Here is a 119,613-nt window from a genome sequence, read left to right as displayed (position 1 = left end):
GCATGCTTAGCACACATGAGGTCCTGGGTTCAATCCCCAGTACCTCCATTAAAAAATTAATTAATTAATTAATTAAAGATAAGGACATTCTTACCATGGAAATTTATCAGTGAAAAGTTGCTTGCCGTTAGGGGAGGAAGACATAAATATAGTGATGGATAGAATTTTGGAGAAAAACTTGTATGTAACAGTCATTAGAAACATACTCAGCAGGAAAACCAGAAGGTCCAGACAAGAAGCAAATGATTTCTCAAATGACAATAAGAAAGTCTCCCTAAATTTAACCTGAATCTCCCCTGCTCTGATACTTTACATACATTTCATCTCCTTTACCTCTCTGGGTTTTATTTAAAAAGCACTCTTTATATGGTGACTTGTGTAAACATGTCTCATGAAAGAACCAATCAGATTAGGTCATGGGGTGTAAGCTCGGTGACAACTGTCATAGCACACTGATGAATCACCATCAGTGATGAGGTGTCTGCAAGTCGTCTTTTACTAAAAATAAGGAACCTAAGCTTGTGAATGATTTCCCTATTTTTAAATAGGGGGTGAATTGAAGGTTATCTCGGTCACAGTGCCATTCTGACTTGTGTATGCTCCAGTGTTGTTGCCGGAGCAGCACAGATACCGGTGTGGTGACGGGGAAGCCACTGAGTGTACCTATTAACCACGCACCTCTTTGACAGATACCTGAACCACTCAGTGCAGACCTGGTGCCAGGCCCCGGGGGGTACATCCAGCTGCCAGCAGATGTGAGTTCCTGTCCTCAAGAAGCTTGCCAGGTAGCAGGAAAACCAGCCAAGTGCTTTTCATATACAGTCTGTATCTTCACAACAACCCTAAGAACTACTGTCAGCTTCCCCATCGTACATGTTTGGGGCAGCTAAGACTCTAAAGCTCACGGTCTAAACCAGCAGCTTCCAAGCACATCTGGGCATATGTTCCTTTCAGTGTAGAAAACTTTATTGCTCATCTGTGTGTGTATTTAAATAAGTATACATTTTTCTATATATTTAAATAAGTCTAGGTTTGTAGATAGTTATACTTTGTATATCCATGTATACATATGCTTACACTTTTTATGTACATCATATGGACCTCCCCGTACACTCACCTTGAAGACACACCACCGTGTGGCTTCCTGATTTTGTCCATGTCCAGTGGGAATAATCTGCTTCCAATCTCCCCTTCCCAACCTAACCCTAGATTTCGCTCTGGATGAGTGGGAATGGGTACCCTGTCTAAGAGCTTGATCTATGGAATTAAAGATAAATAAACAAATAAAGAGCAGTAGTTTTCAAGTTTAGACTAGGTTTTTGTATGGCTAAGGATGTTTTGGCAGAATTCCTTGATGAGTTTCTTGGTTTTTTTTTTTTAATATGCAAAGGTGAGTTTTTCTCCTTTTGTAAACCCTACCCCTTTCCTTTGAATTCTCTTTCCTGCCTGAATCTTAAATATCTCCAACAAAAGGGTGAGCGCCTTGTCTGTCTGTTTCAGTCCCCATAGGACCCAGTAAAGGACTGAATGCATTAGGAAATCTTCGTCCTGTTGGAAAAAAGAGGACTTTTTATTTCAATTGTAGAATAGTTATTACTATCTTGTATCCTAACAGACTTCCCCAGACACAGGAGGGGGGCGGCTGGGCTGCTTTGATGTCTCCAGACATGGAAGACGAGGAACATGCAGCAGGTCATCTGCAGATGGATGAAGCAGCCTGGGTGACACCAGGGCTGTCACCTCACAGGCACAATGAAGAGGGGGGCTGGGAAACAGGGGCAATAGAGGCAAGTCCTCCCACCTCTCTACCCATCCTGGCCCCAGGGCCCCCAAAGTCACCCAACTTCCTCTTTCCCTCTTTGCTTCTTCCTCCATGGAGATGCCTGTACAGAACCACCAGGAGAATGGCTGCAGGTCCCTCCCCGACTTGGTACTGCCACGTCCCTCTGTGCCGTGAGACTCTGCTGCTGTCCTGGGTTCCAATTCTAACAGTCACTAATTTCCTGGGAGGCACGAAGCCTCACTTGCTCACCTAGAGGAAGAAAGCATGGAAGTTAATGAACAACCTTCCAAGGTCCTTCCAGCTCTGGCGTTTTTGACCCTGCCTCTCTCCTTTCTTCTCCCCTGGCCTTTTAGAATGAAGCAGGAGGATTTGTCCTGAAAACGTGCCTTGGGTTGTGGCATTGCTGTTGACCAGGGAGCTGCAGAGGAAGCATGAACGGAGGGCTGGGTCCTTTTCTCTCACAGGATGCGTGCACACACCCCATATTCTAACATGTTTTTCCATCTGACATTTCGAGTAACTATCCTCACGTTGTCAAGGTCTGTTTTGCATTCTCTGGAAGGAGCATACACCGTGACAAATGGTCTCCAATTAGGCATATGGCCCTGCATTGATTTCCTCGTTGCCAGGATGTAGTAACAAACTTATTGTCCCCAGATGTAAAAATAATGAACTTACCACCAAGAGTGGAACATTGACAATGTGAAACAGATTAGATCTATTGGAGCCTCAGAGACAATCCTTAATTTTCAGTAGAACATTGCTTTTTATTTTCATCCTAAGTGAATTTCAATTCCCTTCCTCCTAAAACCTTGTTTTAAGATGGTCAGAGTGATTAGGAGTTTAAAAGCTTTTTTTTTTTTTTAAGTGGATGTATTACTCGGAAATTGCGCTCAGCTATGACCAACAAAGACAGAAGACACAGTGGCTTAAACATGACGGGGACTTTATTATCTCTCCTACGGCTTGAAGTTGGCAGGGAGATAGTTCAGCGTGGTCCAGTGGCTCCAAGATGCCCCCAAGGTCCCAGGTGACCTTTATTTCTGCCCCACTAGCTTTAATGTAATGATTTCTAGCTCTGAAATTGTCTCCTCATTACCAGATGGCCACTGCAGTACCAGACCTCACATCTGAGTTCCAGGCAGGGAGAGGAATTAGAAGGGAAGGGCATACCGGCACGTGGCACTCAAGTCAGTTGAGAGGCCCACTCAACAACACCTACCTGTATTTCATTGGCTGGAACTAAACCAAATGTCTACCTCCATCTGCCAGGAAGCCTGGAAGATGCAGATTTTTTTTCAGGGTACACTGACACTTTCCCCACCAAATTCAGGGGAAAAGGAGAGAAAGGAAAAGGGAGAGAATGAACTTGGGGTAGGCAACTGCCCTAAGCGGGGTTGTTTTTCCTTCTAAAATTAATAGCTGTTTACAGAAATGGAAAAGAATGAGGTAAAGTTAAAGTTAAAGAAAGATTTTAACTTAGTGATCCCTAGTCGCATTTAATGTAATTGTTTTATTTTTTAATGTAATGTAATTGTATTTTTGATGTTTTACTAGTATTTGTGTTTTTCTGATTGTATTTCTCTGACTATAAAAGGGATGTCTATTTATTAGGGAAACTTTGAGCAAAGTACAGAGAAGAAAATAGAAATCACCCATAACCCAGAGATAATCATTAAACTATTTTGTTGCATTTTCTGCCACTTTTATATCTATTTTTCATATTATTAATCATAGTGTATGTATCAGTTGGTACCTTTTTTCACTTTCTAAATAAAATAAGTGAATTTATATACGACCCTACCTAGTGTTTCCCTGCACCCTCATAACAGAGCATTTCAAATCATTGTTGCAAAGCTGTTTGGAAGGTGCTTGAAGTAGGAGAGGATGAATAACATTGGCTGGTTTTCTCCTGCTCTGCTTCTGGGGGACCTTACAGCAAATGGGGCTCACTTCTCTTTCATGCACTAAGACTAGATGACATGCTCTCCTTTCTGTATTTTTCCATCTTAAAAAATGTCAAGCGTCCATGCCAAGAGTTAAAATGATTTCTTCGGGGAACATGAGCCGTCATGCCCATCCTGATGCAGAGCTCACAGAGGTGGATTCTGCCCTGGCTTGTAAATTCATAGGATCTCATAGCTAGATAGGGTCCTCATGACCCCCGTCCCAACCCCTAATGCAGCAGTGAAGAGAAGCAGAAAGGAAAGGTGCCCTGCTCAGGGTCACAGTCAGCATGATCAATAACCAGAACCCAGGTCTCTCGAGTAACTTCTAGTGATTTTCCAAACTACTTGAGATGCTTGGAATGATGCAACTGCTTGGTAAACTTCAAAGGAGTTACAACGCCTACAAAAATGTGCAACTAACTGCAGCCAGTTGTTAAAGGCATTAACTAAAGCTTAGAGATTCATAACTTGCTTAGGATGGCATTTCTCCAACAGGCAGTTCCATTGTATATACCTGGATTTTCAGGGAAAATATTCACTCTACAGAAAACAAGTTTTTCCATTCAGTGTTCATTGTCTATGAGCTCAGACCTTGCGAAGTGACAAAGAATGGTGCTAGAGATTTACAGAATTTGCAGCCTGGTTGGGGAGGTGAGAGAGACCTGAGCCAATATGGCGCATTCGTACAAATAATGGAATGTCATGCAACTGTAAAGGGGAGTGAGGTAAACTTGCATGAACTGTTATGGAAAGATGGCCATGATATAGCAGTGGAAGAAAACTGCTGATTGCAGTGGCGTTTGGTGATATATATAGTATGATCTCTTCTGTCTTTAAAAAACAAAGTGCATTCACACACATATTTTTGTATGCATAGAACACATCTAGACAAGTACACACAAACTTAACAGTGGCTGCTCAATAGAGTGGAATTTTAAGACGGGGAAATAACTTTTAAAAAAAATTTATTGAAGGGTAGTTTTTTTTTCCTTTTTTCACTCACCTACTTCTAGTTTTAAAATACAATCATATATAACTGGTTTCCCCATCATACATTTTGAATAATTATAGTATCCACCAGAGAGGAATTGTGGCAATTAAATGAGTTGCTATGAATAAAATGCTTAGAATGCTCTGCCAGGCACATACTCAGAGCTCAATAAACATTAGCTGTTATGATGCTGCTGCTGCTGCTGCTGATGGTGGTGGTGATGATGTTGACGATGTGGATGATGAGTGTTCACATGATGCTGCTGGGCATGTACATTTGTACAAGTTATTTACAAATCAATTTGACCAGATATGGATATATACATATATACATATATATATATATATACACATATATGCCAAAAGGCCTTTAAAATTTGAAAACATTTTGACCCAGTAGTTCCAATTTCAGAAATGTCTTCTATGGAAAAAATTGAATGAGTATATAAGAAATATGCACAAAGATGAATAAAGAGCAAAATGTTGGCAACAAGCTAAATGTTCAAAAACAGGAGTAGTTTAATAACTTATGGTACATCTTTACAATGGAATAGTATACATTCATGGTACAAGTGAATTCATTAATGTGGTAGTATGTTAATGATATAATATTAAGTGAAAAAAGGCAAATTTCCAAGTAGCATCTACAATATGATTCCATTATGGTACAAAAAGTATAATGTACATATGTCTGTTTAAAAGAACATGCACTTGAATTTCTTTTTTTTAGTTTTTCCTTTAATTTTGTTTTTGGTTTTTTGTTTCATTTTTCACTTTTATTAGGTAGAATTGTTATAATTTGACTGCACATATACAATGTATTGCATGTAAATCTATATACACAATATACTGCACATTTAAAAAAATTTACATATATGTACTGTTCATTGTTTCTAGGACCATTTAGAGCTTTAGCTTTTTAAACTTACATAGTTATCAAAGGAATAAAGCCAAGCACAAAATAAAAATTAATTCAAAAAGATACATACACCCCACTTTTAACAGCAACATCCTTTATAATTGCCAAGATATGGAAGCATCCTAAGCGCACATCAGTAGATGAATGGATAAAGAAGATGCAGCACATATATGTAATGCAATAAAATTCACCCATAAGAAAGAAGGATATTTTGCTATTTGTGGCCCTTCATTCACTTTTTTTTTCACTTCAAAACCCAGAGTTTTATAACTGGCATAAACATTTCTATACATGCACTTGAATATTAACAGTATTGAACCCTGGGCAATTGCAAAAACTTTCTTCTTTTTCACTTAGATACAGTCTTCAATTGTTTCTACAATGACTATCTATTACCTTTACAAGTATTTAAAAGAAAGGCAAAAGGCCTTTGGGAGAGCATTTCACCTGCAGCCTCCACGCCAACAGACTGGCGCGGGGCTACCTCTGGCTGGGAGCCCGAGGAGATGCAATGCTTCCAGGTTCCAAGGATCCAGTGGGCAAGTTTTTTCAGTGTCTACTGCAGACTCAGCAGACAAAGGACTAGTGTCTGGCCTGACTCAGGAGACGGATTTTGAATGTTGACTAAATGCCAAGAAGAAGGAAATAGGTGAGCAAAATCAGGTCAAGCTACTGCAATCAGCAAACTCAGATTCTTATGATAAGCATTCTTCTCATTTTGCGTGGTGCAGTCCCAGTGGGCCTCTGGTCTCAGCACAATTATGAATAACAAACACCCCTTTCATTCTTATTCTCCCTACCCACTTGGAGTTCGCTCACTTGTTTCATTGTTCGCTTGTTTCAAATTTGTTCTTCCAGCTGCTGCATTTCCTATATGTTGAAGTTGGTTAAAGGCTTGATTCACGTTCAACTTCTTTTTTGGCAAGAATCCTTCATAGATGGTTCTGGGTGCTGTATGTTGCCTCGTGTAGGGAGGTACACAGTGTCTGGGTGCCCTGCTTTCAGTAATACACACATTGACAAGTGGATTCATGTGGTGTCCACATGACTGAGTCATTGTAAAGTTTCTCATCCATTCATTCAACCATTTCATGGTTTCATCCATGAATGAATGGTTGCATTAGAAGCTAGAAAATAGGTCTAATTACACTATTCCTTCCAAATTTATTGACTGGAATCCTTTTGTAGAGAAAAATGATCCTTATCAATTAGGACTTACTCTCTAGGATAGTAAGGGCTGAATAAACACTTGTCTCTTTCCCTTTAATGGTCAATTTTCAGAGTAAGGAGTTGAAACCCTAGTTGTTTCCAGTGAGGTCTACAGTTTCTATTTTGTTTTTTTGTTTTGGCTTTTTGAAGTTTTTTGTTTGCTGTTTTTCGGTGGGAAGATTTCTACTTCCTTTTTGAAAGTCTGGTACCATGCTGAATTCATTGGGTCTTCCTTTAATTTAAATGCATTTATAAAACAAATTATCCTCACAAATTAGGAATTGTCCACAGTAGTCAGGGTTCTCCAGAGAAACAGAACCAGAACCAGTAGGATGTGTGTGGATAGAGAGAGAGAGAGAAAGAGAGAGATTTATTCTAAGAAGTTTGCTCATACCACTGTGGGCCCAGCAAGTTTAAAATCTGCAGGGCAGGCAGGCTGACTGGAGACCCAGAGAACAGCTGACGCTGAAGCTCAAGGCCAAGGCTTCTGGAGTCAAGACCTCCTCTTCTTCGGGGAACCTCTGTCTTCTTTTCTTATGGCCTTCAATTGACTGGGTAAATCCCACGCACGTTAAGAAAGGTAATATACGCTTTACCCAAGGCCAACTGATTTAAATGTTAATCTCATCTAAAAAATACATACCGTGACAGCAATATGTAGACTGATGTTTGACTAAACATCTGGGTACCATGGCCTAGCCAAGTTGACATATCATATTAACCATCACATTATCTCCATATTTAAAAACAAAACAAAACAAAACAAAAAACTGGCAATACAAGTTAGGAAACGTAAAATGGGTGATAAGGTCAGGGCTTACTGGAGGTATTCAAAGACGCAAAAGGACGCTGGGACTGAACCAAACAAGAAAGGTCTGAATTCGTTATTTCTGTGTGTTCTACTGGCTTGAGCACCAGACCGAGAGGGGGCAAAAATGGCCCTCGTTCTGACACTTCTCACATGGAATTTATACTGGGTCACTGAGTTTCAGAATCTTCACCTGAAAATCCAGGCTACTAACTACTGTCCTACCTGCCATCATACTTTGTTATGACAGCCAAGAGCAATTGCATATATTAAAGTATTTTGAAAACTCCAAATTTGTTATGCAAGAATCAGGTGTCATTAGACTGCTTTTGTCAGACAACCAACGAACCACAGAGTGTCAAGCAAATGTGCTTTGAAGATACAGTAAGTGCAAAGCCACATCATGATGTTCAATGACTTTCTCTTCATTTGAGAGAAGCCACCAGTCTTCAGACCCACTTTTTAAGAAGAGGGACTGTTGTTACTCTCCTAAGGGGAAAGGAATCAGAGCACACATTTTCTATATTAATGCCTTTCTCTATAAATTCGTGTTTCCCTTAGAATTCCTATTTCTGTGTGTCAACCAGGGAGCATTGACAAGTGCAAAGGATAGATTTCTGACTGGCTTGATTCATTCATTTACTTATTCAATAGGTTTTTATCAAACACCTATTATACGTGAGACAGCACGACAGGTGCTGTTGAAGACACAGATATGAATCAAGTCTAGATTCTGTCCTTGAGCAATTTACAGATTCTTTAGAGGAAGATGCCATAATTAAAAAAAAAAAAACCCTGTAATGTAATGTAGAGATTGAAATGTACCATGAGAGAGAGCAGTAACATCCCACGGAAATTCAGGGAAGGCGAGATCAGTTTCAGCTGAAGGCTCCAGACAGCTTCCTGGAGGAGGTGGCGCTGCTAGACTGAAGAATAGAGAGAGATTTGGGCCGGTGAGGCGGGACAGGGTGGAGCAGATAGAATCCGGACAGGATGCTGTCAATGCGGTGGAGAATACCAGGTACTTACAGGGAAGAAATAAGAAGGCTGTTTGAACATGTGCTATTGTGTTGCAATTTATAAATTCTCTCCTTTACCTCTAACTTCCTTCTCTATGCTTTTGGAGAAGATCCTAAGATTTATCTAACACTGAGATGGCAAAAAGTCTTCCTCTGTCTGGGTGACCAGCTTCAATGCATGAGTAGCAGAAGGTCACATCAGGTCGGTCAGCTCAACGGAGCAGGTCATTGTCTGAGAGCTACTTAATCTGTTATAATTTTATTGTACTTGGGGTGCCTTTCAATTCTAAAACTACGATTCTAATGATTCTCAGAAATCAATGCTCGTCTGAAGGTTCTTTGTCATTTTAGATATAAACCTTTCTTAGCTAGAGGACCCAATGTCCATAGTTCATAAACAGAAAACACAGAACTTAATTTAGCCTCCTTGATGATGCGGGGTCACCCTCAAAACAGAAGGGATCAGACTGTGCTGTAGCACAGTATTGCTGGGGTCCACAGAGGCACAAAGGGTAATATGTCCCCAGACTCAGTGGCTCTGGATTGCTCTGTGATAATCATTTTCTTTCTTCTTTTTCTGCTTGCTGTTGAACTGTTGAACATTCAATGCTCAGATTTTGATGCTGTCAGCATATCTACCCATTTTATCTCATTTTTGTTCTGTTTGCTGCTTTTATTCTCCATGAGTCTTGGGAGTCAGATCCCCAAGTTCTGTTAGAATTACATGTAAAGTAAGAGCAAATCAGCTCTGAATAAGGATCTAAGATTACTGCCATGGCCTGTTTCTTGAGACTTAGTGCAATGTGGTCTGCTGTTTAATTAAAGGTGTGTATGTCAGAGAGAGAGAAACACACACACACACAGAGTGTATGTTTGCATGTGTGTGGATATATAAATGTGCTTTTCCTTTCTGGTGTTTTAACTGTGATTGTGTGAAGTCAAGCTCAGGATAAGTAAAACGTGACAGCCTATAATTTGCCTAAAGAAATTGAGAAGCATAGAAAAATCTAAGATTAGAAGAAATTCTGTAACATTGCATACAAGAGATAATCCTGGTTGCCCCTGAGATTACACAAACACTTTGTGAGGATTATAAAGTAGGATAAGGAGCAATCGTTATCTCTGAGAAACAGCAGTTACATGATTAGTCCAAATTCCCATGGGAAATTGAAAGAAATTGATGATCAGACTTGAGGTCTCAGACTCCCAAACTGGAGTTCCTTCAGTTACTACGAAATGCTGCCCACATGATAATCATTATTCAAAATCAAAAGAAATCCTGTGCCTCTGAACTTCTACACCACATTGGGAGGGCACATAACCAAGCATGCGGGTTTGGAGTAGGTACCATGGGTCCCCCTAATCAACCACCGAGTGTGCTAAACAGAATCACCTGAAGGGCTTGTGAAAAACGTGGATGCTCAGGTCCCATTATTAAGAGTCTATTTTAGCAGATCTGGGATTGGGACCAGAAGTCTGGGAGAGATTTTCACCCTTAACTACTTAAGCATCCAACTCCATTGTAACTATAATACCGTTATCCCTCCAGGTTTGGATTTTACGAGAAACGTAAATTGCCTTTGTGTCCCCAGTCATTTAGTGTTCAGGCTGGGGCTTTAGATAGCCAGAAGGTCATTGTTTTACTTTGTTTTGTTTTGTTTTTTCACAGCACATCCTTCTTCCTGCTGTGGCCTTTCCTGTCCGTCTCACTGTGTACTTCTCAGCTGCTTTGCCCACGCCTGTGCCAAGATAACAGAGTACCTAGGCATGCATGAGATCCCACCCAGTTTCTTTCTGTTCTCCCTCGACTTGTGATACTCAGCTGGAAGTGGTGACGAGGTTACTACAGGACGTTCTAACTGGCCGGGCCCTGCCTCACGGGATGGTTGAGGCTTTTTCAGCAATGATCATGTTTTTGAAAGAAGGGTCAAGTGGTTGAAGGTAATGTTAATAGTAAAAATGGTGACAGTGATTCAGCTGGGAACTCAAAGTATCTGACGGGGTTGAAGGCACACCTGCCAGATGCTACCCCAGCAGCAATAGGGGAGCTTAGTGAGAGTAGACACCAGAACAGGTGTTTTTAAACACATTACCTCATTTGAAACTCATGACAGTCCTAAGATGGGAATACGATTGTTCCTTTTTTATATATAATGAAACTAAAGTAGAGAAGCAATTGATCCAAGTTTGTACAGCTAGAAAGATGCAAAGACAGGTTGAAAATCAGTGTGGCAGGTGTAGGGTTTTACTTTTGGCCACTGGCCTACATTGGCACACAACCAGATTTGTGCCAGACTATGATCTGAATACACATTCAGATGTTGCAAGGATCTGAATGCTTGCCTGTGATCCTAAGCAATGCTATGGAGAAGGCTGGTTCCCTCTGTATACCTTGGGGGCATTGTAGGAAAACTGAACCATGTAGGTTCTAGAAGCTTTGTACCAAAAGGCCAAGAAATCTTCTGTACCCTGAAGTCAGTATCAGGGTCTGCGACTGATTCAATGCCTGGGGGAAACATGGCGGTCTCACTGAACACAGGGAGCCCTCTCCATCAGGGAGCCCTGTAGAATTCCGAAGAATTCACAGAGAAGGAGGCTGCCCACAGGTCTGCAGGACCTTGAGAGCTGGCCTGTGGGCTCCCTGCTGCTTTAGAGAGGTTCCAGTCTCCTTCCTCATACTTAAAATCAGATGTCAACATGATGGAGCTGGGTTGGAAATAGCATTGTCACCAATGAACGCTGAACCCGGTGGTCTCTGAACACCTGGGTGGCTGAGTCGCTAAGGACCCTGCAAACGAATAGGGTAAACACATGAGGCCTGGGTCTCCCAGCCAACCCTGTTCCAACCAGAATAGCTCAGCTGAAATATATTTTATATATTGAGCTTCTCTGTAAACTTCTATTTGAAGAAGGTATTCCATGTTAAGAAACATGCTTGAAAATAACTGTTTCTATCCTCCTGAATTCATCTATTATTTTTCCTAAACCCTTCTGGGCAGTTGGGGATCTGAAGTCTAGTCTCTGAGGCTGAACAAAGTCTGAGGAATAACCTCTCCCTGCCGTAAGCTCCCAACTTATCTGGTTGGTCTCTGTCTTAGCCCTTTATTGAGATGGAAAAGGGACCAATGTATCAAGTGCCCTTGATGGCAAAATTGTATCCTTGTCTGAGGAAAGGACAACTCTTCAATTAAACCTGATACTTCAGGTCACAAAGGGATGAAGGGACTACCACTCAGGTCCCTGTATATCACTGTGGAAAGAACATCACTTCTACCACTGTCCACCCTTAGTCAACTCATACCTGAGTGTCTATTGTACAAAATATCCAGAGAAAGCCTGAGTTCCCTTGGGCAGGGAAGAGTGTCTGGCTATCTAGCTCCAGCAGACGCCATTGATTGCCTGCTTGGTGATTATTTCCCACCCATACCCACCTCTTCTCTGCTGTGTTGACCTAAAACAAATAGATGGCGAGATATTTCTCCAGTAAAGATGGGTTTACTCAGGATCAGCAGAGGACTGCAATTTGGGGTCTGGAACCATGTGAGCCATGTGCAGGTCCCCGCAGGGCAAGGGAAAGAGAAGGCTTTTGCAGAGAAGAAAAGGAAGTGGGGAAGGCTACAGTAAACAGTGTCCATGGCTTTTCACTGGCTGAGTCCTGTCCTCACCAGGAAAGAAGAGGGGTCCTCCTTCTTCCTGTTGGGCTCTGATGTTCTGATGTCATCACAGGGCATGAGAATATCCTTTTCTGGTCTCCCAGCCCTAATATTTAATTGAGGTTTCAGGGTATTAATTTTTTTTTTTTTTTTACAGCTGGCAGGGCCCATCTCCCATTGTTGAGACTGACAATATCAGATGTTCACTTTCAGCCTCTCGTATTGTGGACATGGGAACAGAACCCAGCTCTTTAGGGGGCTTCTGGAAAGGATTTTCTCTGTCTCAAAAGCAGTGATATATCAAGGGGGCCGGAAGGGAGGGTGTAAGCTCAGGGGTAGAGCATGTGTTTAGCATGCACACTGTCCTGGGTTCAGTCCCCAGATAACAGCCCAGTTTGGTGACTGGGGACTGTCAGGAGGAGGTGAGGACCATCATGCTTATGAAGACACTTCCTCATCAGGACAGTCCTGTGGCAGGAGTAGTGGGGCAGAAATAGGGAAGAATGAACCGCACCCCCGTGCCCAAAGCAGGCTGCTGGGCATGACAGCTCGGAGAGAGGCATTCCTTTAATCTGTGGCCAGAAAGTGACTAAGGTTGAACTCATGGGACTCCCCTTGGTTTCCCTCCCTCCTCCTCTTCCTCCCTTCCCGTTTTCTTCCTATAAAATTCTTTTCAAAAATCCTTTCCGGGCAAGTAGTAGTGTTTGTACTTTGATGACACGGTAGAGGGCCCTGGAGTTGAGAGCACCTTATTAGCACTTGCTGTCGCTGTGCTGAGACCTTGCTCGGCTGGCACCCCCTCAGCTGGCAGGTCATAGGATGCTTGACTGCAGTGCTTGACCAAATTCAGTAGCTTAGACCCATATGTTGTTATTTTAAAAATCAAACTCAAATGTTTCATTTATAGATATTGTCTGAAATAACTATTCCAAACACTGTAATTTAGGGAGTCAATCAGATTATATATGGATTCGAAACGAATGGATGACTTCAGGTCTGTTTTAAACAAGGAGTGGGGAGGTATTCAGGGGAGACTTCTGTGTGTGCTGAGAGATGTGTTCCTTCTAATTTTCTCTCTCTCAATAATAATAATAACAACAACAGCAACAACATGGTAGCAAATTCCTCAGGAGAGCCTGGGGCTCCGGCTGCAGCGGCCCCTCCCCCCCCTCCGGGTCACCCGTCAGGGTCCCGCTGAGACTCAGGTGCTGGGCGCGGGCTGCTGCCCTCGGGTCTCGGCCTGTGTCTGGGGCAGCGCCGTTCGCGGGCGGCCCGAGGGGCAGGCCTGCTGGCCGTGGCCGGAGCGCCCGTCACTGCGCCGCGGTGACGGCGATGCCCCCGGACACACGAGCCACGCGGGGAGCAGGCTGAACCGCTGCTGCTGCGCCCCGAGCGCGCCCCGGCCTGCCCCGTGTGCCGCGTGGTGCGCGTGTCCTGCAGTGGGGAGCGGTGGGCCCCGCCCCGGACCTGCGCCCCGAGTCCGGGCGGGGTCACCCAGGCCGAGAACCGCTGACTCGCAAGGTGCTCTCAGGGCTCACTTTGTTCAGGGGGACGTGTTAGGAAAGAACTCCTTCTTGGGTCTGAACAGCTGTTCGCTGTGGGAGAAGCGTGCCGGGGCGCAGAGAGGAGGTGACGGCGGCGCGCCGCTTCGCGCTGCCCCTCCGCCTGCGGCCGGCGCTGGGCGGGCGGTTTCTTGTTGGGTTTCCGAACTAGGGAAGGAGTGCAAGTGAGGAAAAAGACAAGCAGAACAGCAGCTCACTGTCGCATTTCTTTTTCTTATGAAACACTGGGGAAAAAAGTTTACTGTGGGGAACACGAAGCAGTGCCGTTTCTAGGAAGAAGCAAGTGCCGCGCCGCCGCGCGCCCCTTTGCGCTGGCGTCGGGCGGAGAGGGGCGGTGTGGCGGTGTGAGGGCCTAGGAAGGGACATGTGTCACTATCTTAGTTTTCAAGTGTAGAATTTTCGGTTTGCTACAACAAACCAGAAAATTACCCCCCGTAATATTTTTAAAGACATCCGCTTTTTGGCACTTTTGAGTTCTAATAACATGGCTTTTGCAGTTTAAGTTAAAAAAATGTAACTTTAGTCTCAGAGTTAAATAATAATACAGAATGAGAACCTTAGATCACAGACAGTTTGTATTAATTGATTCCCTGGGAAGCGAGTTACAGTGAAGCCACAGCACCGATTTCGGGAAGTGATCAGTTGGCTGACATGTGCTCATTTAGTATTTGCATCGTTGGTCCCTTCATGTGCTACAACCTTTGGTGTCTAAGATGCTTACATCTTACAGGTCGATGTATGTTAAGGAGGAAGGTAAAACTGAGCCAGCAGATGTCAGCAAGAGCCATAATAAAAACATTGGTCCTGATTATATCAACCTTTATTTTGTTACTTTTCAGTGATGATGCTGTAACATTGAGCAACCTTAGAATGGTGTTTCCGTGGACACTTGCCTGTGTTCTTGCAGACGTTTTAGGGAACATGTCTGAAGTACAGCAACGGCTCTAAAAAGGTTTAGTTCAAAGAAAGATCTTTGCCAAGTGCTGTGAACTTTTCCTCACTCCAGTCTCTTGCAAAAATTCCACATAAATTATTTTTTATCAAAAAGTTTATATTTAACAGTTTAAATATTTCTCTGGTCATCTGTATTCTACTTCCTTCGCTTTTCCACCCCTGTTGACTAGTCAGGAACTATATGCATTTTATAGGAATCGGAGTAGGGATTCCTAAACAGCTGTCCTCATGGAGGACTTAACTGTCCAGTGAAAATATGGCACTTGCATTTTTTTCAGCATCTGGTTATCTGTTTTATTTCAGACAATTCTAGTTCATTGAACAGCCAGAGGATGGTAATGTCTGTCTTTCCACAAAATTGAAAGGTTTACTAATTTCTGAACTAGGGGCTTAACAAAAATTCAAATCCTGTAGGCATACATGATACCCATTCCTTTGTGATGACCTTATTAGAGTAAACAGAGTGAGGGCGGAGAACCTGAGACCACAAGGAGCAAGTATGAGAAGTGGGATGGCTTGAGGTGCTTTTCGCTTTCTCATTTCTTATCGTAGCAAACGAAGACCTTCTATTTTAAATGCATCCTTCACTTATTAAAATCTAACATGACCCGAGCAGTCCCATTCCTACATACCCATGCGAGGTGAAACTGAGGTGTGAGCCTGTGTGCAGGTGTTTGTAGTGGCCTTATTTGTAGTAGTCCTAAGTGGAAGCAACGCAGATGTCCCTCAGCTGGAGGATGGCGCGTCAGTGAACATGCTGCACGCGGCAACATGGGTGAGTCTCAGGTGCGCCCTGATGCGTGAAGGAGGCCACGCTTAGAAGGCTGCAGTCTGTGCGGCTCCGTTTGTATCATCTCCTGGAGAGGGAACTAACGGGACAAAGGGCAGAGCGGGATTGCCAGGCATTGGGGGAGGACTTGACTATAATGGGACACGGGGCATGGTATGGGCCGATGGAACTGGTGGTAGTTACAAGGCTAAATTTGTCAAAATGTATAGAAATTGCACAGGAATAATGGCAATTTTTCTGTATGTAAAATTTACCATAAGAAGTGCTGAATGAATTTTATAAAAGATAACGTAGACTAGAAAAACAAAGAGCGCGCTAGTTTGTACTTTTTCTTTTCCCAGACGTTCAATAGGAGCCTTAAACGGCTTTAATTCCATTTACCCTTCTCCTTGTATATTGGTTTTCGTGTGTTCAACTGTAGACTCATTTTTAATTTTACAATCAGTTTTATCTCTTATATATTTGAATGGCCCTGTTGCCTTTTTTTATGATTCCTTCCTGCGTCTTTAGCCTTCTGTCTGAGAGCATTTTTATTCTGTCTGTTCCCTCTGCTGATTTTTGTTCATGTGTCCTTATTTGCTAGAGTGTCTAGTTTTTTATTATGTGCTGGAGATGATATGTGCAGAATTGCATGTAGAAATAATTTGAAGCCGAAGCTGTTCTCTTTCTTCAGAATGTATTTTTACTTGTTTTTGCCAGGAGCTTGGGATGTTAGCTATCAGAGATGACCTCAATCCAGTTTCAAGATTTCAAATGATTTAATGCTGAGATTTGTCAACCAGGGCTGAGGCTTTCAAGGTCTTAACGGAAATTGTGAGGGTGTTCACCACAACCCTTTGTGGAGCTGTGGACTGTAGTTTGTGTCTCTCGCCCCAAGCAGGTGACAGTACTGTATAGCCTCTCAGCATCGTGGCTGTGCCCTCGCAGCCAGTGCCACACTTCGTGGAAAAAGAGGCCTGGACGTTAGAGCCACTTCTCCTAGGCTTCCCTCCTTCCTCAGATACTGGTGCTTTAAGTCTTTGATATTTCCATATCTCTGTGTTGCATTAAAGCAGAGTGAAAAATATTTCTTTTGTGTTATTAATTGTCCTTGGAGGAGAGGATTGGTCTGAATTATTCTTTGCCATTATGGAAGCAGAGGCTGCCCATACTATTTTTAATTCCCATACATGTATACAAATGTGCTTTTCTTAAAAACTGATGTGTTAAGACATTTTTATTCTATTATGCAACTTGCTGTTTTTGATTTAGTATATGATGAATTCATATTACAATCATAGGTGACTATGTGTTTGTTGTATGTTTAACTCTGTGCCAGGCACTGTGGGAGTGCAGTGATGTATAAAACAGATAATTTCCTACCCTTATTTGGCTGATACTTTGGCAAGATAGTTACCTTAAACAAACAACGACACAATTATCTAACCGACAGGGATAAGATAAGAGCAGTGTCCTTTGAGTACATATAACATGGAAGTTTGTCTCTGCATCTTGCCTTTTTCACTTCACATTATACTGGGTACATCTTTAAATATCATTAAAATTTTTAATAAACATTGGGTCAGTCTAGTGTTCCATTTTGTGTACTTACTGTAATTTATTTAGACATTTTTATATTGTTGGACCTTTATGTTGTTTCTAGTTTTCCTTTATGATAAATGGTTTTTAATATACATTCTTGTATGTAATCCAACATTCAGTCACTGATTTATTTCTATAGGGTGGAGTTGTGGGATTAAGAGTCGTGAGTAAAAGTGTATGAATAATTATTAATGTTCATTGTCACATTGCTTTCTAGAAAGGTTATTAATACATATCATAAGCGTTGCATATAATTTAAAAGTATGTGTCATTTTGAAAGGCTATCAGTTATGTAATATTTCTTTGTTGCTTAGATTTGTGTTTCTTAATCAGTGATACTCAACATGTTTTGTATTTATTCCTGATGTCCATTTCTTTGTGCCTTTAAGACTGTTTATAAAATTAAGACAGAACCCTCTGCTTTATGAATGAAACTGCAGGACTAGTTTTAAACTAGAATTAGATCTTCTACTACTTCTTTTTCAGTGCTGCAGTTTTATTATTTTATACTTGGATTTCCATTTTTAACTTGTTCCTTTGCTGAGAATACTTTAAAAAAGTTATTGTAATGAGTAGCAGGAAATAGCTTGCTGTTAAAGTAAATTGCTGTTATTTGTAAGTGAATTAGTATGTGTTTCTCAGTTTTAATTTCTAATATGGGAAACATTGATAGCCAGGACCCACTGAACAAAAGGGCTTTGGGGTTCTCAGATAAAGAGATCCTGAGACCCCAAAATGGGAATTTTGGGCTGGACCAACTGAGTAGATGGAGATACATGTAATGAGATAAAAATGATTAGAGGAGAAGTTGTTTTTTTTTTTTAATTTTTTTGGAGGAATGGGAGATGGAGTCTTCTATTGAAGAATTCTGAAGACATCAGGTGGTCATTTGGATATTGGTGTTTGTGGCTCAGAGCTCAGAACAGGTGCCTCTAGTGGAGTGGTAAGTTTGAGAGGAATCATATATGGCTAGTGATCAAAGTCCTGGGACCAAATGGGATAATTTAAGAGAACGAAGGTTTTTAAAAAAAAGTGAAGAAACATGTCTTAGAGCACTCCAGCTTACACGTTCAATAGAAAAAGTGGCTGCAGTGTGGGAGAAAGGCCAGGGGAACTTCTAGAAGGGGAGACGGTTGTGCTGAAAGCTGGTTGAGGTCAAGTAGAGGCCCGGGGAGGGTGGGGGAGGATTGTCATCTCTTGTCTGGACTGTTGCAGTAGCTTCTTGACTGGTCTTGCTTGTGGCTGTGAGCACCTCTCCTCTGTCACATGGCAGGAAAGGTTGTATTTGAAAAATAGTGAACTTCTGTCTTAGCTGCTTGAAACCCAACATAAGCTCTTTGATACCAACTGCATAAGTAAATATCATAAAAGTTTTTTCATGAGCTGACACCTGCCTGTGTTGTTAGCCTAACCTTCTCACATTAACTCCCCACGTCCTCTCTCTCACCGCATGCCAGCTTCAATTTTAAATTACTTATAAGACGTTGAGCTCCGCTTTTGAGTATTTCAGTGTGTTCCTTCCTTTTCCCAGATTCCCTCTCCTCCTTGCCTCTTCTGGACCTTGTGAGTGTGTCTTTCTTATTTAAAAGCCAATTCGGGCAGCTCCATCTTTGGGAAGCCTTTATGGATTGAAGATTGGGTGCCAAATTTATTTAATTTGATCATAATTGTACTCATGATTGACTTTAGGCTTACTAAACTGTAGCAGTAATTATTTGATGCTTTTATGACAGAGATACATGCATTCGTTCATTAAATAAATATTCGCTCAGCACCCATTTTGTGCCAAGCATTGACCTAAGCCCTGGGGGTGCAGCTGTGGATGACACAGGTAGGTCCCTGCAACGTGGAGTTTATGATCTGGAAGACTGAATGCATAGTTAACATATTTATATATTAAAATGTGTTTTAATTTTATTTATGAGGTGATTAGTGGGAAAATATTACATATAAATATCTTTGACCTTTAGAAATATGATAAATAATGGTTTTAAATCAGTATACAAACATTCTGTAAAAGCATTAAGACTCCGGTGACACAAGGAGTCATGTTAGATATTATGTAAAGACAAATTTCTTTTTGTTCATTGTGTTACTAAGCTTACATGCACAGTGAGGGAGTCGCACAGACCTGTGTCTTCTGAGCAGGGGGCCTTGGACCTCTGTCTGGGACGCTGTAGAAGGGGCTTTCCTGTCAGGCGGATCGTTAGATTAAATCACTTCTAAGATTTCTTTGATTTTTATGTTTCCTTTTCTTTTTTCTTAAACTTTGGCTTCTTTTCTTCATTGTTTTATCTGCTTAGACGTTATCTCATATCAGCAGGCATGGTGGAGCCCTCCTTGCTGTAACCCAGCACACGGCTTCTCATAGTCGCTTCTTAGGGTAGTCAGGCTGGGGGATATTAAAATCTGTTATACAAAGAAAGCATTTTGTGATTAAATGAGTTAGATGTAAGTAAAGTTTTTTTTAAAAAAACTGCTGGGCTGCTTCAGTGCTTTAGTTTGTTGATGTTGACCATGACTTTCTGAGAGAGACTGATACAGCAAGTAGTACTCCACAGAGGTCTTTGACCAGGAAGCCCTTTTTTTCATGGAGTGTCTTGTGAAAACTGTCTGAGGGACACTAGAGGTGAAGTGTTGATGCTAATGATTTATATTTCACACTGAAAGGTATTCTAATTCATTACTGGGATTCTCTTTCTCCTTGCCTCTCCTCCCTCTCCAAATCCAACACTATATAAATAAAATGGAAATAAAAGCAAAAATTAAAAAATAAGACCTAATTAAATTTATAAGCTTTTGCATAGCAAAGGAAACTATAAACAAAACAAAAAGGCAACGTACGGAATGGGAGAAAAACATTTGCAAACGATGCAACTGAGAAGGACTTCATTTCCAGAATATACAAACAGCTCATACAACTCAGTAACAAAAAGGCAAACACCCCAATGAAAAAATGCAAACATTTCTCCAGTGAAGACATACAAATGGCTAATAGCAGATGAAAATGCGCAATATCACTAATTACCAGAACAGTGCAAATCAAAACTACAATGAGGTATCACCTCACACCAGTCAGAATGGCCATCATTAAAAAGTCCATAAACGATAAATGCTGGAGATTGTCGTACTAAGTGGAATAAGCCAGAAAGAGAAAGAAAAATACCATATGATATCACTCATATGTGGAATCTAAAAAAAAAAAAAAGACGAATGAGTTTATTTACAAAATAGAAATAGACTCACAGACATAGAAAACAAACTTATGGTTACTGGGGGGAAAAGAAGTGGGGAGGGGTAAATTGGGAGGTTGGGATTAGCAGATACACACTACTATATATAAAATAGATAAACAACAAGGTCCTACTGGGAATTATATTCAATACCTTATACTAACCCATAAAGAAAAAAATATGAAAAGGAATACATATATATATATGTACAACAGAATCACTGTGCTGTGCACCAGCAATTAACATTGTAAATCAACTATACTTCAATTAAAACAAAATGAATCCAACAATGTACAAATATGATTATGTATCACGACTAAGTGGGGTTCATCCCAGAAATGAATACTGGCTTAACATTCACCAAAGTGAATGTTCAAAATTCAACATTTTAACAAAGTAAAAAATATATGGTCAGCTCATATACAGAAGCAGCATTTGACAAAAATCTAACATCTTTATAAAATCTTTCAGCAAAGTAAGAATCTAACATCTTTATAAAATCTTTCAGCCTGATAAATTAGGGCATATGGGGAAAACGTGCATCTTACATTAAATGTAATAGTAAATGACTGAATACTCTTCTCCTGAGGTAAGAACAAAAAGAGGGTGTCTCTACTTCTGTTCATTGTGCTGGAGGTTCTAGCCATTGCAGTAAGGCAAGAATCTGTAAGAAATCTGCTTGACCTAATAAGTGAGTTTAGCACACTTGCAAGATAAAGGGCCAATATATAGAAATTAGTTGTGTTTCTGTACACTATAATAAAATGGAAATAAAAAGCACCCACTATTTATAATAGTATAAAAAATGTAATATACTTAGGAAATAACTTGGAAACAAATGTGAAAGATGAGTACTGAAACTGAAAACCATTATTGAAAGAAGTTAAACCTGAAATAAATGAGATATCCTGTGTCCTGGATTTGAAAACCCAGTATTGAAATGTCAGTTCTTCCCATATTGATCTATAGAGTTGATGTAATCCTAATCAGGATCCCAATAGGCTTTTAAAAAAAAGTAGAAACAGGATGGTTCTAAAATTTATATTAATATCAGATATGATTAAATGTATGTCCATAGCAAAGCTGCGCTATACACCAGTTAATTTAGTGTATGTCTGTGCAGTTGTTTGATGTATATGACAAGGATGATAGAGCAGTGCTGCAGTGGGGTGTGGGGTAAAGGGTCATCTTTTCATCATGTGATCTGAAGGCTACTGGATAGGCATATATGGAAAAAGAAACTAAATATTGACTTCACCATAAAGACAAACATTTAATTCCAGGTCAATTGCAGATCTAAATATGAAAGGCAAAAACAGTAAATCTTACATTAGAAGATAACACGAGAATTTAGGGTAAAGGAAATAATTCTTAAAGAGTACCCCAAATCATTAATCATAAAGAGAAAGATTGATTAAGTAGGCCATTTATGAATCTCTGTTCATAAGTTAATTAAAAGACGGCATTGGGAAGATTTTTTAAAGAAAGACAAGTCATAGGATAGAAGAAAATATTTGTAATACACATGACCCATGTCTAGAGTATTTTTACTGCTTTTTAAAGAGTATGATGAAGTGAAGATGTGTTTTAGTTTCTCCATCTGTTGATCCTGTTTAAGTGGACCCTAACTTTTTAACCCACAAGATTTTAGTTATAAAATTACTCTTAGGAAGAGCCTAGAGATACTTGGCATTTGTTTCCTTTGTAGTTCGGTCTGTGAGCTTTGTGCAGTACTTGGCACATGACTGGCTTCAGCCTACTGTGTTTGCTGAATTAATGGATGGTGTTTTATAATTACAAACAAAGTGTGCAAAAAAGAGTAAACACTCATATGAGGACCGACCTTTTAAGTTTAAACCTAAGAAATCACAGGAAGCATTGTAGTTGGACATAAAGAACAGAAGTACTAACACTTTCAGAATATAAAGAAGAGGTGCATTTTAGGAATGTGAAGCACTGGCCGTGATTACATGAAGCTGACCACAGCGATGCTCATCTTGTACTGAGGAGGGTGAGGGGAAGCTTTTGTGCTCTGTAAGACATAACGGAGAAGGGAGAATTTCATCTCATGAAGCAGGATTTTCTAAGCGTAAAATGCTACTATTGAGAAGGATTAGTTGGGACAGTGAATATTTGTATTAGCCAAACAGAGCTTGGATTTAGCAGATGGCAGATAAAAGTATGGGATGTCTTACTGGGCACTTTTGAAAGATTAGGTGAAATTAACATTCACAAATATCAGGTGTATGATGAGCAACTCAGATTGTTAATGATTGCATTGTTTACATTTCAACTTTACATTTTTTGCAGAGTTCTGAAGTTCCTGTTGCATTAGACAATGGATGAGCAATCACAAGGAATGCAGGGGCCACCTGTACCTCAGTTCCAGCCACAGGTAATTGGTTCTGATGCTGCCGCCATGAGAGAGAGAGAAAGTGTGTGTGTGTGCACGCGTGTGTGTGCGCAGAGAAACAGAGATACAGTGAAGGAGGAAGTAGTGCATTCACAGTTCCTTTAGGAAATGAGGTAGCTGGAAGTGCTAATTATGCACTTACAAGTTTAAATCTGCGTTGTTTATATTTTCAAATACTGTTTTAGAAATATGGACAGACATGGAAAAAAGGGCAGCTGTAGCTGTAACTTGAAGTGGATGACCTGTAGACTGAGAGTTGACATCAGGCTTAGGGAGGAAAACAGAAACGGGGGCAGTGCCTGCGTGTTTCGTGCCCGCCTCCGCTTTCGCCGGGACGCCTTCCGGTACTGCCCCTTTGCTCGCTCCCTCTGACTAGGGGTGTGTTTCTCCTGTTCTGGAGTTGCTTGTTTTCTGCAACATAAAACGCAGTTAAAGGAATGTTTACACGCACTGTTGAAATTGATTGTTTGGCCTCCAGTGCGCACCGTGGATGCTTGCCACGGAGTCCAGACACGTGGCGTGTCCGAAATGCCGTCCCCGCCACGTGCGGGGCGGCACCTCGGTCTCGTGGTTCCTCATGCCCGCGGCTGTGCGGCCTCCGCGGTGTCTCAGAGTTGCTCTGCGAGCCTTGGCCCAGATTTGCTTGGTAGTGATTCTGGCAATGAGGAATCCATAGGTGTTCTTTCACATGAGCTCTGGAGCAGAGAAGTGTGGGGCCTCGGGTCGAACAGCTGCCCTGTTGCAGCGGCCCTCAGAGCCTCCGCTGTATTACTGTGCGCTGGGAGGTTCCGGGGGCCCTTGCAGGGTGTGGTGTTTTCCAAACTAATTTGACTACAGCACCCTTTTTTAGAGCACATCTGTTGGCTTCTCTCGAATCAGTGTCTGTGAAGCGCAGCTCGGGAAATACTGCCTACAGAGTAAACTATCTTTTCTGCCTCTGTACTTTATTCGTTTTTCACCCTTCACCTCCCTCTCCAATGTTTGAAATCCTGCCCATCCTTCAAGGAGCATCTAAAATGCCACCTCCACTCTGAAGGTTTTTCCGATTTTGTGGACGTAGTATTTTTTTCTTGGAAACTTGATGATACATTCTTCGTATGTCTCTGCTGTTTCTGAGGTCTTGGGGTCATTTCATATGGACATTGTCCTTATCTTTCCTGTTGGGTCAAACTCTCCGTAAGGATTCGGGCTGTGCCCTACCGCGGCTGCCCCGTGGTCCCGCAGCTCTGCGCGTGGAGCCGGGGCTCAGCACGGTTGTGCGATTGAAACCAACCAGCGCTTCTTCACGTGAACGTGTTTAAATTATCCCTTTACTTAATTGCACTTTCAGTTGCTTTGTTATGCCTTTCTGAATTCTCTGTACTGTGTTTGGAAGAGACACCTGTTAGCTTAGAGTAAGGCCAGTATTTTAATTTCAAGATGATTTTTTTTAAAATCTACCATTTATATTTTGTGCTACGATCATAAATTTGTCAAGGTTATAGTAGGCAGCTTCTTTCTGTTAGATACAAACATTATCTTAGTGCTATTTTTACAGACATGCATGGATACTCTTGTTTCATATTCGTTGTCTCCAGTGAAGACAGTGAAAGAAGCAGCTCTCAGATTAGGGAGTTTGTCTTATGATTTTGAAATGTTTGGTTTTGAACAGCCCTAAATTTCAAAGGAAAAAAAGAATGAGCACTGTAATTTCTGCCTCCTACTGACTCACCGATCAGGGAAGGTCAGAGTGGCAGTAGGAGGCGAAAATGAGAGTCCTGGTTCCCTGGGACCCACGGGCTACCACGCGGCATAAATGTCAAAATCACACACGTGGTTCTGCGTCTCTTTCACGTGGTTCCATTCCTCTCTTCCTCCTGCCGCTGCTCGCACGTGGAAATCAGCAAGTGTCACCCCAGGTTCTCACTGCCTGTGGCAAGTGTGGGGGGGAGGGAGGGTCTTCTGCCTCTGCATCCAGACTGATGGTGTGAGGTTACCCGACAAGAGTTTACAGGCGTTACTGCCTATTAAGTCTCTGAAAAATGTTCCTGCTCTCAGTAGCATTATTTTAAAAGGCTGGCAAAGGACAGCCTCTGCTCGGGGTTGGCAGCCTGCTTTTGTTTTGTTCCACACCACTGGCCTGAATAACGGGGTGATGCAGCAACATATGGTTAGCTGAGTGACTGCTTCTGCTTTTGAGATGCTAGTGCGTGTCTGGACAGAAGCAGCAAACGGAGGAAGTCAGCTTTCTAGGTGTCAGAGACCAATTCCCTGTGTTATGACAAGTGATGTGTATTCTTGGCATATCTGTCTTTTCCTTGTTCTGAGATGAATACTCTGACCCCATAATGCATAATATGTGGTTTCATTTTTAGTACAGTGTGAGTTCCTTTTTTTTAAGCCTTAGAATGTGAGATTTATGTATCTATTTTTTTGTATTATTGTCATTCTTTTGAACTTAGTTTTTTTTTTTTTTCCTATCAGCTTCCCTTTCCTTCCCTTTTTCTTTCTTTGATTCCTTTCATTGAAGCCTGGAAAGTACTGAAAGGATTTATTTGACTGGATTTGTGTCCTATATATTCACATTGCTTTTGGACTCTAGTTTGTAGGACAGTGGATTTGGCTAAATTTTTTAAAATGCAAACTGTATAAAAGATGGTGACAGAAATAGTAAAATGTCTGCTTTTTATTATAAGACAAATTTTAAACAATGGATATTTACAGCTAACAATTTGTGAGTTTTTAATTTCTGGTCATTGAGTGAAGAGAGCTATGATACATTCAATTTTTATCATAAAGATAAATATAAAATGATTACAATCAGCGTGCAGCGTAAAGACTTTTTGGGAGCGACTCAAGGGAGAATTAGTTTTAGTTGGAATAGTCGTCAGGACCTAGGGTATAATTATTATCTGTAGTTTGAAGATGCCCAGTGTGACACTGGCTCCCTGCGAAGGAGGGAAAGCAGCCCAGATCTACAGGCAGGAGAGTTGGTGCTCCTCCTTTTAACGGCTTGGAAGGGATGAGAGTCTCATCTGGGAGTCTTCCAACCCGAGCCTCCCCTCAGGCTGGCCGGCGGCCCGGCCTGCCGCCCCGAGCTCGCGCGCCTCTGGGAGCGAGCGGGGCGGACAGGGGGCCGGCTGGGTTGAGTGGGTCACCTCCCCCTCTCTTTAGCCCGTCTTACAGAACTACTTTCTTTGTGAAATAAAGGTCATTGTGTCGTTTGCTTCTTTTGCTAAGTTGAGTTTGCCAAGGTTTTGTCCTATGGCATTGAGCACAGCCTCTGTTTTCAGAAGCCTCTGCAGAAGTTGAGGTGACGTTCTCCGCCTAACAGCCTCATCCAGCCGCTTTATTGCTGCAGGTCTGGGGGATGGAGTGGCGGCTGCTCCGAGGGAAGAGACCTGCTGTAGTTAGAGCTGATGCCCTTGAACCTCCAGTGAGGCTCAGTGCTGCCAGCAGTCCTGTCCTTGGTCCCCGCGCTGCCCACTCCCCAGCGGCGTCTCCTGTCCCCTCTCCTCAGAACCCCCACTCCCTGTCCTCTCTCTCAGCTGCTGTGCCCTTGCTTCCTGTTTCACCGACAGACGGAAGCAGTCAGACGAGGACTTCCCCGGGACCTGCAGCGCGCGGTCGGCCTCATCTGCCCTGTCAGCTGCGCCAGCCCTGCCCGGGCCACCAGAGCCGTGTGCAGCCCCACGCCCGCTGGGCTCTGCGTGGCGCTGTGTGCTGCGAGGTCTCCCATCTAAACGGCGAACCAGAACAAACCCCAACCAGAAAACGGCTTTCAAAGTCCTTCTTTTCTCCAGCCGTTCACCTCTCTCTCTGTTGCCTTTTGCTGCTGAGTCCTTAGCTGTGTAGGTCTGTGTCCTGTTCCCCCTTCGCTCTCTTAGGTGTGCTCGGGGGGGGGCTTTCTCCCCTCCGTGCCGCCGCGGCTGCTCTCGCCCCGGTCCCCGGGGCCTCCTGTGCTCAGTCCCTGCGCCACCCTTAGACCTTGTCTTCCTTGGTCGTCAGCTACACTTGAGAGAGTCGGCCGCATTCTGTTCTTTGAAACCTGTTCATTGCTCTGCTTCCGAGAGCCTTGTTTCCTTCTCGGCTTACTGGTCTGTCCTTTGCTGACTTCCCTCCCCTCCTGGACTCTTCGCAGCGGAGCGCTCTGCGGCCCAGAGCGTCTTGCCCTATGTGCGCTGCTTGGAGATCCCTTCCAGGTTCATGATCCTGAGTATGGTCCGCGTGCTGGTGGCCTCTCTACTTTAGACTGGATCTACCTCCTGATCCCAGACGCGAGCAGCCAGTCACCTACTTGTCATCAAATTTGCGTGTCTCAAACTGGGCACATGTGAAACTGAACTGTGAATGTTCCCACAAACTGTCTGTGTGCAGGCCTCTCTGTCACAGTTGGCGGCATGTCCCTCCTTTGATCTGCCCAGGCCAAAGCTCCTGGAGATGTCCCCGACCCCCCATCTCTCGCATGTCCTGTCTCACCGCTGACAGGTCCCGCAGCGCCCCCTTCTGCATACACTTCGGGTGGGAGTACTTCTTGCCTCATTTGCTGCTGTCACTCTGCTCAGTTATTTTCATTTTCCCTGTAACTTACTGCGGTCACTCCCCAGTTGGTCTCTGTTTCTGTCCTGTCCTCACTTCAGTCTACTGTCAGCATGTAAGTCAGGGCAAAATTATTTAACATTTAAATATAAAATATACAATTTCAGTCAAATCATATCTCTTTAAAATCTAGTAGTTTCTCATCCTTCCTCATCGTGGGTCCCCCCACTCATCTTCTTCCAGTGTGTGTGCAGATGCCACCTTCCTCGGCCGTCCCATGAAAGCCGACCCTTCACACCCACCCATTAAGCCACTTATCCCTTCTATTTTGCTCACTGTCTTTCCTCTTTCTCCAGAGTATAAACTTCATTCCCAGTCTCCAGAACAGTACCTGGAGCACATGGTAGGCATTCAGTAAACACTTGTTGAAGACAAACGTGGTGTCAAGTCAACCCATTCTCTTTCTTCTCAAGCACCACTTTTTAAATGAATATTAAAATATATCAGTATCTCTAGAATTTTTAGGCACAAGTTCAAGCAGTGGCCCATACCTCGGTGCCCCCATCAGAGGGATGGTAGGAAGCCATTCTTGGCATCGCTTTGTCAGACTAGACGTGAGGAACGAGCCTGCATCACAGCAAGGAAGAAAGCTGAGAGAGAGAGAGAGAGAGGGAACTTCCTCCAGGAAGAGCTTCCACAGCTCTCTGCGCCCAGGACTCACGTACGTTGTCTGAGATGTCTGAGCTCTTAATGTACCGTTTTACTCTTTTTTTTGGTAAAGCCTGTGTACAAATGTAAATATATATATATAGTAAATGGTTTATTAGAGAAAACCACGTACAGCCTGCACTTCTTACTGACTTTCTTTCCACCTCCTTGCTGTACCCGGAGCGAGCCTCCTCCCCCCGTGGTCGCTGTCCCCGTCACCTGGCACGTGGGGCGGCTCGCTCTCTGGTCCCCGCGCCGGGAGGGTCAGCGGCAGAGGCTCACCCTCCGCATCCGCAGAGCCTCTTCCAGACCCCACCCGCTCCTTCTTGGGAGGGGGGCTGGTGAGCCCCACCGCGTGGAGGCTCCGTCTCGGCCTCCCGGTGGCCCCAGGCTCCCTGCCTCGCCGTCACCTGCGTCTCGCCTTCGTCCCGGGCGCAGTGCCGCTGCTGCTTGGTTCTCACAGCGCGGCCGCCCCGCGCCGAGCGGTTTGCATGTCCGTCACCCCCGACACCAGGCCGCCGCGCACACCTCGCACACGGGGAGGCCCGGGCTCGCCCGGCCCAGGTCGCACGCGGCCCTGGGGTGGGGCTGTCGGCGGCTCGCTCGCTTCCCGGCAGACGCTCCTCACACACTTCCTGGCCAGTCTCACCGCCCCAGTCCTCGTGACCCTTCGTGTTTCCGGGCACCTCCGGCTCCTCGTCTTCGAGGCGTGTTCTGGCCCGGCCTGTCCTCCCTGTGTCGGGTAGCCCTGCCCGCCTGGTTGTCCGGACCGCAGGCAGGCGGGCCTCATGCTTTGCGTTTAGCCAGTTTTCCTGCCCCCTTGATTGGACTCCCTCACTAGCTAGTGAACCTGCTGAGTCTTCACATCCTGACGGTGACCGCTCCCCTTTAGATTACTGCCACCTCTTGTCTAGCTTGTTGCAGAAGCTTCGGATCTGGTCTCTTTACCTCTCGTGTTACCGTTTCTAGTTCATTCTTTACATTGTAGCAAGAGTCATGTTTCCAAAGTGTACCTTTTGATGCGTTACTTTCTTTGACTTTTGGGATGGATTCTGCATTTTCACGTGTGCCGGGAAGGGTCTTGCATCCCCTGGTCTCCTTTCTCCTCTCCAGCTGCACCTCGTGTCGCTCCCTGCTTTGGACTCGGGTTCAGCCTTGTCTTGCTTACATTGCACTCTCTTTGGGCTCCAGGATCTCGGGTGCCAGGGTGATGGTGTCAGGAGCTGTTCGGGGAGATTTAGTCTCCAGCAGAAGGTAATAAGCATAAGGGCTCATTATAATGTATGTGAACTACATGAAGAGACCCTGAGGAAAGTTCTCTGAGAGGAAATGTGAAATTAAGAAGACAACAAAAAGATGACTCGTTTTTGGGTCATTTCATACACGGGTGTGCTTCTAGTAAATGAGAATACATTCCACCAGGAGTGCAGTGCTCACGAGGTCTGTAGGTCATGTTTTGTATCAGTGAATAGTAGGTAACGGGTGCTCCATAAATCCATGCTGAATGAATGGATTGATCTCGAAATGAAAGCAAAACAGTAATCAGTCTAACTGTACTATGTTAATATCGTACAGATTTTAGTTACTTTAGAGTTATTTTAGGAAGTGACTATGGGGCCATATAGTGTAAGAGATCTGTCAGATGAGAAGTGGTATCAGAATGTTTAGAGCCTGGCTGAGCTCTGGATTTAGATTGATTGTTCATATTTACATATTTAGGGATAAGTGTTTCTCAAATTTTAGAGGAAGTACCTTGAGGGATTTAGATGATTGAAAAAATGGGGCTACAGAAAGGATTCTCTCATCTTCTCTCTTGGAAATTTATTTTTGAATAGTCCATTGAGAGTGGAGTGGGCAAAGATGAGGTCGACATGAATCGAATAGTTTCCAAACTCCACCTGGAACTGCATTCAGAGCCTGACATATAGTTTTAAGAAATACAATGATGAAAGTAGTTCCATTTTTGAGGGTGAATTTGATATTTGGAGATAATTTAAAAATCCTTTGGAGCCAAACACGTACTTGGTGAAAAAAGTATAATCTTGGTATTCATTCTTCCTTTGAGCAAAATGAGCTGTCTTCTTAAATGAGGCCAGTGATTTTCATATGGTTCACAAGCTGATGACAGTTCCACAGGAGGGGTTATGAATACATGTTCGGCGTTGGAAGCCTTCCTGGAGTAAGTGCATGTCCTCCCGTGGTGCAGGTTTGAAGAGCAGCGTTCAGTGTATAGATTCTAATGTGTTTGTTAGAATTCGATTGTATCATTTTACATTTGGGATACCTTTATATTTTGTCTCCCTTTATATCATTATTATGTGACTATTATATGACTTTCGTATGGCCTTGGTTATGTTTGACAGATTTCTCACTAAATATTCATAAAACAAATATTCCCCAAATTTAGAAATTTTGATACATTTCTTTTTCTAAGAGCACTTACATAAAATAAATTTAATGATGCATTCTTTTTGTTTTTCCCTTGACTGGACCTCATTTGGTGCAGGAGGACAAAGAGGGTGGTGGAGGAGGAGGTTTTAGAAGAGTTACCGTGAGGTGGGCATCCAGTGGAGGGTGAGGAGAGCACCAGGAATCAGTGTAACTCAACACTACCTTCCAGAACCAGCGGTGGGGGAGGTTGGACAGTGGATGACACTGGCCAGAGTGAGCAGAGCGAGAAGGGAAGGCGGAGGATGGTACTCTGTGGAACACCAGCATCCGCGGGGAGGAGGATGTGGAGGAGCTGGAGGAGGCGGGAGGGCTGGTTGGTGTGGTAGCTAAGAGCATGAGCTCTGAAGTCAGATTGCCTGGGATGAGTGTCTGGGACCCTCCAGCCCCGACTGTCTAGCTGTGTGAGGGAGGGCAGGTTATTTAACATCTATAAGCCTCACTTGTCTCATCAGTAAATTAGAGAAACAGTAGTTTTTACCTCCAGCAGATATGGAGCTTTCACTGTGGTGCTGGGCACAGAGATGGCACTCGTTGGATGATGATGGTAGGGCCAGTAGTTAGTGCTGGTTGGATGACGATGCTGCTGATGGTTAACCCTCATTAGAGGGTGGCGATGGTGATGGCGACAGTGACTGCATTCTACACGATGATCTAGGCACACAGGTTCCTCTGCCCATGGCCTGCTTCTGCATCGTATTACGTCCTTTATTTGGTTTTTATTACCGCTTTCTGCCCACACTGCTTCTTTAGCCTTGTTTACCTCAGTAACTGGTATCACTGTCCATCGAGGTGCACAAGCCCACATCTATGACTTACCCGCTCTGTCCCCACTCCTCAGACTCCACTCCTCAGCATCTTCTCTGCCTCTGCCTCACGGTCACATCCTGATTCCATCTGCTGCTGCGTCTCACTATAACTGTCAGGTCAGGCCCACTACCTTTCTGTCCAGGCTCCCTGCTCCCACTCCTGCAATCCTCCTCCTCCTCCGCCCCACTTCCTTGTGCACGCAGCGTCCTGAGTGAGTTCTCCCTGTGAGTGTGCGTGAGATCACGGCGCAGTGCTTCCCTGCCGGCAGCTGGGGTCCTTCCTCTTGCTGCGGCGCACGGCGTGGCCGCCCGCGCGTCCCGCCTCCACCCTGCTCCCCGCGCGCCAGCCCGTCTTCCTTGAGCACACGAGCTCATTCCTTTCCCGAGGACATTTTCTCCAGGGGTTCTTTCTGCTCTTCCTTTTCCTTCTGGTTTTTCAATCTCAACATAAAGGTCACCCCCTCAGCAGGGTCCTCCCAGAGTTATCCAGTTTAAAATAACCATCCACTCATTTTCCACTGTATCGCTCCATTGTATTTCTCTGCATAGTACTTAAATATTAGATATTACTGTGTATTTGCTTACTGTCTTTTTATTGTTTTTGTATTTGTTTGCCCCCTCCTCTATTAATAATTGTGGAATAAATGAATAAATTGTGGAAACCTCTTCCCTCTATTTGTCTCCGTCCGTCTCTGTCTCCCTGAGCCTTTTGCCTGCCCTATTTAATTTTACGGGTATAGCTGATGGTGCTCCTGGCGGGTGGGAATGTCTTTGTCATTAATTAACTATCCTGCTCATGGTATGCTGGGAAAGGTAATCAGTATTTTTGGTTACGTAATTTGGATATAGTGATTATTATGCTGTGTGGTGTAACTAATGATGCTTAAATGATACAAACACCAGGGTCTTATAAATGTTTAATCAGGTAATTGGTTATATTTGGTCACTCATTTTTCTTATGCTACAATGAATTGTCTCCTTTGTTTGATATAAAGCCAGTAATAATGATTAATGACGTATTGTTCCAACTGACGTAAATCTCCCACCCTTAGTATCTTTAGGAATAGGTTACTGCTGAAGTAGTTCAAGAAATTTTAGGGAAGTCATTTCTCAGATGGAAAGAAGCATGACTAATTAGACTCTGCTGGCACATGTGGTTTTTTAAAAAAAAAGTGTTGTTTCATTTTTTTTTATTTTCAGTGAGGTTTGTAGAAAGTAATACATAACAGAGTTGTTAGATATTGTGAAAAAGATATTCTAGTTTGTGTAGTTTGGAGATGAGTAATCTCTTTTTAATGATCGTACGTAGCATGAGCTTTATTGCCAAATAAAATAGAAAAGCATTTTGAAGTTTTGTTACTTTTGAATTTTGGAGAAATTTAGGAATATTAATATAAAATAAGACTTTTAAAATCACATGGTTGGTAATATGAAAATCACCAGTAAGAGATAAAAGTGCAATAACAATATAAACCTTATTAATGGTGTTAAATACTGTAATCAGCAGTGGCTTGTCTGTTAGATCACTGATAACAGCACCTCCAGGAGTTACCAGGAGTCGCTTTCTCTCTGGGGAGTCTGTGGAGGCCGTGCTGCGACGCTTCTAATCCCCAGAGAGAATTACCATCGTAACGTTGTCCTGAATTGTCTTCCTGCTCATTAAAGGTCCTTGCCATCACGTTTAAAGTCAATTAAGGAAATTGATTTAGTCCTAGGAAATTAATTGTTTAACAAGTTTGCACCTGTGAGGATATGAGCCCGTGGCACAGCAGAATGAATTTTATTGTAGAATGAGGAGTATTTCTGTGAAGGAAGCAGTTAACACAGGCTGGCATGTAGAATCCTGATCAGGTAGCGGGATCTGGTGGTATGTGATTAAAGTGCAGATCGACAAGAGATTCGTTAGTGAGACCGCAGAACATTTCAGGTGTTGTATAAAGCTTCCTTCACTCTAGGGTTTGATTTTTTTTGTTTTTAGTTGTCACATGTGATTTTGAATGTTTATTTTGTGTTTCTATATTTCGGGACTCTTCTATAGGATAACTTGTTAGGACACATATTCACATATCTCAAGAGGCTAAACATGGTACTTTACCACAAAAATGTAATACAAATGCTGCCAATATCAGTTTTAATTATGTCCTTTATTTAAGGAGTTGTAAGTGTCTTATAGTTAGTAATTAAGAAATAACAACAAAAAGCCAGTAACAATAATAATAAAAAAACCTATGTAGGCTTGTAATTACGTTATCCATGTTAATTAGTTCCATTTTGAGACTTATTCCATAAATGAATCTGTTTAAAATTTCTTGATGGAGTGTGTAGTCTTTATTTAGTAATTTTGGAAGATCCCTTGTGCTGAGTTAGCCGTGCCCTTTCTCGGTTTCTTCTGTCATGAAGAGCTTGCAGTGTCAAACTCGTAGGGTTCATGGGCTTTCAGACAATTACTCTCTTCCATTTGCCTGTGACTTTAAACTTCATTTAAGCATGTTCCAACCAGGTAGCTGAACTGCCACCAGACGTGATTTTATAAATGAGGTGGCCCCCCACGGTAATTAGGAGGCCTTTGGGCAAAGTAATTTTAGTTAGATGTAGTTGGTGTGTGTCACCATGGAGCCTGGGACCCAGGGGTTAGGCTCTGCCCTTCCATGAACCAGGAAGGCAATCCACGTGGTAACTGGGGGACACTCGCTAGAAGACGGAGCCCAGGCCCGGGTGGCACCTGCTCCCAGTGAGGAAGCTGCTGGCACAGGGGTCTAGCAGGATAGAGATAGACTCCAGTTGGGGCCTCGAGGAAGACGGACCCAAAAAGGACACTGAAGTAGAGACTAAAGAATGACAGTCCTAAAAACTCGAGCACCCCAGTGCCCTGTGAGGAGAGGGTGGGGGGAAGGATGCCGCCCCACCTGGGAGGGGAGCTGTAGGTGACAGTGAGCTCGTGCCATGCACCTGGCTGTCCGGTTGACACTCCAATGCCGGGCCTGGGTCTGCTTGCCCTACCTGAGAAAAGGAGGAAGCCAGATCTGGGTGGCTGCCTGGCTGAGAAAGGTTCTGAGATACTGAGCACTGAGTCCGGGCATGGAGCCCAGGCCTTGCACACTCAGTGAGGACCCTGTGCGTTTTCTGTGGGGCGTCTTGGGTGCATCTGGCGCCCGGCGCTCAGTGTCCGCATCGCATTGCCCTGGGTCAGTGGGGGTTACTCAGTGTCCTTAAATGCTGGGGGTTCATGGGGAGTCCGTTCCCTCTGCTGGGAAGCTGTGAGAGGCAGTTGTGGGTCTTCTCACTGGCACTGAGTTCTTCCAGGGACATTCACTTAGTAAATATCTATTGTCTGTTTCATGTCAGGCTGCCTTCCTGGCATCTGGGTACAAGGATAAAACTTGGTTTCTGCCTTTGAGAAACTCTATGAGTGGAGGGAGAAATACATCGTGTAAACAAATGATTAGAATCCAGTTCGGTGCGGAACCCAGCGTGGTGCCTGCACTGAGGATTTGTTGGCAGAGCTGACTGCTGTCGTGTGGGAGCGGAGGCTGGAGCAGAGGCTGGAGCCCGGGTGGGCGGAGGGTGGTCCCCAGACAGGCTGGCAGCTGAGCCTCTGAGTTTTTAGGGTGAGAAGCACAGTTCTTCAGAAGACGTGGGACAAGCCAATGCCTTGCGCTGAGCGGCCAGAGCTCACGTGTGCTAGGGGACAAGTGGTGTGGCTGATGTGGAGGCCCAGGGTGGATGTGCAGGTAACACAAGAGCCCTCTGTTGGAGGTGGAACAGAGTAGGTTCTTTCTTCCGTAAAAGTTGAAAATCCTTTAAATGACTCATGTCAAATCCAAAAGCCATTTTGTGCGGCTCAGAAAATACCCTGATCATTAAGGGACTGCGGGGCTGAGACCCAGTTTATCTGCCAAAATGAGAACAGGGGAAGGCAATTTAAGGGATTTTATTTGGTTTTTATTTTCTGCTCATTTGAATCTCATTACTTTGCTGAGTTATTTTCTTCCCAGTATAACTCTAATATTAAATTAAAAATATGGGGAATCGGACATTATCCAAAATAAGAGAATATAGCTTTTCCTCAGAATAGTCCTCTACTTGAGTGGGCACTCATTTGATGATAACACCTTTTTATTTTAAGCACCTAATACTGGCGACTTAGGATGGGACATAACTCATCAGAATGAAGTACGGCATCGGATGCAGTATCCCAGACTCATTACCGCAGTGTGTGTGTTGCCTGTCCCATGAGCTCATAAAGGAGACCTCATCCCGCACAGGCTTGTTTTTATATAAACTGCAGTATGGCACAGGGACCGGGATGGCTGGGATGTGCAGCTATGCTCCTTCTCATGTCAACTCTGCACATCTACACTGGCTGACAGGACATGGGAGCAGATGAGACAAGCTGTCACTCACCCACACTGCCCTTTGAAGAAAGGCCATGGGGGGAAAAGGTGCCTCAAATGGGCTGTGAAGTTTACATACACTGCCCACTGTTAAACAGATTACGTCTAATGAAGTGTCTAATGCTCAGGACATATCAGCCTAATCCTCGGTGGCAGTTCATCCCTCAACTGCCAAAAAACACTGCCCTCTGGCCCTCTCTCGCCACTCTGGCCGCCAAGCACAGGGAGGTGCCCAGCCTTAATAAACCAAGACAGTGTGTGATCTGACATGCAAATATAGGTCATTGCATATGTAAATGTGTGATTACAAACCTGCATGCCAAAACACATTAGTGAGGCTCTGCTCTCAGCATGCGGTTGTCACACTGCCTTAGCAGTTCATGCTAATATTTGTCAGTTATTGTGCAGGCAGAAGATGGAATTCCCAGTCAGATCTAAAGGGTGTGGATTGTGTGATAGCAGCCCTAATGATGAAGCTGTATTTCACTGTTGAGAATGACGAGTGTTCATCAGGAGAAAGATGGTCTGTGCATTTTGGGGAGAGGAAGGAAATCTATTTCTTAAATGCTACAGACTACCCCAGTGTGTCAATTCAAAAAAAAAATGTTTTTTAAGATTTCTTAGAAAAGCATGGACAATTGAAAAATGTCTCTCCTCTTGAAATGAAACTTTCATTTGAAGTTAAGAAAACTAAAAAAGTTGCTAATATCAGTTGATCTGAGAAGCAGACTTGTTGTAAGTTTCCTTTGTTAAATGGGTGCTGTTTGGTCACCGTCACACAGTTATAAATGGATCTCAGCAACTACGAAAAGAAATCATATAAACAAGCAGCAAGGTAAATTGTTTTGTTTCCCTTTATTTTGTAATTTTATTTTTCTTTTATTTTTTTGTTTTCAGCATACGTCTCTATTCCCAGCTTTGTTTTGTTTTTTCATGAAAAGACCTGAAATTGAAAATATCTGCAGAGCATCTTGGTTTCCTGTTGTAGGTGACTGTTCAGTAACTGTGACAGTCAGCAAAGGGCGTACTTGGGATCAGATAGACATAGGTTTGGTTTGATGACATCTACATTATAGGATTGTCATGAAAATTGAAGTGCGTGGCATATAAAGCCTTAATATATAGGCCCTGTTAAGTTGTAGATGCCAAAATGGAACCTTCCATTACTGTGGTAGTTGTTACTTTTATTTTATTATAATGATTATTTATGGTTTTATATCTGTAAAATGAATTTGTGAAATCTGCTGTATTCTGGTTGCTTTGTATGTCTTAAAGGAAGAATGGTATTTTTCTTGACAATATTTTGGGCTTTCAGAAGAAAGAAAAATATGATAACAGAAATTATTACTTTTTTTTCTCTTTTTGAGAAACACTGCATTTGAATGACAGTGAAACTTTAGTAGAATTTTGTAACATTTTTGCTAGCTTGACAGAGGTAGTGAAATCAACAAGATAACATGTACGGGGGTGGGGGGGTAATGTACTGCCCATATGTCAGAATAGCCCATGGCCCTCTGTGTAAGTCATGGAGTTGTCAGCCTTAACCAGAGTTTGTCTGGGGGGCTGCACGTTCACATTGACTTTAGTGTGTTTAGGAACCAGCATGCTCTTCGGCTGCATTAATAGGTATTTAATGTTCATTCTTACTAGAGGGTGCACAGTCAGGGCCCACAAGAGTGTTTTGTTTACACCGAGTTGGCTCAGAGAGCAAAGGAAGTCCAGAAGGATGAGAGCAGCGGGCTAAAAGGCCTACAGGAGTGTACTTGCCAGCAATCCAGGGATCCTGAAAAGGCCCATGCATTTTTAGCCAAAAAAGAGATGCTGTAAGTGCATATGATAGCTAACTAGACTATTCTGTTATATTTTTTACAGGTATGGATATTGAGTGTCAGTGGAAGCTTAAAAGTCACTGTTCCCTGGGTGTAGGTAGTAACCCCAGTAGTAGACAGGGTCCGACTGCAGAGGGTGTTGAGTTAATGTTTATCCTGCGACTGATTGAATGAATGAATGAGTCCATAAACAATGGGTGAAATGTGTCAGATGTTGAGTTTTGCCTCAAAATGGGAATGGGTGCTGTGCTCCCTCCACACCCTGTAATTATGTCTCTCCCAGCACCGCTGAGAGCCTCTTCTATGTACTTGGGCCATCTCTGTCAGAGCAGACGCATCTCCCATGCACCTCTTTCCCTAGCAGCTGGTACAGCGCCTGGCACTTAGGAAGTACTGAAAAGTGTTAGTTTTAAAAAGAAATGACTTTGTCCACAAACAATAGAAAAAATTGTTTAAAAATGTAACTATGTACTAAGTGAAAGAAGCCAGTCTGAAAAGCTCCGTCCTGTAAGAGTCTAGCCATGCAACGTTCTGGAAGAAGTGAAAAGCCCAGTGTGTGTGGGGGGTGATGCAAGGGCGGGGCACAGGATTTTCAGAGCAGACTCCGGTACCGTCGTTGTGGACACACGTCGTGATACGTGTGCCCAGACCCAGAGAGTGCACACACCTAGTGTGAACAATGGACTCGGGGTGGTGGTGGCATGTCGGTGGCACGGGCCCATTCTGGTGGGGGCGCTGATCCTGGGAAAGCAGTGCATCTGTGGGCTCGGGGTGTGTCGGGAGTCTCTGTGCCTTCCTCGTAGTTTTGCTGTGAACCTTAGAAGTGCCTTAAAAAAAAGTAATTCTTTTTTTAAAAAAGTGATGAGGAGGTGGTAAACTCCCTGCTGCTGGAACTGTTCTTGGCAGAAGTTAAATAATTTTCAGGAAGTTGAGAAGATTTTCATGCATTAGGTGGCAGATTGGACTAAATGAATGTATGTGTGTATTTTTTTATATATGTGAATGGTTCAGTAAATACATGTTGGGTGAATGGATGTCTGCAGGTTTACCATAGGAATCACCTGCTTATGTGAAAACAATCCACGATTGTGTGTACACTATGTGACTGAAAACTTTTCTGACTTTTTTAATTACAGAAGGCCTTACGACCCGATATGGGCTATAATACGTTAGCCAACTTTCAAATAGAAAAAAAATTGGTCGCGGGCAATTTAGTGAAGTTTACAGAGCAGCCTGTCTCTTGGATGGAGTTCCAGTAGCTTTAAAAAAAGTGCAGGTAAGATGACTTTAATTATCTAAATCAGTGTAAAATTATACTGTGTGAATAGTGAATAGAGAAAAGTATGTCCTGAATGATTGGGTGATGACAGTCTGAAGTTGAGAATGATGGGAAAGAATAAAAATTGTGCTTTAAAAGCTGGAATTGAGTGTAGGACATGGTGGAAATTAATGTTTGGTTTTAATATTACTTTTAAAATTTCACTGGCTTTGTTCACCCGGATTGAATAACGAGTGGAATGACCTTAGAAAAGCTGTCACAGCTCTAGATTTTGGGAGGCGGATCTGAGTTGTGACCATTGCTCCAGCTGGACACGTGAGCGGGAGCGGTGTCCCCCGCCAGGCCCAGTGGCCGTGGGCCCCGCAGGAGGGGAGGGACTTAGAGCCTGCGCTGCCTGAGGGCGGCGCGCTGCCGGCAGGGCTCGGGGTGGGCGGGGAGGGCGGGGATGAAGCTTGCGGAGAGAACCGCACTGTCAATAAAGGAAAACTGGAGTGAACTTTATTTACTGGAAAATTTTTAAAAAATGAAGTTGGTAAAATGAGAGGATTGCGGCCCTGCTGAAAACCGCGTGCTACGTCTGTGCGGTTCTGGGGTCAGCCTTGCGCTGCGGCGCCGACTCCTTCCGCTTGTCCTCGGGTGCGTGTGTCTTTCTCCCGCTCCTCTTGTTACCGACCAGGATTCTCTGGCTCCACAATCTGTAGAAACTGATAAGAGGGCAGAGGAGGGACCCAGGGAGGCTTTACTGGGGCTCGTGCTGCAGCAGAAAGGGGCGAGGACAAGGAGCAGGTGCCCTTGCTTGCTGCCTGGGGGGTCCGGGGGTCCGGGATCTGGAATGAGGGTGGGGGTGGGGCGATGGGGTGGGGGTGGGTGGCTTAGGTGATCGCCACCCCACTGCTGCTGCTGTGCCCAGGGGCCACAGTCCCCCCCCCCACCGCTGCTCCCCACACCTCCGAAGTGGCAGTTGGATCTTTGGTTTTTTTGTATCACTGTTCATCACTTGCCCCCACCACACAGGCACGCAATTCTTTTCAGTCCCTTCCAGTTTCTGTGTGTTCTGTTGCTCAGTCAGGTGCAAGCATTGCAGCCTTGCGTCCCAGGTCCCAGGTCCCAGGTCCCAGCCTGTCCCCGCTGACCAAGTCCTGCCCCCGCCCCTGTGGACTCGTCCCGCTGAGCCACAGTCCCGGGCGGCTCACTGCCCCCGGAGTCTAGCAAGTCTCCGTCCACCTGCCCTCTGGTCTAGAAAGCCCTTGCCTTTCTGCCTCAGAATGTGCTTGACAGTCTTCCTCACCTTTTCCAGGGAAGGTGGTTTTTGTTCACACCTGCCTGTGGGCTTCACATTTTACTCTGCAGCCCTGGGTTCTCTTCTTGGTTGAGACCTGTGGAACCTCAGTGTCCTCTTACAAGTATATATAATATATAAACTTGGTGAAGGACCAGTATGTTTGTGACAGCCATTACAGAGATGAACAGTTTTCACTTACATCTTTAAGGAAACAGTAAATATTTATGAAAGGTTTATGGGCGTATGTGATAGATGTGAAGAACCTCTCGTCTGCAGCGCTCAGCTCGCAAAGTAAAACCTCAAAAGTAACTTGATGCAAGCCTGCCTCTCCCGTCCCTGTCCGGAATTGTGTGTTGATCATTCCTTTCTTTTTCTTTGGAGCTTCCCCCCTTCTATCTGTGTACGTTTCTGAGTAAATCTGTTTAATAGATGTAGTCACGTGCTGGTGCGTGTGGCGGTTCTTTATTCTTTGTGCGTATTACACACACAGTGCGCGCATATGCGTGTGTGTCTAGGATTCGTTTACATGTGTCTGGTGCTCAGTTTTTGTTACGTCTGCCTGCTGTTTAGGTTGTGCACAGTTGTTTGCTGTTACAAACAGCCCTTCCATGGTGTTCACACGTGTGTTTCCCGGAGCACATGTGCAAGAACGTCCCTGCTTGTGTGCCTGAGAAGGGAAGTGATGAGCGCAGGGATGCGTGGTTGGCGCTGTGAGTTAGTACCAAGTTACCCTACACTCGCACCCTTTGACCGCCTCACTGGCAGCATGTGAGGGCGGCCATCTTCCCTCTCGCCACATGCCACTTTTAGTGAGAAAATACAGCCTAAAATGCAAGTATTAGTGTTATGACACAGATGGCTTTAAGAATGATTATTTCCTTGCAAAAGAACTCTTTGATCCGTTTTTAAAAGGTATCGAATTCTGCAGAGTATCTCTGGGCACCAAAGTGGGGAAGAAGAAACTAGTGATTCTATTTCTACCCTCTCGGAGAGAGAGGTATCTAGAACAAGTAACTGCTGAACCCTGGGCGTGGCTTCCTGATGTAAATACTTGGTGGAATGGGGATGTCAGTTGGAGCTGTTGGAGTTGGTGGAATTGAGCGAAAGCCAGGCTGTCGAGGCGAGACCGGGTTCTGCGGAACGTTGAAACCAGGAACAGGAGTTTGAATAGGAGGAGAGTAAGGACTCACCATGGATTCTCCAGGGGGGCAATAATCTGCCAAATTGGTTATTTTCAAAATAAAGTACCAGCAGAACACACAGCACGGACCAGAGAGAAGACAGCTGCTGGTCTGCGGCAGGGCGGGGTTGGGGGGTGCTGAGAAACTGGCCGGAGGCCCCTGCGGCCTCCCTAGCCCCCTCCTCCACTCTGAGTGTGGACAGAGGCAGAGTGCTGTTCTCATGTGGTTGCATTTTAAATCACAGAACCTTGTCTTTCGAAGTGACTTAGAAAGAAAAGAAGGGAAGGGGGGGAGGGAGGAAGAACAGAAGCTCTTCCAGGCCTCTTATAACTCCGTCTGTATCGCTTCATGTTGCCCGTACGTTTCTTCCCTTTGACTGGACGTTGGAATGGACCTGAGTTAATCTGCCCAGTCGTGGTTCCCGTCTGTGTCGGGTAGATGTGTGCCCCTCCAGCTGCCCCCATTTCCCGCCGTGATGACCCTTGGACACGTGTTGCCCGCTGTGCCAAGTTCAGTTTGCCCTCTTGGGTTTTGCTGTTCCCCTGTGCTTTTTAGTGTAGATGTTGGGACATCTGCTAATTTATGCAAGAGAGAAGTGGTGTTGCAAAGATATTCTTAGCTTATTTAATTAGGAGACAGTCTCTTAAACCTTTAAGAGGAGAAATCTGTTTGCATTTCAGAGCTGTTACTGATTTTTGTGATGTATGGCACTTGTGCTGAGCAGTAAAGACCATGGTTCTTCCTTTTAAAAAGCCATCTCTGCAGCTTAGTGGGAAAGTGTTTACTAAAACATTGTTGACCAGACACTTCTTTTCTGAAGACTCCTAGCACCTCTTCAGAAACTCCATGAAGACTCAGATACTGGATTTCCTCGTGAGACTTGTTATTTTAGGGCTGTGTTACCTGTCTAAAGGGCTGTGTCACTGTTCCCAGCGCTTCCAGAATCTGCCCTCGATAGGCTGGTTGAGTTCATGTGTTGAAAGTCTGCATTTATAACTCACTTCTCTGCTCACAAATCTTTCATGAGACTCTTGAGAAGCAGCGCCCAGACTCCTCAGCTCACTTCTCAAGGCACTGCTCCGCCTTGTCCCCCAAGTCCAGGGTCACGGCTCCGCGGCCTGTAAGCACTGGTGATGCCCTGGGTGTTTGCTGCTAGCCGTGTCGGGGGCAGAGAGCGTGGGCCGGACGCATGGCCCCTCCGGGACGGAGAGCCCATGGTGCCCGGCTGCGCCCCCCCGTCTTTAGGAAAATTTGCTCGCATCCCACTATGATTCCTTTGCCACAATTAAGATGTGACTACTGTGACAGTTTCGAAATTCCACGTGCAGATACGCTTCCCTGTCTCCCTGCTTCCCTCCCTCAGCTCGTGCCTGCAGTGTCACTGGTCACCTGGGCTCCGCGGTCAGTGCTGGAGGCTTAGGGAGGAAGAGAAACAGAGTGAGGGACTCATGGGACTCAGCTCTCCTCTCTCTCCCGTACTTCCACCCCGTCCTGGTCTTCCACAGCCGCTCTCCCGCCCTCTCTGAACTCTGATTGAAGGTCTGGCTTCCACGGTTGACTTTCTTGGGACTTTGTCAGCTCTCCGAGCAGCGCTGGCATTTCCCCTTCAGACGCCACCCCCTACCCCGTCTTGCTTGTCCCCAGTCATTGTTCCTCTTCTCAGAGTTTTGGTAAAATTGGAAGACGATCAAAGAAGACATTTTAAAGGATTCAGAGAATATCAAGAATTTATCAGCCAGTATTTGCCAAAACACTACTGCTAACTTTGTTCTTAGCAAGTATAAAATCAGTTTAAAAATTCAAAGAAACTTTGGTAGAATTGGAAAAAGATGCTTTCTGAAGACTAGCTTGTAAGTAGTTAATGAAAAATATTTTTATAAAATCCAGATTTTTTTCTGTATATATTGCCTTATCTTGCTCATGGAGTCAGATAGCTTTGAATCTATGACTGGGAATGATTTAATCTAAAGATTCAGCTTTTATTTTTGTCTTGACATGATGGCTAAGAGAAAAAGCAAGATACTTGTGAATTTCCAATGAAATGTTTTTGGTTCAGAATTTAGTTTTGCCTTAAATGGCCACCAGTGCTTCTTTCCTTAGTGTTTGAGAGGTGACTTCATATTGAGATTCAGTTAAAAATAAAAGTTAATTTGTAATTGTAAATTAATTTAAAATAAAAGTTAATTTGTAATTGTAAATTAATTTAAAATAAAAGTTAATTTGTAATTGTAAATTAATTTAACTCTAAGTTGAATTAAAGATTCGTGATTTCTGTGTGGCACACTTCTGTCTTGGTATTTTGTGTCCAGGGAGGAGTTCCTAAAACTGTCATAGCACATCTTATTCTCGTCTTGCTCGCTGTCTTCTATGCTTTAACGTTTTTCCCATCATAGAGACGTTGATTACTGGGAGGTTAGTTCTACATGTGTCTCCAAGTTGGCGATTTTTTCATTTTAATCGCTCATACCAGAATTGTCCTTTGTCACCTTAAATTTTCCAGGAATTCCTTCAAGGTCCAAGACCCCAAATTTCTTTGAGTTATCCCAAGTGCCCTGTGAGCGGTAGTTCCCAAGAGTGATGTCCTCCTTCACGAGTCGGCGAGTCAGTTACTTCTCTCGCTTCGTTGGTTTTTAAGCATAAGTGGTGTGTGTGTGTGTGTGTGTGTGTGTGTGTGTTGTGTGTGTGTATTTCATGCTGGTAACTAACATCAAGTTCAAAACTTTCTGTTGATGTAAATATTGGCCACTGTTGTTTAACTTGCTGTACAGCAACACCATTCTTCTGGCATCTTTTGGCAGTTTGGGGAATGAGGGGCTATTCTGTGTGAAATTGTTGAAGTTTACTGCTTTCAGTAGTGAACTTTTCATTTTTACCTACTTCTGTGAGGAGCCTTGTGAGGGGCATTACACTGTCCTGCAGGTGTAAGTCAAGTGCGGGGCCCCTGCCAGCCCCCCTCCCTCCCGGCAGCCCCCCCCAACCCCGAGGCCCTCACGTCAGTCTGCGCAGCAGCGCCTGCAGCCGGCCGGCTCGGGTCTGGCTCTCGGGCCCTGTCTGCAGCCCGCCTCGGATGGTGTGCGTCCTGAGGGCGGCAGGCTGCTTCCTTGCTTGTGTGTATAATGAAACCTAATAATCGGTTGACATTCAGCACAGTTTTGTGAGTGATGGAAGAGCAGGGGCAGGAACATGTTATCCTCATTTATGCTTGGAGTATTGACTTATTAAGGTATTTTCTGCAGTATTTAGCATATTGCTTTTTTATTTACTTTTCCACACACTTGAACCATTGAGACACTTCTTTGTTTTCAGAGACATACTAAAGAGCCCTTTGACTATATTATTTATTTTCATGTTTTTTACAGTCGATCAGCGTTCCTCAACCTTGCCTTTATTATCACCTTTAAGGAGCCTTTTTGGACATTTTTTCCTAATCAGCCCACTCGTGCAATTTGAACTCCATAGATATGATATACCTGTTCATGTGTTATATGTAAATCTGTGCTTAAAAAGAGCAAGGCTTTGTCAGCCCTCTCTCCGAAGAACCAATTTTCACCTCCTTGGAGTGGTAGCAGCCCCGTCAAGGATGCGTGCGTTAGACCTTTCAGACCCAGTCTGAGCGTATACGTTGATGGTCAGTGGTTGAGGGCTTGGACGTGTCTGGTTCCAGAGGGACAACCTGGAGGATGACCTCTGGCCGCTCCATCAGTTAGCTGTGTGAACTTTAGCTCCCTAAGCCTGCTTCTCTTCATCTGTAAAGTGAGGATGCTGCTAATACTGTCCTCATAAGGATTAAATGAGAATTCAGTGAGTAAGTTCATGCAGTGTACTTAGCACGTTGTTCAGTATTTTAACTATTGATTATATTAACATATCACAATCTCACAACTTCCATTCTGCTCTGTTTGAACTTAAGATTTTGTATATCCAGCTGTTCTCTTTTTCCATTTTTAATATTTTGGATGGAAAAATGTAAGCACTAGTGGTGACATGAGATTAAACACCTAAGGCCTCCACAGCTTCTCAAAGCTGATTGGGAAGAGCACTTCCTAGTGTGTGTGATGATGTGTGACATGTTACAGTGGACTTACATGCTAGCTTGAACCATAGGTTGCTATTTTATTAAGTAATTCTGGATTCTGTTTTTAGATATTTGATTTAATGGATGCCAAAGCACGTGCTGATTGTATCAAAGAAATAGATCTCCTTAAGGTAAATAACAAATGTACTGTTGACTGTTTTGTACAGAACTGAATATGTAAATAAAAGTGATTTATTAAAATATCCACTTATAAGCAAAAAGATTTTTGAGACATAACATAGGCCACACTGATTTCAGATAACATTATATATAAATTTGAAGTCAGAATATTGAAGAATGCAGTTACCTTTTGAATTCATTATAAAATAATTTAAATGGAACATTTGGTAGGATTAGCTTTTTTTCCCATTTCAAACTAGGAAATTAATTAAAAAGACATAAAACATTGAAGAAAGTTTTTCTTGACCATCCCAGTTAGACATGTTCTAAATGTTAAGTAATATAAACGCATATATCACAAGATGTGATATATTGAGAATGTGGACTGAATCAAATGGCTCCCATTTTAAAAATAATATTTCTGTATCTTTTTTCCAGATTTAGAAAGGATGATGTAAAGAGAATGTCGGAATTATCTTTTCAGTTTCTCATCCACTCAGAGAATATGACTGAAATTTTAGTCATCTTCATACTGCATTTATTGTAGTGAAATTTCTTTTGAGAAATATATTTTTAATTTTTAGATAAGACTTGGTTTTTTTATGCCAATTTTGTTTGTGCCTGAAATGAATCAGATTTATTCAAAAAGATAAGAGTAAGATCAAAATGAACCATGCTTTCCACTTTTCTGTAAGTTGTAGTTATTTCTTGCTACATGAAGTCATTGCTTTAATAAACCTTTGTTAGAGAAATAATATATCATCATAGAAAATGTGGGGGGAAAACCTGTAAGTATAAAGAAGAGAAGATAATCATGCACATACTCGCTAGGGTAATTCTTGAGTAAGTTTCTTTGAGAAACTATTTGTCTTATATGTTAACTCGCTTAAAGATTAAACAAAAAGATTGTAAATGTGTATAGCTTGATGCATATATTTCTGAAATTTTTCTTAGGATTTTATGAATCAACCGCATAGATAAATTCAGACTGTTTGTATTATTTGATGTAAAAGCTGTATTTAGATACAATATAGTAGATGCTAGATTTTTACCGCTGGTTGGAGTTATCCTTGGCTCAGCCTTAACGTCAAAGTAAGAGTGAAAAGGGATACTTCATTTGCTATTGAGTGCCCTTAAATGACAGTTACCATTTTGAAGGATATACTTTTTGACGGTTGGTGATTTAATTCTGTCATTTATACGCATATGTGTATATTTATTGGGCATAGCAATACTTTTTAAAATTTTAAGTGTGTAATTTATTATTTCTAGTAAAGAATATTAAAGTTCATTGTTATCTAGTTTTACTTTCAATAACTATAATACTTGTTTAAAAATTCACTAGGTTAAAGAAAAATACAGTCATATTAAGATTTCTGTAACTTGAAAGGCATTTTAACTAAGTTTATTCTTAAGTTATGAAACTGTAAGTGACTCTTGGGAATGTACAGTAAGAAAATTTTTGGTGCCTGTTTTTTTTTCTCAGCAACTCAACCACCCAAATGTAATTAAATATTATGCATCATTCATTGAGGATAATGAACTAAACATAGTTTTGGAACTAGCAGATGCTGGTGACCTATCCAGAATGATAAAGGTAAGTTGTTTTTTTTTTTTTAAACTAAAGATTTGTTTTTTCTAATAGAGTTGTATGTTCAACGTTTAGGCTTGTGAGATTCTTTAAAGACCTCAGAATGCTGCTTAACATGGGGTAGGCGTGTAGTAAATGGTAGGCAGAGTGATGGTCTGATTATGAGGCTGGTTTGCCTGGGGAGGTTGATGCTGGTCCACTTAGACGTATGAACACTCCAGCACCAGCCTGGAAGTAGACCGAGGACTTGTCTTCTGTAAGCTAAAGCTGACTTCACCCAGCAGATCACCCTTGATCCTGCATCTCTGGACAGCAGGCAGGGGGCGGAGGGAGGTGCTGGAGCAGTCTGACCTGGGCTGCCCCTGCTTTGGGAGGGAGTCATGGAAGGAGAAAGTGGGCCTTGAATTCAGACTTGCGCATCCAACCCCGATTCGACGACTTAAAAGTTGATTAACGTTCTTTTCTAAGGGCACATTCATTGGGTTTAAGTTGAGCCACAAATTATAGGAACCCCCCAAAACTAGCCTAAAAACTGCTTATCCTTGGGCTTAACTTCGTAACCTGCTTCACTTCTTCTGTGTGCCACATCTCCTCCAAAACAAAGTAAGAAGAGAACCTGTTTCCTAGGGTTATTTTAAATGATTGATTGATTGATACTTGCTAAGAGCTTAGAAGAGTGCCTCCCACTTAGTAAGGCTATGTAAATGGAAGCTGTCGCCATATTATTAATGTTATTATGTGTATTTTTCTGCTACATAAAATTCTGGGGCTAATATGACAGTTCTGATCTCAGATTCTCAGAGACCAGGCCTGTTTACAGCTGGTCTGGGCGTATTTGCTGCTGTATCCAAGGCACATCCCCGGACGCTGGCCACACAGCGTTCCAACCTGCTAGCCAGAATTTAGTCCTGATCGTGTCCACCTGCAAGGGAGGCTGGCGTCTCTAGTCTTCATCTGTCTGTCAAGTGCCAGCTAGACTCCATTACTCTGGAAGACGAATTCAGCAGTCTGGAAGTCAGTGAAGGCCAACAAGATGAAAAGCAAGGGTTGTGAATTGTGAGCTTGCCGGAGCAAGGGAATCGACCACTGCCGTGTGCGTGTTGGCAGAGATCTCAGGCGGATGGAAGAGCAGGAAATATTTATAGTGGGTAGGAGGGGAGGCTTCAGGTTGGAGGCCACAGGCATGAAGGAGCCGTGGGCAAGCTCACTAATCCTCCCCCGTGAGCTGGCTTTCTCTGGTTGGTCCTAAGTTGGAAGCGGGGACAAAAATTGGGGAAGCTGTCAGTTACCAATCAAGTCCTGGCCATTCTGGCTGATTGTTACAGAAGTTGCTGGATCACCACTAGTGAGAGCAGCCTGGCCTCCTGCAAGTCTGACAGAGTGGAGCAGGCAGGCTTCCTAGGCAGTTTGTGAAAGATAAAAGGCTGGCTTCCTGGTCGGCTTGCTGAGGACGGTGGCTCAAAGCTCTGTTTTTATACATGGTCTGGCCGTTGTCTGTCTGTGTATTCAGTCTCTCAGGAGATACTGGGGCACAGCCAGTCATCTCCTGCCTGCAGTTACTGTAAGGGGTTTTTTAAAACAGTGCTAGGTGCGTTATAGGCATTATCTTGTTTACTCTTCACAAGGATCCTGGGAGGTGATTTTGACACTTAGAGAAGATCATTACTAGTAAATAGAAAAACTGGTATTTGAAATTAGGCTTGTCTGATGCAAAAATCCATGCATTTTACTTCAGTGGCCCCTAAAGATTTTTGTATCACAAAACTTCTTTGAAAAATCAAATAAAACCCTTGACCTTCTTGCAGGAAAATGCTGGTGCATACACAATTTGCATTCCACTACAAGCCTTTGCAGGCTCTCTGATTAAGGCATTTGTGGGTTGGCTAGCGTCGGTTAAGAAGGTTAAGAACCCTGCTCTCTAGTGTGAGTTCAGCGTCAGCCGCTTCAACTCTTATGCACATAACTTCTCTTAGGCTCAGTTTCCTCATCTGTAAGATGGAGACAGTTTAGGAATTGCTTTTTAAATGATAAAAACACTGCATAAAAGGAAGGAGTATCCTTTCACAGAATGCTATCAAGCTGACTCTGTTTATGTTTTAAGTCCCATGTAAGATGACTCACTTCTAATCAGTTACCTAACTTTCTGTTGTAGGGACTTCCCACCAGTGGCACAAACAGCTAACCACCCACAAAATGTGTCTTTGCAAATTAATTAACAATTTTTAAAAATACAGTATTAATTTTAAAAAGAAATGCAAATGAGGGGAGGTTATAGCTAGAGTGGTAGAGCACATGCTTAGCATACAGGAGGTCCTGGGTTCAATCTCCTAATTACCTTCCCCCCAAAAAATAAAAACTAAAAATTAAAAAAATGCAAATACACAAATGCAGAATTTTACAAAACAGCTATCTGTCAAGATGAGACATATAAAAGCAAGTGTAAATTATCCTTGCCAGAGGGACAATGAGTGTAAAATTCTTGGCTGAGACCTTTCTTTAGGTATAAGAGCTATTTAATTCTTATAGTGGAAGGAGAAGAGGGCAGACCCCTATGGGGAAGTACCTCAAATCCCTGCTGAACGCAGGTAAAGGAAACCGCTTCAGTTATAAAGTCTTGTTGTCGATTGAGAAGTTGATGGTTTAGGATTTTGATTTTAGGGTTTCTCGCTCTCTCTCCATCGGGTTTTCTTTCTTTGCTGCTCCTACGTCACACTTAGGGCGCTGTGCCTGGGCAGACACCGGGGCACCTGGAGGAGTGCACCACTGACCCTTCCCCGCCTGGGAAAACTGGCGCAAGGCCAGGGTGCCTTCTAGAAGCCCTGTTACCTCCATCCCCAGCAGATTCAGATTTCCCCGGCCAGTGACGGAGGAAAAATTTGTCAGTGTGATCTTATATTTACTGTGGTGATGAACTCAGCTTCCTGTTTAAACAGACTTGCCGTCCATTGACATCATCAAGGAAATTTTTTATCAGCTGCCCCAGTGGCCCCAGTAAGATTCAGAACAACAGAATTCTGTTTGGTAACAAGTAGTAACTTGCCATTATAAAATTGATGGCTGTACCCTTAAAACACCCTGGGGGCTTCTGACTAAATTTAAAGGTATCTGTCATGTAAAAGACTATTTAAGGCACTTTTTTTTTTTAATAAAAGGTGGCAGCTGATTCCTAGTGAGTTGGAAGCTTCTAGAGCAGCTTACTGTGCTTTGGTAGGGCACTGGGGCGGCTCCTCTGTGAAGGGTTAGTGACATCAGTCCTCCCTCTCCAGGAGGCTTTATCGTGTATGCCTTTAACAACCTCGTCCTTTACCGTCAGTCTGCCGAGTCAAGACATAAGACATTCCGGGTCTGGCTTTCCAGATCCTCTTGGAGTCTGCACTTACAGACCTTACAGTAGTCTCAGCATATCGGCCGTCACAGCAAGTTCTCCCAGTACCCAGAGTAGAGAGTTTGACCAAGCAGTTTCACTTGGGTGGAATAGCCTCATTTCCTGGCTGCATTCACGTATGTCTCCTGCAGTGTGGTATTTTAGACCTGACCAAATACCCAGTTATATTGGGAGGGAGTGATGAATTTTAATCACTTGGAAGGATCTGACCTGTGAGATCCCTTCTGGCCCTTCATCTAATAGGATTAATATGATCACAGATGGATGCATTTTAACAGAACACAGAGTTAATGGCTTTTCTCTCTGTTGACTTAGTAAGCTTAATGTTTGTAATTTTTTTAATATAAGATGTCTCTGGTTTTCTCAAGTGATGAAGATCCTTCACTGTCCGCCTGCATTCCCATCCCCCAGAGGTGACCACTGACTTGCACGTGCAGAACCCTTCCTGACTTCATTTTGTATCTTTACACTCAGACACACACAAATGAAAGAACATGTACTGGTGTGTGTATTCTTTCTCAGACACAGCGCAGTGTACTAAGTGATTGCTTTATTGAGAGACACTTGCACTGTTTCCGTTGTTTTTAATCCTTACAGAGAAAGCTCCAGGACCAGGCCTTGTATATTTCAATACAACAGCATCACACACACTCTATTCAAGAGAGAGTTACATCCATTTCTATAAATAATGTTGCTGGGTAATAGGGTATGTGCACCTTAAATCATAACAGATACTGCCAAATTATTCTTTCAAATAAATATACCAATTTGTGGCCTTTCAAAACAGCACTCTTTAATTTATTTATTGGATATTTACCTCGTGCTGTATTCATGGTTCATGCCTTCTTGAAACTCATTGTCTAGTGGGAGCGAGAGGCATTTAACTAAAACTCATAGGAAACTGTATAACTGGAGTTGTAGTAAGTTTTATAAAGGAGTAAGATAGGGTCTAATGTAGTTTGTAATAGGACGGCCAAATCCTTACTGGGAACTCTGAGGGCAATAGAAGGTGATGCTACATGACTTTGAGTTAGCTACTTCATCTTAATGATTGAGATTCTGTTTCCTTATCTATGAAATTGGGTTAATACCTGCCTTGGAGTGTCATTATGAGGGCTGAATGATAAATATGTATGTATATATGTATTCTATTTTTATAGGGATATATACAAATATATGCGCACACACATGTAATTATATGTGCCTCTCTGAATATGTTCCATCTGTCCGACAGCTGCTAGAATGTTTTTGTTTCACTTCCTTTATCTCCCCTGTTCCAGGGGCCCGTTGGTAAACAATGGTAGTGGTATAACATGATCTTTTCCTGATACAGGAAGGGTTTTTTTTTTTGCCCTAAGATTCTAAAATTGTTTTCTAAACACTCTAATTTGTGCTAAAAGCTGTTCTTTATAGAAGAGACTACATTATGAAAAAATCATAGGAACTTCTTTTAGGAAGGAATGTGGCAGTGACTTAATGCTTATAAAGGACAGCAGTAGATACTTGGATTCTGAGGAACATGCTTCATTTCTTTATAGTGAGTAATGTTACAGATCATTGTAATATATTTCACTGTCTCAACTCTTCAGCTTAATTGGGGTAGAAGAGGAAATATAGCTCCTGGTCTGTATTCCAGAAAAGAACCTCTGGATAGCGTTGCATCAAAGATTTTTACAAGTAAATAATTAATTGGTTTAGAGCAGACTGACAAATATAATTAAGTAATTTATAGTTGAAATATTCAGTATTTCTCTAATTAGTGACAGAGGAATACCTGAAGCTGTGGTCAGATGAAATTCTTCCCAGATGAGTTTTAGGATAAAAGGAAATCCAGAATTTTTCATCATATATTTCTTTATCAACAGTAGTCAGAAATTTAAAGAAAAAGACTCTTAGAAAAGTTAGGTTGCAGTTTATCAATTTGTTATATATATATGCTATATATTTTCTTTATTGTACCCTAAATTGGACCAGTACATATTCCATTTTGTAGGATGCCTTATTAATCCGGTTTATTTCACTCTTCTGTTTCCAAGAAACATATCTGGTGATGGAGACTTAGTGTAGAGGAGATGAGAGATTAGTCTCAGAAATATATTAACAAGAGCTTTGTTTATTTTAATTTGTCAATAGAAATATTGCTAAAATACTTTAAAATCTTCATAGCCCATTTTTCTAAAATACGGTTTATTCACTGAACTATTTATAAATTCCTATATTTATAATGGCCCATTAGAAAGTCAATTTGAGAGAGGTAGAAGAAAATACAAGTGCATGTATTTAGCACTATATTTTTTAAAAGCTATATTTTACTGAAATACCAGTAAAACAAAATATAACCCAATGCAATAAATCTCTTAAGGGGAAACTTAGAGGTTTGTTATCTGCCAAAAAATTGTCATACCACACCACACTGGCTAAGAGGGAAGTGAATATTATTCTTACAAATCTTTCATAGTGAAATATGCAATATAAATAATTTAAATGGGTATCTATTTTGTGCCAAGAGTTTGGCACAATTTCAAATAATTAGTTAAGTGCCCCCCCCATTTTATCGAGATGTAATTGGGATACATCACTGTATAAGTTTAAGGGGTGCAGCATAATGATTTGCCTTACATGTAATATATTGTGAAATGAATATTGAAGCAAGTTTAGTTCGCATCCATCATCTCATATAAAATATACAAAAATAAACCTACAATAAAAAGAAAATGCAAAAAAAGAAAAAAAGTCTTTTTTTCCCTTGTGGTGAGGACTTTGAGGATTTAGTCCCTTAACAGCTCTCCACTGTATCGTACAGCAGTGTTGACTGTAGCCTTCATGCTGTACGTTGCATCTCTAGTACTTACTTACCTTTTTTGTTTATTTGTTTTTTGGGGGGAGGAAACTAGGTTTATTTATGTATTTTTCATTTTATTTTATTAATTTTTTTTAAAGTGGAAGTACTGAGGTTTGAACCCAGGACCTTAGCCAGAGCATGCTAAGCACAAACTCTACCACTGAGCTATACCCTCCCCCACTATTTATCTTACTGCTGAAAGTTTGTACCTTTTGACCACTGTCCTCCAGTTCCTCCTGCCTTCTTCCCTCTTCCTCTGATAGCTACAAATTGAATCTCTTTTTTCTATGAGATTTGTGTATTTTAGATTCCACATGTAAGGGACACCATACAATATTTCTCTCTCTCTGACTTATTTCACTTTGCATAATGCCCTCAAGTCCATCCATATTTTTGCAAATGGCAGAATTTTCTCATTTTTATGGCTGAATAATATTCCACTGTATATATGCCACAACTTCTTTATCCATTCATTCATCAGTGGACACTTAGTTTGCTTCCATATCTTGGCTGTTGTAAATAATGCTGCAGTGAAGGTTGGGGGCAGATATGTTTTTGAGTTAGTGTTTTTGTTTCCTTTGAATAGATACCCAGAAGTGGAATTGCTAGATCATATGGTAGTCCTATTTTTAATTTTTGAGGGTCCTCTGTACTCTTTTCCATGGTGGCTGCACCAGTATACAGTCTCACCAGTGGTGCAGAAGTGTTCCTTTTCTCCATATCCTTGCCACCATTTATCTCTTGACTTTTTTTTTTTAATGACCATTCTAACAGGCATGAAGTGATATCTCAGTGTATGCTTGATTTGCATTTCCCTAATGGCTAATGATGTTGAGCATCTTTTCACGTACCTGTAGGCTATTCATATATCTTCTTTGGAAAAATGTCTCTCAGGTCTTTTGCCTACTGGTTAATTGGATTATTTGTGGGTTTTTGCTGTTGAGTTATATGAGTTCTTTGTATATTTTGGATATTAACCCCTCATCAGCTATTTTGTTTGCAAATATTTTTTTCCATTCTGTAAGTTGTCTTTTCACTTTGTTGATGTTTCTTTTGCTGTGCAGAAGCTCTTTATTTGATGTAGTCCTACTTGTGTATTTTTTTTATTTCGTTGCTTATGCTTTAGGTGTCATATCCAAAAAAGTCATTGCCAAGACCCATGTCAGGTTGCTTTGTTCCTGTGTTTTCTCTAGGATTTTCATGGTTGCTGGCCTCACACTTAAATCTTTAATTCATTTCAAGTTAACTTTTGTGAGTGATGTAAAATAAGGGTCTAATTTTATTCTTTTACATGTGGATGTCCAATTTTCCCAGCACCAATTATTGAAGAGACTGAATTTTTGAATTCTCCCTTGAGTATTCTTGGCTCCCTTGTCAAATATTAGTTGACTGTAAGTGCTGGGGTTTAATTCTGAGCTCTTGATTCTGTTCCATTGATCTGTGTGTCTGTTTTTATGCCAGTACTGTTCTGTTTTGATTACTGTAGCTTTGTAGTATAGTTTGAAATCAGGACATATCATGCCTCCTGCTTTGTCCTTCTTTCTCAGGATTGCTTTGGCTATTTGGGGTCTTTTGTGGCTCTATATAAATTTTAAAATTTCTGTAAAATTCTTTAAAAAATGCCATTGTGATCATAATAGGGATTGTGTTGAATCTATAGATACCTTTTGGTAGTACTGGTATTTTAATAATATTAATTTTTCCGGTCATGAACATGGGATTCTTTTCCATTTATTTGTGTCTTCTTTTATTAGTTTCATTAATATCTAGTAGTTTTCTGAGTAGAGATTTTTCATCTCCTTGGTTAAGTTTACTCCTAAGTACTTTATTGTTTTTTATGCTACTGTAAATGAAATTGTTCTTATTTTATTATTATTCTTTATTTCTTTTGCAGATAATTCATTATTACTCAGTAGTATAGAAATGCTGCTGATTTTTGTATGTTAATTTTATATTCTGCAGCTCTGCTGAATTTCTTGATTAGAACTAACAGTTTTTAGGGGGGTGTTGAGGATTTTGTATGTATAAAATCATGTCAGCTTCACACAGAGACAATTTTGCTTCTTCCTACCCAGTTCTGATGCCTTTTATTTGTTTATTTTCTTGCCTGATTGCTGGGGAAGGTTCTCCCCATGCTGTGGTATCAGGGGTGGGGAGCATGGGCATCCTTGTCTTGTTCCTGAGCTAGGCTGTCTCCTCCTGCTGTCTCTTCCTACTAATATTTTGAGATGTAGGACTGTTTTCTTGGATTGTCAGCTTTGTATTTTCTACATCGTTACCACCTGTGAGTCTTTCCTTTTAAACTTGGTAGGTGCCTTAAGAGTCTTTTGTAGAGACATAGTGTTAATTTTTTACATTGACTTTTACTGTGTTTAGACATGCACTTTGTGTTAGTTTTTGCCAATTACCACAAACTTAGCAGCTTAAAACAACAAAAATTTAGTATTTCACAATTTTGGAGGGTGAGTGACTTCACATAGTGGTTAGTGAGTTCTCGGCTCAGGGTCTCAGAATTGATCTTATCCGAGGTTTGGGGTTTTCTTTCCTGTTCACTGACTGTTGGGAGAATTCAGCTCCTTGTGGTTGTGTGACTGAAGTCCCCGCTCTCCTGCTTGCCAAGGGGTGCCGACCCCTGGTCCTCGAGCCTGCCTGCTCTTCCTGCCACGTGGCCTCTCCACGGCCTGGCAGTTTGCTCCCTCGGGGCCCCAGGAGAGTCTCCGGCTTTGAATCTCTCTGACTTCGACGGATTTACCCGACTAGGTCACGTCTACCCAAGACAATTTCCTGCTTTCCAAAAGCAGCCTGTTTAGAACCTCAACTGCATCTGTAAATCCTTCCTGCCACACAGAAAACATAATGTGGGGCTGCTACTTCATCATAAGCGCACCCAGCTCACACTCAAGGTTGGGGGCGGTTCCCAGAACCAGAGAATTTTGAGGGGTGAGATGTGTCGTAGAATTCTGCTTACCACAGACTTTGATAAGCTAGCTAAAGTATCAACAGTGTTTTGGAGATAATTATTATCTTCAAATATTGTAACTTGTAAATCTTGTTCACCTTCGTGGTGTGGTTGTTTTTCACATTTGCAGACATGTTTTTATTTGTACTTACCCAAATTTAGAGGCTGTACTGGAAATAAAATCGCTTTGAAATGTCTTTTACAGTCTTGACCTTTGGATCCTTAAAGCAATAAAATCTTCCCAGCAGTGCCATCTGTCTCTGCTCACCCTGATTTACAGTTATTGGGAGATGTGCACGTTCCGTCTCAGCACAAAGTGTGCAGCCCAAGCCGGGCAGCGGTGAGACCTGCCCGTAATGCCAAATGCGGTCTGTTTCCTGTCGAACTGAGCCTCTTGTATAAGATTGTTGTCTGCCGTGTACTGTATATGACTTTAGAGTCATTCAGAAGTCTTAAGGTTACAAGTGAGTGTCTGTATCTGAAAAACCACACAGAATTGCACCTGTGGACGTAGGCTGCTGCACAAGCGTGCACACCTCTGTGCATGCACGTAGGTTTCTGTCTCTGTGACATGTGTGTGCAGGTGTGTCATACAGCAGCGTTTTTATAGAAGCAGTGTTACTGATAAAATACCACTTGGGTTTTCTTTCACACCTAAGAAGTCTGGTAGCAGTATTTCACTTTATTAAAGTCCCTAAGTAGTGTCAAACTTAGAGTGTCAAAAATGATGTCCCATCGTGACCAGTATGGAGCTCCGTGAGCATAATGAAACAGTGATGGGTAAGCTTTGAACTGTGTTTACCTGGGAAAAGTTAAAACATAACTTTCAAGGAACTTTCTGCTCCTTTTATTTGAAGTTTAATATGGACTGAAAGCTGCCTTTTGAAACCCATTTACCACCCCAACCTGCAGGTCTGTGGACAGTCGAGTAGGGAGAAGAGGTCCAGCCCCCGCCCCATTATTTTTCATTCAGATTTCTACCGGGAGACTTTGTTTTCCTTGTTCATTAAGGATATTGAAATATCTTTCCAGCTGTCTCACTGCTGTCTGGTTTAACATAACCAGAAAGAGTTCATTGAAGAGGCAGTGCTTCCGTTTATCTTCGTGACCGTCTGTGTCTTCCGGAAGGCTGGCGCTCTGCTTTGCTGTCTCACCCCCCCACCCCCCCGTCTCTAGTGCGCTGATGCAGCAGAGAAGACATCGCCAGTATTTGCAAGGATTTTCCCTTCAGTTTTAGGAACATGGAGGCTCCCCTTTAGAATTATCCGCATGGCAGCAACACAGGCACCATTCCCTGTAGTAGTTATGGTGCATTCTTATGTTTTTCACTGATTTTCAGAAAAATCCTAAGTCTCCTTGATATTGATGTACCAACTCTCAGAGGACAGCTTTTGGGGTGGGGGAGAACATTGTGACGTTGTAGGAGCTTATTATTCTTGTTTGTTGAATAACTTTCTCTTTTTTCCCCCGGGGTTTAATTGCTCAGAAAAATAATCTTTATCTGTTTCATATTTTATACCATAAAATAAAGTAAAATTTCCACTCCCATTATTAGCCATGTGATTTTGCTTTGTGGAATGAATAGATTATGTTGATATTCTATTAAATTATTATCTAGAAACAGCTGAGTACTCTCAGCAGATTTTTCAAGCATTATAGGGAAGGAAGACTAGTAGCTCTTGCATGGGAAATATTTTATCAAAGGGGATAAAATGAGACTCAGGTGATAAGTATTTTTAGTGAGCTCCTGGCCGCCAGGCCCATTCTACTCACATCTCCTAAAGCACTTTAAGGTGCCTAAATGCAAATTAGCATTACAGGACCAAGTCCTACTTGAGGCGTAACTATTTTATGCGTTTATGTAATTCCCCAAATTGTCTGCAGCAAGTGCTTGTACGGTTTAGTCTGTTGAGACCTGCTTATACCTTCACAGGGAAAGTGTTTCCAGAGAAAGATCTATGTATAATAAAAATCACACTTAGAACTGTCAAGTTACACTTTTAGAAGCATTCTATCTTTTCCATCACCCAATCTCTGTAAATTTAATTCTTTGAAATAACCATTGCAAAATGTAGTCTTATGAAGGTACATTGTGATCACAGAAATGTTTGGCAACACAACATCCTTTCTGATGACGAACGTCATGAAGCACTCTGACAACCTGTCATCTCCTGTGGCGACTGGATATAGTATTAACTGGACCTGTGGGGATCTTTGAGATACTGTTAGTTTTTTCCCTTGTTTCTGTTAACTGGAGATTTAAAGACAGGACATGCCAGTAAAATTTATTATTTTTAAGTGTGAAAAATAGTGCCCATCAGACATAATTACAAATAACTGAGATGGTGGCACCATAGTGGTGGGGACCACACAGATCACCCCCAAACTCTGCTCAGTATAGTGAGGACACCAAGGCCCAGCAAGATTAAGTGATTTGTTCAAGGTCACACAGCCATGCCTGTCAAGCCTCACCAGCAGGTCTGCTATTAAAAGGTGACTGTGGATTATGTGTGTGGCACATTAAGCACTTGCCAGCACTCCCGAGCAGGAAGTGTTTCCTCGTGTTGAACGTGAACGACTCCCTCTGGTCCGACGTCTGGAAGGGATGGAGCAGCTGGTGCCTGCAGCTCCGGTTCTCCTTGCCTTCGTCATTTCTCATTATTTAATTACCATTTCTCCTAATCTTCTTCAGAGATGACTTGTCTGCCAGGATTGTATTTGTTGTTGTTCTTCTGGTTCTGTTTTTAACTACAGCAGCGCACTTCCAAAGGATGCTTGGTATATGGTTCCCAGGACCAGCTACATAATTGTGGGTCCCCTTGTGAACAAATGGTGAAGGATTTCTAGATGGCAGAACAGAGCATCACACCAAGTCACTCCTGCGTGACTGTCCAGGCTGCACGCCCATGAAGCCGGCCCGGTGGTTCTGGATGTTTTGTCTGAAACTTTCTTCTTGAAAGATTAACATATCAAACTGTGGGCTTAAATGTTTTGATACACTATGGAGATTAATTTTTTAATCAAACAAGAAGATAATTTTCTTTTTTGTGTGCGCATATATGTGTATATATTTATTGAGGTATAGTCAGTTTACAATGTTGTGTCAATTTCTGATGTACAGCGTAATGCTTCAGTCATAGAAAAATAACAGATGATACCACTTATATGTGAAATCTAAAAAAAAAGGACAAACTTATTTACAAAACAGAATTTCCTGTTCTCTTTGTGGCTGAGTTTATGCTAGTTAGTATCACTGACACTTTTCCCGAGATTTCTGGAGGAGGAATGCCAGAATTGCAAAACATAGAAACGAGAAATGTGTGTTCTGCGTGGAGTAGAGGTGTCTGGATTCAGGCACCAGGCGACCCAGCTGAGTCCAAAAACTGGTACTTGATAATCAGTATCCACCGTGTAATTCGGTTTGGGCGTTTAATTTGTAGGAGGATGTTTGACAATTAAAAAAAAAAGTGATGTGACTATTTTCCAAAAATCTTTGAATGGAAGCAGCTTGCATCAGCTAGCCTCTTCTATATTAATACACACGACTTCAGTGACCCTGCACGTGTGCTTTACCAGATATGCTGAATTTCACAAGTGAGGATAAGCTATAATCTGATGTTTGTATATACATTTTATATGTACATCGACTAGCTTTTTGTTATGTCTATATTGTGATGTGAATAATGTTCAGTTTTTTTTTGAATAATGTTGATGGAGGTAGAAAATATGTTTCTAAAATAAACAACACTTGAAGCTTTGCATGGAAAAAAGATGAACCTACTTTAAAAGAAGACTAAATAAAAATTCTGTCCAAGTGGTCAGGTATTCCTCAGTGCTGATTTCTGCATTTTCATGACTTTTTAGATATTTTATTTTCAGATGTAAAAAGTTTAATTTCTATTTTATAATATATAGTAAAAATACCATATCCCATGTTTTTTCACATAAGTCTTTGATACCAACCTTTAAAAAATTATTGCTTTATTAGAAACTTATCACATGACAAGTAAATGTATATTTTTTATTTCTATATGTTCGCATTAGATTTTTTTTTTTCTGACTCTAGACCTGAATATGTGGGGCTGTCTTTTTTTTTCAGAGAAAAATAGGATTTTTGCAGTGTCACTTGACTAGATAATTAACTTTTAAAAGATGTGTATATATTAGAATAAGTTAAGAGAAAGTTGTTCTTTTTTTTAATACTGTGGCATTATGAAATTTCCTCCTTTGTAGTGCTAACATACATTTTATCAGTAGTAAAAAGAATTCAAATTTTCACTGCCTTTTTCCTGTTCATTCTCTTTTTAAGAGATGGTCAACAGTGCCACCATCAGAACAGACAGACTTGTCTCATCATAAGCATTGGTTTTCTCAAAAAAGCCTCCACTCAAGGATGGTTGGAAAACAGCGTATGTTTAAACAGACACATAAAAAATATTGGGAGCTATCAATGACATAATGAAACTGCTTTTGATCAAATCAAATTCATAAAATCATTCTTCAAAAACGTGTTACTAATTTGGATACTTACATTTTGCCAAGTGTTCTGTCTAGGTAGCCTTGTATTGATACAGTTTATTGTTACCATCTTTAATTTGTTGATAGAAACAATCTGAGAGAAGAATATGAAGACATGAAAACAATCAGGCCATCTTGGCCTGTTCACGACTTCCATTTTGAGGCAGTTTTTTCATTCTGCCCTTTCCTTTATATATGATTTATTTTTTAATGATGGGACTTTAAACTGTGAAGTTAATTATAATTATGATGATTTCAGAATCTATATTAAAGCATAAAATTTTTCTTTCATGGTCTGATACTTACATGATATGGTGTATTTATTTTTAACTGGAAAGCAACCTGGTCCCCATCTTGTGTTGACATCAAACAGTCTTCTGATATGCTAATCCAGCGTCAGGGAGAGACAGGCTTGATTTGGACTCATTCCAAGTCTGAGAGAAAATTATGTGTAAGAGCTGATTTTGCAGCTCTGCCCCCACAGAAAGAAAACTGATGCCGACACAGCCTGCAATTAATAAGACTTAATATTGAAACATGATATGGGAGGTTTCCACCATTTCAGTAATAGCCCTGATTTGCTTTTTAATTACCTGGTCACCTTATTGTTACTTGGTTTTTGCTACTAATATAATAGCCATTGAAATTGCCAGTAAATTCATTTCTATAGTGTGTGTTACAGTAAAGATTAACCAAAAGTTACTCATCTTTCCTTAAAGCTTTGTCCTTTGATGTGTTGAGCGCATGTGAGACAGCAGATCTGATCCTTTGCTGGGGATGAAGGAGGGGCGGCAGCAGGCTGCCCCTTTCTGTTTCCCTTTCAGCTGCCTTCACCTGCTCACGAGGGTGGAAACTGAGCCTGTTGTTTTGCTGAAATGGCTGAAGTACCGTATTCAGTAATCCAGAAATCAAATTAGTAAAACTTCCAAAAATGCAGATAAAACACATTAAAGCACATCTTTAAATGTTGATATATGTCTGTCTGTCTGTCTATCTATCTATCAATAATAAAGTTAAAATTATCTGATACAGTACTTCATTTTGGTTATTTAGAAATTTTGCCAAGTAGGAAACCAGTTACATTTTTATTTTTGAAAAATGATTTTTACGTAAAGAATCATTATAGATCTCATGAAGCCAAGAGCGTTGTTCTTGAATGAGCGTATTACTGGTGTCCCCTTCCAGCCAGTGCCCTGTAGGAGAGCAGGCCTGAATACAGCCCTTTGGTTTTGCAGTTTATTTTAGGTCTCACCCTTTTGTACGAGGTATCTCCCCTTTGTACAAGGTGCCACCCCTCTCCAGTGCAGCCTTTCTGTGCTCTGCTTTTTGCACCGGTCTTCCTGTGACGTTTTTCTTCCATGAAGTTTAGTTTCATTCATTCAAGGCAAAGTTTGACTTGTAATATGCAGTGAATATTCATGAAAATTTTTCACATAAATCCCTTTTATTTGTTTAATTTTTAATAAATTAAGTGATATTTCATATCACCAGGGTTCAGCATTTAAAAGGAATTCACAGTGAAGCCTTTTGTCAAGAGAAGAACTGTCTTGCAATGAAAATAATTATCTTCAGATCTAGACTTTTTCATTCTGGCTTTTCTTACAATAAAATTTGACCTCCTACTTTTAGGATAAGAAATTATTTTACATGGATGTTAATTGTTTTGAAATAGGTGGACATCACAGAGATGTAGTGATATGACCTGTGCTAACTTGAGATATGCTGGGAGAAATTTAAGCATTATGTCAGGTAAAAATCTTAGAATCATTTCAATGTGGAAATTCATGTTTTTAAGATGAGGGCAGGTAGATAAAAGTAGGTGTTTTTCTGATTTAAGGCTTTTGCACATCAGAATCTAGTGTGAAGGTATTTTAGGTTTTTTAAATCTTATTTTTAATTTTTCGAACAGCATTTTAAGAAACAAAAGAGGCTAATTCCTGAAAGAACCGTTTGGAAGTACTTTGTCCAGCTCTGCAGCGCGCCGGAGCACATGCATTCTCGGCGGGTCATGCACCGAGGTGAGTCAGTAAGCCACGGGCCATTTAGCGCGGTTCTAAACAACACACGTTACCAGGCCATCTGAGAGTAAATGCCTTCCAGTCACTGCATATTACTGTGCTTTCCTAAGTAATGTATTTCCAAATTGTAATTTTACTAGAATGATAAGCTTTTAAGTGAAGCCCTGCTTGGTTTTAAATAAGAATGAGAATTAGTTATTTTTCTGTTTGACTTTTTTTTTTTTTTACTGACTATGTTAGTAAAGGAAAAAAAATAGATGCAGGAAGCAGTTGAATATACATAAGGAAGAGGTTTTCTTTTTTTATGAACAGCATACATTATAGCTACTTAGATTTTTAATTATCAGCATTCACTCTTAATATATTCTTGAGTATTAGTCAAATGGTAGGGCAAAATGTATGAAGGTTACATCATGAAGGAATTGATCCGTTGATTTTTAGGGTGTGAAAAACTTCAGCTTAAATTTATTTAAGCAATTAAAATTTCTAAGGTCATCTAAGTAAATAATAACATAATTTTGGTAAGTAAATAATAATGAAGTTAAGATTTTCTATTTTATGTAAACATATCAATAAATCACTAATTAGTAAGATAGCTTATTTAAAATTGATATAAGAAAGGCACAGATTTATTTTATACTTTGAATTTCACAGAAGTGTATTTGAAAGTGGAAAGCAAGGTGCGTTTTAAATCCTGCATTGATGGATGGTTTTCTGTCAGAGGACTGAGAACTCAGAAGTATTAGGATATATGAAAATTTCTCAAAATAATTGGTTCAAAATTCAAACTGACTTCCATTTTTAAGATATGTTTTAAATTCTGTGATGAAAAGTGGTTTTTAAACCCTTGAATATTTCACCTAAACTGACATCATCTTTCACCTGATCCCATTTATTCACAGATATAAAACCAGCTAATGTGTTCATTACAGCCACTGGGGTGGTCAAACTTGGAGATCTTGGGCTTGGCCGGTTTTTTAGCTCCAAAACCACAGCTGCACATTCTTTAGGTAAGAGACACAATATAATTTCATTCAGTTACCTACCCCCCTCCCCTCCCCCGTGGTTAAAAATATAGGGGATGTACCAATTATATACCTGCTCTTATATTCTAATAAAACTGTTATCATCAGGTCCTGAGCTGAAACCTATCCGGTGTAATGCGTCCCTTCACCTGACAGTTGGATCTTCTGTTCATTTGACCTCAGGCAGGCACTTAGCAAGAGAAAATGCTAATGAGCAGATTGAGGTTTTAGCTATTGCCATGGATCTGTCCTTTTTTTTTTCCTTTTTTACATTTAGTAATATTAAGATTATATGAAGAATAAACCGTATCTTGAATTAAAACTGACCATTTAAACATACTGTAGCAGTTTGTGAATGTAAATGTAACATACGTAGCTGTGGTGACTGCGGAGGAGGAACCTGCAGGTGATCGGTGGCTAATGAGGAGTGTATTTCCCCAAATTACAAAGTAGAAGATACTTGTGCTTGATTCATTCTAGAGCTGGTGCTGTCCCGGCATCCTTTATGCCAAAAACAGAACTGAATGCAGCTGTTCCAACATTATATTAATGGAAAGAAAGTTGTCCAGTTTAGAAACAACAGAAATTACTAGGAAGAAATAATTTTTTAAATTTAATCACTTATAGCCAGTGATAGAGCTTCCTTAAAACTCTTCAAACCATATTTTCTCCTTGTAAATATAAGACAGACAAAATGGTAACAGCCAAAATAAAATAAGAGTTAAGCTAAAAGTAAGTTGGCTTTAATTTAATGGTGCCCTATTTTTGGTGTTATAATTTCACTGAAAACAGTTCATTTGAGGGGTAAAATTATTGTTTTTAAATGCAAAATAAAAAAAAATTTGAATGGCCTGATAAGGAATAAGTAAGTTGCACTAAATAACAAAATAGTAGAACAAGCATCTGAATGAATTGACTAGACATTTTTAAAGATTTTATAGCTTTATTACTAAGGTTCTGTGTGGCCTTAAACCTGTCATTTAATTCTAAATATGTCTAGAACAGTAAGTAGGCACCTAATCAAGAAATCAGTGTTTACTGAATGACAAAATAGTGGATCCTAGGTTAAGGAGTGGTGGAAAGATAGTACTTCACCTTTTACACTGAGTTTTAAATTTTGTCAAGTACTTTTAAGAAAATATAATTTCAAATGATAACCAAGTAATACTTTTTTATTTCTTCTTTCACTTTACATTTATTCTTACAGAGCGTTACAGTTTTTTTCTGGATAAAATTTGGTATGAAATGCCTTAAGAAATGCATAAATTTGCAGAGCACTTTAGTAAAGTTTTAATGTTTGGAAGGTCCACCTCTTACAGTGCAAATAGGAGAGGGTTTCTGTGGGGAAAACCGTAGACTGTTCCAAGCCAGTGCCATTCATCATTAGGAGAGATAACACGTTTCACTTTGTTACTCACCCGAACGGAATGTCCTCACAGCACCTGTCATGAGTCTGCTTAGAAATGCTAGGTTACACATACACGCGTGCGCCCAGGCACAGCTGCATGAAGCAGGCTCCTGCACACGCATATGTGTGGGTCACAGGTGCTGTGCAGACTGTCGCTCTGAGTGTACCGGGTCCCCTGACCCTAAGGATCCAGCATATTGTGTGGAACCCAGACTTGAACAGTTTTGGAAATTGACTTCTTCAGCTCGCCTGCCACTGCCTCTTATGAAAGTTCTCTACGGGGTTTACAAATGTATACCCACCCCCAGATTGAGGTGCTGTGGTAGCCCAAATTATGTGCTGTAGATTTAATAATTCATTAAGAATTTATAATGTCAGTGTTAATCTGAATCAATTCACTGAGGGTCTTGTAGTTATATACACATAACACACACACACACACACACATGAGTAAATGGGGATGCTGTGATGGCAGGACATCCTGAGACAAACCTGTGGTACAGCCAGCGAGGATGTGGCAGCAAGACTGTTTCTCTGATGAGTGAATCAATAGGAAAATAATTTCTTTCACAAGCATTTTTGTTTTCCATATTATTTTGAGAAAAATGTGCTTACATAAGAAAACTTCTCTTAATCGTGCCTGTCTTCTCTGCAAAGTAAAGATTTTGATGATTTGAGACTGATGTTCACTAAACAAAGTACATTGAACATCAGGAATTAAAGTCTGAAGTGTAGCCAACCAAGGCTGTCTGAACCCAGTAAAAATGCTATGTAGAAGGATCAGGAAAAGATCTTTGCTAACAAAGAATATGTGTAAAATAAACAGATGGAAATCCTGACATAGACTTACACTTGTTGACAACTTGACCCTAATTTTTACTTTTAGAGAATTGTTACTCTCTTGTGTTACTGATGTATATTTTTTAGTTTTAAGAGCAAATTTAGAATATTGGCTTAAGCAATAAGGATATACGCTACAACACAGGGAAAGTTAGCCATTATTGTGTAATAATATTAAATGAAATATAATCAATACAAATATTGAATCACTTTGCTATACACCTGAAACTAATATAAATCAACTATACTTCAATTTAAAAAAATAAAAGATTGTTTTCAAGAGTTGGTTCCAAAAGTGCTTGAAAATGTGGCCACCTGTACACATTTATTTTGCTCACAGAAAATATGATAAACCATATGTTTTATTGCATGTTGATGTTTTTGTGATTTCGCTGTAGATAAAATCCATAGAGCATGATTATTCACAGTGTAGCCCTAAATATTAGTGAAACTACAAATAAGTGAGGCCTCTAGTAGTTCATAAAGGAGAATTCGAATAAGTTGACTTTAAATGAAGTCTGTCCTGGAGCCAAATTTCATTTACTTTTGTAAAGGAAATTTTTTCAGGAATTTAATTCAAAAAGGCAAAAATACCTCGAATTGTTAAAATATCTTGTATTTATGCATTTATACTTTGTTTATTCCAAAATACATTTTTTGTTCAAAAATCGGAGATTTTTCCACTTATTTCCACTTACTTTGATTCACTTGATCATCAGTAAGAAGCACATGCTTCCAAAATTTTTCATATTTAACATTCCTCAAGAGATTGGCAAGTCTTTGAATTTTTCAGTTGTCTGTTCAGTTTGTATCTCTTACTCGTATCATTTGATTCCATGATAACATGTCAGCATGGAATAAAATCTCCAGCTCTGTCGCATTTTCTGTAGCTAATAAAGTTGTATAGGTGGTTGTATTTCCAATCAGTTTTCAGAACCAGTGTTAAACTTAAAAGTATGTTAACACAGGATGATAGTAAGTCTTTGAATTCAGGGTTAAAGTTACATGTGCTAAACCTGATGTTGCGGGATGTTCCAGCCATGTTCACTTCTGATGCTGCGGGATGAGCTCGGTGCAGAGGCCTTTGGTGTCTCTTCCGTCCCTGCCGCACACTTGGCCTCCCAGCCTCTCTGGCAGCTCTTCTGTCCTCCTTGGTAATCCATAACTGCTTCATGTTTCCACTAGGAAACTACCCTCCCTGGTTTCTAATATCCTCTTTTTTAATCAGTTCTGTTTATTCCCAGCAGACTTTCCTTCCTAAAAGCATTATCTGATTTTATTACTTGCTCCAAATCTTTGATGGTTCCCTGTTGCCTAAAGGCTGTCATGCAAAGCCCTGGCTCAGCATCCAGGGTCCTCTTGGCACCAGTGTCCTCTGACCCACTCTGGTCCTTGACGACACACTCCCACCTCGTTGTGTGCCTCCATGGTTTGCCTTTTCCTTTCTGGAACGTGAGACAGAAGACTGTCTGGAGAGAAGGGGGGTGCTTGGATTTTATGCCCATTCTTCTGGAGGACCTTGATCAAGCCATTTACTGACTTTTCTAAGGTTCAGTTTCCACGTTTCTAAAAATAGAAATGTGAGTAATCGCCATCCTAAGTTGTCCGTTAACCTCTAACCGGTCCCGAACCGGATAATAAAACGGCTGTGAAGGTGCTTTCTGAACACTGCAGCGTGCTGTGTAAATGTTAGATTGCTTGTGTTAACATGACAGTGGAGGGGGTTGGGGGAGATACAGAGAAAGAAAAGGGAAGAGGAGAGGGAGTTCGTGTGCGATTTTATTTATTCTGTTAAAATACCTGAGTTGATTCATTCAAAACAATAGTTTTAGTGCCTTTGTAGCGCAGGTGCTGCTCCGAGGACCAGGAGTGTGGCTGAGAGGGACAGGCCTCGTCCTCGTGGGTCTCGCCGTCTGCGGGGAGGGAGTGGGTAGTGAAAAACAAACACAGAAGTAGGGTGACTTGCGGGAAGTATGCTCGAAAGGGTGTGTGGACGACGCCCCTGTGACGAGGTGGTGTCTGAACGAAGATTGGCAGGATGCGAAAGGACGGGGAACACTCCCGGCACCAGCAGCAGTTTGTACCGCGGGCGGCTGCGGGATGAGCTCGGTGCAGGAGGTGTGAAGGGGCGGGGGAGGGCGCGCCCCGCCCAGGGTGGGAGGAGCTCACCCTCGCTCCGGGTGCTGGGGCCGGCTGTGCGGGGTTGTCATGACGACGGGTCTGTGCGCTGAAGGCAGAGCCAGCCTCTGTCGCCCTGGGGGGTCTTCACGCCCAGCGTTGTCTGCTCTCCTCCGGTGCTGCTCAGTCCTGGGACTTCCCTCTTCTGCTCTTAAACGGCCTTTAGGGCGTGCTGCGTGGAACTGAGCCCAGTTGCTCATCAGCCACAGAGTTTATCCCTGTCTGAGATCTGGGATCTAGGCGGTTCCTTGGTGTTTGTCCCTCCCCTCTTGTTTTCTACAGGCACTTGTGTTAATCAGGTCCTCCTTCAGTGCGTTTGTGCTGATTTGGTCGCAGGCGCGGCTGGGAGGCTGACTGTAGGATAACGTGGATCCCTGTGATTTGCGCTGTTCCCTTGCATATTGTTTGTCAACCTTATAAATGTAGCAGATATTAGAAAATGTGTTATATGTAGATATCTATGTCTTTAAAATTTATGATGAAGGTGAATCTCCCTTGAATCAAGCTTTTTGACAGTCAAGATAAGTGGCTCTCAGGTTTCTTGACTGGACCCACGGGAGTGTCGCCGTGTGAGACCGAAGCAGAAGCCCCGTGTGACGGTGTCCCTGTTACAGCTGCAGTGCTTTCTCATACTGCCTGTTCTGTCCTGTTTCCCGTTACTAAAAATAATGTTATTCACAACCCACTAAATTGATTTCACAACTCATTAATGGGTTATAACCTGCAGTTTGAAAGACGTTAGTCTGTGTTTACAGTCCTTTCATGCCGTTCCACTTACCTGAAGACAGATTTCCCTGTTTTCAGACACCCTCCTAACTTGCTCTCTGGCCAGTTCCGCTGGTCAGACGCAAGCCAGGCACGTGGGATTCCAACCCTAGAATTCCTGATCCGTGTCCTAGTTTTAATGCTTCATCTTTCGCCTTACAACTCACTGTCTTGGATGTGCTATGTAGCTTGCTTGTTACGCTTAGCACTGGGTCTGTCTCCCTCAGCCGTGTGTCAGCTGCGTGAGGACAGGGATCTTCATGTTTTCGGTTCCCCGAAGTGTCCCAGATGCCTAGGGGAGGGTGTTGCACGTCGTAGATGCTCAGTGCCTACTGATTAAATGAACGGCCTTAGAGACAGGCTCCCCCCACCCCCGAGAATGGAGCCAGCCAGCTACGTCAGCGAGTATGGGTTAGGTCATGCGGCGGGAAGAGGCAGCGGCAGCACCCCCTTGCTCAACGCTGACGCACGGTGTCTCCCTGCTGACCCGGAGCCAGCTGTGGTCCTCACGTGGGTCCAGGGTGGCTGCCCCCGTCCAGGTGGTCGCTGGCACTTCAGCAGCGTCAGCCTGTGCGATCTGTACGTCTGCATGCATTCTTGTGAGCTCCCGCGGGGGAGAGATCGTGGAGAATCACTTTCGGGCTCTTGGTGAAACCTTTCCGGCCAGTGTAACACAGATGACTCCCTTCACGTTTTCTTGGCCAAAACAAGTCTTGTGGCCAGGCCCATCTTACGGGGTGGAGAGAGTAACCCTCCCACAGGTCTAGGAAGGGGAGAACCAGAAAGGGTGAGTGTGAGCCTTGTCCATGGCTGTGCGATAAAGGGAAAGTGCCCATTAGTTCTTCTTTCTCTGCTTGTTTATCTTTGTGACATATTTGTAGCTGTTGCACCTGAAGGGTAATTGTGCCCCTTGATGGCACCTTGTGAGACCTCGTGGTGGTGAAGGAAGAGAGGGCCGTATATAGCTCAGGGAATGTCTGTCATTCTAAGTCAGGAAATGCTGAGCAGAGATTATTTTGAAATCCAGAAAGACTCATGAGGTGCTGCAGAGCACCGGTCCCTGGTGGTCTCCTCTTGATCGGTGGTCTGTCACTCTCCCTCCTGGGTGTGCTCACGATGGGGACCTTGTTGTAAACAGTTTAAAACTTTTATAGTAAAAATTACTGCTTACAAACGTCGAGCACCGGCGATGGGCTTAGTGCCATGTAGCACCTGAACTGTGTTCTGTTCTGTGTCTGAGTCTTGCAGATGGTTACAGTTTCCCAGTTCAGAGTCCTTATCAGAGAACAACGAGAGCTCGTTTAAACTACAAAAGACCATCACCAATTTATTCTACTTACGGTAAAAGTACCAGTCCCCCCCCACAAAAAAAAACCCTCAAAGAGTGCACCACATCCCTTGCCAGAACTGCCAGTGAGCTCTCAGCGTGGAGCCTGCTGCGAGCCATCCCCCAGCGCCTGGCTCCGCCCGTGGGCTCCCACGTTCTGCTCTCCGCGTGATGCGTGAATCATCAGCACATTTGTACCGGTTTCCTATTGCTGCCCTAGCAAGTTCCCACAAATGTGGTGGCTTAGAAGAACAGAATCTATTATTTTAGTCGTGCTGTGGGTCACAATCCCACCATGGCTCTCACCAGGCTAAAATCAAGTCATCTGCAGAACTGGGCTTTTTCTGGAGCTTCAAGGGGAGACATCAGGTTGCTGCAGAATCCAGGTCCTTGGTGTGGTCAGGCTGAGGCCCCTGCTCCCTTCCTGTGGTGGCTGAGGGCACTTCTCAGCTCCTAGAAGCTGCCCTCTTGGCTTGGCTTTTGCCTCCTTCCTGAGTCCTCAAGGCCAGCACTGTCACTCGGCGCCTCCCCCGTTCCTGCCACCGCATCTCTCACTGCTAATCCAGGTAACCCCCCATTGCGAGGTCTGTTACCCTCCATCCACAAAGCCCCTTTGCCGCGGGACGTAACACAGCATAACACACAGCAGGGGCAGGGGTCGTGAGGGCCCAGGCCCGCCCGCCGTGCCGGGGTACACTCGGCAGAGGGCCTGCCATTCCCTCTCTGCAGCCTGGGAAGGTGAAATGATTTAAAAGTCAGAGGCTTTAGTGGACACTTACATTACAGAAATTGAGCACTTTCTTTTTCAGACAGATGTTTTGACGGTAAAATGTCACAGTATTTTCATGGACCTTCACAGGTGGTGCACATATACTTTTCAAAGGAGAAAGTGCCACACTCAGCATAGTACAAGCAAGTCGGTTTCAGTCATTACTGTTAGTTTATTAACAGTTCTGTATTTTTTGAAATTATTTGCAAAAGTGTGTTTAATCTTCAAGGGACGTGTCTCCTTAGTACTAATCCTGCTTCTGTGTGGCTCACTCCTCGTGGACTGGAATGTACGAGGAGATAAAAGATAATCCTAAAAAAACTTAATCAGAAGAATTAAAGTGCCGTTAAACACAGCCGCACGATACACGACTGCGGTGTCTGTGCGTGCTTCGGGGCAGTTACCTGCTATTCAGGCAAGTCTGTGTGCACCAAAGTTGCATTTATTATGTACAGTAAAATGTTTCCTGTCTGACTGCACTCTCTAGTAAAAAGAAAAGAAAACCAGCTTAATCACATTCGACTGTGGCATTTTACTGGCTTTCATAATGTCTCCCCGAAGAGCAGAGATGGAGTTTTCCTTTTGCGTGTGAGTGCAGTCATTGCTGCGGTGGATGGAGTAGGTTTTACACGGAGCTGGCCGGCGCGTTCTCATGCCGACCTCGTGCTGGGCAGGGTCTGGAGCCCCTTTAGGGGGAAACGGTGCTGCTGTTCTTGTTTCCGTTGTAGGGTTGTTTGCCTCCTCTCTCTCCCTCGCGGTGAGACAGTGGCCCTTGGGTTTCCTGGGACGGCCAGCGGAGCGCCCCCACGGCCGCCGTGCGGACCAGCATCAGAGCTTTTACACTTGGCTCTCCCGAGGGCACGATCCGTGTTCCCCACACCACTTCCAAGTGTGCTGTATCCTCGGATTGCAACTTGGAAAATTAGTGTCCTTGAACCAGGCCTTAAAACAGTCTGATGTTTGGAGCCCAGTGCCACCTGCGGTCACACACTGGTTTTCCCACTCCTTCCCCAGCACCTCTCTGTGGGGCTTCCTCGGGCTGGTGCCCCTGCAGGGCTCAGCCTGGTTTGGAGCCAGGAAGGCAGCGTATGTCTGGTCAGTATTAACGGCCGCTTTTGCTGATTTATTTTTAACTTTCAGTCCTTTCTTGACTTAAATAATCGTTCTGGGAAGAAGCTGTTATCTAATTGTAAACTCTGCACATTCAACCTCTCGACTACCACAACAAGTATGTATTTAAAGCCGAGTGGCTGCAGCGTGGCATGAGTTTTACATGTAGTCCGTGGGACCCTGACCCCACTCCCGGCCTTTCATCTGTACATCGGGACTTTTGGAAGAGTTCTCTGCCTCTTAATTTGGAAAGACACAGGTTTCTTTTTTCCCGTCCTATTTCACAGTGGCCACAATTAATGAAATAAATGTCTCCTTAAATACAAGGGCCAGAACTCCCCGCTCTGAACTCTAGGTCCACACCTTACTAGTTTTGTGATCTTTGGCAAGTTTCCTGACTTCCTTATGCCTTCTCTCCAAAGAGGCTAAGAGCTATCTCACAACAGTGCCCGTTTCACTAGCCCCAGGGGGACAGGGCTCACCCTGTCTACGCCTGCCCCCCAGCACCCTGGCAGTCTGCCCCGAGACGGGCCTGCTCAGCGCGGGCGCAGGGTCAGCAGGACGGCGCGAGTAGCACACCGAGCCCAGGCCCGGGTCAGAGTAGCAGGGTCGGCGACGTTTCCTGGGGTTTACATGTTAGCAGTTACACCTAAACAAAGGAAAATGTACTTAATAAATGTCTTTCATGGAAGACATATTGATCTACCACTCAGCCATTCCATATCGACCTTGGATAACACTCCTTTCAATTAAGTAAACTTGGCCTCTCTCCGTTAGTCTCCGACATAATTTCTGGGCTGACTTAAGAGTATGAGGAAAGAATGAAAATGAATTCCTGTTCCCTGAAGTTGTGTGTGTGTGTGTGTGTGTGTTTCTTTTTTTTTTTAATCAAACTGAGTTTTAAAATAAATGAAGTCCTTTCAGCTTTCTCAGTTAGGAGCGTTCAAAGCTTTCTTTTCTGTAGTTTGTTCTAAGGGAAAGAAGCAACATTGCTAAACTAAATTTGCTTGTTTGTACCCTCTGACTTAAAACATTTTATTCATCTGTCCTAGGTTTAAAACAGGAACTGTATTACTTTTTTCTATTTTACTTTCCATGTGGGCATCTGTAGGGCTTTCAAATTTTAAAGCAGAGAGATCTTAGAAATGATCGTGCCACCGCGTCTTATAGATGAGGAAAGGGAATAGAAGTTAAATGGTCCTCGTAGCTGGTGGGAAGGTAAGATGTGAAAGGGGCTTCCTGATCTTTGACCAATTTTTGCCCTTCCTTCCTTCCTTAAGAAACAAAACAAAATAAAAATAGCAAGCCATATCTAACCATAGAAAAAGATGCTTCAGTGATTCTATTTTTGTTCTCATTCAAGTCTTTGCAGAAATTGCAGTCCTAAATGTTTACCTAAACTATAGGGAGAAGTCTGTATGTAAGTTGTTCTGGTTACCAGAATTTTTTGGCTCTCTTACACACATTGTAGAACTTGCAAAAACCAGTCTTCCTTTTGTTCAGGATAAATTTTGGAATGCAATCGTTGTTAATAGAGTACATCTCGTGTAAAACATTTCTCGTAGAGCTAGAGTGAGTCTGTTAATGTGATGAAATTTTTTTGGTATTTGAATGACTGTCTTATATTTTAAAGAAAAATCAGGTAGCATTTTCAGTTGTTAACAGTTTTCCCCTAGTATCAGCCTCTCTCTGGTTTTTGTAATGTTACCACCCATTTCTTACTCACTTTTATTCATGTCAGGAGGTTAAAATGACAGAAGTATCTACTGTAGTAAAATATATTCCTATTTTACCTGCAGCCCCAAATCTTGAAACATTAGCAGAATCACGCGCCCCACGGTCCTGAGCTCCTCAGCGCCTAGCGACTGGCGTGATCAGTTTTGTGTCTGATCGGGTCACTCCACAGCTCTCCCTTTTCTGGTGCAGCTGTTAAAAGTAGTCACAGCGTCCTTGAGGCAGCAGCGATAACAGACACAGATGTCATGAATTAAAAAAAAAAGATTTTTAGGAAATAATTATATATTCATCAAGTTTGAAATGTGGAACATGTATCACTGCTTTTAAATGTGTCTCACATTTTCCTGAGCATTTAAACTTTGCGGGCTCTGCTGGTAGAGAGGGGACAGGATGGGCCCGGCCGGGAGGGGCTCAGCCTGTGCTCGGTGTCAGTCAGGGCCCAGCCGTGTCCTGATGGAGGCGCACTTCGGGGGGCGGGGGGTGTGGCAGCGGGACCCCCCATGCCTGATCAGTAATCGCAGTGCAGGACGCACTTTCTCCTCTCCCACATGGTGACTCTTGGACACGTGTCGGTCAATGAGGTGAGTAGCGTACTCAGATTTACATTTTAATATATATGCGAGGTATACATAATTTAAGTACTGAAACACACATATTCAGCATAAAGACGTTTGTTGTTTATAATATGAAGCAGAACCAGCACGTGAGTTGAAAGTGGCAGTTAACTCAGTAACTTTCTGTCCTGACCTCCAGCAGCTTCTACAAGAGGCCCTTTTGTACACTGAATTTTTCACGTTTAAGTTTAATTTGGTGGATTCCTCATCATCCTGTTTCTCTGGCTCCTTTGCTTGCAGGCGGCGGCAGCCAGTCGGGTTCCTATGGCAGTTAAGGTGCGATGCTAGGGCTAATCTCTGTAAAATGCTAGCATTTGTTCTTCTTTTTCCCTATCATCAATCTTTCACACTCACATCAAACCCCTAATGTATCAGCAGGTTTCCCAGAGCTACTGGTTAAAATTACCTTTGCTTTTGGTAAACTCTGAACCTTCAAGCCTCAGTGTTTTCAGCTGCCCCCTGTGGATTCCGCGAAGCCGCTCTCTGCACATCCCTCAATGCCAGTCGCTGGCTTTATGTCCTGAAACCAGGAGCCGGGGCAGAGCCCTGCTCTCCGGCTGAGAGCGCCTTCAGTACTCCCAGTAATCCGTGCCGCCGGGAGACCCGCACGTGAGAGGGCTCGCGCCTCCCAGGGTCGGGGGGCTGTGCTTGTTTGACCCGGTAATCATGCAGATTCTTTAAACCCAGCTGTTTCTAAAAGTTTCTTGGCCTTTCTCACCCTGAGAGAAGTTGGCAAATTGACTCCTTTGTCTTCAGAGGGGCTGCTGCAGTTACGTTATTTATTTCTTCAAGTTTGTCTCATTAATGTCCTACCCACGCTTTACTTAAATCCCCTTTATCCGCCTCTTCACATACTTTTCCACTTCTTCACTTTCACACATACCTCCCTTCATCCGCTCTGACTAGGACCATCGTTATTAGCAAGAATGGGTTCCAAGATAGGCAGGATTTCTTGTGAGTAGATGGTTCATGATGGGTCAGCTTTTGGCCCCGTGCACATTCCACGTGCAGCCATTGGGTTGTAAGTTCTTTCTTTTGGAAGGGAGACCCCTGCCTCGGAGGATGCCGCTGTGCTGGTTGGCATGCCTCTTCCTGTTGCCGCTGAGCAGACAGCCCGGTGCAGCATCCTGAGTTGCAGTCTCATTAAGATTTACTGTAAACACCCAGGGGGTTCTTGGAAAATAATAGAAAAAGAAAAGTGTGCTTTTCCCTGTGACTAGCAGCCTAGTTTTGGTAGCTGTTGCCTCAAGCAAGTAAAATTTCTGAATATTGTTCTCAAACTTGAATTTCTGTTTAGCAAAAACCCTTAGGCTAATAACAGTGAAATAACAGCCATCCAAGTTTGAAATTAAAGATACTCACTTTGAAAGTCAACTAAATGTTGACTTCAACATATAATGTATATGTCTTATTTATTTTAACATACTTAATACATACTAATGTATTGTATCAGCACTTACCACATTATGTTAGCATTTTCTAAAATGGTCATTAAAAAAGAGAAAAAAGTATTCACACTTCAACTCAAACAAGACCAAAAATTATCCAGGGTGTCTCTCTATGCAGGTCTCAGTGGTAAGAGCCTCATTTTTCTAGAGATGGCCGTGACCTTTCATACATGTTATTATATAAACCTCTGATGTGCAAAAGTCTGTCTTATCCTCTCTAAAGTGGGAGTAAGTAAAGTACTGAAGGCTAATGATTTTATCGTTTCTAATCATAAGTCACAGCCATGTTCTAAGGGATGTTTCTGTAAAAGTTAATAATTTATTTATATACACGCCACCCAATTGTTATGTATTAATATTTATTTTTAAATAAGTTACTATATTATCATGCTTAATCATTTGGGATATGCAAGCCATGTTTTAAAACATTAAGAAATGAAACCAATGTGAATCATTCAGTAGGTTTTCTTGTTAGAATTCCTTTTATTTTTTTTTCTTTAGTTGTGTTCCCTCAATTCTCCCCGAATTGATCAAAAGCAAATAAAGTTTAACCCTCTGCACCCTTTTTTAATGTGGGGATAGATGTAATATGCTGGTTTAGGGTCATGGAGTGAAGAGGAAATTTTGAAGTTTTGAGTATTCCCCCAAAACAGTCTTCTTATCCTAATGCATTGTTTTGATGACATTTGTTAATCGAGGATTTTGTATGCAATTTCTTATCACAGCTGCAGCTTCATTTTTTCACTCCTCCCGTTTCCTTTGGTTTGTATTTTGCAGTGGGGACACCTTATTACATGTCTCCAGAGAGGATACATGAGAATGGGTACAATTTCAAGTCCGACATCTGGTCGCTGGGCTGTCTGCTGTACGAGGTGGGTAGTGCTAGCGGGGCCCGTTCAGGGCGGTGACCGTACGTGCTGGGCTACGTTCCCCTGTCCTTTTAGCACACACTTGGTTTTTTCTGGATGATGTTTAAGCTTTATAATTATGATGAATTAGCTTTTTACTTGTGAAGAGTTCATTAACTGACTTCGTAACTGTTTCTCTGAGGCAATATAGTAACTACGCATTTCTGCATTTGCTTCCTGTAATGTATTCTCGACTGTTTCCTTTTGATGAGTTTTATTGTTTAAATGTTATGTTAATGTTTTCTGCATAATCTTATTTATAAAAATATACGTGTATTTAAAAAAATGCCATGTGTAGCAGGAAAGATATAATGGAATTTAAAATATGAAAGCATAGTAAATACCTTTATCAGTTTTTTTTTTCACTTTTACATAGAGTAGTTCAGCTTTAAGGATAGTTTGTAAACAGATAATTCTTCTCGGTTTTCACTTAGTTTCCGTGAGTAACAATTTGTGTGGGTAACGCTCAGTGAAATGCTCTCTCTCCCCTGTTCTACTGGTGATAATGCATCAGAGGAAGACAGAATTGTGCAGGGAGATCCTCTAGCAGATACCACAGCGCTGTGGTTTGGGTGAGGAGAGGCCTGTGCTGAGCACCTTTTATGTTCATGTTACAGAGCAGTGGTGTCAGACAACATGCGAGCTAGTGACTTCTGTGATTTTATTCTTTAATTGAATGGTAATTTTCCTAGGAATGTAGGCTTTTGGTCAAAGCTGTTAACTAAAAATTAGCCTACCTCTCAGTAACTCTTTTAATAAAATAAAGTGAAGGAAAATAATACATGGAGTCATTTTCACAGTTTAATGTATACAAAGGAAGTCTGAAGTGGACAGGAGGGGACCATTGTACGCCTTGCTCTGTGTTTTGTGTTCCTTGTCTTCTTGATTTAAATGAAATGCACAATGAGATCATCTATTTTCGTTTTTCCACAAGTACAGAGGGTTTTTTAAAATGTATATCATAATCTTTAATTATTATTTTACTGATTGCAGGTTCAAATTTCCTTAATTTAAGGAATCTGAGATTGTTTATTTTGTTCTCCCTACTGAAGTAACTAATGGCCACTTAAAAAGAAAGGATTTTTTAAAGTGTTCTTAAACAACATCCCTAGTATAATTTTTATTAAGAAAAGTTATGAATTAGTGATATAACAAAATACACGTTTGTATGTATGCACATGAGATTAAAAGAGATTTATGCTCACTGTATTATATTCTGTCGATAATTTGGTACAGTGTTGAACTGATTTGATTAAGTTACTATAATGTTTAAAAGTCACTTTGTACATTTAAAATATTTTGTATCTGTTTAGGTAACCTTAGACCCCTTCAGGCCATAGTCTAATATTGTCAAAGCAACATCTTCCCTTTAAACACCTACAAGTGAGCAGCACATTGGTTTCCACTAGCGAGATCAAATTTGTCAATTAAAAAAAGTTCAGTTGAAGAAATAGTGTTTTGGTGGAAGTTTGCATAATTCTTTTAGGACCAAGAGACTCCCATGTCAGAACTGAAATAACTCTTCACATTCTGAATTGCTTTTGAGAAGCAGTGTCCCATTTCTGTGTATACTAAAATGATCACCAAAATAAAAATTATTTCTTTGGACATGCCTACATTCATGCATTTTATGTGTTGTGGATGACTTTGAGTTAAAAATATTTAATATGTTAATATTAGTTTTCATCTCAATGCATTTTTTCAGTTCCTCCATGCAAGTCATTTGGAAGAACTAGAATTTTTCTCAGGATTTAATTTACCTCGATGTTATGTCTCCTTCCAGTTATGTTTTAGCATAATGTTAATCAAAATACTCAGTAATTTAGCTTTAAACAATTGGCTGTCTAAAGCTTTAATTTACCTCAATGTTGTATCTCCTTCTGGTTATGTCTTAGTATAATATTAATAAAAATGCCCAGTAATTTAGCTTTAGAAAACTGGCCACAGCGTCACATAGGTATGTTATATTGTATCCCACTAAGAATTTACTGCTAACAACGGAAGAGTGGGAAGCCCTTTTTGAAAACGTATTTTTAACTCAGAAAATTAGACTTTCAAATATTCCTGAAACCTCAAAAAAAAAAAACCTAGCAGTACAGTTTTAATTGATATGCAACAAAGTAGACTTTACTAATTAAAATCAAGATGCTGTGCTTTGGCTACACGGACCTTTACATGGAAAAGTAGGTTTTACACATTTCCTTTATTGTTCAGTGCAGCAATTGCATCCTTCCAGGGTTGTAGGTTGGTGGCTTACAGTTCAAAAAAAAAGAGCTGCCACCAGCCCCGAAGACAGACAGTGGGCTTTCGTCCCTCCGACACCCCCAGAATACTAATCAGGAGAGTCGGACCCTGGAGGTCAGGGAGCAAGTCAATCATTCTAGCGATCGTCTCAGTGTGGAGGATCAAATTAGCCTGAAAAATTCAGCTGCTGGGAGGAGAGGGCGAGCAGCTGTCAGGGGCAGCGTCGAGATGCACTAATGAACCAGATGAATAGTGCAAAAGCTTGAAAATAAAAACAGGACAGTTGACATTTTTCATCTGTCAAAAGCAGGAGATGCATGAAAATATACTATTCCTGTTTAACTCCTTAGGGGACGTTCGGATTTTTTTTTTAACGCTCTGCAGTATTGAGACAAAAGTGCTGTAATGAACTCCTGGCACACGATAATGAATATATGCACGTTTACTTAGGGTTTCTGCAAACATGGAGACTGTCATTTACATACACAGCCTATATTTCAGGGTGGCATTTTAAAGACCCTATTTCATCCTAAAGTGTCCTCCCATTTTAACCAAAAAAAAAAAAAGCAAAAAGCCATGGTCATCATCATTGGAGCTTCTCTTCTAGAAATTTCCTTGCAGATGGAGTGCTTTGTATGTTTAGGGACATGGACACTGTTTTTTGCCCTTTTCTCTTCGTGGGGAGCACCTGGTCCTGAGGCGGTTGGTGCGAGGTGCGTCCCCTGCAGGGCCGGCTCCCGTCCAGGCCGGGAAGGAGTTAAGCCCAGGCAGGAGCCGCCAGACAGATGAGAGCGTTTTCAGCTGGTCCCATCCCCGCCGCCGGCACCCGCTGCGGAGCACAGCATGGCCGGCGTGTTTCACACGCGCGCGGCCTGTCTGGGGATGTACACATTGTCCTTCCAAAATCAGACTTATTAGCACATGTAGAAAAGGGTGACTGACTTGGGGCAGCCCTGCGCTCTGTGCGGTATCCTGGCTGCCGCAGTTCAGAGGTTCAGAAGGTTCGAACAGGAGGCGAACATTTTAAATTGAATTTTTAGTTTGTAACCCGGCTTCCTACAGTCCTTGCTCGCACTTTAAATGTCAGGTTAGAACCTGGTCTTAAAGTTAAATTCAATAATGTCCCTTTTAAATTGGTTCACCCTTTGAGTCGTCTTTTTCTGCGTAAAAATCTCATTTGGATGCGCCTCCAAGTAGCGGCCATGACTTGTAAAACCTTGGCGCACAGTTCGTGCTTCTGCGACCCCGTCAGAGGAGAGGAGTCCTCATGCTTTTATGAACTGCTTGAGGATCAGTTACGACATTCAGATTGAGGAGACTTTTTTTTCCACTCAAAATAACCTTTCCCTGCAGATGGAAACTATCGTGCAACCTAAAATGCTGTGCATTCTGGTCCTAAAGCATTGCTAGATGGTAATTCAGTTTTACCTTAAGTTTCATTTTTGTTGTATTTTGACCACTATCTGCTTGATGTAGACCGTTGATGCCTGCTGAGTCATGAAATAAATTAGCTGTCTTTATGGCATTATATTTACAAAGAGTTTTAAGTTATTTTATGTTCTTTTTCTTAATGCTGTTTTATGTGGCATATATATATATACATATGAATAATTACATGCTAATCATTTCTCCCTTTTAGGGAAGTTTAAATGTTGAAAATAATAACCAAAAATTGAAGTAAGATTTCTAGGACTTGCTAAATAATTCTCTGCAAAGGATTTTGGCAAGAGTCAAAGTGCCTGGGTGGCTTCATTTACAGCCTCTGCTTACTCCACCCCCGTGCAAGAGTCTTGTGAGGTCGCCTGCAAAGCTAACCTGTAACTGTGTCAGTCTCACTGGGAGCATTTTACAGATGGCTGCGCTCCAGAGTCCGTTCTACGGTGACAAAATGAACCTGTACTCGCTGTGTAAGAAGATAGAGCAGTGCGACTACCCGCCTCTTCCCTCAGGTCACTACTCGGAGGAAGTAAGTCACCTTTCAGTCCGGGTGTTCGTTCGTCATTCGTTGTGCTGACGTCTGCGTTCTGCCAAGAAACTTTCCTTTTCCAGTAATACGGGTGCTGAGTGCAGGGCACTTGCGCTGTTTCATTCTCGTGGAGGGAGGCTTGGCGCTCAGAGAGCGGACTCGTGCTTCATCATGGGGGGTGGGCCACAGCCCAGCGCGCGCGCGGAGGGAGGCTGGCCACGTCCTGGGTGTGACGGGCACGGTGGCTGCCCTCAGAGCACAGGAACACGGCCGAGGGCGGGACTCAGGCCCAGGCCCCAGTCATCAGCACATCCGGCATCCGCCCCTGCCCTCACAGCCTCAGACCGACACACAGTAGGACTTTCTTCCTGGCAGAGCTTCCCTCCTGCCCCTGTTTTCCCCAAATTGAAACAAACTCTCTGAACTCCTTGTCCCTCAGCCTTGTTCTTTCAGCTTTGTCCTCCGTCCTCTTACAAGACCTGCCCCGTCAGCCCTCACTGCCGCCGTCAGCTTCTGTGGGAAGTGTCTGAGGCTGTCATGGTAGATGTGTAAAAAGTGTGTCGGATGGGATTGACAGTTTTAGAAGACTTCACCTTATTCAGATCTGAGCCTGGACCCTTGCTCGCTTTGGCAGCCCACTGAAATGAGTGGCTGGGCTCCACCCAACATCCGGTTTTTCGTTGGACGAAGCGTCTCCCGTTCTTGCCTAATGCATCATGATTTTACCAATATTTCAGAAGGAGATACACAGAATAGCAGTGTCCCAGGTTAACTAGATGTGTTCACGTAACTCTGAAAAGCTCACTGGGGACCCGCCCAGAGGAAACACCGTTTTGAGTTCGGGCACCTCACCTTCTCATGAGCAACAGGGTTTTTGCCCAAGGAAAATGGAAAAGAGTAGGATAAAATATGAAAACAAGTACGATGTTCACCTTTTAGGCAGTCTTGTTGCTGTTTCTATTCTGAAATAAATACGGTTGGCTGTAGTTCTGTGTGAGGAAGCCTGAGTCGTGCAACGTGAGTGGTAAGTGAAGAGTCTTTACGTCTGTGAAGCACTTGTGGCCTGAGGACGTTAAAAGTACCTTTTTTCTAGTAGTTTTGATACTGATAATCAATGATGCTTGGTTTTTTGTTTCATAGCATTTGTCTTCAGGTAATTAGAATAAACTCTTACAAGGCAGGGATGGTAATTTGGAAGTCTCATCATTATTTGATGTTAATGCTATTGTGTTACCCATTTTTAATTACTGTTTGGGGTGTAGAATATAAACATGGTGTTTCACAAAACCACCTTCAGAACCCTGGGCCTGGAGACCAGAGGGGTGAGCAGTGGTGCCGCAGGATGGCGGGGCTGCCCGGCCGCTCTTTGTTGTGTCATTCATGCTGTCTGCTCTTTTCCACGAAGCGCATGAATATTTCACGTATCTGCATCCTCATCCCCTATTCTTCTTGACTAATTTTCAGACTGTCTGGATTTGCATTTCACATGGTAGCTGATGAGGGGATGCCGGGTGCAGCAGTGAAGCCTCAGCAGGCGGTTACCATGGTGACCTTCAGCAGGATTTTAATGATGATACCACTCTAGTGGCTCGTTGAAGTCGGCCTGCCTGCAGGGCTACTTCGCTGCAGCTAAGTGTGAAGTTGGATTTGCGGATTCTCAGCCAAGGGGCAAATATCAAAGTCTGGCCCAGATAGAAGAAGGTCTTACAGCCAGGAAAGGAAAATAGATTCCACTTTTTACTTCACTCTGTATAGTTACCAGTTTAGGAAAGAGATATAAAGCAAAATACGTTATATGATGTACTTTCCAAAAAAGATAGTACGGTCCCTCACGTGGGTGAAAATCTGCTGTTATGCCGAGATAAATAGAGAGCTGCACTATGTAGGTAAACAAGGAAACTAATTCTTACTGAAGAAATGAGATTCAAAAAATACAGGCTAATGATCTTACTTTAATCTGTTCAGTTATGTAGAAAAGTTCTCAGAACAGGAGCTTTGAAATGCAGATGTGCTAATAAATATTTTCTCTCCTTAAGTAGGAACTCAGTTTGTTTGGAAAATAATTACCCAGAATACATGGCAGCAAAAAACCTGAACAGATTTCATGCTGCCATGCTTTAACGGCACCCTAAATATTCCTTTATATAGTAAGCTTTTTAGATCTTCTTAAAGTCCAAATCACTATTTGGTTTTTCAGTATGGCAAAATTTAGGAAACAATGAAGAGTGAAGTATAAAATTTTTAAACAGTAAACTTTTAATTAAAAGACCAATTCATTAGGTGTCAATTTTATAACTCAAATGATAATGGACTCTGAATCTGCTTGAAAACTAAAAATTTTAAGCAGATTAATTTCCCACCAAATGTGTATTTAAAAGTTCACCAAATTGATTTAGCTGCTGCTCAGTATTTAAGGCTACTGACCAGAGAGGATGCGCAGAATGAAAACTGTGCTTGCCAGTCAGCCTCGGCCTCAGGATTCCTGAGAACCTGCAGGATCCGTTCTAGAGACAGTTATTGCCTTTGGAACTCAGAGTTTAAAAGTTGGGGATTTTAAAATTTATTATAATCTAAGACATTGATACACTTAAGCATCAAAAACCGAAAACTGAGGAATAGTGTCCTTGGGAAAAATAAACTTGTATGTCAGAGCTTTCCTTTGACTCACGCTTCTTGTCATGATGTTCAGCTGATGAGGATTCTAGACAAGACACCTCAGCCGCACACGAGTGGTATTAGGGGTGTGTGTTTTATAGCTTGCTAAAATACTTTTATTTAAGACTTCTAGTATTCAATATTCTTTCCTTTTCTAGTAATGATCTCATCCATGTCTCAGTAGGGAATTATTAGACTTAATAAAAGCATGGGATTGAAAAGACGCACATCGCCCCTGCAGCGGCTCTCGGGTTTAACCAAACTCGGTATTGTTGTGATAAAGCAATTGGCATCAGTGAAGCAGGCATTTACTGAGCACTTACCATGTACAAGGAGTGCGGATCCCCGAGGCCCCTCATGCCCGGGCGCGGGCTGACCCCTCCAGACGTGCGGGTCCCAGCGCACTCTCCTCTCCCCCAGCGCCACCCACGCGGGCTCTACCGGCAGGCCCGTGAATTACCATCTTTTTATGAATGCTATCTCCTCATTTTGAAATGCCCCCTCTCCTTGTTCTCTATCAGGCGGACTTATTCGCTTTAAAACAAAGCATGGACTTCACCTCATGCATGAAGTTACCCTCCTCCCTTGGCGATCACACTGTAGTGTAATTGTTCCTTTTTTTAATTGAGGTGTAGTGGATTTACAGTATTAGATGCGTCTCAGGTGTACAACATAGTGATTCACAATTTTTAAAGGTCATACTCAATTTATAAATATCATAAAATATTGGCTACACTCCCTGTGCTGTACAGTGTATCCTTACAACTTGTCTGTTCTGTACATAGAAGTTTATACCTCTGAATCCCCTGTCCCTCCCCTGCCCCTCCCCACTGCCCTCTCCCCACTGGAGACCACTAGCTTGTTCTCTGTATCTGCAGTCTGCTTCTGTTTTATTATATTCACATATGCTTCAGAGTCCACAAAGAAGGGGACTTTTGTCTTTCCCTGTCTGACTCGCCTCGCTAAGCATAATCCACGTCCACCTGTGCTGCTGCACGTGGCCCGTCCCTTTCTTTGTCCAGCTGCCTAGTTCTCCACTGCCCACACACCGCGCCTTCTCCCACGCGGGGCCACTCTGGACCGTCCCCTCCTGTCCCGAGGAGCTGTAGCTGCCTTTCGTCTGTGTGTCTCTGGGGCCTGGCGCGTTAAAGGAGGTTTAGGGAATAATTCATTGATTGATTGATCAACCAGTTGAGGGAATGAGGGAGTGAGATTAAAGGAATAAATGGAAAAAAGAATGAAACAATAAATGTCAACTGAATGAGAGAATGTTCTCAAAGAACTCTACCTAGTGAGGCAGGAAAGTACTCGAAAGGCAGGTCAGCGATGATGATTTCTCTTAACAAGGTTACCTGCTGTGTGATCTTGCTCGTGCTCACGAGCAGGCAGCATCGTATCGGGTGTCCAGCATCCATCCACTAGGAAGGAAGACAAGTGGATGTTTTCCCTCCAGCTTCGGTGTTTAATTTCTTTGGGAGATGCTGGAGTAGTCACCAGAATTAGGCATGTTCACTGTTGAAAAGGTTATCGAGGCTATCTCAGGAGAATCTAAGAAAATATACAGTTGTTTTTTAAAATACCAACCTAAATGGTCACACCCAAAGAACTAATGGAGAATGGATGAAATCTTAGAAACTTTCACTTCCAAAATGACCATCTTTTTTTTTTTTACTTTATTAAATGATAGTATCTTTTTTTCACTTTATTGCCTCCATTGCTTTTTATCCCTTTCTTAGACAATATCATAATGCCGCCTCTTTTTTTAATCTTTTTTTAAGTTAGAGAAATGGAAGGCAGGAGAGGAGGGTTTTCCATCCCTTTCAGCCTTTCCAGGAATGGCCGCTGTCTTCCCAGCCGCTTCACTCAAATGTGTAAGAATTCCAGCAGCATTTCCATTTTTTTTCCCAATCAAAGTATAGTTGATTTATAACGTTGTGTTTCAGTTGTACAGCAAAGTGATTCAGGTATATATTTTCAGATTGTTTTTCATTATAGGTTATTACAAGATACTGAATATAGCTCCCTGTGCTACACAGTGAATCTTTGTTGGTTATCTAATTTATGCATAGTAGTTTTTATCTGTTAATCCCATATTCCTAATTTATCCCTCCCTCCCTTTCCCCTTTGGTAACCATAAGTTTGTTTCTCTCTGTGAGTCTGTTTGTGTTCTGTATATAGATTCATTGGTATTGTTTTTTAAATTCCACGTGTAAGTGATATCATATAATATTTGTCTTTCTTTGTCTGACTTACTTCATTAAGTATAATATCCTCTAGGTCCATCCATGTTGCTGCAGATGGCATTATTTTATTCTTTTCATGGCTGAGTAGTGTTCCATTTGCATGTATATATATTTTATATATATATATGTGACATCTTTATCCATTCATCTGCCACCGGACACTTAGGTTGCTTCCATGTCTTGGCTATTATAAATGGTGCTGCTGTGAACATTGGGGTGCATGTATCTTTTCAAATTTGAGTTCCCTCTGGATATCTGCCCAAGAGTGGTGTTGCTGGATCATAAGTCTATTTTTAGTTTTTTGAGCAATCTCCATACTGTTCTCCATAGTGGCTGCACCAAACTGCATTCCCACCAGCAGTATAGGAGGGCTCCTTTTTCTCCACAGCCTCTTTACCACTTATTATTGTAGACTGCTTGGTGATAGGCTGACACCTCACATGGCATTTTCACTATTCTTGAGACTAGATAAGTATTGATTCTTCCAGCATATTTAAAATACAAGGATTAAAAAGTTTGATCCTTTCTAAGCTTGAATATATATGAATAACAAAATAGTAATAAATTTTAGTTGAATTAAACTGATTTCAGATATTTATTGGTTATTATGGAGTCTAAATATATTTACATGGCTTTAAATAAAATTGGAATACTGAATTTTTTTCAGTTTCTGAAATCACCATTTTCTTTCATTCATATCCACACTTTCCTGTTAAAGAGAAAAGGTCTGTGGCATTACTCCCATTTTACATATGAGCAGACAGAGACCCAGAAGCATCAGAGCAAATGCTAGACTCCTGGGCGCGGCCCCTCAGGACACCCCTCCGCTTGTGCTCCTGGAGCAGAGGGGCCGCGCCCGGGGGCGGTGTGAGGGGCTCCATGCCTTCTCCCCGGACCCCTGGGCTCTTCCTGCCTCCTGCCCCGCCTGCCGTCTGGGCTATCCCTCCGTGGGGCGCCATGTGCACGGGCAGGGCCGGTCAGAGCTGCTCGGAACCCCTTCTGCCCGGTTGTGACTTAGGGACCACGTACCCCTGAAGGGAAAGGATGGGGAGACTTTGCAGAAGGATGGGAATGAAGTTTACATACCAGGGTATGCGCAGACTACTACGTATAATTAAAGTAAGACACCAGGTGCGTTGATTCATAACATGCTAACCGAAAATGTTAGTTTGTTGTAATTTTACTAATACTTTTATTTTTCCCAATGGTTACCCTTAGGGAAAGGAAAATACTAAATGAAAGATGTAAAAATGATAACTGGCTTTTTAACCTAACATTTACAAGTAATTTCTGTTTATATTTAAATTCAGAATATGTTTAAAGAAGCTTTTTAAGAAAGTTGAATCGGTAACAAAAAACATGACCTTTGTTTTAGCTCATAAAAGAGCTACTTTATGTAAATAAGAAGAAAAAATAAGATGAAAGTGTCAGCTACAGATTTTTTTGCATATTTTGTAGTTAAACTTAGTTTATAAAACTTTTTATTCACTTGAGCATCTAAATAGTTCCATATTACTGTTGCTGGATTCACAGATTTTAATAGAACCACATAAATTTCTTGGAGTTGTCACTGAAAATTAACCATTGTTACTTAAATTGATGTTGGAAGATTATTCCTAATACCCTGCCCCAAGAATATTTAAATGAGGGACTCTATGGCCTATGGCACAAGTAATGTTTAGAGGTAAACCTTTCCACAGATGTTTTTCTAATCCTTATAATTATGTAACCCAGTGCTAAATGAGATGAGAATATTTTACTGTAAAATGTAGGAAGAGATATCTAATAATATTAAATATATAACTGTGCCATTATTTATTAAAGTTAACACTGTCATCTCAAACTCTGTTAATAACATTGGATTTTCCTTCCTAATGTCGCCATGTAAGATTAGATCTTCAGGCTTTAAATGTTTCATTTTTGTTTAAAAATATGTGTAAGTAGGCGCTCTGTTCACTTACGCTGCTGAAGTGACTCGCTCCTTGAAGACGTGAGTCCGGGACGGTGCCCTGTAGCACACGCGTCCGGTGGGCTCCTGTGAGCCACGTGACTTTCTGTCAGACTCCCACAGTTCTCACTGGATGAGCTTCAGCTGCGAAGGCAGACCTGGCGTCCCCTCCTGCCTATGCAGGGGGCTTCCTCCTCGCTTTCCCTCTACCCCAAGTCAGCCACTGGTGGCACTTTGGTGTGCGGGTTGGATGCGCCTCATCATTTTGTGTAAACATCTGAAGCATCAACCTGTAGTGTGCTTTAATGCGTCAGACCCACTGTGGGTGCTGAAGTGCGTCCTTGGGTGGGTGGAAAGTGGGTGTACCTGGGAGCTGATGTGACCTAACTGGTCTCAGAGGGATTGAGGTGGGGGTGGAGCAGAACCAGTGCCGACAGCCCGGCCTTCACTGTCCTGCGCAGGGCTGTGTTAGTGACCTGATGCCGGGATGCCCGAGGAGCCGATGGCATCACCTGCACGTGACTGCACTCGACCCAAAACTGGGTGATTGCACTGACAGCTGTGACTGTCAGCACCCTCTTCTTTCTCATATTTTTGGTACAAACCTATATGCTTTGGTGTTTCTTTAGAAATACATACATCAGAGTATATTAGCATTTTTTCCGCTTTACTGAAAATAGTCAATTTCTGTATGACTTACGATGTCATAATCCTTTAGAAATGTTACAGAGGACTCATTTTATTTTTACTTTATATGCTTTTTTTCTCATTTAAATGTTTCTGTGTTGCTTTTTAAATTTCTCTTAAACATCTGAATTCAACAGTTTTTTCTTTCGTTTTGTAAAGGCTCTTACATATTCAGACCTTTATTTTTGCCTTATTTTCAGCTTGTTCTAAAAAACAACTTTAAAACAAACCGAAGTACGTGTTTTTACAAACATGAGTAAAGTAATTCAGACTAAACAGGTTTCTCGAGATAATGACAAACATGAAATGTCTCTCTACTTGTTCCTGTTTGTTTTTATGACTGTAATAACATCTATTGATTTTGGAACTGTTTCTGTAATTTAAGTAATAAGTAGAAAGCTAATTCCATTTAAACACAAACTTTTTTGAGCGAGTGATTGCCCGCCAGTACTACTAGGAGTTAGAGCCTGACTTACGGGAACATACGTAGAATTGTTAGTTACCATATGGACACACGTTCTTCTTGAACGTGGTTAATAGTGTAGCATTTAGAATCGTCTCCAAGTTTTGGATAATTGTTAAGGATGTTTTCAGTAATTTCTTTCCCAGAGATTTGCGGGAACTTTTAATGTAAGACTAGCATTGAGGGAGAGCACTGCAATAATTATTTCTTTCTGATTACATAATGTCTGATGGATCAAAAACTTAAGAGGCCTTTTTTTTGATTCATCACATCACTGCAAATTCATGATACAGTGTAAAGAAATTGCTCCGTGTTAAAATTCAAGTGCATTTACTTTGGAGGGAGTCACGGTCACTTGGATGAATGAGTCAGGTTAGAAAAGACACTGAAATGGTCACTCTAGTCAGAATGCCAGTGTGAACGTTTCTGTGTCTTCATTTCTCGGGGAGAGTAGGCCTCTCTCTCGTGGTTTTGTAGAGCCCTAGAGAAGACTTTTTGGCTTGTTTTTTGATCAGAGTTGGTCTGTGAAATGTGAGGGCAGATCCATTAATTGTAGAAACCAACGAGCCAGTGTTAGAGCTGGCTTCTTTTGAGAATCAAATGCCCTAACGCCTCTCTCTGGCTCCGTGGAGGGTCAGGCGTTGGTGCGGGGTGGCCGCGGGAACCCGCAGACCAGGCTGGAGTTCCCTCGGGCAGTGCCACGCGGTGACTGAAGGCCGGTGTCGGAAGCCGGAGCGCTTGGGTTCAGACCCAGGCGGGGCCCGTGCTGCCCTGTGACCTGAGGGCCGTCCCGCTTCTGCTAAGTGTGGCCTCCGCAGACCGCCTCACCCAGGGTCCTGAAGCTGAGGAAGACGCGAGGGTGCCTGGTGGTGCCTGGCTCACAGCGAGAGCTGGAACAGGCCCCGGCCCGTAGGACGTGGCTTCCTCTCTGCCCTGGCCGTGGAAATGGCATTGAAGCTGGAGGTACCTCACGGGGCACGAGGAGACGCCTCCTCACGTGTGGTGCTCAGGAGACCGTATTCCGTGGTCCGCTGGAACCTTGGGGAAAAGTATCTGCTGCTGCCAGGAGCATCTCAGTCCCAGCCATGTGGCCCTTAGATTTGTCCCCCGGCTGCCAAAAATGCGCCACGGTGGCCACGTGAGCCAGCCCGTCACCTTTGGCTGTTTAACGGCTAAGAAGCTGGGGGCGTCTCTAGTGAAGCTGAGTTTCCTCCCTCCCTTTCGTTCGTGACCTCAGCCCCCTCTGCCGTCCCTTACGGTTATGCCTGAACCTCCCGTGTCTTAGCCTCCTGTTCATCACGTCGGGAGCACGGGTCACTCTGCCGCCCAAAAGAGCTACTGAGCTTCCGTGTACATTGACAGAGGGGTGGGTGTGACCTTATTGGTGGAACCTATATTGGTATCTGGTGTGACGGGGGACTCTTCTCAGGGCCACATGAATTTGCGTTTTTTAATCAAATTATTTGTTAAAGGCATAAACCTTGGTCCGTGGCTGTGTGTAGTAGATGAGTAGCAAGTGTGATTTTCCCCCCTCATTTTGCCGAGACTGCTGCCGCTGCCGCTCCCCTACTAGGTTGTGAGGTCTATTTAAATGCTTCTTTGAAACGGCTCATAGTCATACTTACCAAGGAACCTACATCAAGTTAAGAGTTCAGGCCTGTGTAAATCTCCCATAATGTGTTTGCATTCCACCTTTCAAAAAGGGTTTGAGATAACTTACAGTAAAAGATGTGACTTGCAGGTTATTAACTAGAAGCAGGTCGAATTCAGGACCAAGGAGAGAAGGGGATGTCGATTCCCCTTCCTCTCGGTGCGTCTGTCATGGCCTCGTGGCTCCATGGCTCCAAGCGAGACAGTGAACAAACCCTTCTGCCTTTAAGGAGGAAGTGTGCCTGCTCCTCAGAGATGGCAAATTTTCCTTCTGCTAAACTGGGATTGAGACAGCTCCCATTCAGGCCTTCGAGTAACACCAGGCGCTGTCTGCACAGCAGCCGTACAGCAGATGCCTGAGTGATTTTGGTAAAAGCCAAAAGCGGGCATTCAGGCATGGTGTTAGAAAGGTGATTGGGCAGCGGGACAGACCAGTGTGCTCCAGGGTGCGGCCTTCTGGGGGCCCGATTTGATTAAAACGGGGGACACAGATCATCCAAGCTGTGTGAGCTGCATTCCTCTGACTTGCCTCCCCTGAATGTCCGTTTTCTTAGCCCAAGTTTGAGGGGAGCCGTGTGACCCACCTATGGGTTTTCTTTGAATTCCAGTTTCTGAAAATTCAAATCTTTGAGTACTCCACGCACCGCTGATTGTTCCTGGACAGGGAGCTGCAGTGGTAGATTCTGTTCTGCTGATTTGCTTAAGGGAATACAAACAGCGAGCGGGTTGACACCTTTGATCAAAGCAGAGGCGTCTCACCACTGTGCCCACCGGTTGGAAGTCAGACCAGCCTCCAAGTGCCTGAGACGTTAGTCCCTCCACTCTGTGATGACCCCCATCAGCACCCAGTAGCCATCACGCTCTGTCAGATCCCGGTAACTCCTCTCTCTCGATGGGAACACAGTAACACCTTAACCCAGGTGACATCCCCTTGTAGCGGTGCTGATCTGAAATTAAACCAGGGAGTGTCACCGAATGATCGTGGTGCTTGCAGAGCTGTATGAGGCATCGTGAGGAGCTCAAACTGAAAGGCCACGTCCGTGAAAGGAAGTGAGCCCTCAGCAGGGGGGACAGGCTGAAGCCCTCCCCGCAGCAGGGCGGCTAGGGAGGCTGCAGGGAGGGTGCGCGGTGCAGCAGGTGGGTGATGCCCCGACAGCAGGCGGGTCGCGGTGTGAGGGTGCAGGACAGAGCAGAGCAGAGCAGCAGCATAAATAAGGCTGAGGGGCCTGACGCCGGAGGCGAGCACAGAGCTCTGGGTGCGGCAGTGCCTTGCAGCGCCAGGTGGGCAGGACGGAGGAGGGGCCGTGCGGCTGGGAAGGGGCTGGGAATGTAGGCGGGGGCCGGGTTTGGGAAGCCCTGGTACAGCACCGGAGAGGCAGGGCAGCGGGGCCATTGAAATGCTTGATGTTGGCGGGTGGTCAGCTTGGGGTTCAGCAGCACAAGGGGGATGGAACTGGAGGCAGGACTATCGCGGTGGAGCCCGAGCGGAAGGACAGTGCACCTCATTGCTGTCGGGAAGCAATGGGACTCGGCTGGTGATGGTTGGGCACTTGGGCAGGAAGTGTCTGAATGCGTGTCAGACGTCTGGCCCAGATACGAGAGGTGCTGCCCACAAGGGGAAGGCCGGGTCTGGGGAAAGAAGGAGCAAGACCTGGTTCTGAACACGTGGAACTTGTGCTGCTGCTGTCAGTGCAGGCAGATGCGGTGGCAGGTGAGGGGTGGAGCCGGGGGAGGTCTGACATTACTGTCGTTGCTGACTTTCCAGACGGGAAGGTGAATCATTCAGTTTCATTCTGGTAGCATCATGTAATCTGAGGGATGAGAGCTAGGACAGACCTTACAGGTCACCTGCTCCTGCCCCCTCCTTGAATGGATAAAGAAATCAACCTCCCCTGGCAGTGACTGACCTCCGGGCCCAGGGCTGCGGGTGCCTCGACCTTGGACAGGCCTGGTTTCCACAGTCCCGTCCGGCTCCTCACCCGTCCTCCCCTCCTCCTCTCCCACTTGACTTTCTTGCTGGCGGTAGCCTCTCCCTTGCGCTGTTACTAGAAGCAGCTCACAGATTCTATCACCAGCTTCTTTATCCTCTAGATGAAAAATTTTTATGGGAGAGGTCGAGGACTGTGAAGAAATTATAGTAATTAGAGAATTAAACCAAGTGCTAATCTAGTGGCCAGAGTTAATGCAAGTTTTCAGAGTATCTGAGTCATTTCTAAAGACAGACTTAACGGCTGAAAAATCGGTTCTTCCCCGTGATTTGCCCATCATCTGTGGAAGACCAGGTCATGAACATGCGTGGCTTCGCGGGCGTGTGGCAGTTAGCATTAAACATGAAATTCCCCACTCATCCACTCAGTGGCTCCAGGACTAGATGGGAAGATATTTTCTTAGTTTATTAAAATGTACTTTTTGCTGTGACGTCAGTGAGTAAACCTCAGCCCTCTCGTCTATAAAATGAGGACATAAATATTTCTTACAGTTGAGGATCACAATCCTGCTTGTCGCTGAGCCTGTTTGTCGTGTGTCATTCTTAGTTTGGAGGAGGCTTCTACTTTAATACAAAACTAATAAAAACTGTAGATAAATTGGTTTTATATGTTGGTTTATATAATGGTTTATGATATACATATATAAATTGGTTTATGATAAATGTGTGTGATAGCTGTTTACCCTAATTTTCTCCTGCAGATTTAGATATATAGTAAGCTAAGTGTGAAAATTTCACCTTACAGTCAAGGCTGTCATAGTAAATTCTAGGTCAAATAAATGTAGGTATATAGGTGGCAGTTCATTTGGAGTCTTTGGTTTAAAACTTACCGTCTTTACTGACTGCTGTCTTCTGATTAAACTTCTCTGAACAATCGTAAGATCACTTTAAAGCCTCTGGTTGTGACTGTGGAGAAAACTGCTTGTTTGACATGAACGCTCACCAGTGAACTTGCCCCTCAGAGCGGCCGACTCCCTGTGAAGTCGCTGACCGGGTCGCGCGCGTTCCCAGACGCGCAGACAGACGCGCAGCAGCGCGCGCGCCGTCCCGGGAGCGCGCAGCCGCCCGCGGCGCCCCCGCGACCGGCTCGCCGCGGCGGCGGGGCTCAGTCGCTGTGTCGTGTGTCTCTGCAGCTGCGGCAGCTGGTGAACACGTGCATCAACCCGGACCCGGAGAAGCAGCCGGACATCACCTACGTGTACGACATGGCGAAGAGGATGCACACCTGCACCGCCAGCAGCTGAGCGCCGGCCGCGCACGCGCGGCAGCGTTTCTGTGCAGATCATACCTCCCCGATGTGGGTGTTAAGATTAGTATTTCAGAGCTAATGTGCTTTGAATCCTTAACCAGTTTTCATGTAAGCTTCATTTTGTACCAGTTTAAGTCACCTGCTCGCAACCCCCAAATGACTTCGGATAAGCAAATTGCATGTTAGCAGAGCAAACGGAACATGATGGTTTTTAATGGCTCAAGATTTTTAGAAGTATTTAGAGTTCTGTGCCGGTAAGTTGTGTTCAGGTAGATTCAGCGCCAAACGTCGGAAGTGCAGCTTGGCCTCAGCCAGACACCCTCAACCTGCTGGGACGTGTCTGAGCAGGTGACTTGTGTGCTTTGCACTCATTTGTGGACATTTGAGATGAACACAATTGTGAATTTTTGTGATTATTTTATTCTTAAAAGTTTGAAGTATGTGTTTCTAGTTCTTAGCATTGCAGCTTTCAAATAGACTTAAGATAAATGTAAACTATTTGAGAAGCATTTAAAATTCTTAGCTTTTACATTCAAAATGCGACTATTAAATGTGAAAAAATTTGGGGACAAAATGTGAGTCTGACATGGAAGAATTTTTTTTTTGCTTTGTTTTGTTTTAATATCTTTGATATTCTCCTTGCAGTAACATGGTATAAATGAATCCATTTAAAAAGTGGTTAAGGATTTGTTTGGCTGGTTTGATAGTAATTTTGAAAGTTGCACATTGCCCAAGGCTTTTGTGTGTGTGTTTTTACTATTGTTTGTACATTTGAAAAATATTCTTTGAATAATCTTGTAGTGCTATGTCTCAGTGCCTCTGTGAGTTTCAGTGCTCTGCACCTGACTGCACACTGTAGTGTAAGCATAGGTTTTTATTCATAGATTTTATTGAAGTTCTGGTTGGTCCCCTTTAGAAATTTTTTTATATTCTTCAAGTTCCTTTCCTATTTATATTGTATATGCATTTTATCCATTATTGTTTCAGATTTTCTGACAACCTAATAGCCTTAAAAAATGCCTGGTGTACCAACACTTTTCCTGGATTGAATACTTTCTTGTTTAACTTTCTAAAACCTGGGCCACCCCGTGTGCATGGACTTAGTCTTGTCAGGGAGGAAGAAGGGAGGTGAGTTGTATGGTACCTGTGAATGTTGACACTGTTTCAATTCATTGAAGGTTGTAATTTCAGAATATGTTTATAAAGATGTGAAAACTGGCCAGGGCCACAGCCAGCATTTTTATGAGATTAACATTTCTATTGAGAAGCTTTTTGGCAAAGTGCTGTATGCACACATGACGGTGACAGAGCTGGTAACACTTGGGTTGGCTTAAGGGAATGCAGGGTTCAGTCAGTGCTGTTGTGGAGATGTTTGCTCTGAAGGCCCTCGTGTTCGTGGTGACCAGCGCCTCACAGACTTGTGAAGCCAGAAGGCTGGGCGGCGGTCACTGTGTGAGGACTCCGCGCCGCCCTGTAACCTTGGGATCCACAGTCCTGCCAGAGGGAACACCTCATGCTTGGAGAACACCTACCTTTAGCTGCTTTAGAACTGCTGGTTTTGTTTTTTCATAAAGTACTTTTCTTACAGTCATTTGAATACTTTCAAGTCATTTGTAAACTTTAAAGATGTACAAAGGGCAGAAGTGTCAACTTTTCCCCCCTAAATTTAATCAGCTTTAGTATCTTAATCAGTTCTGAATTTAGGATAATTTTATCTTGGGATCAGCCAAGGAGAGCTGGTTGTTCTAGGTGTGAGATGCTGCGCTGTTCCTTCCGGATCCTGGAGACTTCCCTGTGCCCTCGGCGCCCGCACGTGTCTCCAGGGTGATGAGTGGATTGTTTGTGTTGACCACTCGTCTCGTGTCCATTTTAATGTAATATAATTGAGTGAGATGCACTGTTCTCCATCTGGAACGGATATGCTCCTTTTTCTTGCAATTTTAAAACCTACATGGTTCAAATTCATTAGCTTGACTCATCACAGGCATTTAAGCAAAGATTTAAATGTTTCTTTTCAGTGAATCTGTCTGCTAGGAAGAAACAGCTGGGAAGAATTTGATGATCAGGGAAATCCATGGTTATTTTCTACATGTGGAAACTTTGGGATAATCTTTTTTTAATCGAAGTGTTTATATTTTTCTTGAAGAAACTGCTGTGCAAAAGACAAATTTTAATTTTGAACAGAATCATTTCAGTGAATTATGAAGATGATTAGGAGTTTTAACTTGTATAATCACCTATAAAATGTTCCCTTTATATTTCTGTTTATAAGTAAATTTTGTATTGATTAAGTGAGACATTTGAGTTGATCTGAAGAACAGTAAAATGTAAGGGACATGTGGTTCTAAACTTTATTCATACTTTGGTCCAGCTCCCCCGGGCGCAGCGGGGAGGGGTGACTGTTCTGTACGCTGAGGTTTGGGAATAGTGGCGAAGGGTGTCCCTGTGTACATAAGTGCTCAGCGACGTGCAGCGATGGCGAATTCGGTGAGACGTGACAGCTGCTTCCTGGACGCTGACCGTCTACGCGGTGTCTGTCACGAAACAGCGCTCTTGTGTCACAGCCCTGCAGGGGTTGCTGTTAACATTTACATACTTATTTTAACCAAAATGTTATTCATATTAATGTTTTTCTTTAAAATGAACGTGTTACGTTTATAACCCACAAATGCATAATTATCCTGTGCCTCATATTTCAACAGTACTGTAATATGGACTTCTTTTGTGAAATACTTTTATTTTGTTACGCTTCAAATACACATACTAAAAAGAATCTGTTGTTAGCTTTGAAAATTGTATAATATCCCAGTATAAATAAAAATATAAAATTAAAAAAATGAGTACAACAAAAAATGCTATGCGTCTGTGATTTGTCCCCTCAGGTCCACCGTGGGTTCTTTCACTTAGCCTGCAGAAGCAGCTCTTACTTCCGTAAGCTTGCCATCCTGCAGAAGCCTAGGATTGGAGACCACCGAGATGGTAATGGAGGGCTGACAGACCCTAGGAGTGGGCGCTGAAGTGTGCTGCTTCGCATGTCCCTGTTCTATTCAGGCCATCACTTGCTGTCTTCGAATAAGAAAAGTTCCTGAAAAGTGAAATATTCAGGCCACAGGTTCAGTTCCTGTCACTGTAATATGCTAGTGGTGACAGGGCAGGTGGCCTGAATGTTCTTTTCACGTGGTAACTGAAGATGGCTGCTCTGCCTGGCAGCTCGGAGGCTGCAGGATCTTGACGGGGTGGAGGCCGCCAGGCTGGTGCTGGAGGGTCGGGTACACCGTACGCAGCAGAGTCACATTCCGGGAGGCTGTGGTGGAGCACCACTCCTTTACAGCCTGCAGCGGACACTGGAGCAGCCGCAGCCTGATCGTGTGCGTGCTTGCGTGACTGTAATTAGCAGGAGATCTCGGGTACGAGATAGTGCTGGACTAGTTAGCGCTTCATTTCAGAAGTACGTTAATCAGAACGGTCATGACCAGACACACGTGATTAAATGTATTGGTGCAGCTGTAGTTACCGCCAAACGGACAGAATAACCTATTAAAATCAAAACAATGACATTAATTGGGAGGTTTATCTGAGGGAGTCCGTTTCTGGTCTTCTTACACATCCATTTCATTGTTCACTTGGATCTCGTTAATCTAATCTGAATCCTTAACAGGTGAAAACAAAGTAAAAGAAAACTTTTAAGTTGTAAGATTTGTAACCAGGGGTTTTTAAGTAAATTATTTGCACTGTATTACAATGCATAGAAAATAGTTTTTTTCACTCCTTTCTAGAAGCATAATCCTGCTCATAAATTGTGTCTCTAATCCTCATTTTCTCAAGTGTAAAGTCATGATGTAAATCCCTAACTCTACAAGAGAATTGAATGCCGATACGTTTTATGAAGGGTTGGGTGCAATGCCAGGGACCAAGTGAGGGTGTGCTACACGGAGCTGTGGTTACACCATGTGTCTCTCTTCTGGCTCCAGCCTCATCTACTTGTGCCTAATTCTCCCCTTTGTAGCCTGATGGGAATGGTTTTTCAGGGGCCCCAAGCTCTTTCTCACCTTAGGGCCAGTTCATCTTAAACAGCTCTTCCCTTTAGGTCAGAAATAGTCCTACAACCTTTCCATGGCTGACGTTAAACACACTTCTTCAGGAGCCATTCAGATGGCCCCCTTCACTTTTCCTTTGGTGCTGACTGCACTGCACCCAAATGATTACTTGTGTGGTCCTTTGTTTACTCACAGTCTAATCAGACTAGACCCCAGGCTCTAGTAGGACAAGTACATCCTGTGTTCAGTGTGCTGGTCTGCACCTAACACAGTGCCCCCCACAGGGGAGTCACGCAGTTTACTTTTCTCAAATTAGTAAGTAACATGGTGCTTGTGGTACCATGAGTGGAGCTGAGTGCTCCCGGAGACCGTGCATGGATGCAGAGACAGCAGTCAGGGAAGGAAGGACAAGTAAGGAGGGAAAAGAATCAAAAACTGAAAGAAGCTAAACCAGAAGAAAAATGTGAAGTTACCAGTCACCATAAGTTACAAAGAAATTGAAGTTAACATGGATTAAGGTTGGAACCTTGGACCTAGTAGACGTCACGGCAATGTTCAAGGTGGCCGTTTCAGGAGGAGACGAGTAGAAAACAAGCTGGGGGACAAGCAGGGGTGATGCACGTGGAGGAAGACAGTCCCCAAGTGCAGGAGGCACAGAAAGACCACGCAGAGTTAGCCCTGAGAGGAGCACGCCGAGACATACTGCGATCAAAGTGACAAAAACTAGATATCAGGAGAAAATATGAAAAGCAACAAGAGAAGAGCAACAGATAACATACAATGGAGCTCCGTGGACTGTTTGCTGATTTTTCAGCAGAAATGACAGGCCAGCAGGGAGTGGGGCATGATACATTTAGGGTAATGAAAGGGAAAAGGCTACAGCAAAGAAAACTGTATCCAGCAAGGCTCTTGCTCAGACTTGATGGAGCAGTCAAAGCTTTACAGACAAGCAAGAGCTTAAAGGATTTAGCACCACCAAACCAGCTCTACAAAAAATACTAGAGGAACTTCTACAGGCAGAAAAGGAAAGGCCACAACTAGGAACGAGGAAACTACGAAACAGAGAAGCTCACCGGTAAAGGCCAGCAGAGTAAAGGCAGGACACCATCCACACGCACGCGAGGAGGAAAGGTTAAGGGCGAAGTAGTAAAATCACCGGTATCCGCAATGAGCAGGTAAGGGACACACAAAACAAGTAAATTTAAAATCCGATACCAAAAATAGTCATCACGAGGGGAGAATACAGATGCAGACAGTCTAAAATGCATGTGAAGTTAAGAGATCAGCAGCCTAAAGCAGTCATGTGTTTATGCAGACTGCTAGGCCAAAACCTCGTGGTGACTGCAAACCAGAAATCTGTAACAGATACACACACACAAAAGGAAACGAAGTCCAAACGTAACGCTATAGATCGCCACAAAATCAAGAGAGACCAAAAGGAGGAAAAAAGAACCTACAAAGACAAGCCCAAGACCATTAACACAATGGCAGTAAGAACATACATGTCAATAAACACCTTAAACATAAACGAATAAATGCTCCGACCGGAAGATACACTTGAGGAGAACGCGCGTTCTGCTGCTTTTGGATGGGATGCTGTGGAATTGTCAGTTAGGCCCACCTGGTCTAATGTGGCATTTAAGGCCTGTGTTTCCTTGGTGATTTTCTGTCCTGATGGTCTGTCCATTGAAATCCCACTATTTTTGTATTATTGTCAATTTCTCCCTTGATGTCTCTTAACATTTGCCTTATGTATTGAGATGCTCCTGTGCTGGGTGCATACATACTTACAGTTGTTGTATTTTCTTACTAGATTGATCCTTTAACCATTATTTAGTGTCCTTCTTTATCCCTTGTAACAGTCTTTAATTTAATGTCTGTTTTGTCTGATACAAGAATTGCTATTCCAGCTTTCTTTTGATTTCCACTTGTGTGGAATACCTTTTCCATTCCCTCACTTTCCGTGTGTATGTGTCTCAAGATCTGAAGTGAGTCTCTTACAGGCAACAAATATATTAGTCTTATTTTTGTGTCCATTCAGCCAGTCTGTATCAAATAAGAAATGAAAGAGGAGAAATAGTAACCAATACCACAGAAGGAAAAAAAAAAGAATACTATGAGCAGTTATATGCCAACAAACTGGACAGCCTGGAGGAATGGACAAGCTTCTAGAAACATAGAGTCCACCAAAACTGAATCAAGAAGAAATAGACAATTTGCACAGACCAGCCACTAAAAGGAAATAGAATCCATAATTAAAAAATAAAAAACTCTCTGCAAACAAGTCTAAGATCGGATGGCTTCGCTGGGGAAATCTACCAAACATACAAAGGAAAACTTACACTGATCCTTCTCAAACTTTTCCAAAAGTTTGAAGAGGAGGGAACACTCCCAAAGTCATTCTATGAAGACGCCATCACCCTGATACCAAAACCAAAGACACCACCAAAAATGAAAATTATAGGCCAGTATCTTTGAAGAATATAGCTACAAAAATTCTAAACAAAATATTAGCAAACCAAAGCCAATGACACATAAAAAAGATCATACACCATCATCAAGTTGGATTCCTCCCAGGGTCACAAGGAGGCTCCACTCACAGAGATCAGCCAGTAGGATGCACCACAGCAACAAAAGGAAAGACAAAGTCCACATGGTCATCTCAGTAAGTGCAGAAAAAGTACTTGATAAAATTCAGCATCTATTCATGATAAAAAGTCTTACCAAAACAGGTATAGAGGGAACATATTTCAATGTAATAAAAGCTATTAATGACAAACCCATCGTCAACATAATACTCAAGGCTGAAAAGTTGAATGGAATACTACTCAGTCATAAAAATGAACAAGATAGTGTACGCTATCACTTACATGTGGAATCTGAGAAAAAAACTGACACGAACATTTTAAAAACACAGACTCATAGACATAGAAAACAAACTACAGTTACCCACAGAGAAAGGGGAGATGAATCAGGAGTTTGGGATTTATAGGTGCAAACTGCAACATATAAACTTGGTAAACAACAAGGCCTTACTGTACAGCACAGGGAACTCTATTCAGCACGTTGTAATGGCCTATAATGAAAAAGAATATGAACGTGTACGTACATGTGTGTATAACTGATCACGATGCTGTGCCCCTGACACTAACACAACCTTGTAAATGAACCAGGCTTCAACTTAAAAAATCATGTTTCTCAACAGACTTTTGCTGGTTTTAGCATTAAGTGATCATTCTTGCCTGTTTTAATTATTACTATTATGGTTCCCAAATGGTGACTTTCCAGTTGTTACTTCTTCTGTGTTTATTAGTCGGCATGGTATTGTAAGGAATAACTTTCTCTTTTTCTTCTGTTTGTCTCTTGTTCCTTCATGATTTAGGTCAGGATGGACATACATTCCTATATTACTCAGTGGGTCGTAATCTGTTAGCATCATTTATTTTGATGCACAAGTTGTCCTGTATTTGCTTAGGAGGAGCCCCTGCAAACTGACTCCTGTGTCTTTTCGGTAAATCCTCATCATTTTTTAGTACTTCCTTCCTTTGTGGCACAAAAAGGTATTAAATGTTCATCTTGTGTTTTCCCTTCTCTGGTTCTAGAAACAGTCCCTTCTTCCGGGGGCACTGGGATTTTTTAAATTGGATAATGGTATTCAGAAATCAGGATGTGGGCGCTAAGTGTCCTCATTTCTTTGGGATGGCCTTGCTTCTGAGCCCTTCCAGTAGACAGAGCTGGCGATGTACGTCTGAGCTCACACACACACACACGCGCCCCAGAGACATTGTAGGTTCAGTTGCAGACGACTGTAATAAAGCGAGTAGTGCAACGAAGCAATCCACATGAATGCTTTGTTTCCCCAGTGCGTACAAAAATGGTTGACAGTCTACTTCAGTCTACTAAGCGCAATAGCATTTTGCCTTAAAGGACAATATACACATCTTAATTATAAAACACTTTGCCACTAAAAAATGCTAACCATTACCTGAGCCTTCAGTGATTCATAATCTTTTTGCTGGTGGAGGATTTTAAATATTATGAGAGTTACCAAAATGTGACACAGAGACAAGAAATGAGGAAATGGCGCTGGGAAAGTGGCGCTGGGAAAATGGCGCTGGAAGACTTGCTTGACACGGAGGTGGCGCAATCTTTCAGTAAAAGGCGTGGTGTCTGCGCAGCGCCGTGAAGCAAAGCAGGATAAAACAAGGTCGGCCCGTGCGCACATGCATCTGTTTCTCTATCTATCTGCCTGTATTTTAAAGATTAGGAGGTCCCACCAGTGCTCCCAGTTCTAATCCAACACCACTTGTTTTTTTTTTTTTTCCCAAATTTTAACTCTTATCTGGCAGTGGGAAACCTGTCTCTCACTATCAATATTTTGCTCATTCCCACAGTTTGTAACCAGTCTCCTGATCCCACCGACCCCTCCCTGGCTCAGTCTGCCTCCATGTCCCACCCTGCGGGCCCCTCCGGCCCCGTCTGTCTCAGTGGAAGGAAAATGAAACAATATATAGTTTTTTTAGAAGACAGAAAAGGAAAAGAAAAAAGATATGTTAAATGTTTGTAAAATAAACATTTAGACTCAAACATATAACAGAGGTGAAATGATCAACCAACAACCCACATGTGTGCACAGCTCAGCTGAAATCAGCAAGGAGAACTAGTCACTTAAATTGGAAGCTTTTCCCAGCATCGATTAAACAGGTAGCTTCTCTTTCAGTAATATCCCTAATATGTGACCAGAAGTTGCTGCTCTCAAATATTTCCCCTTAACATCAGTAAGTAGCTAGTTTTTTAGTCATCTGCCAACATGCAACAAATATTCCAAGAGAGTTGTTCCCACCTCTTGTATCAGTGATTCTTGATTCTTGTTCTGTTATCTTCTGTAAAGTTAAAATGTCACCTCTGTGCTCTTTTTTCATCTAACATTGCCTACTGGCTAGTTCATAAAACTCCTGTCACTGTCTTCTCAAGAAAACATCCTTCTTTCTGTCTCCCGCAGATCGGTGGGCATCCCCGCCCTGCTGCTGCGAGCAGGGCACCTTAATAAGACTAGACTATTTCATGAGCAACACATCCTGAACTAAGAACCTGCCATCTTTCCAAAGAGGGATACCTATGGAGCAGGCAACCCCAGCGCAGGGAAAGGACCCTGGGCTCTCCCTAGCCAGAGACTGATGTGCCATCACATCCAACCAGCAGGACATCACATTAAGCTTGATTTTTTAAATTCGAATATTGCCTGGTTCATCAACTGTCAATAACCCTAATCTCCCAACTGCTTTACCTGCCCCCAGAGTTTTCCTTGCAACAGTCGGCACGAACTGTTTATCATACCAATCACATCATGTCACTTTCTCTGTCAAAATCCTTCAGTACTTCCTGTTGCCCTTAGAATAAAATCCAAACTCTATCATGGCCTGAAAATGCATCTGATTCTCTCCCATTCACTTTGCTGCAGCTGCACTGAGGCTCTTTTCTGTTTCCAGGATGCACCTGTCCATTGAAGAACTAAAACATCAGTAAGTTAAGACGTTGTTTTACTGTCTCTCTCCCGTTGTGCTTTGCTGATGGGTAAACTCAGCAAAAACAAACTGATGAATGAATGATGGGGGGGCCCTCAGTGCTGAGCCAGCAGCATGGGATGGATGGGGCTGGGGATGGATGACAGGGAGGCCCACGAAGACCCTTCTTCAGCATCCTGGAAGATCTCTGTTCACGGTGGTTGAGATAGATGGAGTGTACTTAGATTTAATTTGTGTTCAGTGGGGCACAAAGTTCTAGCCGTGATGCCGAGACAGATCCCCACCTTTGTTTTTTAGGGTTTTTTTTTTTTGTAAATTGCCATAATTATTTCATGAAGCAGCTGTTTATATTATGTCCATTTTGAACAAGATTAGACAAATTAACCTGCAGTGTTGACTGCCTCAGAGTCACACAGCCTGGAAGTGGTGGGAGGAAATATCTCCATGCCGAGATACACCCTAAATATTCGTGTGGAAAATCAGTGGATGAGAAAAATGTTAGGAAGACAAGGGCCAAAAAGAAATTTGAGAAAGAATACTGGGAAGTTGGCCGAAATTCAAGGGAAGTGGTTCATTTAAAGGAAGAATGGCTCTAAGTGCCAGCTGGGCCTCAGCGTTGCGGCTGGACAGCTCGGGTGGCCGTCGACTGGCATTCGCGTTCCGTTCTGCTGAGAATGTGGAAGCAGATAGAATTCTCCGGCACTGTTCTGCTTATTGCAAATGTTGTCTCACAGCTCTTCGCGTCTGTTTTGTGAGTTGCCAGGTACCTAGTGAAGGACTAATTTATTTTAGTGCTTGTAAACAAGCATCATGCATTTTTAAATCAGACGCAAGGTGGACTGTGATGCAGAAATCTGAGAATACACTAGAATGCTACAGATATAACCCGAAAGCCTTAATTTTAGGCTGCACTGTGTTCATGTTTCAGAGAAAGTGAGCTTTACTTTTAACCTTAGCAACGTTCAGAAACACACCTTTAAAAGGATGCCCGCCTCATAATCTTACTCACCAGCACCGACAGTTCAAGGAAATTGAAGAAAACGTACGTGTGACATGAATATTCTGAGTTCTGTGTGTCACTTTCGTTTTCCTCTTAACTCTCAAGGGTGTGCCAGACACAGCATTTGGGAGAGCTGCCCTGCCGCCCCGTAATAATGAGGCAATAATGAGATAAATTAGGTGTGAATCACATCAGTGGGGTTTTTCCCTGCTCCTATTGATTTGTCAAAACACTTTATCATGGAAAAGCACAAATGAAAATAACTGTTTTCTCTCTCTGACTGAGACAGCCCCCTTTGGGCTGGGTGTTCGCCTCCAGAGCCTAGAGAGCCCTGAGCTGCTTTCATGGAGTCCCGGGAACCAGGCTGCCTCACCCAGTCACAGTCTGTCCGTGTTTCACTCTGCACTCTGTGCAAGGCTCTCTTCCAGTGGAGGATTGAAAGCTCGCTCTTATGCACACAAAAATCAGGTTTCTGTCTTTGTACCAGGAAATGAAGCAATTATTTTGTCTTCCAATAGATTTCACTTCCTCAGCACTGGTGCCATTGTCAGCAAGGCGGTGACACCGGTGGAGGGTTCATTAAACAGAGCCCTGCTGATGCTGACCATTGATCCTGCAGCCCGCGCAGGTGCATGTGGCTGCCGTATCCCCCCCTCTGCTCTTCACTTCTCTCCAGGGAGAGCCAATCAGAAGAAACGGCCCTCATGACTGGCGCTTTGAGAAGCAGAGAGCAGTTTGCTTTCAATTGCCAACCTGTCCCCTAGGTTAGCAAATCAAATTTCAGTCTCCTAAGGGCAAAAAGAACGTGTAGCCTGATTGTGTGTGTGTCTGTGTGTGTGGTGTGCGCACTGTGTGCTAAGATCCAACCTTCCCATAGGTTAAACCACAGGAATACAACTGGTAACTTAAAAACGAGGAATTCAAAATGTACTCACCCTTTAGAAGTGAGATTAGCATTCTTTACACATCCTATTATACCCTGAAATCCGGGATCACACATCTAACGTCAGGGGCATAAGATGAACAAGCTTCAATTTGAGCCATGTCATTACAGAAGACTGTGTTCCCCTTTTTGTGTATTTGGAGAAGTGTGGAGAAGGATGATTAAAAAATTTTTTTAAATTATTTTTTGGGGGGAGGAGGTAATTAGGTTGGTTGGTTGGCTGAATGATTGAATGATTTAATGGCGCACTGGAACCCAGGACCTCAAGTGTGCTAAGCACACACTCTGCCACTGAGCGGTACCCTCCTCTCTAGGGATGACTTTTTAAAAACCTGTACTTCTGCCAAGTTGTCAACCTAGGATGCTCATTTCTTTCAATAAAATTTTCGATAAATGACATTTTCCCCAACTTTATGCTGTGAGACTCCAAAAATGATTAGAAATCTAGAAACTAATCTTATTTGCGATGCATCCAGGACACCTTGCCACAACAGTGGGACTGCCGTGCCAGCTCACCTTGGGCGTTCTACACTCGAGCCTTTTCTCTCCAATATGTCCTCTGCCAAAAAGTCCAGAGACAGCATAAAGGGGCTGGAGTGTGGTACAGGCCACAGCTGAGTGTGTGTGACGGAGCCCATGTGTGCAACCAAAGCCCCACTATTAACATGTGAGAAGGGAGGGGCGGGAAGCCACCATGGCAGCCTCTTCCTCGGTGAGCTTACGGCCGCTTCGCGCTCTGGGAGTGTGCAAGACCTGGTGGGTCGCCCCCAAGCAGAGGTGGGGCTTAAATCAGAGCCCACTCCCCAGGGCCCAGCGACTTCAGAAGCAAGGCTGAAACCTGAGCTATGTCCCAGGCAGCTTTGGAGGTTTTTAATGCCACTGGTGTCTTTGTGAGCCGAGCACCTGTGGGATATCTGAGCAGATTACTGGTGCCTGTTGGGGCGGGTCTGATCCTAGCAGCCGCGGGCTTTGTGGGCTCACACGCCCGGAGGTGGAGTTGGAGTACAGGCTGTCCCCCAGGTACATGACTGTGAACAACTGTGGTGGGGCCTGGGGCCTGGGGCCTGACTTCAGCAAGTGCTTCTGAGAGCACAGTGTGAGGGACAGCAGGGCAGCCTGCCTGCTCCCCACCACTGGTGGTGGTGGAAATTGCTGCCACAGACCAGAAAAGAAAAGAAAAAAGAATGAAAAGAAATGAGGACAGTTTAAGAGACCCCTGGGAAACATCAAGCACACTAACATTCACACTGTAGGGGTCCCCAGTGGAGAAGAGAGACAAAAAGGGCCTGAGAAAATATGTGAAGAGATAATACCTGAAAACGTCCCTAACTTGGAAATAGTCACCGAGCCCAGGAAGCCCAGAGAGTCCGACACAGGGTTAACCCTAAGAGGAACACCCCTAGACATATTGCAATTAAAATGAAAAAATTAAAGATAAGAAGAGAATATTAAAAGCAAAAAGGGAAAAGCAACAGGCAGCATACAAGGGAACTCCCATAAGACCATTAGCTGATTTTTTCCAGCAGAAACTCTACAGGCCAGAAGGGAGCAGCGTGATATATTTAAAATGATGAAAAGGGAATACCTGCGACCAAGAGTGCTCTACCCAGCAAGTCTCTCATTCAGATCTGATGGAGAAATGGAAAGCTTTACAGACAAGCAAAAGCTAAAAGGATTCAGCACCACCAAACCAGCTTTACAGCAAGTGCTAAAGGACCTTCTCTAGGCAGAAATGGAAAGGTCACAACTTGAGACAAGAAAGTTATGAGATGGGAAAGCTCACTGGCAAAGGCAGACACGCAGTAAAGGCAGGGTATCAACAGCACACGAACGAGGAAGACGGATAAAGACCAGAGCGATGAAACCACCTGTGCCCGCAGCAGGCAGCCGAGGCACACACACCACAACTGAGCGCGAGCTACAGCCTCAGAACCAGCGATCATCGTACTAAGTGAAGCCAGAGAGAGAAAGAAAAATACCGTGTGATACCACTTACAGGTAGAATATTAAAAAGTGACACGAGTGAATGTATTTATAAAACAGAAGCAGACTAACAGACATAGAAAACAAACTTATGGTTACTGGGGGGAAAGGGGAGGGTGGAAGGATAAATTAGGAATTAGGGGTTTTCAGATACTAACTACTGTATATAAAATAGACAAACGACAAGGTCCTACTGTACAGCACAGGGAACTGTATCCAGTATCTTGTAATTGCCTCGAATAAAAAAGAATAGGAAGAGGTGTATATGTATAACTGAATCACTGTGCTGTACACCAGAAATTAACACATTGTAAAACAACTATACTTTGGTTTTAAAAAGTATAAGGCTAGCTGACACTTAGGAAAGTCTATCAATGTAACTCACCACAATAACTGATTAATGCAAGAAAATAAAAGATTACATCAAAGACGCAGAAAAAGCATTTGATAAAAGTTCCATACCCTTTCACATAAAAAGAAATTTAGCAAACAAGAATTTTTTCAGTATTCAATTTTCTAGTTAAAGAAATTAAAAAGATGAAATTAATATAATGGATTTTACTTAATTGAAATGTAAAATAATATTATTTCAATGTCAAAAATTTTTTAAAAAGCACTAATGAGATATTTTGCATTCTTTTATTTATACTGTTTTACTTCTGGTATACTTGACAGCACACCTCTGTTTCCAGTAGCCAAATTTCAGGTGATCGTTAACAACGCCTGCCTATTGGACATCACTGGGCTTTGAAGCCTTCTAATAACAGGTTACTGTTATCACACTGAAGGGTGAAGTAAAAGAGGTGAAACATAATGCCAAAAAACCCCAAACCTGGTAATCACGAGGGGAGGAGAGTACAAATGCAGAGTATTTAAAATGTGTTTCAAATTAAGACATCAGCAACTTAAGGGAATCACATATATACATAGACTGCTATACCCAAACTTCCTGGTAACTGCAAACCCCAAATCCGTAATACATAACACGCAGAATAGAAAAAGGATTCCGAACATAATACTAAAGATAGCCACCAAAACATAAGAGAACAGAACAAAAGAAGAGAGTGGGGAAAAGGACTGCAGAAACAAATCCAAAACAGTTAACAAAGTTGCAGTAAGAACATACGTATCAATAATTACCTTACATGTAAGTGGAATTAAATGCTCCAACCAAAAGATACGGACTGGCTGCATGGATACAAAAACAAGACCTGTATACTTGCTGCTTACAAGAGACTCACTTCAGATCTGGAGACACACACAGACTGAAAGTGAGGAAACAGAAAAAGGTGTTGCACACAAACGGAAGTCAAAAGAAAGCTGGAGTGGTGGTACTTACCTCAGATCAAAGGGACTTTAAAATAAAGACTGTTACAGGAGACAAAGAAGGACGCTACGTGACGGTAAAAGGATCCAACCAAGAAGAAGATACAATAATCGTAAATATATGTGCACCCAACATGGGAGCACCTCAGTATATAAGGCAGATATTAACAGACATAAAGGGGAAATCGACAGCACACATAACAGTAAGGGGCCCTAACACCCCACTTACACCGCCCGGCAGACCATCCAGAAAGAAAATCAGTAAGGAAACGTGGGCTTTAAATGACACATTAGACCAGATGAATTGATATTTATAGAGCATTCCATCCAAAAGCAGCAGAATACACATTCTTCTCAAGTGCAAGGGAACATTCTCCAGGGTAGATGGCGTGCTGAGCCACAAAGCATGCCTTGGTAAATTTAAGAAAATTAAAATCTTATCAAGCATCTTATCTGACCACAACACTATGAGATTTGAAATCAACTACAAGAAAAAAAAACTGCAAAAACCACAAACCCGTGGAGGCTTAGCAGTATGCTACTAAGCATCTGGTGGATCACTGAAGACATCAAAGAGGAAATGAAAGAACACTAAGAGACAAAGGAAAATGAAAATGCGACGTTCCAAACCTATGGGACACAGCAAAAGCAGTTCTAAGAAGGAAGTTTATAGTGATACAAGCTTACTTCAGGAAATAAGAAAAATCTCACATAAACAAAATAAGAAAGAGAAGAAATAACAACCAATACTACAGCTGTACAAAAAATGATGAATACTGGAATACCATGAACAATTATGTAACAACAAATTGGACAACCTAGGAGACATGGATACATTTCTAAAAACATACAACCCACCAAAACTGAATCAAGAAGAAACAGACAATTTGAACAGATCCATCCATCAGTAAAAGTGAAACAGAATCTGCAACAACAATAACAAAATTCCCTGCAAGCAGAAGTCCAAGACCAGTTGGCTCCTCTGAGGATTTCTACCAACACACCATGAAGAACTTATACCCAGTCCTTCTCAAACTCTTCCAAAAAGATTGAAGAGGAGGAAACACTCCCAAAGTCATTCTATGAAGCCAACATCCCCCTGATACCAAAACTAGACAAGGACACCACCAGAAAAGAAAATTATAGGCCAATATCTTTGATGAATACAGATGCAAAAATTATCAACAAAATATTAACAAATCGAATCCAACAACACATAGAAAAGAATATACACTATGATCAGGTTGGATTCAACTCATGGACACAAGGATGGTTCAACATACCCAAATCAGGCACTGTGAGACACCACAGCAGTGGAAGGAAGGACAGAAACCACTTGATCATCTCAACAGATGCAGGAAAAGCATTTCATAAAATTCAACATCCATCCATGATAAGAACTCTTACCAAAGTAGGTATAGAGGGAACATATCTTAACATAACAAAAGGCACTTATGCCAAAGCCACAGCCAATATAATACTTAGTGGTGAAGAGTTGAAAGCCTCCCCATAAAATCTGGAACAAGACATGGATGAGAACAGAACTCTCACCAGTTCTATTAAACCTAGTGTTGGAAGTCCTCCCCATGGCAACCAGGCAAGGAAAAAACATAAAAATGATCCGAATTAGAGGGGAAGAGGTAGGATTGTCACTATTTGCTGATGACATGATATCCTATATAGAGAAAACTCTAAAGCCTCCATACAAAAACTACTAGAGCTGACAAATGAATTCAGCAAGGTAGAGGGATACAATATTAACATAGAGAAATCTGTTGCGTTTCTTCATACTAACAATGAAAGATCAAAAAAGGAAAGTAAAAAAATACCCCTTTTAACATTGTGTTAAAAAAATACTTAGAATAAACCTGACCAAGGAGCTGAAAGACATATGCAGAAAACTATAGAACACTGATAAAGGAAAACAAAGATTATTTAAAGAAATAGAAAGATATCCTGTGCTCTTGGATTGGAAGAATTAATATTGTTAAAATGGCCATACCACCCAAAACAGTCTACAGATTTAATGCAGTCCCTATCAAATTACCCAGGGCATTTTTCACAGAACTAGAACAAATAATCTTAAAATTTACATGGAATCACAAAATACCCAGAATTGCCAAAGCAATACTGAGCAAAAAGAACAAAGCTGGAAGCATAACCCTCCCAGGCTGCAGACAACACTGCAAAGCTAGACTCATCAGAACAGCATGGTGCTGGCACAAAAATAGACACATAGATCAATGGAACAGAATAGAGAGTCCAGAAATAAACCCACACACCAACAGTCAATTAATCTTTGACAAAGGAGGCAAGACTATACAGTGGAGAAATGACAGTCTCTTTGGCAAGTGGTGTTGGGCAGCTGCATGTAAATCAGTGAAGTTAGAACATTCCTCATACCATACACAAAAATAAACTCAAAATGGCTTTAAAGACTCAAAGATAAGACAGGACACCATAAATCTCCAAAAAGAGAATATGGGCAAAGTCTTCTCTGACATAAATCTTAGCAATGTTTTCATAGGTCAGTCTCCCAAGGCAATAAAAATTAAAGCAAAAATAAAGAAATGGGACATAATCAAACCTACAAGCTTTTGCACAGCAAAGGAAACCATAAACAAAATGAAAAGAGAACTTGCAGAATGAGAGAAAATATTTGCAATTGATGCAACTGACGAAGGCTCAACTTGCAGAGTATACAAACAGCTCACACAACTCAATAGCAACAACAAAAAAAAGAAGCAGCCCAACCAAAAATTGGCAGAAGGTATCAACAGCCTATTCTCCCATAAAGACATGCAGATGGCCAATAGGTACATGAAAAGATGCTCAATATTGCTAATTACCAGAGAAATGCAAATCAAAACTACAATGATGTATCACCTCACATCAGTCAGAAGGGCCATCATCAAAAAGTCTACAAGTAATAAATGCTGGAGAGGGTGTGGAGAAAAGGGAACCCTCCTGCACTGGTGGTAGGAATGTAAACTGGTGCAGCCACTATGGAGAACAGTATGGAGATTCCTCAAAAAACTAAAAATAGACTTACCAAGTGATCCAGCAATCCCTGGGTATCTCTGTAAGGAACTCTAATTTAAAAAGATACATGCACCCCAATGTTCATAGCAGCACTGTTTACAACAGCCAAGACTTGGAAGCAACCTAAGTGTCCATCAACAGATGGCTGGATAAAGAAGATGTGATATATATAGTCAATGGAATACTACTCAGTCATAAAAAATGATAAGAGAATGCTATTTGCAGCAACATAGATGGACCTAGAGATTTCATACTAAGTGAAATAAGACAGAGAAAGAGAAATATCATATATCACTTTTATGTGGAATCTAAAGAAATGCACGAATGAACTTATTTAAAAAACAGAAACAGACTCGGACAGAGAAAAGAAACATGGTTGCTTGTGGGGAAAAGGGATGAGGGAATAAATTGGGAACTTGGGATCAGCAGATAGAAACTACTATATATAAAATAGATAAACAGTAAGGTCCTATTATATAACACAGGAAACTATATTCAATATCTTGTAACAACCTATAATGAAAAAGAATATGAAAATATATAGAGATATATATAACTGAATCACTATGCTGTATACCAGAAACTAACAATATTGTGAATCAACTACATGTCAACAAAAATAAATCAGTAAATAATAAAAGGATGTGCTTTATTTCTTAGGATGTTTGTGACCTCAGATCAAATACTCAACATATGATAAGTATATATGTAGCTATTGTCTGTGTGGTACTTCATGAATAACCAGCTTTACTAACCTTGACAAAAATTGGTGGACTTCGGTATTTAATTCCACAGTCATGTGTTTTTATCTTCTCTGTCAACTGCTGGCTATTCATGTCCTCTGGTAGTTTTTGCTAAACAATACTGTAGAATTGTTTCCCCCTTTTTAAAATTAGTTTGTGAGTGCCACTTTATCTCAGTAGTAAGAAGTTACTTATGTAAGGACATTGTTTTTGTTTGTCAAGAGCACATTTCATCCATAGAAAGGCTGATTCAGAAACTTCGCATGATTCAGGGCACGGTTTGCAGACTTAACACAGTAGAAGTAAGTGCCCTGACGAGACGACCTCTCTCTTAAACTCCCTGGTTCTGCATATATCAGCCGGTTTAGGACTCTGTAAGAACTGGACTGTAAGCCTCACTAGGGTAGGAATTAGGTCTGATTTACATATTGCTGTAGCTTTAATGTTCAGCTCAGCACTGGCCCAAGAAGGAGCTGTATAAACATTTATATTCCTTTGTTATTGCTGCTACAGTGAACTGTCTCACATTTGGCCACTTAAATAGAAATCTATTACCTGACAGTCCTGTAGGTCGGAAGTCCATCCCCCGGGAGTGTGGCGGGTCTGAAATCAAGTCTCAACAGGGCTTGTGTTCCTCCTGGAGGCCCCAGAGGAGAACCTGCTCCCTGGACTTCCCTGTTTCTGGTGGCTGTCACACTCCCCCAACTGTGGCCCCTTCCTCCAGCTTCAAAGCCAGCGAGGAGGCAGCGAGGTGATCCTCACACCACCATCTTTCTGCAGCCAGGAAAGGCTCTCTGTTTCTAAGGACGCCTGTGGTCAGATTGGGTCCACCTGGGTAATCCGAGCACCTCTTCCCACCTCCAGGTCCTTAACCTTAATCACACCTGCAAAGTCTCTTTTGCCAAGACAGTAACATAGTCACAGGTTCCAAGGACTGGGGCGTGGGCATCTTTGGGAACCTACGAAATCTTTTTTAAATAAAAGAAGACCCCTGGGACCATCATTAATTTTCAGCTCCAACTCCGGTCAGCTACTTCTAGCCCGCCAGCTCCGCAGCTGGGCACAGCCGCGTCCACGGGCATGCCGCGCTCTGGTGGGTCTGGCCCCTTCTTCCCCAGGACTCTTTGGCCTCTGTTCCTCATCACTGCACCTCGCCCCAGGTCTATGACGCAGGTCCTCGTCCTCAGTGAATGAGGGTTTACGGCTCCTGGGCACATAGCTGGAGGAAGCACTGATTCAAAAAGGTACACACACCCCAGTGTTCATAGCAGCACTGTTTACAACAGCCAAGACATGGGAACAGCCTAAATGTCCATCAGCAGATGCCTGGAAGAAGAAGGTGTATGTACCGTGGGTGAGGGAGGCTCTTCCCAGGTGACCTGCCGAGGTGGCGAGTGCTGCGGCTTCCCCACTCCCGTGGTCCCCCGTGCGGGGCACACCAAAGCCATGCTGCCCGCGTCCCCTGCACAGGGTTTCGAGTCAACAATGTTGTGCACATTTACGTATGGCCTGTGGGGCCCTGACATGAGCCCATAGGACTGTCTCGGGGTCAGAATCCAGCTACAAACACGAAGTGGCTGCCAAGCTTAATAATCAGATCAGCTCATGTTTGATTCATCCTTCCCGACAAGGGGATGTTTCTCCCTCCATTTCCTGGACACACAGTTTTGGTGGTGTGTGGGCATGCCTGTGCCCCAGCCCAGGTTTACACGTGGCCTGCCCACATCGGGGCATTTGGTTTTCCTGCCCTGAGCGGATCACAAGCAACACATCTTGTTGTTTGATGCTGGAAGTATGATGGCAAAAGCAAAGAAGGACAGTTTCTCATCCTTTCAAAAATATTTACTGGGTGCATATTAAGTTCTAAGTTCTGTTCGAGGTACTGAGGATATGACAGTGACAAGAAACGAAAAGACATTTTGACCAACAGCCTGACATGATAAAGAAAAGCCGATAGCAGCATTCCAAGAGCAGAGCCACCAGGCAGGACCAGCAAGCCACAGCTGGAGGCGCCCGGCCCCCGGCCTGCGCGGGGCTGCCCTGGGCGCTGTTCGCCAGCAGCTCAGGAGCACGTGTCATGGAGCGATGGCGTCTCCGCCAGGAACCGCTCTAGGCGCGCTCACTCCTCAGGACAACACTGCAAGGCAGCTGTCCCTGTGATTATTATTCCCATTTTGCAGGAGGGGAAATCGAGGAGGGTGAGCAGAAAGGGTGTCTTGCCTCCCAGTCACAGACGGGAGTGGCAGAGGCAGGGCTGGAACCCAGTCATTCTGGGACTAGAGTCCACGCTCTAAACACCAGGCCACACTGTAAGGAAATGTGCACTATGTCTCGGAAAGTGTCTCATGAAACGGTTAGAATAAAAAGAAACGTCCTTACTTCCTGATGAGTCATGAAGTCTGTACCCAGGATGAGGGTACTTCTCTGTAAGTGGCATGCTTCAGTTTTAAACAGATGACTCCCTTGGTGTCTAAAAGGCTGCATCTAAATTAGCTGCAAATTTTATGGAAAAACGCTTTTTCCTGATGGTGCTCTTGGACTGTATTTACTCACAGGCGGGTGAATGGGGCAGGCGTAAGGGACAGGACGAGAGGGCTGGATGGTGCGGGCGAGGAAGCGGTGGTGGCTTCCAGTGGGCAAGAAGGCCCTGGAGGGGTCATGCTTCTTCATGCCCTGTCTTTCTGATGCTCTGACATCAGGGCCTTCCTGACCCTGGAGAGGCCGCCCTCCCGGCGTCAGCGAGCTCCTAGAGGCAGCAAACGGCTCACGTGCTGGGGGGCCTTCCATACCACAAACTCGCCAATCTGGAGTGGAGCCCACCCCCTTCTTTGTCAGTGCCTCCCACTCCCAGGGGTCTCTGCACCCCTGATCTAATCATCCCAGGGTCGGGCATCCATCACTAGGTGCGACCCCTACACCGCAGAGCCCACTGAAATCACTCTAATTTAATCCTGCGTGCCTGCTTGCCACGCCCTCTGTTCTTTCCCGAAAGAGCCACAGTAAAACTCCTCGCCCGCAAGCCCCCCTGCCTCCCTCTAGGCCGTCCCCGGGCAGCCCCTGCGTGGGCGCCCCTGCCCTTCCCACAGCAGCCACGCCCTGATCTGCTGGTCTCACCCCGTCCAAACAATGATGAAGCCTACATTTCACACGTTCTGCTCAGTGTTTCTACCACGTATTTTTTCTCGTTTGTGACACACTTGGGTAAGTAAGCTTCTTATAGAACGACACTCAGCGTTTTCTGACTCCTCGTCCTGGGCGAGATGTTTCTCGGTGCTCTGACATTTCAAACATGGAGAAGGCATGGCTTTGTTTGGCAAGGGCTTTTCCCACCACAGGAGATAATCCCGTACATTGAGAACGTACGCTTAGAGGAAGAATGTGTGTGCCGTCAAAGGGGGTCAAACTAGAGGCTTTGGAAGTTTAGAAGGAAGGACGTAGCCATTGAACCTTGTTAAGGTCAGGGAAGACTTCATGAAAGAGAGGTCATCTGACTTGAGCCTCAAGGGTGGTGGGGCATTTGGAGAAATGAACGCGATTTCAGGCAGAAGAAACATGATTAATTTTAACTGAACTACATAGAGGACCAGAGACAGAAGGTTAGAAATCCTGACCAGTCCCACTGGGTAGAAGTGTGGGATCGAAGCTGGGAGGAAGAGAGAACCCCAGAGATGGAGAGTGAGGCTTTAGAAGACCCCGGCTCAGGAACTGAGGATGAGTGCAGGAAGAGGCTTAGGTGCTGGTTGAAGCGCAAACAGGTTACGTAATTACTAATTACGTATGACTAGACTGAAATATTGGTAAGTGGAAAAACCACTTCTGTCTTCCTTCTGCAGCCAGAGGTTGGAAGACATGGTAAGTCGGCCATAGACCCTGCAACTGCACGGAACCTTAGGTTCTGGCTCCTGCCCTCAGCGCCACCACTCAGAGTTGGCTGGAGCTTCTGGAAGAGAAGGCTGTCACCAGGAAGAGCCGAGCAGCCCTGCAGCTCCCAGACCCCGTCTCACCAGCCACGGCCTCACGTGGGGCTGCTTCGTCGGGGCTGCGAAATCCGTGCTGTGCGCTGTGGTCCGTGGGTGGACGCTACATTATCCCATATTTGCAGAATTCAGAACAGATCCTGCGTTTTGTAACTCAGAGAAAAATCTTGGGGATTTTCCAGTGAGAGCCCAGTGTTAGGCTTTGTCTGATAAGCAGGGTTAACGCCCTCCAGAAAGCTCGGGCTGGTTTCGCATTTCAGTGTGTGTAATGACCAAGGGACCAAACCTGCATCAAGCTCTTCAGAAACAGGAATTCTGATGGGGCTGGTAGAGTTGGTGAAGAACTTTGGGGGCCTGGATCGAGCACAGGGTTTTAGGTGATCAGGGGGCCAGCCACATGCTGACAAAACCGATTCAAAGGACATGTCATTAGCGTTGGAGGAAGAACTGTGCAGAGTTGTTTTTTGGCTTGGCTGCTGAGTTGCTCTCTGGCCTGGGTCAGGGCAGAAGAGGGTTGTCCAAAGGTGGTTCCAGAAGCCTTCTGTGTTGCCTGGACTGTGAACTGACAGTGGGCATCCCCACCTTGTCCCGGTAAGAAGGGCTGCCCCAAGATCAACTCTCCATCATCTTCTTCCTCCCAGGAGAGGGGCAACATCCCACGAGCCCCGCGTTCTTGAGTTGCTTGGCAGCTGGCATTCCCAGATACTCCTGCAAGCAGCCAACACCCCACAGGGAGACGGTCTGGCATCTCTGACTAGGCGCTTCCTCGGGCTTGCTTTATAAAAGGCAGCAAAACGGTAGATGACCTTCCCCTGGAAGGCAGCCCCGCACTCAGGGGACACGGACGGATGGGAGACTGGTGCCTCCTCTTCTCTTGCTGCCTCTGATTTTTCCAAGTTTTCTGTTGCATCTATAAATATTTTTTCTGAGTATCCTATTTATTTTATTTTCTAATTATGATTTATTTCATTTTTTTAAATTGAAGTGTAATCAGTTTACAATGCTGTGTCGCTTTCTGGTGTCCAGCAGAACATTTCAGCCATACACATACAGACATATACTCCGTGTCATGTTCTTTTTCACCGTAAGTTACTACAGGATATTGAATATAGTTCCCTGTGCTCTACAGTAGGAACTTGTTGTTTCTGTGTTTTATGTACAGTAGTAGTATCTGCAAACCTCAAACTCCCTGTTTATCACTCCCCACCCCCTTTCCTCCTTGGTAGCCGTAAGTTTGTATTTTATTTCTGTGGGTCTGTTTCTGTTTTGTAAATAGGTTTGTGTTGTATTTTAGGTTCCACATATAAGTGATATCATGAGACATCTCTTTCTCTTTCTGACTTACTTCACTTAGTATGATCATCTCCAGGTCCATCCATGTTGCTGCAAATGGCATTATTTTAGTTTTGTTTATGGCTGAGTAGTATTCCATTGTATAAATATCCCACAGCTTCTTTATCCAGTCATTTGTCGATGGACATTTAAGTTGCTTTAATGGGCAAGACTAATTTAAATTTTTTTTTCATATTTTCTCAGAAATGGCAGAGAAAATTCAGTTATTATGCTCTGCAAACAAACCCCTTAAATTATTGGGGAATAATTGCTCTCTTTTCCCTTCCCTTCCCTTCCTTTCCTTTTCTTCACATTTAGCTGCCATTCCTGAATATAGGAGCAGGGTTTTTGTTTGTTTGTTTGTTTTTGTGGAAAGTGTCATGTCCTTGCATCCAGGAAGCACCTCTGCCTCTTCCTACAGATTTACTGCAGAACAATGATCCCTCCTCCGGTCCCTGTTTTTTAGTGAAAAATTAACTTGAGGTTAAACACAAGTATATGTAGTTATTTTCAAAGAAAGAATCCTTCAGAGGAGCAGATTTGCCTTTTTTTTTTTTAAGTTCAAATGGGAAAGGGGACTCTGACTTAAAGCAGAATCCTATGGGGAAAAAGCTTAGTTTTACAAAGAGCAGCCGTCTGCTTGGCTTTATTGAGACGCCCCTGACGGTCCCCGGCCAGCAGAGCACCCAGCCACGGTCACAAATGGTTCTTTATGTGGCTGAAGAGCCTGATCACACAGACAAATGAAAAATTACTGCTGCAAATGCTACCTTCCCGAGTCCAAAAGAAGCAAAGATTTGCTGGCGCACAGTGCCGGTGTTGAGGGCTCGCCTGCCCCCTCTCCCATGTGACCAGCGGCCACCAGGACCCTGGCCTCGCTCTGCTCCCAGGCAGGGGGTGTCAGGAGCCGTCAGGACACCCCCCTCACCGTGCGGTGTTGGCTGAGTCACCCCGTCCTCAGCCTCGGGGAATAGGGGCCGAGATCATGACGCTGGGGAGAAAGGAATGCCCGCCACCCGCCCGTGCCCTCTGCCCGGAGCCCGTGCCCTGAACTGCAGCGAACACACAGAAGAGGCTTTATTGGTTTCCTTATTCTTTGAAGAGCTAAGAAGCAGTAGAGGAAATGGTGAACAGCAGCATTTCAGAGCTCAACACACCAGCCCCTAGAGCAGAGCCACGCAGACGCGGGAAATGACAGACCACCGCTGCCCAGAGACGGCAGGGCTTTGTGGCCTGATCTGATGCAGAGATGCTGAGCGGGCAGGCCTGCATCATGTGCTTTGCTAGGTAGCGGCTGGAACGGCCCGCTTTCTTCTCTGACGCGCCCACCTGTTTGTATCTGCGGGGCTAGGCGGGGGACTGGCACACTGAGCAGCAGCCCGTGAGCCAGAGCCAACCCCCCCTTACTACTGACCACACTTTTTTGCATCAGTGTCTCTAGAGAAAATGTCCTTTCACGTAGGTGAGGTCAAGTGGTTTGCCTAATTCTCTGCTACAGATTATACACTTTTTCTAAAGCACAGAGGATTTTGCGATGAGGTGAATTTCACTGGTGTAAATCCTTCAAATTCACAAATGTGATCTGGTTGCTTGGGGTGTCACCATCAGGTGGCCAGATCTGAAACAGAGTCCACTCCAGGAAGCCAAATCACACATTTTATTGAA

General features: G+C 42.9%; 1 pseudogene; it reads left to right on the top strand.

The window, feature by feature from the left end:
* Positions 1-22,517: 22,517 nt before the first annotated feature.
* Positions 22,518-96,880, top strand: LOC140694411 (serine/threonine-protein kinase Nek7-like; annotated as a pseudogene).
* Positions 96,881-119,613: the final 22,733 nt, after the last annotated feature.

Source organism: Vicugna pacos, unplaced genomic scaffold, assembly GCF_048564905.1.
Source record: "Vicugna pacos unplaced genomic scaffold, VicPac4 scaffold_21, whole genome shotgun sequence".
In the NCBI taxonomy this organism is placed as follows: Eukaryota; Metazoa; Chordata; class Mammalia; order Artiodactyla; family Camelidae; genus Vicugna; species Vicugna pacos.
The sequence above is the reverse complement of the archived record's forward strand: the minus strand, read 5'-3'. Positions and strand labels throughout refer to the sequence as shown.